Source organism: Dipodomys merriami, unplaced genomic scaffold (assembly GCF_024711535.1).
Source record: "Dipodomys merriami isolate MVZ:Mamm:240054 unplaced genomic scaffold, mDipMer1.0.p SCAF_4, whole genome shotgun sequence".
In the NCBI taxonomy this organism is placed as follows: Eukaryota; Metazoa; Chordata; class Mammalia; order Rodentia; family Heteromyidae; genus Dipodomys; species Dipodomys merriami.
In genome coordinates, this window is record NW_027205603.1 from 15,593,476 (window position 1) to 15,737,654 (window position 144,179).

The window sequence follows — 144,179 nt, forward strand, 5'->3', positions numbered from 1 at the left end:
ATCTAATTCCACAGGTACAGGTATAAAACACATCAGTACACACTTGCCCAGTCTCCTATTCACCCCATTCCATTTCTGTCAATGTTTTTAGCTGGTTTGGAGAGGAAAGGAAAACAATAAGTCCTTACTGGAATGTTTCAAGCGATGCACAACCCTATCTGCCTTTCCGCACTCTAAGAACACCAGCAGCCACAGGATTAGCAGCTTTGAAGACCTCCCTATCTCCGAATGCTTATAATGCTACCTCTTGGTCCTTTTGTTTTTGAGCACTACCCATTGACTTTCATCTTGTAGGATGGGGTAGTGAGTGATTCAATGCTGCACCTATTATGAACTTATCTCCAGACATGCTACCCGGAACATCAATTCCCTCTTAATATGTGTAGACCACTCAAGTTGATGGAAAATTTTTACTTTTCAGTCTTCCTGTTGAGCTTGCTATTTATAGGATCATAGATGTTTACTTTTTGGCAAAAGCTTTTAAAGCCCATCAGTATGTTCTTTGTGAAGATACCCGGTTACTGTTTTGTGGATACATTGTATACCCTCCTCTCTGAGGATGTTAACTGTTACCTTTTAATTGCTTAGGCATTTCTTCTTCTTGCTTTGTATCTGTTTTCTTTGGATGTCTTTCTGTTTGTTCTGGTGTCTGAATTCACCCCTGAGTGCTGTCTTCAAGGGCTGGCTGATTTGGGGTTGTCTAACTCATCAGATCAGGGCACACCAGGGCTGCCTGCTGGCTTCTCATGACCACATGACAGTGCCATCCTGGGAAAGGGTTTATCGGGAATCCCTCATTGTTGGACCTTTGAGACTTTTCTCCTGGTCCAAGAAGGTCTTCAAAGCTGCTAATCCGGTGGCTGTTGGTGTTCTTAGAGTGGGAAAGGCAGATAGGGTTGTACATCACTTGAAACATTCCAGTAAGGACTTCTTGCACCCTAGCCCAGAGAACCAACTGTCTCCAGTCTTCATCTGTGATAGGAGAGAATCACTTGCTTTCTTGTGAGATGGGGTGCGAAGGGGCTTCTCATGGGGTTTCCAATGAGCATTCTACTGTTAGGCCCTTCTTTTATGGGCCTTGCTACCATTCCTCTCTGGTTCCACAGTGCTGGCTTCCCAGAAGGCCTCAGCTTTCATCTGCATGATGAGTCAGTTACCACTCATCCATTCATGTCCTTGTTTCTTTCAAGAACATTCTTTTCTTTCTTTCTTTTTTTTGGGGGGGTTCCAATTGTGGGGCCTGAACTCTGGGCCTGGGCGCTGTCTCTCAGGTCTTCAGCTCAAGGCTAGCACTCTACCACTTGAGCCACAGTGCCACTTCTGGCTTTTTTTTTCCTGCTTATGTGGTGCTGAGGAATCGAACCCAGGGCTTCAAGCATGCAAGGCAAGCGCTGTACCACTGAGCCACCTTCCCAGCCCCCAAGAGCATTCTTGAGCCTATCTCCTCCTCCATTTGCTTTGTACTCAAACATCATGCCACCACACTCTTCTTCCCTTTTCTTCCCTCCCACCCCAACAACCCCCCACGGCTCTCATCTTTATTCACTTCTATTAGTATTTTAGAGAGATTTCAAATAAGAATAAAGAAAACATTATGTCTTTAATTCACTTAGCACATGTAAGTTCTTTTCTAGTCTATGTTTTCAAACAATGGTGTGTCTAAACATACCAACATGATAAAAAAAATGGTGTATTCTAAAATAATGAATGAATCCCTGTGAAATGGTATGTTCTAGACATACCAACATATTAAACAATGGTGTGTTCTAAAATAATGAATGAATCCCTGTGGAAGCCTTGCTTTTCTGAGAATTTTTTTTCTCTTTTTAAGAATGTTTTACTCTGACTGACAGGCCTTGAACACCTGGATTCCAGGAATCCTCCTGCTTGAGCTTCCCAAGAGCCTTTCTCTTCTAGGATACAAAATATAGCTGTTGGGAAGAAGCTAGAATTGTGTTTTCATTAAATATTTCTTTGGTCAGTTAATTAAAATCAGTTGATGATTCTGAGACACCGAAGTAAAATTTCATCTACATATTACACTTAATAATTAATACAGCTTCTCTGCCAAGAGACCTGCTCCTCTAGGTGTAGCCTGCTCCTCTAGCTGTATTTTCTTCATATCTCCAGGTCTTAGCATCTAGTGGGTGCCAATTAGCAAGTGTTTGCTCAACAATTTAGTGAATAAACAGAAGCCTTATTATTTGACTATTCAGCAATGGGTAAGTACAGAAGTGACTCAACAAAGGAGATTATTTTTGTTTAATTTGCTCTTTCTGGTACAAATATCTCTAATTTACTGTTTTTCTCATATCTTCTGATGTGTTTTTAATCTCTGATTTTTTTGTTTTTGTTTTTGTTTTGGTTAGTTGTGGGGCCTGAACTCTGGGCCTGGGCTCTGTCCCTCAGCTCATCAGCTCAAGGCTAACACTCTACCACTTGAGCCACAGCACCACTTCTGGCTTTTTCTGCTTATGTGGTGCTGAGGAATCAAACCCAGGGCCTCATGCATGCAAGGCAAACACTCTACCACTAAGCCATGTTCCCAGCCCTCTCTGACTAAATCTTAAGCTCTTGAAAAAATGTGAATATGTATTGTCTTAGACATGTAGAATCATGAAAAGATTACATAACACATTTGAGGTCATCAAAGAGATCAGGTGGCTAGTGTAGTGTAGCCAAGCAAGGATAGAGAGTGGCAGGGCACAGAGTCAGAGAGAACACAGATCCCAGACCCGCCCCCCTCCCAAGGCAAGAAAAGCTCATAGCTAGGCCTAAGTCTGTTGACGTGGTCTGTCTCATTCACTCTACTTGACCCTGTCACCGCCACCAGACATGGAGGGAAGGTCCACACATCCTGGTCTGGTCCTTTCCTTTGCTTCTAGTCTAACTGACAATATACCTATCTCAGAGCCTCAGCATGGTAGACAGAGGATAGACAGTATAGAAGCATGATTTTTCTTTCTCAGTGATACTTGAATATGTGTTATTATTTCATAACATTCATTTTCAGGACTTCCAATGAGCCTTCTGTCCCATGGTGGGGACTTAGGATTTCCCTGTCTTTTTAAGAGCTGTACTTTGCTGAACTTCCTGCTCTGGCCAAGCCCCACTCCCACTGCAAAGCCATTGCCTAATGAAGTCTTCCTGTCCCCCGCAGCCTCAGCCTCTGCCACAGTCAACACAGCCTGGCTGCTGTCATCTTCTCATCAAAAACTGTGGCACCAACAGTGCAATCCTCATAGGTACCTGGAAGCTGAGAATCACTCTGGGCTTGGGCTTTGGATGCTGTGTTTTGTGACCAACCCATGACCTTTAACCTTGACTTGGCTTTTGACTTCTGAGCCTCTAGTTAACATTGGGGATGTCTAGTTTTGCTTTAGCCCAAAGTGAATATTTGCTGCAATAATATTTGCATCCTGGCTTCAGGTTCTTTCATCTGTTCTTTGCCCTGAACTTAAGTTTTACCCTATGACCAAAATAAATAAATAAATGTTAACTGCCCTTCTTTATTTAATAACTAACCATATTACTGTCATTTCAGAGCTAGGTTTGTATATATAGTCATCCAGTTTCATGGAGAATCGTTGCAGGAATCATTACAAATGCCCAAATCCATGGAAGCTTAGATGTCTAATATTAAATGACATAGCATTTATATAGAAGCTAGGTAATCTTCCTGACTATTTGAAATCATCATTAGTTCACTTATAATACCCAACACAGATATAAATCTGCATGAATAGTTATTGTACTGGTAGAATTTAGAAAGATGAACACAGAGAAGTACATCTGGCTGGAGCAGAGGTTTGTAGCAGAAGGCTGCCCTGCAACAGCCCCAATAGGGGTGCTAAACAGGAATACTAAAAGAATAGAAAGATAAAATCCCACTAATATAGAAAGCTTATGTCCATTGAAATTTCCTCCTGAGAATGAAGAATAAATACTTTATCTGACAAACAAACTGAGAGAATAGGGTGCCAGTAGACCTGCTTTGTGAGAAAAAAATGTTAAAAAGAAGTTCTTTACAGAAAAAGAAAAATAATATCGATCAGACACTTGTATCTACATACAGGAAGAATAAGAAAAAAAGAAGGGGGAAGGAGGGATGTAAGGACGAAGGGAGCAAGAAAGTTTAGAAAGAAGGATCGAGGAGAGGGAGGTAGTAGTATTGGTTATTGAATTAATGGCCCCATTTAAGCTACTCTGCCAGCTCTTTTGCACTAGTCATTTTTTGAGACAGGATCACATTATGCCCAGGAAGGCCTGGGCTGGGACCCTCCTCTTTACTCTTCCCGTATCACTAGAGTGACTGTTGCATATCACTGTGCCTGGCCATTGGTCAAGATGAAGTGTGTCGGGGGAGGGGGGAGGCTGGGAAGGGATGTGAAGGGTAAACAAAAGGAGGAGGCTGCAATGCTTGGTAAGAAATGTACGCATTATCCTGCCCATGTAATTGTAACCCCTCTGTACAGTATGTTCACACACACAAAAAAAAGATGAAGTGTGTGTGTGTGTGTGTGTGTGTGTGTGTGTGTGTGTGTGTGTAATTTGGGTCTAGGCTGGCATCAAGTTGTGCTCCTACCTCTCAAGAAGCTAGCAGGTCCCACACCAAGTATGGGTCAAGTTTTGCAGACTGCTGGTGAGACATTTCACCTCCTTTCTGATTTGTTTCCACTGATTAAGAATGAAGGCTCTTGTCTTTCACATTCAAAGGAATTAGGGATGGAGGTGAGTAAACTGTTCTGGCAAGTTGAGATGTTTTCTAATCGTCCTGTGATTTTCTCAGTAACTAGTCATGAAAAGACTATCGTGTGAAGCTCAGGAGCAGATTGATCAGGTTACCAGAACTAGCCAGAGCATTTACTAAATCCCTGGGCCTCCAGCAGTCCTTCTCAGGTTAGATGATTACATCTGGCTGGAACTCCTCCTGACGTGGTACTCAATTTGGGCAGACATGCTGCTGGCTGCCTGGCCTGTCACTACAAACTACCTGCTGCTGACAGACTCTATCATAGAGACCCTAAGGATAGACAACACTTTGCCACCTCTGAGATGTTTCTTAGGGCAGTTTGAGTTTTCTTTCAATATTTTTCTTCATAAAGATTCTGCACTTTATGCTTTTTTTCTTTCTCTTTAAACTCTCTCTCTCGTGAATTTATTTTTCATTCTTTCTCTTATTCAGTTTATTTCCACTTGTTAGCCTTTGTTCTCTGATTCCCCAAAGATAGTGTGATAAAAAGCATATCAACATGAACTCCAATTTATGGAAACAAGAGCTTCTTATTAGACCCTGTATGTAGTTCATTCTTTCTTCTCTATTGTTTTTCATTGTCTTCACTTCTCTTATTTTTTGTACCTCGCATTGTGCATATTAGATAATGCAATATGTGGAAGGGAAAGGGAATCACAGAAACAGCAGGACAAAGGATGAACCATAGCAACATTGATACTTGCTCACTTGACACTTTGTTGGATATGAACATTACAAATTGGGGGGGGATAGGAAGGGGTAAGTGGGAGATATAGAGGAATGGGGTAACAATGATTAAAAACCTATACTTATTGCCTTATGTAACTGTAACCCCCCTGCTCATCACCTTTTCAATAAAAAATATTATAGCTAGGTACCAGTGGCTCACACCTATAATCCTGGCTCCTCAGAAGACTGAGATCTGACGATGGTTGGTTCAAAGCCAAGCTGGGCAGGGAAGTCTTTAAGACCCTCCTATTCATTTGCAACCAAAAAGCTGTAGCTCAAGTGATAAAATGCGGGCTGGGAAGGTGGCTCAGTGGTAGAGCGCTTGCCTTGCATGCCTGAGGCCCTGGGTTCGATTCCCCAGCACCACATAAGCAAAAAGAAAAAAGCCAGAAGTGGTGCTATGGCTCAAGTGGTAGAGCACTAGCCTTGAGCTAAAGAGCTGAGGGACAGTGCCCAGGCCCAGGCCCAGAGTTGGCCCCACGACCAGACCCAAAAAAAAAAAAAAAGAATTCAGGTGATAAAATGCTAGCTTTGAGCAAAAAAAAAGTACAGGACAGTGTCCAGACCCTGAGTTTAAGCCTTAAGATGGGCACAAAAAATTTAATCCAGAGTTTCCATTGTTCTTCAGTTTACAATTGTTTAGAGTTTTGTGCTTAATTCATCTTCATCTACCTTCAGAATTGATATATTTACCTGAGAAACTGAGGAAAGGCTGACTTCCAAAGAAATAGACTTCTTGTTCTGCTTTTTCTAAATGCAGATGCTACCACAACTTAAAATTTCAAAAACAGTATTGTCATTAACACCTCAGAAATGTAACTTTTAAGTCATGTGTCCAGGTACAGAGATCCAGGGAAATAAAAACTAGCAACTCAGTCTGGAGAGTGGAACCTAGAAGCTGAACAACTACTTTGAATAAACCTGTCAGAGATGGTGAGGATAAAAGGCAGATACTCAAGTCACAGATGGCAGTATGGACTTTTAAAAAAATTCTATGATCCTTTGCATGGGCAGCATTAACCAGTGAGCAGCAACCAGGTTGTCTTTTGGTTGAATGTCTGTTGATGGTTTTGCAGTGGGTTGAAGAGATTGAATCATGTGGTTCCACAAAGGAACAAATACAGAATCTTCAATGATCATTTTCTAACACCCCACCCCCACCCCGCCTGCATATCATTCCTTTCACTCCACTGAAACAACATTGAACAAATTCACCAGGGCATCCTGCTGCCAACATTCCAGTGGCTCCTTGGAAATCCTAATATGACTTGGTATTTGTTTTGTATACATGCTGTTGTCAACTCAGTTGACAACATTCTCAGAAAAATCTCTGGCTGCCTTTTGTTTGTCTTACTTATCTTCCTCCTCCTCTGAGTAACTAATGCTGCACTTGAACTCATGGTTCTCTTGCCTCAACATTGCTGAGATTACAGATGTATACCACCACACCTACCTCTCTGCTCTTCTGAGACACCAGCCGATGCTAGTTCCTGGGAAATCTGGCAGTGCCTTTAGCCTATTACTGCCAATCTGCATTCTCTGCCTGTAACTCCCTAAATGTAAATAGTTCTGGTATCCTATCCTCAGCCATCTATGTTCACATTATTCTCTCTGGTGACCCATAGCTTGAGGTACCATCTGCACATGGTTAAGACACTTATCTCCAGTCTAGATCTCTTATCTAAGTTTCAGAACAGGAAAGGCAACTTCCTCAACAGCTTAGCCACAGGCACCAAAACCTTAGAATTTCATAAAAAGTTCTTTCCTCCATCCCTTTTTAACCCTGCCACAACTCTTGTTTCTGGTATTTTTTTAATACTAGCACTGTCATCTATCATTTTTCTGTAGTGTTAATATTTTACATTTACAAAGAACTCCAACAAAATAAAAAATACAACTCCAGCAGGCAAGGGAGCAAAATAGATGCATAATCCAGATAACTACCTAAAAACATTCATCAACCATAGTGATTGCAAAATTGCCAATTAAAACAGTGAGATACTTTTCCCTCCTTTTCAATTTGCAGAGATTAAACAGCATGATCACACTGCATATTTGGTGGGTGGGTTCATGGAAACAGCTACTTTCAAGACTGGTTAGGTCTTAATTAGTGTAACTTTCCCAAAGCATACTGAGTAGAGAAGCATCAACAATTTCATTTGCTGCATAACACATAACCTAGTCATTTGACTCCTAGAAATGTTCCTTATGTAAGTAATTATGAGTATACACAAAGCTATATTTACAAGGACACTCATCATAGCATTATTTATAGTGCCTAAATGTTCCAGAGAAGCATCAGAGTCTTGAGATAAGAAGTTGCTTTATTGAACTACAGTTTGTGCAGACTGTGGCCTACTCTATTGACTATCTTAGTGATTTCATAACATGAAATGGTAGTTGTCATATAGAAAAGGCTAAGATGGTCCTTCCCTTTTACTTTACAAATATACATGCATCCTTAGAAGGGCTTATACCAACAACTAAACCGTTCTTGGATATGCGGTCATGGAAAGCTTTTCCTACTTTAGGCTTATCTATATTTTCCACATTAATGGCAAGAAACATGTACACACTACTTTCTATAAGCAGAAAAATGTAATACAAAATTTCAAGACAATAAGGGAAATGTCTTAGCCATGAAAGTAACAATATAATGATGGAGGCCAGCAATCAGGAGGTTTGGAACAGGGAAGAAGAGGACTGGGTAAAAGTAGCAGATGATGAAGAGGACTGAGGACTGAATACTCCAGACCCACTGGAAGGACCAGGATTTACTGTTAATTGCCAAAGCCGTTTATGACGAGAGAGGAGGTTTGGGGTTTTAGGATTAATTATATTTTAATTGGGGACCTATTCCCTTTACAAGAGGGAATGTAAAGCAACAAAACACAGACCACATCCTAGGCCACGGATCTGGCCAAAAATGTGACAACCAGGGTCTTGAGAGTCTCACTCTCCTTTCCATACATGCCTACATTGTAGCCACATTTTATCACCTTTCTTGCTTTTCTCTCAAATGAAGAACACTTGTAAAATTTTCTAGTCACCCTTCTCTGCTTCTCAGTGCCAACCTCCAGCCACGTCCGAGGCCTCAGAGGGTCTCCTTGTTGGTTAACAGGAGCTTTCTGTGTACTTTATGTGGTTCTATTATCTGTGGAGCTGTGGTTCTAGCAGGAGAGGGGTGTAGCTCAGTTGCCTATGTCTCCATTGCCCAACCAAGGGAGCAGTCCAGCTGGAACCTGCTGAGTTCAGGTTGAATGAAATTATAAGTTAAAGACTTTCTGAATTAGACTCTGCTCCCTGAGTCTCTTGGATGTAGGTGTAGCCCTGGGCACATAGACAGGGGCCCGATAAGTAGTCTTCTAACATAACCATTTAGTTTGTAGTTTGTGGTGCAAGTCAAACGGCAAGCTGCCATTACATTTAGCTGTAAGGGTCAGTGCATGTATAATTTGATTTAATCTGTCAGGGTTCATGGGTTCATTAACAGTTCTGGAGCAGAAAGGCAGTCTGAGTCAGCTCCTGGAGCAGCTGTGCAAAGAAGGTGCCAGTTTGGTGGGTAGACCAGAAACTTGGCCTGATGCCTCCTCTCCCACAGAGTGGTGTGTATGCCCTTGTGCCTTCTTGTGCTGCTTGACAGGCACTGTTGTATACAAAGTGAGAGATTTATATCCCAGGGACCAGAGCTGGGAGAGGGAGAATTCCCAGCTGCCTAGGAATAGCGAGTGTCAGGTAGGATTAAGGGAGGAAAATGGAGGCCTAACCTTCCCAATAGCTTCACACATTTTCCATCTTGTGAGGGGTTTTCAAAGGATTATGCTCTTAAAAAAAATTCACAGTAAAGCTGGGCTCTGGTGGTTCACGCCTGTAATCCTAGCTACTCAGGAGGCTGAGATCTGAGGATCGAGGTTCAAAGCCAGCCCGGGCAGGAGAGACCGTGAGACTCCTATCTCCAATAAACCACCAGAAAACCGGAAGTGGCGCTGTAGCTCAAGTGGTAGAGCACTCGCCTTGAGCTGAAGAGCTGAGGGACAGCGCCCAGGCCCAGAGTTCAAGCCCCATGACTGACAAAAAAAAAAAAAAAAAAAAAAAAAATTCACAGTGTAGATTCAAGTTATTCCAGTTAGCAGGGTAGTATTTACTTTATTTTCTTCTCCAACTTAGAAAGAGTATTAAGTGCTGCAGATTTTGAAGTCAGGCTGCCTGAAAAAGCTCTTTTAAAAGCATAGAGTTAGAGAACATAAACTACCTGTCCCCAGCAACAGGTAAAGGCATATGTTGCTTAGGAAGTAAAAATATGTTATTAAAAAGGCAATGACTTGAGTCAAAAGCTCTTAGTTTATCTTAGTAATAAAAGTATGGTAACATACCTAGGCTGTTATTGACCTTGTTGGGTTAGCAGGTAAACCATAGAAAAAGAAGTATCTCAGGGCACAAAGCAATGTTAGAAGCTCTTCTTGATGCCTGGAATGGCTGAGGACAAGGAAGAATAACCTAATACTTTAGTAGGTACTGGCCAGCCTTCCTCGGTGAGCTTGACAGGCACCTGTAGTGATTCATAACTGGTCAAAGTCCTGGCACAGTTGTTGCTGAAACCAGGACTAGTTCAAACCCAGGTAGGTTAACCCAAACTTGGAGTGCTGTATCCATGGGAACAATATCGGTCAGGCTCACGACATCATCACAGAAAAGAGTTTAAGAACCTGGGTGCTGGTGGCTCATGCCTGGAATCCTAGCTGCTCCAGAGGCTGAGGTCTGAGAATTGGCGTTTGAAGCCAGCCCAGGCAGCAAAGTCCATGAGACTATCTCCAGTAAACCACTCAGAAAAAGCCACAAGTGGCACTGTGGCTCGAGTGGTAGGGTGCTAGTTTTGAGGAAAAAGGGGGACAGTACCTGGGCAAGTCCTTTGTGGATGGAATAGTTATAGGATTCAAGACCATCTTATAGGTCCTTATCTTAATGCTTACTTCATTGTTTCAACTGCCTGGCATGCTAGTCTGTTGCTGTGACAACCTTCCTTTAATTACATTTTATGTTCTAGGGATTGGTAAGTTTGAGATGTCCAGAGCCCAAGTGTCCTAGGTGATAAGTGTATGAGAATCTTCCAGGTGCTCTTTCCTTCTTTCTTACTTTCTTTCTTTCTTTCTTTCTTTCCTTCCTTCCTTCCTTCCTTCCTTCCTTCCTTCCTTCCTTCCTTCCTTCCTTCCTTCCTTCCTTTCTTTCTTTCTTTCTTTCTTTCTTTCTTTCCTTTTTGTTGTTGTTGGTGGTGGTGGTCATGGGTCTTTAACTCTGGGCCTGGGCGCTGTCCCTGATCTCTTCAGCTCAAGGCAAGCGCTCTACCACTGGAGCTACAGTGCCACTTTTGGTTTTCTGATGGCTAATTGGAGCTAAGAGTCTCATGGACTTTTCTGCCTGGGCTGGCTTTGACCCACGATCCTCAGATTTCAGCCTCCTGGGTAGCTAGGATTACAGGTGTGAGCCACCAATGCCAGGCTTCAGGTGCTTTCTTATAGGAGATACTTGATTAGGATGAAAGAGTTCATATTTAGGAGAAGACCTCCTACTTAGAAGAATACCTTTCACAAGGTCTTCTTTCTGTTCAAGGCTAAGTTTTCACCAGATGTTTTCCTTGAGAAATTTACCCAAGAAGTGCTCATCTAGAACTCAAGGCAAGGGCTGGGAAGGTGGCTCAGTGGTAGAGTGCTTGCCTTGCATTCATGAGGCCCTGGGTTCGATTCCTCAGCACCACATAAGCAAAAGAAAAAAGCCAGGAGTGGTGCTGTGGCTCAAGTGGTAGAGCACTGGCCTTGAGCTGAAGAGCTGAGGGACAGTGCCCAGGCCCAGAGTTCAGGCCCCACGACTGGACCCAAAAAAAAAAAAAAAAAAAGAACTCAAGGCAAATCATTAATGTAAAGTTCAAAGCCTGGCTAGCTGCTCTAGCCTATTGGAGAGGGGGATACTTCAAGCTACTTCTTAATACACTGATGATTTTTAGCTGCTGGCTTTTGGTTACTGTGTCTTAATGTTGCCTCTAGGTGCAAAGACACAGGCAGAGTAAGAGGAGAGGAATAAGGATAATATGAAAGGCTGGGGTTCATGGACCTAAATTCAGAAGTTACAGTATTACCTCCATCATGGTTGATACCCTACCTGGTGTGAAGAAATTGGGAAATAGATTCTGTTGTTTTGTTAGTGTCAAAATCACACTGTAAGCAGTAGGTGGGATGGGAGAGACTGTTGAGCAGATGTGACTCAGGCCACAGGCAGTGTGTTGCACCAACACATTGTATTGTGCGACCACAGCTCCTTTCACCTGAAGAGGCTTGTACCCATGCTTGCCAGGACCACTTGGTCACTTTGTAGCCTGGGATCCCGGGCTGTTCACATGCCAGGTGTTCTTCTTTCCCTCAGCCACCCAAACCACGTCCTGAGACTCCCACTCCAGCCTGGACCCTGACGTCTTCACAGCTCTCTTTTCAGGCCATCTAATTCAGACTGCCTTCAACCTCTCTGCTGCACTGCCATGCTATATTTTCCATAACAGAAATCACTACCTAGATGTCACTTTTATGTATCCTCTAGCTGTGGGTTATTATAGCCCAGATTGCACAAAGTAGGAACCTTCAGTCACTGGAAGTTGGCAAGCTTTATATAGGGCCTGGCATTCTGGCTTAGAGGCTCTATGCTGCCTCTGCCTTTGTAGCTCAAAGAGCCCACAGAAGGCATAAACAAGTGACAGTGTGTTCTGCAAGGCACGGGCTTCTGAGGCCACAAAGACATAGCCTCAGGGCTTGAGACTTTCTGGACTGCTGGTGCAGTGTTCAGCTAAGATACAGCCATCCTAGGGCTGACTTGCTCCTGGTACATAAGGCTGACAGGTTTAGCCTCAGCCTGATAAGCCAGTGGCTCTGCCCTCACTCAGCTCACTTCCAAGCCAAATACAGCTCCATCTCAAGCCTGTATTCCAGATTAGCCATGTCTTCACTGCTGAAGCAAGCTGCCTTCTTTTCCTGAATCTTGCTTAGGAATTACATGTTCTCTAAGTTCTTTCATGTCTTCTGGAAGAATTTTTTAGTGTGTATGTCCATCCTAGGGCTTGAACTCAGGGCCTGGACACTGTCCCTGAGCTTTGTGCTCAAGGCTAGTACTCTACCACTTAAGCTGGAGCTCCGCTTCCAGCTTTTTTGGTAGTTAACTGGAGATAAGAGTCTCATGGAGGGGCTGGTAAGGTGGCTCAGTGGTAGAGAGCTTGCCTTGCATGCTCAAGGCCCTGGGTTCGATTCCTCAGCACCACATAAGCAAAAAGAAAAAAGCCGGAAGTGGCGCTGTGGCTCAAGTGGTAGAGCGCTAGCTTTGAGCTGAAGAGCTGAGGGACAGTGCCCAGGCCCAGAGTTCAGGCCCCACGACCGGAACCCCCCCCCAAAAAAAAAGAGTCTCATGGACTTTCCTTCCAGGACTGGCTTCAAACCATGGTGCTCAGATCTTAGCCTCCTGAGTAGCTAGGATTACAGGTGTGAGCCACCAGCACTGAACTCAACTTTCAAAAGATTTTTATTATGCTTTATCTTCTATGTTTTCAGGGGGATTAATTAAAATGCCCAGTATACAACAGTGAAACAGAAATCCTAGTCTCTCTATGTAGTACATATTCTGTAAAATCCCCTCAAGTCAATGCTGCAGATTATACACTAGAATCTACTCTGTTACTCTTTTTTGCATTATTTATTTATTTTTATTAAGTAGCTGTTTCAGTTCCAGAAGTCAATTTATGAATACATTGCATCAATGTCATCCCTTCCATCATTCTGCCCCATCTTTCTTCTATTATATTATTCTTAATTTTTAAAAGTTATATTTTAGGGGCTGGAGATTTGGCTCAGTGGGAGAGTACTTGTCCAGTATGCCCAAGGCCCTGTGTTCAATATCTAGCCCTTCCCCAAAACCCTACATTTAACATTCCTTAGAAACTGGGCATCAGTGCCTTATGCCTGTAATCCTAGCTACTCAGGAGGCTGAGATCTGAGGGTCACAATTCAAAGCCAGCCCAGGCAGGAAAGTCTATGAGACTCATCTCTAACCACCAAGAGCTGGAAGTGAAGTTGTGGCTCAATTGGTAGAGAGCTAGCCTTGAGCAGAAATGTGAGGGGACAATACCCAGGCCCTGAGTTCAACCCCAATACTCATACACCCACATACACAAAAATCCCCAGAACTTTTACACTCTGATTGTTTCTTCTGGCAGTCAGATTCAATACTATATTGAATATCTCTGATTTTAGTCTAATACTTTTAGTTTAACACTTGGTTTAACGCTGTTTTTAAAAGTTTTTGCCTGTTTTCTGATTAACATCATTACATTGCTGGTAAAATTATCCTAGATCTTCCTGTAGTTGCTCTGTTTCATGCTGTTTTTGTCCCTTTCTTTAGAGCTGCTTGGAGGTCCATTCAAATTTAGATAAGAGAAATGGGGTTTTGCTCAGCTTTGTTAGCTGATGTGAGATTTCTATGTATGCTGTGTGGCTCTGTTGTATCTGTTTGCTTCATTTTTTTCTTCATTCTACTCTGTCTTGAGACTGACTTGCCTTTTGGCTCACAGATCAACCCCAGGCAAAACTGAAACTATAAATAGCTGCAAAAGCCCAAAGATAACATTAGGGCTTTGTGTATTAAAGGAGAAAATGTTTCTGAATCATGCATGAGTCAAAGTTTTAATATTCAATTCTTCATTCTTTCTGGGCAAAGGATTGCCCAGAAGAAACATCACGACTATGGGTACACATGCAAAGAAAGAAGAGACTCTACATTTACATCACACTTAATTTACATAGCTTGCTGTTGTTGCCAAGTTCCCTTTCTGTCCAAGAAAGAGAGGTGTATATGTAAGTATGGCAAGGTAGAAGATGGTCTACAGAGGGAGCTAAGTTCAGAGCCTTTAAATAGCAGTGTTATTTGTCTCTAGCTGCAAAATCTTGTAAGCAAACACCACATATTTCCTTCAAGCAGTTTCCACCGACAGCAAAAAATATAAACGCATCTGCTCAGCGTGAATATCTGAAATGCTATGGTTTACTATTATGCTATAATTAAGTGAAATGTCCCTGCAGGAGGAGAAACCTAGGGTAGCTGTCACAAAAATCCAGAGTAGCAGTATTTGCAGCAGCTGGTTAGTCACTACCCTCCAGGAATAAATGGCTCAAGGCAGAAGATTGTGTGCCACAGCTTATATAGAATGGCTTTCATGGTGTTGAATTCAGTCAGTTAATAACCCAATGGGACCTCAACTACGAGTTGAGGCTTTCTCAGGGAGCTCTCTGCTGTGGATTTCTGTCTCTGAAGGCTGAGATATTTCAGAGACATCTGCTCAGGCACACTGCTCAGGATCCTCAGATTACAAAGCAGTCTTTATCCCAAAGCTAATCCCTCTATGGTATTCAGAATAATGTCAGGAATGGCATTTCCATATAGGGCTAATCCTATGTCTTTTAAAAAATACCTTTGTGTGCACAATTCCTGTCAAGGATATAGAGCAACATAGTGATAATGTCTTTCTAGATGAATAAACAAGAGTTCTTCTTTAATGAGTGAAACCTGGGTCAGTTGCTCAATGCTGAAAACCTTCTAAGGCAGTATGGTACTCCCCATTTTAGAACTGAAGTTCACAATCCAGGCAAGAAGCCAAGACAAGTATCTGAGATGAGTCAGTGAGACTAGCAGGATAGGACCCTGCCCCCCATACCTCATGCTTCCCTCCGTATAATATTCTATAGATGTCACCAGCCCCAAGTCTGGGTCCTGTGGACAGAAGTCACACAACCAAGGGAAGAGGAAGAGGGGCCAGTGAAAGAGAATTCTTATGCAATTGTACTTGGGCAAATGCTCTAGTTCTCTTTGGACACTTGTCTTTGAAATGTCTGGGTTGTTTTGCATAGTTCCTGAGGCTTGGCCGAGTGCACTCAGGTGAGTGGAAATACTCTGGGCATCATAATGCTAAGAGGGAATGCAGTAAAAGGAAGAGGAACTTTAAAGTATCTGGTGGATATTTTTCTCTGAGACTACAGCTTTCCTTCATACACCATATTTATTTACCACAGTAGTAAGACTGAAGAGGTTCATGGCACTTGTCTCTGACTAATAAGCCTGGAATTGCCTGTGGGTTACCATGGAAGAAAAGAGAGGATGGCCTTCTCTGGGAGTAGAGCAGCAGGAACACCTTGGAGGAGTGCTTTTCTTTTCTTTTCTTTCTTTTTTTTTCTGGTCCTGGGGCTTGAACTCGGGCCTGGGCACTGTCCCTGAGCTTCTTTTGCTCAAGGCTAGCACTCTACCAGTTGAACCACAGTGGCACTTCCAGCATTTTCTGTTTATGTGGTACTAAGAAATCAAACTCATGGCTTCATACACATTCCCAACCCGGTAGTGCTGCTTTCTAAGTCTCCTGAGAGATTTTGTAAACAGAGACCTTGCAATCTCTAAATCAAGTCATTCTAGTGTTTTTCAGACTAGAGGCAATTGTTCCCATTTCAGCCGTCTCTTTGGCTCACAGAACACGACAGATTTTTGTTGCACTGTGGCTGTTCTCTATGAGGATGTGTTCTCCTCTTTTCAGCTGCTGTGTTTATAAGACTTTAGTAGGTACACCATGTAATAATGGCACAGCCTGCTGTACTACCATGAATTTTTTTTACTATAATAATAGTGTGAGATCTTCATAGTTTACATGTAGAAGAAAAAAAACTCTACATAGTCACATAGGATGGGTAAAAGAGGAAATTATCAACGATACCTGTTCAGACACAAGATCATCAATGTGAGGGCCGCTGCAGGGTGTCTTGGAGTAAGGGAGGAGTTGAGCTCAGTTTCAAATGCAGCATGGACAATTGGGGATTTATAACCAAGAATCAGGGTAGGGGTTGAGGGATGGAACATTACTAAGACCAGTAGTAGAAGTATTCTGGATGAATACTTAGCCCTGGACTAAACAGGGCCCTTGCTGAAAATAGGCCAGCATGATGAGATGTCACTTGGGGAATGGCAGAGGATGAGGACCCTGACAAAATCTGAAGGATGACCAGATATTCAGGATGTGGATATCCAATTCAGCAGGATTCTTTGCCAAACTCGATTCTACAAAGAAATGCACAGATGGGACCCAATAGAAGATCCAGAAGCCTAATTAACATTTGGCCAAGTCGAGAATCTTCATAAGATGTTTGTGTATATAAATTCAGAATCATACTACAATGCTTAACAAATATTAATCCTGCACCAGATTTCTATGGAATGCTACAACCATCAATCAGCAGAGATCCTTGGAACAGCAAAGCCCCTTGGTGACTAGAGTTCAGAGTCACTGTCCAGCAACAATGTTGGTGTAGAAACTTTCTCTAGCATACTGGACCCGGTCCACTTCAGCATGACCAATTTTTACTAATGCTGTAACCCAAAAGGCTGTGCACATCCCCTTGATTATTCCAAGAACAAATGAATATCAGAATTTCCAGTATTAGATATTTGTTAAAGAGGATCTCAATGCACCTTTAAAAAAAGATTATATCTTAAAATCCAAATCAAGATATTTTAACGTAGTAAATACCATTTTTATCAACTTTAATGATTCAGTCTTAAGAGTTCGTCTAATTATTACAGTTTCAAAGATGAGCTCCTAATGAATATTAATGAAATAATCTAGGTGTGACTAGGGGCTTTCCACTGCATTCTTTCTAGTTTTCTCTTTATAAGCCCCTTGAGTAGATATGTCAGTTTGGATGATTGCAAAACCATTGATGCAGTGAAGACACCAACTTTTGGTTTTTAACTTGGATGACTTAAGGCTATCTTAAACAAGGTATTTCCAAAATGCAAATTTCAGCATCCCCCCCCCCACAAGCACACACTTCCAGTTCTCTCCACCTGAGTAAATAAACCCCCTGTCCACATGCTTGCTTGACTTCTGCTTTCTTTTCCATCAGCCATATCTGCTTCCCGCTTTGTGATATACTCTGCCTCCAACTACCAGTTTTGCCCTGTCCACCAGGATACCAGGAACTAACAGCAGCCCCACTGTCTTTGCTCCTACTGGACCTCAAAGTTTCTCAGCAATAGCTCCCTGGATAAATGCAATAGAAAGCACGTTTCAGACAGAGAAACAGCACAGACAAAGCCCTCCAAGAGGAAAAGGACTGAGAGGGGGCCAGGTCACAGATGAGCCTGTAATATTATGCTGTGCATGAAAGCTGTAGGCAAACAGAACCAGCCTTCCCTGGGTAGGGTGACACAAGCCAGTCAGAGCATAAAATTTCTGTTTCCACAAACTAAAAGTCTACATGTAAGGAATAAGAAACATAGAAAATGAAAAATATTCCTGGCTTTGTTGTTGTTGTTTGGTTTGGTCTGTTTATTTATTTATTTATTTACAGTATTGTAGTTTGATCTTGGGGCTTTATGTTTGCTGTTCAAATGCTGTATCATTTGAGCAAAACCTCTAGCTCTGGACCATGATTCTCCCATTTGTGCATGTTGTACGTAGCTGGGATAAAACACACACACACACACACACACACACACACACACTTCATGCTCAGCCTTTTCTGTTGGAATAGGGTCTTAGGAACTTCCTCCCCTGCCCACCCCCCTTTTTTTTTGCCAGTGCTGTTCTGGAACTGACATCCTCCTGATTTCAGCTTTTGTTGTTGCTTTTGTGACAGATGTATACTACCACAACCAGCTGTTAGTCAAGATCCTTGTGAACTTTTTGTACAAGATGAACTAGAACCTGTATCTTCCCAATCTCTGCCTTTCAAGCAGCTAAGATTATAGGCACTAGTCTCTGGGTGGTGTGTGTGTGTGTGTGTGTGTGTGTGAGAGAGAGAGAGAGAGAGAGAGAGAGAGAGAGAGAGAGAGAGAGAGAGAGAGAGAGAGAGAGAGAGAGAGAAGGGGCATGGTATTATTATATAGTACAGCTAGTTTCGTAATTTAGATCCTTCTGCCTTAGCTTGCCAAGTACTAAGACTATAGGTGTGTACCATTATACATAGTTCTGAGATGTTCAGTGTTATAAAAACAAAAACAATGCAGCTGATCACTCTGATGGCTATTGAGTAGGACCCTTTTGGAGTATGGATGAGAAGAGACTGTGATCCATATATGCTATATAGGCCTTTTTTTTAGAGAGAGAGAAAGTGTTCATTACTTCTATCAGGTCTTGGAAGAAGGTCTTATCAGTATGTGAGGTCCACAAATAAACTCATAAATTCCTTAGTTCCATTAAGGCATATACAATTTTTACTTCATAAAATGTGTGACACTTCATCTGTGAGCAGTGAAACACATTTGTGTTAGTGTGTTCTTCAGCTTCACAATCAGGAAAGCCACAACTGGCAGAATCAAAAGCATTCCAGGAAGAACCTTGTGCTCCCTGTGCAGCAGATACCATGGAGTGGTGGCATGGAGACCAGGTGTCCCTCCCCCACTGGGTTTTAGCACCATTGGGTAGTTTAGACCTTACAGCTTCTGCCATTCCAGGGTTGGCTTGCTACATGGACCTAACTCTTGCACTTTATAGGAAGGCTAGAAAGGAAAGGAAAGACTCAATAATTGAGGATTATTCCAGACATTTGGTAATAAAATATGAAGAAAGATGTTTTAAAAGCCAAGAAATACAGGGAAATTATTGTGGTTTTTTTTTGATTGAAGAAAAGAGTGATAGGAAATAAGAACAACCCTTTACTACACCTTATTATCAAGAATACCAAAAATACTTGACTTACGTAAGACTTGAATACCAACCTGGAACAAAGTAGGGAAGGAAGATGCTTGCAAACGATATGCAGTAAGAACCCTAAAAGTTATCTAGGTTGTGTACTTGGCTGTCATATTTCACAGTGATCTTGAAAGTAAAAACATTCTTGAATTTTCCTAAATATGGAAAGGATGTTGGTTAATTATAATATATCTTGCCAGACTATGCAACTTCCAGGAAAAAAAAACTTAAAATAAGAAATAATCTTACTTGAAGGCCTTCTTCATCAAATGTTCCATTTTTATTTCTCTCTCAAAGAGCTTTAGAAAAGTTAGTGAAAATACCACATATCAAGCCAATGTGAGGATAAGATCTCCCCTGTGCCAAACATGAACCAAAAAACCCCAAGGTTTTGGGTAAAGAAATGAAAGTCAAAGATGAAACATTATGAGCTGGGAATGTGGCTTAGTGGTAGAATGCTTGCCTAGCATGCATGAATTCCTGGGTTCAATTCCTCACATAAACATAAAAAGCCAGACGTGGTGCTGTGGCTCAAGTGGTAGAGTGCTAGCCTTGAGTAAAAGAAGCTCAGGAACAGCGCTCAGGCCTTGAGTTCAAGCCCCAGGACTGGCAAAAAAAAAAGAAATATTATAACTGTGTGTCCTATGTTTTTCCCTACCACAGTAAAGAAATTAAAACATTTACATAATACTTACTTGAGCTACATCTTGCATATTGCTATCAAGAGTATTAGGCTGGGACTGGGCTCAAGTGATAGAGCACTGTCCTAGCAAGTACAAGGCTCTGAGTTCAAATTTCAGTACTGCCAAACAAGGAAAAAAGTTTATCTGTCATCACGTTCACCCACAGCAATCTAGCCCAAGTCTCTCCTGAATCATCTGCTCACTTTCGACCTTACCAATTTTCTTTATGTGCTTGTTCTTTGGTGCAGGGAGGGAAATGGAGATATCTTGTCTCCTAATCCTCCTGCTGTTAAAATCTTATGCTTTTCTCACTTCATAATCATTTCTTTTTCAAGATTTGGATCACAATTCCTCTGACTATCTCTTTGTAACTAAATAACTCTACACAATTAGTCATCCTTTTATTCATATCAGTAAATTTGTTCAATATTGAATAATTATGAAATATTTGGACACTTAACAACATGAGAGATATTTTAAATATGAGTGGTACAAAACAGGCAGAGCTGGGTGCCAGTGGCCCACACCTGTAATCCTAACTACTCAGTAGGCTGAGAGCTGAGAATCACCATTCAAAGCCAGCCTGGCAGAAAAGTCCCTGTGAGACTCTTTCTTATCTCCAATTAACCACTCAAAAACCAAAAGTGACACTGTAGCTCTAGTGGTAGAGCACTAGTCTTGATCACAAAGAGGCTGAGGGACTGCGCCCAGGCCCTGAGTTCAAGCCCCACAACTCACACACACACACACACACACACACACACACACACACACACACACACACACACACACACACACACACACACACACACACAGGCAAGAAATTTCCTAGAACATTTAGAGATTAAAGTCTAGTAAAGAAATTAAGAGGGCTGGGAAGGTAGCTCAGTGGTAGAGTGCTTGCTTTGCATGCATGAGGCTCTGGGTTTGATTCCTCAGCACCATATAAGCAGAAAATAAAAAAAACCAGAAGTGGTGCTATGGCTCAAGCGGTAGCGCGCTAGCCTTGAGCTGAAGAGCTGAGAGACACCACCCAGGCCCAGAATTCAGGCCCCACGACCAGATACCCCCCTCCCCAAAAAGGAAAAAGAATTAAGACAAGGCTGGGAATGTGGCTTAGTGGTAGAGTGCTTGCCTAGCATGCATGAAGCCCTGAGTTCAATTCCTTAGTACAACATACACAGAAAAAGCCCGAAGTGGCGCTGTGGTTCGAGTGGTAGAGTGCTAGCCTTGAGTACAAGAAGCTCAGGGACAGCACCTGGGCCCTGAGTTCAAGCCCCAGGACTGGCAGAAAAGAAAAAGAAAGAAAGAGAGAGAGAGAAAGAGAGAGAGAGAGAGGGAGGGAGAGAGAGAGAGAGAAAGAAAAGAAAGAAAGAAAGAAAGAAAGAAAGAAAGAAAGAAAGAAAGAAAGAAAGAGAAAGGAAGAAAGAAAGAAAGAAAGAAAGAAAGAAAGAAAGAAAGAAAGAAAGAAAGAAAGAAAGAAAGAAAAAATAGAAAGAAATTAAGACATTTTAGATAACTAAAATCTGGACACAGACTAAAGGCATTATTATACAGCAACTTGGGGAGGTGAGATGACTTTCAATCTATCAAAACTCTCTTAGGCTTGGTTTCTATACGTTTTGGAACCACAGAGCTGGAAGCCAGCCCCTCAGAGGAGGATACTGACCCAGGTGATCCCTTGGAAGAGTTCCATAGGCCAAAGCATAGGGTTTAGAGTTGAATTAAGCAGAAATTCACTTCCCTGGAAGTGGACAAGAAGAATGTGGGTCACAGCAACAAAAGCTAACAATAGAGGACTCAAAACTGTAGGTGGTAACAGTGCAGTTCCAGGAACAACAGGAAAGGATGAGGACCAGGGATGAAGGCGAGGCTGGCAAGAAATGCTAAGGATTCCACCAACCAGGCCAGATTTCTGGGCAAGACTGATTGTAGTAAGGAGCTGCAACTGAAGCCTGACCCTAAAACTTAGCCAACACCTAAGGGAGGAGACTGCTACAGCCCAACAGGAAACAGATGCCCAACAGTCCATCAAACTGCCCTGAAAGTACAGGCCACACCTAGGGGCACAGCAGATTATTTGATGCATTTGTTTTTATTTATGTTGCTTTTCTAATTGAAAAAGAATGCCTTGGGGCTGGGAAGGTGGCTCAGTGGTAGAGCGCTTGCCTTGCATGCATGAGGCCCTGGGTTCGATTCCTCAGCACCACATAAGCAAAAAGAAAAAAGCCAGAAGTGGTGCTGTGGCTCAAGTGGTAGAGTGCTAGCCTTGAGCTGAAGAGCTGAGGGACAGTGTCCAGGCCCACGACCAGACCCCCCCCCCCAAAAAAAGAATGTCTTGTGTACAGTGAAATAAGTACAAACGATTCAAAATAATGTATAATAAAACAGTTAAATTTTAATGGCAAGATCTTCAGGCCAGGATATTTCTTTTTTTTTGGGGGGGGGGGTCCGGTCATGTGCCTGAACTCTGAGCCTGGGCGCTGTCCCTCAGCTCTTCAGCTCAAGGCTAGCGCTCTACCACTTGAGCCACAGCACCACTTCCGGCTTTTTTCTTTTTGCTTATGTGGTGCTGAGGAATCACCCAGGGCCTCATGCATGCAAGGCAAGCGCTCTACCACTGAGCCACCCTCCCAGCCCCAGGCCAGGATATTTCTTACTGCAGTATTCTACCAAATATTTAAAAGATTATTTCCAACTCTACACAATATCTTATAGGAAAAATTATAGGACAGAGTACTTTTATTAGATCAAAAATCTTGAGCTGGGGTCTAGGAATTTGTATGTCTAACAGCCCTACACATTTTGTTTTGTCTCTTAGCTTTTTCACTCAAGACTGATGCTCTTCCACTTGAGTCACAGCTCCACTTTCAGCTTTTTGGTGGTTAATTGGAGATCAGGATCTTATAGAACTTCCCTATCCAGGCTGGCTTTGAATCTCAGTTCTCAGATCTCAGCCTCCTGAGATTCTAGAATTAGAGTCCTGAGCAACTGGGGTCCAGCCAGAGAGCTTTCTTTGTTTAAAGAAGATACTATTTTTGGGGAGGTGGGAAGGAAAGAGATGGTAGGGGAAAAACAAAGGAGGGGGGTAACAATGTTTGATAGGAAATGAACTCGTTACCTTGCTCATGTAACTGTAACCCCTCTGTACAGTATCTTTACAATAAAAATATATATTAAAAGATAAAAAAAACTAAGATACTACTTATCAGTCAGATAAGAAAATGAGACTTGGTAAGCTCTGCCCTGCAGAACAGTAGAACTTTATATTCCCAAGGGCTTTAAGTCACATCTTCCCTCATTCCTAGGACTGTACCACACACTCTTGCTAACTGGGGCAGTTTGAAGCTCTCTGGTAGAATATGTAGGTCACTTACTGCCCATCCTGTTACCCCAAGAATCACCACATTTTGCTATTTGTATTGTGAATGCAACTGTGCCATAATTTTCCATGCCTGAAAGAAGCAGAACAAACTTTTTATCTATTTGTTGACATGAATTGGCAAGATACCCTGGTTTTAATGATGAAATGTTGGTTCTTGCTTCCTTTTCTGTCTGAATTACATTTGCTTCTGGAGCCCAGCAGATCAAAGTGTTTTCAGAAATCAATGTTACATAAGTTCACATTTTCAGTCATCTTAAATCTCTCATTGATAAATGTTTTCCTTAAAAAAAATTCAGGTTTTTATTTAAAATGTAAATTAAATATTCAGATATGGCAGTACAAGTCTGTAATACCAGTCACTCCAAAGTTGGGAGGTGGAAGTAGTGGAATCTTGAACTCCATGTGCCAGCAGGGGCAAAGTTAGCAAGGCCCTATTGCAAAAACAAAAATGCAAAGTGCTGAGGGCTTCACTCATATGGTAGAGCACTTGACTGGCATTCTCCAAACAATGCTTTCATCTCAGTACCACCAAAACAACAACAACAACAACAATAATAATAATAATGTCTCTGCTGTTTAGCTATTAGTGCAGTTTCTAATTCAGTCCTTTGTTTTAACAAATGGGAGAAACAAAGCCAAAAGAGATTACATAATTTGGCAAAAGTTAAAGACAGAAATGGAGTCCCCCAAAGCCTATACTTTGCTGTTATAGTGACTCCCTTTCTGCAAACACTCTGGAGTAGAGGAGTTACTTTAAAGGGAACTTTATTTCACTTTGTTTTTTGTTGTTGTCATTTGTTTGTTGTTGTTGCTTATTTGTTTGCCTGTCCTGAGGTTTGAACTTAGGGTCTGAGTGCTGTCCCTGAACTTGTTTGGGCTCAAGGCTAGTGCTCTACCACTTGAGCCACAGCACCACTTCTGGCTTTTTCTGAGTAGTTTATTGGAGATAAGAGTCTCATGGGACTTCCTGTCCAGGCTGGCTTCAAACTGTAATTCAGATCTCAGATCTCCTGAATAGCTAGGCTTAAAGGCGGGAGCCACTGGGGCCTGGCTTATTTCCCTTACTTTATATGATTCAAAATGCTAGCTTTCCTGGGGAAAAGATCAATGTATATCTCAAAGAGATATATGAAAAGAAAAGTAGGAAGGAGGCTGGGTGAATACAACCCCCAAAATAACATAAACAAACAGAGGTCCACCAGAATTAGGAATTGGGAGCAATTTAGCTGGGTAGGCTGGACCCTGGGCATGCCCCATCTTCAGTCAAGAAGTCAGCTCAGGCCATGCAACAGAGAGCTCTGCTAGGGTTGGAGCGTTCACTTCTGAGAAGGTCTCTATGGCTGTGTGCAGGAGGCCAATTTCTTGCTACATAGTGCTCTCCACCACAGGGCTGCTGGCCCGGCTTATGACATGTCAGCTGACTTCAACAAAGTGAGTGACCTAGAGAGGGTAACATGATTCTAAAACAGCTATTAAATATTAAGATTATTAGAATTTCCTATATATTGTGATCCTCCAATACAGATTGCACACTGAGCCAAGCTGAAGATTACTAATGTTCCTAATATGAGAGCAGATTATAAGTATCTTCCTGTTTAAAGTGAGATACAATAGCATCATTTTCTACACATTGCAGAAGCTCCTTTTACTGAGAGAGAACAATTTCTGTGTCTCTCTTCATCTGAGACTGTGTCAAATAGGAAGTTTGCAAAGGAAGATCTTTGCTAAAATGAATTATTCTATGGGAATGGGGAATTGGAGAAATAGATTTGGTCAGAGAGAGAGAAAGGGGAGAGGGGAGAGAAGGAAATAGGAATCTTGTTGAGAGAAATGAAGGACTCATCTCCAGCACTCTGGGAAGCTCTCCCTCTCACACCCTACTCCTATCCCACCTCTATTCTTTTTTTTTTTCCCAATAGAAATGCAGCTTTATGAAGGAAATGAGAATGAAGCAAGTTGAAACTGGATTGGAAAAGGGTCTGAAATTTTCCTTTAATATTCTCCAAAACTTGAGGTTCCTATTTGCATGGATCTCATCCTTCAGAACCCACCTCTATTCTATGTTTTCCTTGGGATAATTATTCCTTACTCTTTCTAGTCCTAAACAGTCATATCTGGATTGAAACTTGAAGATGGCTAGAAATGGCAAACAAACATATGAAAATGTGCTCAAATGTACCACATAATAGTTCTGTGTACAGGAAACATAAGTCAAAGCAAAACAGAATACCATGGAGAATTTGAAACAGTGGAAGGATATGATTTGAATATTTTCTTTGTTCACCTCAAAAATAGGTGTTCTGAAATCACAAGAAAAAGCATTGCGCTCTGTGTGTATGTGTGTGTGTGTGTGTGTGTGTGTGTGTGTGTGTGTGTGTGTGTGTGTGTGTGTGTGTGTGTAAGTATTGGAATTCAAGGTCTTGTGTTCTTACTCAACTTTCTTGCTCACTTCCATCTTTTTAATTGAGTAATTGGAGAGAAGAGTCTCATAAGACTTTTTTACCTGAGATGACTTCAAAACAGGATCCTCAGAACTCTGCATCCTGAGTAACTAGGATTATAGACGTGAGCCAACTTTACATGATTGTTTTGCTTTTTTTTTTTTTTGGGTCCGGTCATGGGGCCTGAACTCTGGGCCTGGGTGCTGTCCCTCAGCTCTTCAGCTCAAGGCTAACGCTCTTCCACTTGAGCCACAGTGCCACTTCTGGCTTTTTTCTTTATGTGGTGCTGAGGAATCTAAGCCAGGGCCTCAGGCATGCAAGGCAAGTGCTCTACCACTGAGCCACTTTCCCAGCCCCGATTGTTTTGCTTTTTAAACACATTGTATTTCAAGATTACCACAACATGAATTGATACTGTAACTAGATTATCATACCACCAAGTAGTAAAGCAATCACTTAAAAAGATTAGCAGTGGTGGGGAAATTCAAAGCTCTTCAACCAGTCTTTGACCACATTAAGAGGAGTTTCCATAAGTCTAACACATTATCTTGCCCATGTAATTGTAACCCCTCTGTACAGTATTTTCACAATAAAAAGAGAAAAAGAAAAAAGAAGAAGAAGGAGCAAAGGCAGCCAAGTCTCTAGCATCTGTACAAATGACAAGGCAGTGAAGATGATATCATCAACATTCACTTTCTTCCAAGCGCATTGTTCCCAACCATTTTTACAGACCTGATTTCTCCAAGCTGCTAATCCATTCTCCTTTCCATCTAACAATCTAACCTGCTTATGGCCTTGATTGGAGTTGAGGAGCCTGCATCTCCTCCTTCCTGGCTTTCTTTAGCCTTCTTACCTGAGCCAGAATTTTTGCTAACTTTAGGTCATAATAATCTGAATTTCACCCAACAGCCAGTTCTTTCCCTGAAGCATTTGGGTCAATTGCTCCTTGTCACCTACACTAAACAACTTCCAAGTGAGGCTCACATTTCCCAAATCTTCAAAATGGTCTTCAGGATGTAGTTGAACTTCTTCCATCTAGTGCTGAACATACATCCTTCCCATGTCTAGCTTCCACCTCCCACTTTACCTGTGGCAAAGCACATTTTGTGAGATTTTATTATTTAGTGTTTTATGATACAGCACCTCATCCATAAATGTCTCTTCTGCCCTCAAACATTACAACATCTCTGAAAATGCAGCCTACATTACATGCAGGTTTTCTTTTATATACTAAAAAATTAAGCATGCTGTTGCATATCCCATAATAAATAGCACAGTGCTTAAGATCAGAATGAAACCTTGTGGATATGCATTGGATAGTCCTGGGGTAATGAGTGTGTTGGGGAGAGGGGCAGTGTATGCATATCAAGATAAGTCACATTTGCCCGAATTTAAGCACACTGAATAAGATAAAGTGATGGGCACAAGATCTCAAGACTGAAGGAATTCTGACTTCCAGTTGATGTCAAATAACTCATCTTCATTTAGCAAAGGTTATATAACAGGAGCAGAGCTCACAAGACACATTTATATCTTCCAGTGGAATTGAAGCTATTCTTCTCTGAACTAAGATATCACATTCTGGCTGAACTATCACAGAGCAATATATTAAGTCTGATTACTTCTTTATATAGAAAGCTATTTGTCTTCCACTTTGCTATGTTAAGCAAGGTATATAGCAAAAAAAATTTCCACTGAGTGAAATGTGAAATTTCTCTACTGGGATGGAACTTCCATCCTGCTGGCAGAGAGCACAGAACACAAAATAGTATAGTCCAAAATGTACAGAATCTGGAGTTACACTGGCTTTTTCTTTTTTTGGTCCAAGAACAGGACTTGAACTTAGTATCTAATGCTTTCACTCATTGGTTAGCACTCTGTCAACTGAGCCACGTCTCCAACTCCCACTTTGGCTTTTTGTTTATCTGCAAGGAAATCTTGGGTAAATTATTTAGTCATAGGACTCCACTTTCCCCATTTCTTTCTTTAATTATCTTTAAGTAGTTGTACAAAGAGGTTTCAGTTCAACATGTCAGTTTGTGAGTACAATGCCTATTGATCAATGTCACCCCTTTTTATCATTCTCCCCTTTCTCTCTCCCAACCTCAGCAATCCCAACTTTCCTAGTTCCATTTTCATGTATAAACGTTGACTATCATGATTGCGTTCTCCCATCCTTCCTCTCTGCATCTACCTTCCTCCCCTTGACCCTACCTCTTCCTTCATAACCTCAAGTTCCAGCTTTCTGGTATTCATTTTGTTAGACTATCACTTAGTTGTTCGCTTTCCTTATATTTATAAGACATGATACTTTACATTCCAGCATCATTTTGAGGATATGAAATACTGTGTATTAAAACCATCTAATTTATCATCTTCAAAGTAGCAAAACAATGGTATTCATATTTATAAATAATATTATATGAAAACAATGTGGATTGATGATAAAACCTTGTAATACTGAGAGAAAGTATCAGTGATGTTTTTGCCAACATTAGTATCATTACTTAAGCAAAATAAACATACAAAAAAGCAATCATTGTAGTTTTGGGCTCTATCCTGTTCTCTGTACTGTCTGTATGCTCAGGTCTTTCTCATGTTCAAAAATCTCTTCTTTGATCCTATGTTCACTTCTTTATACTAAAGTATATTTTCCTCCCAGAACCTTATTGGAAAAACTTCATGAAAGAAAAAACCATCTCTGACCAAGATCTCAAACTCAGGGCTGTGAATCAAGCAATTTGGGCATTTTTGTTTGTTTAGTACTTTTGACACAAGATGTCACTATGTAAACCACATTGGCTTCTAACTTGATATTCTCTGTCCTCCATCTCTCAAGTCTTGGGAGTATAGATGTGTGCCACCATTCCTGCCTTGTTCTTTTTTTCTTTTTCTTTCTTTTTTTTTTTGGGGGGGGGGGTCCAGTCATGGGGCCTGAACTCTGGGCCTGGGTGCTGTCCCTCAGCTCTTCAGCTCAAGGCTAGTGCTCTACCACTTGAGCCACAACGCCACTTCTGGATTTTTTCTTTTTGCTTATGTGGTGCTGAGGAATTGATCCAGGGCCTCATGCATGCAAGGCAAGCGCTCTACCACTGAGCCACCTTCCCACCCCAACCTCTCCTTTTTTCTAAACACACACACACACATACATGCTTTTGAGAAAATGGTTTAAAAAATAGAAATAATAGAAATGTAAAGGATTTCTTACTTATTAGGATTTATGACATGATAAAAAAAAAGTATATAGGAAATAGTAATTATAATAGCAACTTGATCTATTTGGAATAGCAAATTTTGTAGACTGTCCAGGTAAGTGAGTGAGGTACTCTCAACTTGACAGGAACTAACAGTTGTCTTTGAGTGGCAGTACCACGACCAGGTATTAAACAGGTATACAGCAAGAACATCTCTCATTCACTATAGTAATTGATTTCCATTTTTCAGAGGTCCGTAATGATCATTTCTGCTTTAGGCCCAGAGATTGTCAATGCATTTTATTTTATAGTATAGTTTAAAAAAAATGATAGTTATTTCAAAGGTGACATAGAGAGGGGGTTACAGTTACATAAGTCAGGTAAAAAATACATTTCTTGTTGGATATTGTCACCACTTCCCTTGCTTTCTCCTGTTTGTTCTGTTAAGTGAATGGGAGTGCATTCACAAGCCTCAAATGTTTCACAAACCAAATCAAGGAAACAATTTTCCAAGTCTTACTTACTTTTGACAGGGTCTTGCTATGTAACATAGCTCAGGCCTTGCCTGGTTTTGTGAAACCCTGGCATCTGTCCCAAGTGCCATCAAGAAGTCTGGTGATAATTCACGTCACACAAACAAGAGCTGAGATGTCCAGATGTCCTTCCAGTAACATGCAGAAACAGCAGTGGGCAATCCACAGTGCCAGCACAGCCCTCACACTTCCTAGTGACAGACCTTCTGAAATTCACCAAAGCTTTTTGAGTTTGGGGTCATTTTCTGAGTCGAAGTAAGGAATTGGGGTATATTTTGGAAAATCACTTCCACTTGCACATGTCAAGTCTTTCAACTAGCTAATATGACCTTGTTCTGATCTCTTTTAGGCTTCTAAATCCTTCACCTGGCCCCAAACATTGATTTTCTTTTTCTTTTTAATTGTCAAGGTGATGTACAGGGGGATTACAGTTACATTAGTAATAGGTACATTTCTTGTCAAACTTGTTACCCCTTCCCTCATTTTACTCCTGCTTTCCCTTCCTCCTCAATTCCCTCCAAATTGTATAGATCATTTCCAACATATTGTCTTGTGAATATTGCTGTTGCATTGATTTTCTTTTTATATTATATTTTTGTTAAGTATTTGTACAAGAGGGTTATCATTCAGCATGTCAGTTTATGAGTACAACACATCCTGATCAATATCATAACTTTTGATTTTCTCCAAGTTTTTTTTTTTTGGGGGGGGTCCGGTCGTGGGGCCTGAACTCTGGGCCTGGGCGTTGTCCCTCAGCTCTTCAGCTCAAGGCTAGTGCTCTACCACTTGAGCCACAGCACCACTTCCGGCTTTTTTCTTTTTGCTTATGTGGTGCTGAGGAATCGAACCCAGGGCCTCAGGCATGCAAGGCAAGCACTCTACCACTGAGCCACCTTTCCAGCCCCTCTCCAAGTTTTCTAATGCACCCCTTTTAGTTTCTCAGCTCACACTTACCTTTTACTATTGCTATTATTATAATTGCTACTTTTAATTAATAAATAAAATATATGCATATATACACATGTATGTGTATTTTGTAGTGTGTATATAAAGAGAGAGTGAGTGTGTGTATATAGAGTGAGAGAGAAAGAGAGAGAGAGAACCAAAAAATATCTTACTTTGTCCATCTTCTAACTGTGGGTTATAGGCATGTGTCACCATGCTCAACCTGTTTTAAGTCTATTCCAAGTGACTAAAACATATTCAGAGGAAAACATGATTGTAATATAACTGATGTATTGACCATTTTAATGTACAAGTTACATGGTATATAAGGTTATAAAGTTGACAAAACAAAGAAACAAAGACAGTCATCACCATGGAATTCAGAAAAGGACAGGAAATATACAGATAGCTGACTGTATTTCCCATACAGGATAGTGGGTGAGAAGGGACCCAGAACCACTTCTTACTTCCCTCATTCTAGAGGCTCAGAGGAGGCTCTGGCTCAAGCTCTGGTTTGGTGGAGCAGGGGGTAGGTAGACTATTGAATGAACTGCATGGGGAACTGGGGAAAGAAAACAGGATAATCAGTCAATGGTTAAAAGAGGTCATAGTACAGACGGTGGAGACCAGGAATGGGCTTTGAACATTGTCCTTTCCCATTAGAGGAATTCCTTTCATTCCTTTTTTTTTTTTTTTAAATTTGTGGGTTGTAGGGCTTGAACTTAGGGCCTTGGCACTGTCCCTGAGCCTCTTTGTGCTCAAGGCTAGCACTTTACCATTTGAGCCACAGTGTCACTTCTGGTTTTTGAGTGTTTAGTTAGAGATAAGGGTGTCAAGGGGACTCTTCTGCCCAGTCTGGCTTCAAACCATGATCTTCAGCTCTCAGCCTCCTGAGTAGCTAGGATTACAGGCATGAGCCACTGGTGTGCAGTGCCTTTCATTTCTTAAAGAAGTTGAGTGTGGTCAAACCACTACTAAATAACCCCGTGCTGCTGATCACATGTATGATGTATATGTATACACCGTTATATGTTATAGACCGTGATAGACAATTTGCTCCAGGAAAGTTAGAATGAGTTTGTGACTTTTAGTGAGCATCACTATCCCACAATACTGTGAAATTTGAGAAATTATGTAATCACTTAATCACACACACAAAAAAAAGTTGAGTGTCCATGAATATTGGGTTCAAAACTGTCTACTTTGCCAGGTCTCTCTTTCTGCCCAAATCATCTAATTCCAAGCTGGCACTGGATTACTTGTCCACTGTGAAAATTTGAAATTTACTTCTCTGAAATCAATAAAAATTAATTAGCATCGGAATATTGCACATAATCTGTTTCTCAGTAAACTTTCACCCAGCATTTTTAGCATTTGTGAGTCTTACCAGCATAAATTCTATGATAGTTGCAACACAGTCTTTTTTAAAATTCTTTCTTTACTTATTAGCCAAGTCTTCTATACAGAACAGCATTCCCTTTTTCTCCGTCATTTCTTTCTTTTTTTTTTTTTTACTTACCCATTTACTTATGTTTCCTAGTATCGGCTTGAGTTCATGCGCTTTTTTATGTTTTTTTTTTTTTTTTTGGGGGGGGATGGGGTCCGGTCGTGGGGCCTGAACTCTGGGCCTGGGCACTGTCCCTCAGCTCTTCAGCTCAAGGCTAGCACTACCACTTGAGCCACAGCGCCACTTCCAGCTTTTTTCTTTTTGCTTATGTGGTGCTGAGGAATTGAACCCAGGGCCTCATGCATGCAAGGCAAGCACTCTACCACTGAGCCACCTTCCCAGCCCAAAGATTTTATTTCTCGGTCTTCTTGCTCTCACATGGCTAAGAAATGATACTTTAGTTACTATGAATTTTTTTTTTGGGGGGGGGTCTGGTCGTGGGGCCTGAACTCTGGGCCTGGGCGCTGTCCCTCAGCTCTTCAGCTCAAGGCTAGTGCTCTACCACTTGAGCCACAGCACCACTTCCAGCTTTTTTCTTTTTGCTTATGTGGTGCTGAGGAAAGGAACCCAGGGCCTCAAGCATGCAAGGCAAGCGCTCTACCGCTGAGCCACCTTCCCAGCCCTACTATGAATTTTTTGTTTTTTGGTTGGTTGTGGGGCCTGAACTCTAGGCCTGGGCACTGTCCCTCAGCTCTTCAGCTGTAGACTAGGGCTCTACCTCTTGAGCCTCAGCCCTACTTCCGGCTTTTTCTGCTTATGTGGTGCTGAGGAATGGAACCCAGGGCCCCATGCATGCAAGGCAATCACTCTACCACTGAGCCACCTTCATAGCCCCTCATGCGCTTTTTAAATTCAAAGTATTCTAATGTAGCTATTCATTGTGATACTTGCACTTTAAAATGAAACCAGTTCCTTATTGTGCTTCTGTTCTGGTCCCTTTTGTGGCAGGAGATACTCCACAGCAAAGCCTAGTTCTAAGAGCATTTTCTTCATAATAAAATCTGGACTCAATAAACAGGATGGGCTGGTCTGTTACTTCCCAAAGTTGTTCCTTCTGGGTGGAAGGCTTGTCAGTAATCCCTCCATTTTGTCTTTGAGTTAGTTAACATTTTCTGCTTCCTTCCCAAGTAGGCTTAGAATCTCCCCTTCTAAATTTTATTATTATTGTTGTTGTTGTTGTTGTTGTCAGTTGTGTTGGGAAAATGGAGAACAGAAAAGGAATAGGTCGGCTTACCATCAATAGGCACGGACCATTTCTTGAGGAAGAGCGAGGAACAGAGACTTTCCTGCAGGTTTGGAGGTTGTGCAAGGGACTGGATTTCAGGGTGGGTTTATATAGATCTTAACAAGGAAGCAGAAAATAGAAAATGGGCTATGGTCTCCTGGGGATGAAGGGCGATGTCCTTGGCCAGGCCCACAGTGGAATGCTGTGGTGTGGGGGCTGTTGTCTCCTGGAGGCCAGGGTCGGAATGACCTGCCTGTGGACAAGCATGTGAACACACACCTGATGCTTTGCTTGACCCTGGGGAATATGGTAGAACTCAATCCTTCAGGTTGTGGGGCTTGAACTCAGGGCCTAGATGCCGTACTGAGCTTTTTCACTCAAGGCAAGTGCTCTACCACTTCGAGCCACCAGTGTCCCTTTTGACTTTCAAGTGGTTAATTGGAGATAAGAGTCTCACAGACTTTTCTGCCTGGGCTGGCTTTGAGCCACAATCATCACTTCTCATCCTCCTGAGTAGCTAGGATTACAGGTGTGAGCCACTGGCACATGGCTATTTTTATTATTATTTTTTGTGACAGTACTGGGGCTTAAACTCGGCCTAGACGCTGTCCCTTACGTTTTCATTCAAGGCTGGTGCTCTGTCATTTGAGTTACAGCTATACTTCAGCTTTTTGGTGGTTAATGGGAGATAAGAAGCTCTCGACTTTTCCTGCCCAGGTTGGCTTTGAACTTCTAACCACAGATCTCAGCCCCTGAGTAGACAGTATTACAGGTATGAACCACCAGTGCCTAGCTTTACTCTTTATTCCTGTTTACTTGTTGCTGGCTCTTCATTTTCAGTCACTCTGAAATCCCTAAGGCAAAGTAACTACTTAGTGACTATTTGCTTAATTAATGGGCAAATGAGTAGTTCTAAGTCATTAGAAATAAACTCTTGAACAATGAGGAAAAAAAAGGTTTGTGACAGGAGAATTTAAAAAAAGGATAATGTTCTCAGATGTCAGTTAAAACGTAGGTCTTTGCTAAGAGAGTAATATCCTTATTCATTGGTTTATTCAATTCATTCATTCAGTAGGTACTACTTGCTACCATGTGTTATAAAAGTTGCTGAGCTGCCTCTGCCACTAGAGAATTTAGCCTTTGGTTGAGACAACAGTAATGTCAGCTGAACATCTTGCTAAGACCACCCCTGAGTGAAAGTGGATTATGGGAAGGAAAAGACTTGTATGGTTGAGATTAGACCTGTAACTTGAAAAAAAGTAAGCAAGATTTGACCAGAGGTCAGCAAAGGACATTTGCGGCAAGGGGAACCACCCTTTTTGGTCCTGAGGTGCTCAGAATCCCAAGTCCTATGAGGACTCTGCCTCTTTTTCTTTAATTTTTTTATTTTTAAAGTTGGTCATGGGGCTTGAACTCAGGGCCTGGGCATCGTCTCTGAGCTTTTCTACCCAAGGCTAGTACTCTACCACTTTGAGCCACAACGCCACTTCTGGTTTTCGGTGGTTAATTGGAGCTAAGAGTCTCATTGACTTTCCTGCCCAGACTAGCTTTGAACCTCAATCTTCAGATCTCAGATTCCGAAGTACCTAGGATTATAGGCATGAGCCACCAGCACTTGGCCTCTTTTTTTTTTTGGAAAGAGTTCTGGGGTTGGAATCTATGACCTGTACATGGTAGTGAAACAATTCACCACTGAGCCATGTCTCATGCTGTGTGTGTGTGTGTGTGTGTAAGAGAGAGAGAGAGAGAGAGAGAGAGAGAAAGGAGAGAAAGAAATATCACATACAAACTGATTTGGCTTTCAGTAAAATTGCTTATTCTAGACTGTAAAGCCTATGCTTAATTTATGTAAGAGTAGACCAAAAAACTCATCTAATTATCTTAAACAATGTTTCGCATATGAATATGGTTAGGAGTTAGTGTGTCCTCTAAACCTACAGGGTAGGAAAGGAAAAGGAACTGGGCTGAGGTCAGGCTAGGACTGGTTCATGAAGGGGTTTCTTTCCATGAAACCTAACTTGGACTTTAATCCTGTAGGGAAATTAACAGGAGCCACTGAAGATGTGTTTTTTGTTTTTTTTTGTAGGAATGCCTGTTGGCATTATGCACCCATGGACAGGAACGGAGACTGATGGCCATGCTTGAAGGCTAGAGTGAAGTTAACAGTAGACAAAATCACTAGGAAGAGGGAAAGAGTCTGAATACTACTATTTTTTCTGAAATATACTTTTAGAGCCTATCTGTCTTACATGATTATTTTTAGAAACGGTGACGAATAAAATTATTTAACTCGCAAAATTTCAGCTATTATGTTACAAGGTATCACAAAGGAGTCGGCACAAACACTGACGGCAGAACATGATCCACTCAATATACTGGAGTCTGAGATGCTGCCTTCCAAATGTAGAAGTTTCAGTGTTGGAATACCTAGTAGGAACCGATAAATAGCACAATTGTGTCATACACATGAATGTTGAAACATAGCAAACGTTAACTGGGAAAAAAAAATCAAAACTTGGAATAACTCATATATAGTACATTATCTCAGCCAGGGCAGGAATGCATAAAATCATGCATCAAGCTTTACGGAAAAGCGACATACTTTTTTCCCCCTTTTCTCCCCCCTCCCCCATTAGAGATCAATTAGGGAGGGCAACATATTCTTGAGTCGGAAGACGACTCAAAACGGCCTTCACCTGCCCCCGGCGGCCTCGGGCCCGGCGGGACTCACCCTGACGGCACGCCGGCCCCCGCCCCGGCCCGCAGGACTCAGCGCCTACCCGGCGGGGCGCGCGCACCCCGGGTAGGTCCGGGTGGTGGTCGCAGGAGGCGCCGAGGGTCGTCCTCCTGGACGGCGCGGGATGGACAAGGGGTTGCAGACCCGGGAGCGCGGGACGGGCGGGGGTGGGGGGAGGTTGCCGTCCGGGAGAGGCGGGTGGGGCAGGGACCGCGTGCAGGGCTAGGGTCGAGTTCCGGGAACGGCCGGGCCGGGCCCTGGGTCTCGGGCGCAGGCCCGCGCGGGCCCAGCCGTCAATGGGGCTGCTCACTGTGAAGAGAGACATAGACGGGCTGAGAAAAGCGCAGGGCGGACTTGGGGCACCAAGAACTCACCCCGCGACAGCGGCGACGGGGCGGGGCGTAGGGCGGGGGCGGGGCGTGCATGGGCCGAGCGCGGAGTGCGTAAGACGGGGCGGGGCAGGGAGGTGTGCGCGCAGCGGGGCGGGACTGGCGACGTGCGCGCACGCGCCAATCACAGATGGCTGAAGATGGTGCTCGCGGAGAGGCCAAGGGAAGTGGGAGAGCGCTGCGGCCGCCGCGAGCATCCAATCACAGCGCCGTGCTGCCGTGACGTGAGACTCTCCGGAGCTCCTAGTGCCAGTCGACCGGCCCGGCTGGTGAGTGCGCTGGGGCAGGGCGCGGGGGCGCGCGAGGGCGCGGGGGCGCGCGCTAGGCGGGACTTCCGTAGGTCCCCGGAAGTGAGGGTTGTGTGTTCTCATGCGAACGGGAAGGAGCGTTGGGGATCCGGAGTCTCGAGGTGGAGACAATTTCGGGCCCGAAAGGGGAAGAATCCGCCGCCGCTGCCGCTAGCCCGCCGCCGCTCTCCTTTCCTGCCCCCGGCCCGGCCCGGCCGTGCCGCCTCTTCCTGCCGTCTCCCTCCTCGGCCGTCCCCGCGTGTTGCGCGGTCGCCGGGTACCGGGGCTGCGGCGAGGAGCCCGCGGGCGGCCGGGCGGGCGGGCGGGGCGGGCGGCGCTGACAGGTGAGCCGGCCTTCCCGGCCCCCGGCGGGGCGGCTGCCCTTCTCGGCCCGAGCCCGCACCCGCGCCCGCGCCCGCGCCCGCCTGTCACCGGGCCGCCATCTTCCCGGAGGGACGCGGCCCGCGGCGGTCAGGGCCCGGCCGGGGAGGACCAGGGCAGGGCCCGGCCGGGCGGGGGTCGGGGCGGACCGCGGTTGGGAAGGACCGCACGGGGTCGGGTCCCGAGGGGGCCCCCGAGCGGCTGGTTGGGGTCCAGCCGGTTCGGGGCCGGGCCTGGCCGAGTCGGGCTGGGCGGGGAAGACCCCTGCGAGCCGGGGTCGGACGGGACCCGCAGGGCTGGGGCCGGGCCGGGCTCCGGCGAGATCGGACGCGCCCAGCGGGGCCCCTGAGGCCTTGTTCCCCCAGGCTTTTCCGATGCGCCGGGGTAGCAGGGAGAGGATGGGCTGGGGGCGCAGGCCGAGAGCGCCCCGGGCTGGTCCGCCGCCCGGACCCGCAGTGCGGCTCCCGGCCTCGCCCCCCTGGGTCCCGCCCGAGCCCAGCGGTCGCGCTCTCGCTCCGGGCGGGCCGGTCCTTAGGGAACCGCATTCCTGTAGAACCAGGAAGTTGGGATCCTGTTGCTCGAGTGTTTGGAGTGCTACCTTTTTCCACTTGGCCCCGACCCGGGCGGATTTTGAAGGAGTTCTTTAATAAAGTCAGTGTTGGGACGGTCCTCGGTGTTTGTCGTGGGATCGGCACACACCTTTCGCCTGGGAACCGGTCGGGAAACCTCTTCCCACCTGGTTTTCAGAAGTGTGCGATCGGAGTGTGCATTTCGGTTTTTCAGAATTTAGGGCCTTGGGTATTGCAACTTTCTTAGTGGAGGTTAGAGATGGCCTTCTCCCTTACTTTTTACGTAAAACGGGCCCGAATTTTAACGTGAACGTTGAGACTCGGCAGATTTTCCATAATTTCCCTGACTTTCATTCGAGGCCATCTCGCTGAGGGCAAACCACCTTGTCTCATTCATACACTCGGGAGTTTAAAAGTTTTCTGTAATTGACTGATGAGGAGGATTTCCCCTGCCTGCAGTGCAGTCACTTTGTAACTGTAAACAGTAAATGTGAAGGTTTTTGTAGACACGATAGCAATTTGAGTGTTACAAGTAAATGTTGAAGTCACCGTTACATTTGAGTTTTTTTCTTTTATGAGTCTTACGATTCTCTTATTTTCAGTTAACTGTTGAAAATGCGCTTAAAATTTGTGGTAAGTTGTAGTTTGCGTAGACCATAGGGCAGAGAAGAATGATGCTCACTTCTTTTGGCGGTCAGATTGTCTATACAGTGTGCAATTTTCATACTTCCCCAACCTGGCTGGCTCCCCTAATTTACAGTCGGTACTTTACAGAAGTTGGAATGGTTGTGGCTTTTTCTCCAGTTTAATGTACCGACAGGCAGTTTTGTAATCAAGCTATACAAGAAATAGCTTAAGGTTTGCTTGAGTTGTTAAAGTGAAACTTTGTAAAAGCACGGTATTTCCAAATTTATTATTAAAGCATAAATTTTATTTGTATACTTTGCATTGGTTAGAAATAAATTTTATCCTGTATTTTCAGATACTAATGTGACTTGACTAATTTACGTGAATGAGCATGGAATGGCTTCTTAGTCATTAAAAATTATCGTCTTGGTATTTGAGTTTCAATTCAGGCAATAACTTCATAGGACTGATATAATATGTAGAATTTACTGAGTTACTGTTTTTAATATTCTGCTGTCAACTTTTTTTTTCTTTTTTCTGTTAACTTTTTGTTGATCACCTGTATCTGGGAGAGAAGACAAGTTTCGAGGTCAGAATGAAAATTTGGAGAAAAGAGTTGCATAGGAGCCAGAGAAAATAGGTATTAATATAGAAATTCCTTAGCATTCATCATACCATGTTCTATAGAAGAGTAGCTGAAAATTAGTCACAGTAAATTCAGGGAGAAATTTGATTTTATTTAGTCACTTGGGCATTGATTTTTTTAAAAAAAGATTCAGCAGACTTATTGAATTTAAAGTGCTTCCTTAAATAAGAACAAATTTTGACTTAATATATGAATCTGAAAGCATACTTTATGCAGTCACCTATAAAACAAATTCCCAGGAAATATTGAAACATAATTTTAAAATGCTAAATGGAATTTTGGACATTGATTTAATGGCAATTACAATAAATGATGCCTTCAGGTAGTTGCAGTTATTCAGTTTTCACATTTTTGTAGTGAAAGACTTGATTAGTGTGACAAGAAATGACTAATAAATTACTGTTGAAGCTGTCATGTTGGCATTCATACTTTCCATCAGAGTATGAACTGGATTGTGACCTAGGCCTTCCAATTTTATTTTATTTTATTTTTTTTAGGTCCGGTCGTGGGGCTTTTTTCTTTTTGCTTATGTGGTGCTGAGGAATGGAACCCAGGGCCTCAGGCATGCAAGGCAAGCGCTCTACCACTGAGCCACCTTCCCAGCCTGGCCTTCCAATTTTAAAAAGGTGTTATTCTTGGAAATGGTCTATTGCAGGCGGGGAAAATGCTGTGTTACTGTATGCATGTTACTGTAGATTCTATGTATTCTTTTTTTTTTCTTTTTTGTCGGTCGTGGGGTTTGAACTCTGGGCTTGGGCACTGTCCCTGTGCTCTTCAGCTCAAGGAGAGCACTCTACCACTTGAGCCACAGAACCACTTCCGGTTTATTGGAGATAAGAGTCTCACGGATTTTCTTGCCCCTGGCTGGCTTTGAACCAAGATCCTCAGATCTCAGCCTCTTGAGTAGCTAGGATTACAGGCGTGAGCCACCGGTGCCCAGCTATTCCATTTATTCTTTTAGTTAACAGCAAAAGTTTTAACTACACATGTGTTATGAAAACAAAAGTTCTTTCAGATTGCTTTCAGATTTAAGGAAGACTCTAGGTTTATAAATTCAAGAAAATCTCAGTGAATTTTTGTAATTTCTCCTATTGAATAACCTTCAAAACACCCTTTTTCTAGTGTGGTAGAAAACAGAAAACAAGTTTTGTGTGTAGAAAATATAGGGTTAAAATGGACACCAATGCAGGGTTTGCTTCTACTTTTTTGGGGGAAACCTTTTTTTCATACAAAGTATTCTCCATTTTCTCTAGGAATTAATTTTAGAGTACACATAAATGAGGCCATACCATCAGAAAGGGTAAAATTCACAGTACTTGAGTGTAGTTTAACTTAAATGTTCTACTCTTAGTTGTTGCAATTGTTATTATCTTTGGAATTACTGTAGTTCTGAAGTTGCCCTGATTAGAAAATGAATTTGCTGGACTTTGGGGCCTGATTCAAGTAGTACAGTGAGCCCAGAGTTCAGTCCTAGTAATATATACACACGCACACAAAAGAAGAAAATGAATTCTCATTAGGGCATAGAATTGTAGGATTGGAAGCTGTTAGGTTCTCTCATAAAGAGAAGAAAGATAAATTCCAGTTGAAAAGTTCTTACTCTCTAAATTGCTTTATTTCTGTTCTTCCTTTACCACTTTCCTCCCATACCTTTTGCATCTTGGTGCTTGTATAAACTCTTGGCCATTTTTCTGTGGAAGCTATCATAACCTCTGTTGTAATCAAGAAGGTTCTACAGTGATGCTGCTGATTTTACATATTTTTAAATCTTGTTCTTTCTTTCAACCCTATCACTCCAGCTAGTGTGACCTGGGTTGTAAGAAAGTATATTTTGCTGTTTAACACAAATTTGAAAGTATGCTACTTAACTTTTTAAGAGTAATGTAATACTTGACAAATGACTTGGTTTTCACTGAAAATGTACATTTTGAAGTTTCATCTATGTAAGCTTCATTGTAAAACTGATGAATTATTTGCTTGCTCAAAATACTCTTTAATTTGCACAAATTGTTTTAGTTGTGCTACAGAGATTGCTTTAAAAGGATATTCTTGCCAGGTGCTGGTGGCTCACGCCAGTAATACTAGCTAGTACGAAGATGTGAGGATTGTGGTTCAAAGCCAGCCCTGGAAGGAACGTCCATGACACTCATCTTTAGTTAACCACCAGAAAACTGGAAGTGGCACTGTAGCTCAAAGTGGTAGAGCACTCGTGTTGAGCAGGAGCACTTGGACAGAGCCCACGCTCTGAGTTCAAGCCCCACAACCAAATGAAAAAAAATTATATTCTTTCTGAGTTCTTGGCCTTCTCTTCAAAAATCATAAGGACTAAGTTCCCAGACTTGCCTTGGGTGACCCTGCCATGTCTTCATCTGACATAGCTCCCTGTGCTAGTGTCTGGCTGGATCACTGCTCTCCTCTAGTCCTTGCTTGCCTGCCTGCCTGCCTCCTTCCTTCTCAAACCATGGTGTTGCGCCCCCACCTTCCTGGAAGTTCCTTACCCTAAAATGGAGTGCTCCCTCCTTTAAAAACCTTCAACTTTTGCTTAGCACTTTCATTTATCTATAAGGAAGTATTTCGGTAGTGTTTTTGTTTTTGTTTTTTTGCCAGTCCTGGGGCTTGAACTCGACCTGGGCTTCTTTTGCTCAAGGCTACCACTGTACAACTGGAGCCACAGCACCATGTCTGGCTTTTTCTGTGTATATGGTACTGAGGAATCGAACCTAGGGCATCATGCATGCTAGTCAAGCACTCAACACCTAAGCCACATTCCTAGCCCTATTTAATTTAATTTAATTTTATTTGTGAACATACTGTACAGAGGAGTTACAATTACATGGGCAGGATAATGCGTACATTTCTTACCAAGCATTACAGCCTCCTCCTTTGTTTACTCTTCACATCCCTTCCCAGCCTCCCCCCTCCCCCCCAAACTATTTAGGTAGTTTTTTCAGGAACCATTGCCTTAATTTCTGAGTTTAGGCTAAGAGTGCTATGGACAAAGGCATTTGCCTTATTTAGCATGCCAGTAGTTAATGGGAGCCCCTTGTGGGAGAGACTTCTTTTATGGTTATAACCTCTTTACTGCTATTGTGTAGACATTTAGTAAAATTTATTCAAGTAGAGCAATGCATACAAGCTTGCCTAAACATACTTCCCACCAATTTTAGAGAAATTGTTTGCTGATCATGTGTTTGTATGTGTCTATATACAAATGTGAAAAGCACTTGGAAAGTTTCTTTTAGTGTGTAAAAGTTAATATATACAAAGTTTTAACTGACTTCATAGCTTCATCTATAAAGTGACTTAGGTACAGGATTTAACTGTAGGACCTCTAGATTTTACTGTTTTCCTTATCATTAAAAAAATGCCCCTTTTAGACCCTGTAACTGTAGCTACTTGGGAAGCTGAGACTGGGAGGATTGTAAGTGTGGGCTAGCTGGATAGAAAAGTTCTTGATATCCATGGAGTTGTGGCCTGTTACTCTGGCTAGAACTGGTAATTTAATGTACTGCATGGCGTCCAGGAAAGTAGCTAGTGGGCACTAGTGGCCCATGCCTGTACATTTAGCTACTCAGGAGGTTGAGGTCTGAAGATTGTAGTTTGAAGTCATTCATTATCTGCACTTAACTAACAGAAAGCTGGAAGGAGCTGTAGCTATTGTGGTAGAGAGCCAGCCTTGAGAGAGAAAGAGAAAAAAAGCTTATGGAGAGCATCCAGTCTGTTCAAACCCCAGTAACAGCAACCCTCTCCCACTCCCCTAGCAAAACACAAAAAAGAAAAGCAGAAAAAGAGCTAGAGGTGTGGTTCAGTGGTGAGAGTCCCTGTTCAGTAAAGCTGGAGGCACTGAATTGAAACCTTAGTGCTACCCACCAAAAGATGTATTCATGTGTGCTGCTTTTGATAGCCATAAAAATCCCCAACATCCAAGTGTGGAGGCTGGTGCTTGTAAATACTAGCTGCCTAGGAGGCTGAGATCTGGAGGACTACTTTTCCAGGACAGCCTGGGCAAAATATTTGCAAGTCCCCATCTCAGTCAATACAAAACTTGGTGCATTGATGTACACCTGTTATCCCAGCTTCTTGGGAAAACAGGATCGCAGTCCAGGCTGGCCCCTGCAAAAAAATAATACCATATTACAATAATAATAATAACAGAAAGGGCTGGAGGCATGACTTAAAGTCATATAGACTGACATTTGGCCGCTGATAGCTCTTAATTCTATGTTTCTTCAGGTAGTCACTTTACAGCTGTTACATTTATTATTATATATTCTGCCCCAGGCTCCATTTATCTCCCTCCCTGCTTTGTTTTTCTTCATAGTACTTAGGACATTTATTTAATATACTATATGAAGTACTTACTGTGATCTGTCTTCTTGTATTTAACTCTGTAAAGTACAAGGGATTTGTCTGTTGAGATCATTGATGGGCAGGCTGAAGGACAGTACCTGGCACATGGTATACATACATTATTTATGTCTTTTTGTTCTGTTGGGAGTTGAACCCAGAATCTCAAACATGTTAGGCAAGCACTCTGTCACTGAGCTAGGTATTGCTCCAGCCCCCTTAATAATTGGTTTAGTAAACTCCAAGGTATTAATGGTGAGCAGAAAGAATTCAGTGTCCTCCTTTTTGGAGTTTGCTGTGCATTGAGGCAGGCAGAACTATGAAATATGAAAGCACAGTCTACTGAGAGATCATATATGTAGACCAGAAGGGATCAGATCAGGGAGGCTCCCCAAGGTGGTACTATGACAGCAGGGAATGAAAGTAGCCCCCTCAGCAAAAAAAGTCACACAGGCTGTGACTGAGGTGGGAAGAAGCCGGAGTTTCCCAGAAACTAAAGTAGACATGGAGAAAAGAGGGAAGTAGCTAGAAGGAAATGGGAGCAGGATGTTAGAGGGCCTAGGATGTCCCCATGTAGGTTGAGAGTTTCCTTCCTTACCCTGAAAACTGGGGCGTACTTGGAGGGTTTAAAATGGGAGAATTGCATGTGTAAGAAGTGGCGTGCAGGAGGCAGGAATGGTGGTCCACACATACGGGATATTACTTGGCAGCAAGGTAGACAGTCCTCTTCTAGCTCAAACGCCATTGTAGTTGAAAAGGGAGCAGCTCTAGTCTAATAAAGAATAGCTTTGCCTAGAACCCCTTCCGTTTGTATGGTACTGTTTATTTTAAATAGCATGCTTGTTTTAAAATACTTAAAAATACTTTAAAAATGTCTTAACTCTAGCATTTGTCAGTTGCTTAAAATATGTTTTTTCAGTTTTTATTAAAGCAAGCTAAAAGCTGTTTTTTTAAAGGACCATCTCTGAAAAATGGGAACATTTTGTTAATCACATTTTAAAAAGATTGTTCTTATTGTTAGTGCTCAAAATATCTGTGACCAACTTGATATAAATTCACAGGTTACCTCAGTGATATTTTTCTTTGGGGTGGGAGATACAGGGTTTTGCTATATGTATAGCCCAGGGTGGCCTTGTACTCAGAATCCTCCTACCTCACCTCCTGAGTGCTAAGATTACAGGTTTGTACTACCACACCCAGCTCTGTGAACATGTTAAACATTCTTTCTTTAAAAACAACAACTACAACAAACCACCACGCACTTGTGGCCCCCACCAGTAATCTTCACTATTCTGGCTGTGATCTGAGGATCAGGTCAAGGTTCAAAGTTACCCTAGGCAGGCTGGAAGTGTAGCTGTGGCTCAAGTGGTAGAGGTCTAGTCTTGAATGAAAAAACAAAGGGACAGAGGCCTCTCACTAGTTTAGTTTGTTTGGTCTTTTGGTAGTTACTTGGAGATAAGAGTCTGGAAGACTTTCTTGAATAAGCTGTCTTTGATCTTTCATCCTCAGCTCTTAGCCTCCTGAATAGTTAAGATTACAGGCATAAGCCACCAGTGCTTGGCTCTTCATACTTTTTGGGAACAATGATACTTTCCCTAAGCAACAAAGTAGACTTCAGTCTCATAAGCTAATAGTGAATTGCCTTTCCAAAGGAAACAACACCAGTTAGCAGAGTTTAATCCTGTGTTGAGGTGGGGGGGGGGAGGAGGGAAGGGGGGGAAGGCACGGATATAGTCCTTTACTGTAACCACTTGACTGTGTCTTACATGACTTTTAAAGGTAGACTTGAAGACCCTTTGGGAAAAGTTATATTTTAAATATTCAGAAAGGCAAAAGCATTCATTTTCTTTTGTGTTTTGAAGAAATAAATGGAATTGATGATACGTTAATTGTCTTGCTTTTTTTTGGGGGGGGGCCAGTTCTGGGGCTTAACTGAGCCTGGGCACTGTCCCTTAACTCCTCTTTGCTCAAGGCTAGCACTCTACCACTTGAGCCATAGCGCCACTTCTGGTGGTTAATTGGAGAGAAGATTTTCAGGGCCTTTCTTGCCTGGGTTGGCTTCGAACCACAATCCTCAGATTCAGCCTCCTGAGTGCAGGATTACAGGCATGAGCCACCAGTGCCTGGCTATTAGTTGTCTTTTAGTGAGTTTTTTGAGAGCTGCTTATATGGATGTGATATCAAAGGCTTGAACAAAACCATCTGGCATGATTTTAAAGTTCTGTATACCTTGATTAATGTCTGTACTTTCAGTGATACTTGTTATCAGCTAGAATGCTAATTCTGGTTGCCCTTTAGGAGGTCACGTGTTGTCAGTGCAAATGAGTAACTGGTGAATCAGCAGTATTTTTTTTCTTCAGCCCTTAACTATCTAGGAAGGGGAGGGGAGGGCCATGAGTGAGACCAGAGGGTGAAGTGCTTGTGGCTGTATGCGCATGTATCCTGCAGTTTCTCACAGCTATTTTGTATACGTTGATAAACTTAATCTGTTCTGCTGAAACCATCCTTTAGGGCTGGCTCAGTGCAGGTGAGTTAAACTAAGCAGTACAAGGATCAGAAGTAGAAAATAGGATTGTCAAAAAACATGCAGACGCATTCAGGCACATAAAAATTTCAGTCTCCCAATTTTCATTCTCTGTGACCTGTTTCTAGTAAATTGGTTTCCTGCAGAGTGCCTTGGGATTCAAAATGACTTAAGTTTAGTCTGTTTCAGTGAAGCCCACGGAGAGTCTTGCAAACTGTTTCTTTCAGTGTTCAAAGTGTTTGCATTATAGATTGTAATCTATTCTTGAGAGTAAGTTTTTCATGAACTCATATGAGATACAACTATAAAAAAGCCTACATAGATGTTTTCACAGAGCCATTATATACCCCCAGATTGTATTCCTAGATAATTTAAGAGGGAGATAGTTAAAGAGGGGGACAAATACATAATGAGTTATTTAACTCCAGTTCATAAATTTGGTGTGTGTGTTTTTTGTGTATATATATATATATGCGCATATATATATTTACCAAATGTTTAATAGTAGTTGACATTTACTAAGCCTTAATTCAGGGGAATTAAGTATACTGTTATCAGAATGTTATTGGTCTGTATTTTATATGATTGGAAACCTTTACTTTTTACTTTTTATTTTTTTGCCAGTCTTGGGGCTTGTTCCTTTTTGCACAATACTAGCACTCTACCACTTGAGTCACAGCACCATTTCCAGCTTTTTCTATTTATGTGGTACTGAAGAATCGAAAGGGCTTCATGCATGACAGGCAAGCACTCTACCATTAAGCCACATTCTCAGCCCCTTTAATTTCTTTTTGATCATATAATGCTAGGTGTGAATGAAATCACCACAGGACAGTCATTTTCTGAGGCTTTGAGTTTCGATCTATATTATTTTGTAAACTGAGATTTAATAACTAATTTCTGAAACTAACTTAAAAAACAGTATAATACTCCGGTTTAAGGCTTAAGATTTTAGAGCTCTAAACACTCAGAATTTGAAGTCCACAGAGGTGAACCTAATTAGGACCATAGCTAGTTATTTGGTGGCAGAGCTAGGACTGTTAACTGGTTCTTCTCAGAGTTCACTAACCCATTGCACTTACAATTGCAGTGCTCACTTGGAGCACTTTCAAGTGTCCTTGCAACACAAGGGACTGTTTATCTGCTGTAGAATTTTAAGTAAGCATCTTAATAGTTTTGTAAGAAGGTTCTTCAAGCAACTACCCTCCCTGCTTTTTAAAAGATAGGAACAATGTACACTCGTGGATTAAGATGAGGATAGTTTCTTAGTTAGAGTATTTCATCGTTGTGTTTGTACAAGCATAGAAGATGTTAGGTCAAGCACTAGACCTGGCTGGCCTCTTGATGCAGTTGAGACACCTATCATTCAATGGATGGGTGACACTGCTACCACCATGACATAGTGCCCTGTTGTAAAATGTAAACTTTTAAAAAGTGTAAAATAGGAGTGCACCCTAACAATAAAACAATATTGAATACAGACACTAGTAATGGTCAGTTATTGTCATTGTCACGTAGTGGGCACTCTACGTACACAATTGTATTTGCTATACTTTCATACACCTGGCAGTGTGTGGTAGGTTTGTTTATACCAGCATCACTCCAGACCTGAGTAATGCATTGTGCTAGATAGCAGGCTTTAACATGGTGTTGCAACAGCTTTAGTGTCCCCAGGCAATAGAAAATTTTTAGCTCCATTATAATTTACACAGCCACTATTGTATATGCTGTCATTGTTAACTTTAATGTCATTATGCAGTGTATGACTGCACTTACTATAGGAATATGTTTTGTCATTTTTGGATAATCCAGTAACCTTACGGTAGTAGCAATAGATGGTCTAACATCTTCACTTTGTTTAATAGACAGCCTGCAGCTTACAGTTCTGTCTTTGAGAAATACTGTAAGAGATTCATATAAATTTTTTTCCCTAAAGCACTCAGGCAGTTTTTTATATCCACAGTGCTAACACAAGGTTCATGTGCAGATTCAGCATCTTGCATTCACACTAATGCAAGAGGAAGTCAGAAAAAGTGACTTGTGCTGCACTCTCCCTGGCCTTTATTTGTTTACTGTCCTCTATCTAAACTGTTTCACAAGTCAGGAATTTCAGTATAACAACAGAGCTTTCCTACAAAGTAAGTGGTAAGTGTTAATTGCAGTATCTCCCACTCTCAACAACATATTTGACTTGCAATTCAAATGCTAGTTTTTTCTTTCATCTTTCAGAATATCTATTGCCTGGAGATGTTTACCTTCCATTATATAATATAGGAAGAACAAAAAAATGGTACCTTTTCTTTTTATCTTCTTACTCCAAGCTGATTGCAAATAAAACACAATTCTTCCAGAAAGGTGACATTCTATGCAACACCTTGGATGCAAATGACACAATAAATACTCAAGCCAAGTATGGTGGGACACCCGTACTTGGGGCAGAGGCATGAGGATTAAAAGTTAGTTAGAAGCCAGCCTATGCTGGCTGGTGAAGTCTGGAAAAAGAAAAAAGTACAGGTCTAGCCTGTTCAGTGAGGCTGGAGGCATCACATACCACAGCACTGAGCAAAAGTCATTTACTTTGTTAAGCAGTAATTAAAAATTCTTAGAGCTAGTAAGAATTTTGCCAAACTTTAAAACAACAACAAAAACCCATGTTGCTAATGAAACTACCAGATCCTTGTACTTACTAGACAAGCCCTGTACCACCGATTAGAATTTTAAGTGGTTGATTGTGATCCTCATAATTCTCCAGAAACTTTTATCACATTATTAATACAGCATATAATCTACAGAATTGGGCATGTAAATCTAAAGCCGATAAGTTGTAATCCAGTTTGTGAAGTAGAGATGATATTATGCCTAGGACATAGTAAGCCAAAGTGTCGTATACTTTAGAATTTTTAATTTTGAAACTTTTTTTTCAAAAGCTGTCTTTTCTGTAAATGTTAAGGAATATTTTTCAGTATAGTGTTTTCAGTGTCTTTTGGGAAACCTGAAAGTGTCTGGAATTTTAATGCTAACTATTTCAAGATTGCTGTTTGATTCTCTGCTTAAAGTTACTAGCTGTTACTTTGTGAGCAGTTTAGTATTTCAGAGTTTCACTAGGTGTATCTGTCAGACCTGGTAATAGTCAGGCCTAGGTGTTTTTGCATATGTTTGTGTACCAGGCATTGTGCTATTTACTTATGCATCCTGAAAGATCCTCACACTAGAAGTGAGGAAAACAAGATGGGGGATATGTGTGTGTCTGGAGTCACTGTCTGGCATGTGGAAAGCCTTGCTTCCAGCTCTTTTTTTTGCCAGTCTGAGGGCTTGAACTCAGGACTTGGGCACTGTCCCTGAGCTTCTTTTTGCTCAAGCTACCACTCTACCACTTGAACCACAACGTCACTTCTGGCTTTTATGTTTATGTGGTCCTGAGGAATTGAACCCAGGGCTTTATTCATGTTCGGCAAGCACTCCACCACTAAGCCACACTTCCAGCCCTCAGCCCATATTCTTAATGCCTCTTCTGACTCTGAAGGAATCCTTGTACTTATACATTGATATTTTCATTTTTAAGTATATACGTATATTTTTTTCCAGAATGGATCCATAACTTTCAGCAGACTTTCAAAGGATTTTTTGACTCCTTCTGATACAAATAGTTTAGTATATATGTTTGGCACTTAGAAACCTCAGAAATTCATTGCTTTAATATCAAATGTCAGTGCCAATGTCACTTAACTGTACTCTTAGACCTATACACTACTACACTTAAGTCTAGAAAATACCTCAAATAAAATGGAAATGAAAAATTTACTCAAGTAATTTTTTTCTTAACATAAATACTGTTTTTTCTCACACTAATCCATCATTTGGAATGAGGCTTTTAACATGGAATTACATTGATTCTTTGTGTTACTATTTCAATTGCTAGGCAATTCTTCCCACATTTATTCTACACACAATATTATTAAACACATACTTCAGTAGAGTCTCCTCTTAGATACCATTTGAGAAGTGCAGTGATGAATAGAATAAGGCGTGTTCATGCTATCCAATTACTATAAAATTTTGCATTGTTGAGATAATGATAATTTGATGTGCTACATTCCAACATAATTGGGATTTATAAGCACATAAAATTTCCAACCCAGACTTTGTGTGGAGGATGAGGAGTAATGTCTAAATATCTGTACTTACTTTTGTTTTATCCTGAGTTTATACCAGCAGGGTTTTAGCTGAAATGGTGAGATGAGTCCATGCTTTAGATAGGTCATTCTGAAACCATATGGTTCAATGAGACAGGAAGAAGAAGAAAGACTGCTTAAGAAGTTGGGGCAATAATTCTATTCAGAGATGGTTGGTTTTCCAAAGAATTTAGTTGACACTTGGAATATAGAAATAAAGCTTGAAGCCGGGTGCTGGTGGCTCACGCCTGTAATCCTAGCTACTCAGGAGGCTGAGATCTGAGGATTACAGTTCAAAGCCAGCCTGGGCAGGAAAGTCCATGAGACTCTTTATCTCCAATAAACCACTCGAAAACCAGAAGTGGCTCTGTGGCTCAAGTGGTAGAGCGCTCACCTTGAGCTGAAGAGCACAGGGACAAAAACAGAAAGCTTGAAAAGAGGCTAAAATGTATTTCCAGTTTTCTGGTTTGAAGAACTAAGTAGGTGTTACCTCTTTTCTTGAGATAGGATTTGTCGGTTCTTATGTGTTTTAAATGAAGTATGGGTCCAGAATAGTGAGTGTGTATGCATGCGTGCTTCCACTCATGCATGGGTTTCAGTCAGTGGGCATGGTCATACTTAAATAATGATAGACAGGCTTCATGGAGGGAGAGATTGAAGATAGCTAGGAAAGAAAATGAAATTCAGGCCATAGTTTGAGGGACTAATGTTAGCACTATTGTTCTTTTCGTTGGTAGTTTTTATTTTTCTCTAATCTTTCTTTAATGTAGAAACTATTGAGAAGCTTCATTTATTTTCATGAGCTTTTTAAAACTACCATATCCAAACTATATTTAAGTGCTTCATCTTTATTCAAAAACTATATAGGATTGTAATAGTTAAAGAATATATTTCCCTATCTTCCACACACATGTATGTTAGTGCACATAAACAGAAAACTGAGCACTGGTTGCTTACACCTATAATCCTAGCTGCTCAGGAGGCAAGATCTAAGGATCACAGTCAAAGCCAGCCCAGACAGAAGAGGCCTCATGAGACTATTATCTCCAGTTTAACCACTCAAAAACTGGAAGTGGCACTGTGGCTCAAAGTGGTAGAGTGCAAAAAGAGCTTGGGACATAACTTCAGCCCTGAGTTCAAGCCCCCAAACCACAAAAAGAATAGACTATTTAATTCAAGAAAAATGTGCTACTGTCCGTGTCCGTGGATAATTGCCTTTTTTTTTTTTTTGGCTAGTCTGGGGCTTGAATTCAGGGCCTGGGCTCTGTCCCTGAGCCAGTCTGTGCTCAAGACTAGCACTCTACCACTTGAGCCATAGCTTTTTCTGTTTGCATGCTACTGAGGAATCGAATCCGGGGCTTCATGCATGCTAGGCACATTCCCAGCCCTGGATAAATGTCTTTTAGTTTTTTCTCTTTTGTGCTGGTCTTGGGGGCTTGAACTCAAAGCCTGGGTGCTATCCCTGAGCTTTTTTGCTCAAGGTTAGCACTCTATCACTTGGCTACAGCTCCACTTCTGGCTTTTTTGATGCTTAATTGGAGATAAGCCTCACAAACTTTCCTGCCCAGGCTGGCTTCAAACTGTGAGCCTCAGATCTTAGCCTTCTGAGTAGCTAGGATTACAGGCATGAGCCATCAGAACTCAGTGGCTTTTAATTTTGAAGAAAAACTATTTGCATATATAGATAACAAGATTTTAGAGAACATATAAAAGGCTGGAGCTTAGGGCTGTAGTAAGGATCATCTATTTTGTTATCAGTGAATACCTATTTATTGTAGACCCTTTGAAATTCCTTTTTTTTTTTATTGTGAAAAAACCGTACAGAGGGGTTACAATTACATGAGGAAGGGCTTTGAAATTTCTTTATGACCCACTGCATTTCATTGCCTTACATTGCACATTCAAGGTGTTCTTGCTTTGTTTTGATTTACTGGTTGATTTTTTTTTCCCCCAAAAAACTTAGCTTAATATATTGGAAAACTACATGACTATAGTGTATTGCTTTAAGAAATTGATCTTTTCTGCAATAAAAAAGTGAAAAATTTTGTCAGCCTCATGTATAGAGGTTTAAGAGATCAATTTTTGTGTTGTTCCAAGAGTACTAAAATCTGTTCTAGAAACTCATTTTGTCCCCATAAGAATCAGAAATCCCTTATGTTCTAGTTCTGTTTATCTGTTTCAGTTCCTAGGAACAAGAACCCAGCCCTTAGTTGGGCAATGTGGGATTAAAGCAGTTCTGAGGCCTTCTTCACTTCTGACATTGTGTCTCTTCTTAAGGTGCTGAGTTCTGAGTTTTCTTACCTCCACCGCATCTTACTCTTTCTTAAGCACTTTCACTTGAAAAACTGCCCTTACAAGCTGGAAAGTACAGAGTGTTGCATGGGGTGAAGACATAAGGTGAGGGGAACGCAAACTTTCCCCATTTCACAGAGTGACGTGATGTAGTTTAAACAGTGGATTTCCCTTTTAGTAAAATAATCTGCTTTAGTTATATACACACTGTGAAGCTGTCTGTATGATTAGAGGGCATTTGGGTCACTGGTAGGCCAGTCCTTGTGGTACTGTTTTGATACTTCTTCGGCCAGGTGTATATTAATATTACTACCTTTTATTTGTTTTTTCATATACATATGAGAGCTAATGAAGGGGATCCTAAGGTAATAATCACTTAGTGAAAATTTAGTTCATAAATTGTACAGTAAAGGGAGTACCCTATGTTTGTAGTTCCCTAGGATAAAAAGTATCATTTACAAAGTTAGGCAGCTCTGTTCTTACCTGAGAGGTAATTAAGCACCACATATGAAATTCTAACAGTGAGTCGTTCTTTTCCTTCTCTGGGCTCTTTATGTTTGTTTTGTTTTGTAGATTTTTAAAGACAGGGTCTTGGCATATAGTCTAAGCTGGCTTTGAATTTGAACTCAAAATCCTCCTACCTCACGAATACCACACTCTAATTTTGTTTGCTATTAAGATGTGCAGATGTGGCTAAGAGATGGCACAAATATATAGAGGCACAAGCATTCAGTAAGAAATACATTTGCAACAAATGAATAGACTTGTCTAACAAAGACTTAGCAATGGGGATGGGAAGGAGAGAGCACTAAACACAGCAGGGAGGTTTAATCAGCTCCCAGCATAACATACTGGCTTCAGGGTTAGCTACAACAAACCTTCAACATATGAGCTTACACTGCTCACGTAGGAAGAAGTTCTTAAAGAGAAAGATGTCAAGAAATGGAAAAAGGGAGGGGAGGATATATCCTAGGTAGGTTGAACTTGAAGGACAGCTAGCCCACAAAATTTTATTTAACATTCTATTAAAAAGTTTTTTTTGTCTTATATATTACTTTTCCCACTGTAGGTTAAAAGAAGTAAATATACTGCATTGTACTGTACAGAGGCTGTAAGTTTGAGTTAGAGCATTTCCTGGTACTTCTTTTGTGACCAAGGAATTTATGTAAACTAGCTAAGCCTGCATTTTAGAAAGTCACTTTAACACTTGTTTCTTTCCTTTTGTGACTATGAAGAGTTTGTGGATACATTTCACAAGATGCTCTTTATTGGAGGAAGCATAGCATATAAACTCTGAGGCAAGAGGGCTGCATTTTATGATGCTGTGGTTCCCAGATACTGCAGCTTTGGTCTTTTTCCAGGGTCATGTAAATTCTAATATAGCTATGTATGAAGTGATAGGATTTTTTAACTTCATTGTACCATTGCTCTTGGTTCAAATAACATTTTATTTAGGCATCCTTAGTACGGGGTGATGATTTGAAGTTTGTAAGGTTTAATGGCTAAAGTAATTCTCTTCTAGCTAGAGAGATAGATTATATAAAAATCTCATTTTGTTTGGTATCATTTATTCTAGCTAAAATAAATCTTCAAAACAGTTCTGTTCTCTAGAAATAAAAGTGTCATAGAACAAGTTGCAAACCCTTAAAGCTGGAGGGGACTGTGAGTGTGTGTGCACACATTCTTGAGTGTGCAGTCACACTCTAGAACCTGTATGAAGTCACTGTATTTAAGTTTTAAATTATAATTTATTAGTAGAAGATTTAAATTTATGTATTTAAATATATGTGTGTATAATTAGTGTCTCAAACAAAATTATGCATAAATGTACACATACAGTTTTATTTGATATACTTTCCAATTACATTTTACTAGTAAGTAAATTTTTGTAGCTTTTATTCCTCTAGGAGGGAAGTCAATTCAAACTATGACAAATATGCTTTCCCTCTGTTAGCCTTTTCAATGAAGCACAGATGTAAATGTACAAAAGAAATGAAAAAAAATCAATCTTGAAGTTTATTGGTATCATCTTAGGAATATAATAGTGCTGAGTGTCCATTTAAATGTTTCATTAAGTACTCTGCTGAGGTTGAATTAATTTATTTTATCTGCCAGTATCTTTTGATTGTGTGTGTGTGTGTGTGTGTGTGTGTGTGTGTGTGTGTGTGTCTTTGTGTCTTTGTGTCTTTGTGTCTTTCGGTTGTGGGGCTTGAAGTCTGGGCTTGGGCGCTGTCCCTCAGCTCTTCAGCTCAAGGTGAGTGCTCTACCACTTGAGCCACAGCACCACTTCCAGTTTTCTGGTGATTTGTTGGAGATGAGAGTCTCACGGACTTCCCTGCCTGGGCTTGCTTTGAACTGTGATCCTCAGATCTCAGCCTCCTGAGTAGCTAGGATTATAGACTTGAGCCACTGGCACCTGGTGACATATTGAATCTTTAAAAAAAAACAAAAACTAGAATAGCAATTTTCCTGAAAGCAGCTGTAGATGTTTTCACTGTTCAAGCCTGCAGATTCATTTGAGCAAGGTTTGTGGAAGGAACATAAAATAATATGTCCTAAGATACTCCCAATGAATTAAGAATGAATTAAGATTTGAGAAATTGTACAACAGTGGCTGACAGCTGTGAGATAAACCATATTTTAACAACAAAGCAAATGAATGAAAAATTCTAATTCCTATTTTATTTTCTTATACCTCTCTTTTAAGAGCGTCATTGAGTTAATAAATGAAGGTTTCTGCCAATAAAAACATACCTTCCTTGCAGTCCTAAATGTCTGATTTTGTTTTAATAATGTAATATAGCTGTTTTGGCATTGGGAATTTATTTTTCAAGCAAACATTTTAGTTCTAGAGAACTTAAAGTCTGGCAGGTAAACTAAAATGCACTTTGACCTTGAAAGTAGCACATTTTAACTTGAAATTGATTCCCCAAGGGGGTCGGTCGTACAGCAGTTTGTCTCTGAAGTTCTTAACAACCTATTTTCTTTATGTAGGTAAAATTCAGTTTTCTTGTCCAGTTGAATACTCATTTATTGTTGTTTTTTAAGAACATGATCCTCCTTGTGTAGGTTGGAGTTTTGGGGCACTTGTATGTGCAGTAGCATCTTGTACTATCTGTCTCCTTTGTTACTTAGCTGCCTTTCTGGTCATTGGCATTAAGATTTAGAAGAGATCTTAGAAACTTGAAGTTCCCTTATTTATGGATGTAAACAGAGACATGGAGTACTTCGATTATTTCAGTAAAACCTTATATTCTGGATGTCATTAAGAGATAGGTTAAATTTTAACAGTATATCTCCCTGGTCCGGTACCAGTGGCTCACACCTGTAATCCTAGCTACTCATGAGGTTGAGATATGAGGATCATAGTTCAAAGACAGCCTGGGCAGGAAAGTCTATAAGACTCTCATCTCCAATAAACCACTCAGAAAACTGGAAGGGTGGGGCTGGGAAGGTGGCTCAGCGGTAGAGTGCTTGCCTTGCATGCATGAGGCCCTGGGTTCGATTCCTCAGTACCACATAAGCAACAAGAAAAAAAAAAAAGAAAACTGGAAGAGTTGCTGTGGCCTAAATGGTAGAGCGCTACTCTTGAGCTGAAGAGCGGAGGGGCAGCACCCAGGCCCAAGTTCAAGCCCCCCAACCAAAAAACAAAAAAATAATTTGCAAGCTAACTACCAATGGCTCAAGTGGTAGAGCACTAGCCTTGAGCTGAAATACTGAGGGACAGTGCCCAGGTCCAGAATTCAAGCCTCACAATTGACAGAAAAAAAAAGTATGTCCCTGGCAAGGATATATTTTTGTCACTGGGTGCTACAGATAAGGAGCCATAGGAAGGTGAAAGGCGAAAGTTTCCAATGTGATTGATGCTGCGAAGACCAGAGAATTCTGTGGGTGCTTGCACTAAGGACTGAAAGAAGTTGGAAGACTGAATTCAGAAGAATACAGACAAAATGTGCAGAGGATGACAAAAGCAGAACAGGGAATTGTTTGCATAATGGAGCATTCCTGACTTCAGTGTGATGTTTTAACTGTATTTTTTTTTTTTTTGTCTTTTCTTTTTTGGTACTGGGGATCGAACCCAGGACGTTGCACTTGCTAGGCAAGTGCTTTGCCACTGAGCTACATCCCAGCCCTTCAGTGTGACGTTTTAGATCCAGGAAAGGAGGTTTTATATTTGGCTACTATATAATAGGATTTTTGTCTCATTTTAAATATATGTTCTAAATTCAATTCACAATGAAACAGTTATCAATAGATTTTTTTTAAAAAATCCTCTTCAAGGTACATTATCTTATCTCTCAACATAGTGATGCTTTCCATTTTCCAGTGGTTAATTGGAGATAAGAGTCTTATAGACTTTCTTGCCCCGGTTGCCTTTGAACCATGATCCTCATCTCAGTCTCCTCATCAGCTAGGTTTACAGGCGTGAGACACCAGTGTCCAGCTCTGGCCTTATGGTTTTTTTTTTTTTAACTCATTTCATACTCTGCTAAATGGACATGGGGCCTAATAGGTTTTATTTGGTAGCTTGTGAAGCATTTACTCATTGCATAGTAGTAATTCAAATAATTCTTTTCCTACGTAGGTTTTTGTTTCAGAAATAAGTTATTCACATTTTCACACTACCCTTTTATACTAAGAAAAAGTGTAATTTTATGCCATTTGGGAGAAATGATATCTTTAATTTGGAAATTATAAAATTCTCCGATTATGATTTTGCTCATTAATGTTTTCAAATCAATTGAATTAAGCTAGGCACATGTATAAAAGGAGGCTGTAATAGTTTTCCACTTTTTGTTTTTTGTTTTTGTTTTTTTTGTTTTTGGTCGGTCATGGGGCCTGAACTCTGGGCCTGGGCGCTGTCCTTCAGCTCTTCAACTCAGGGCGAGCACTCTACCACTTGAGCCATAGCTCCACTTCCAGCTTTTTCGCTTTATGTGGTGCTGAGGAATTGAACCCAGGGCCTCATGAATACAAGGCAAGCACTTTACCACTGAGCCACCTTCCCAGCCCCCAGTTTACCACTTTTTGCTTATATGAATAATGCGATGAATGTTTGTGTGCTAGATTTTGTGTTAATACGTGTTTTCAGTTTTTTTGAATATGTGCCTGAGTGAAATTACTGTCATATGGTAACTCTGCTTTACATTTTGAGAAGCTGCCAAACTGCATGCAATGTGGAAGCATGAGTTTACATTTCTACCAACAAAATATAGTGGACTCAGTGTGTATCTCAGGCTGACTTTGGTCACGTGAGCCTGCCTCCTGACCACTCAGATTGTTCTGACTCTAAGCACGTGCCACCCTGACCAGCTTACAAGTGATTTTGGGCTTATGTCTCTTACAGAGAAGGCCTTTGAAACAATAATAGTAGCAAACAAACATAACTGTACCACCTTGAACATAACAAAATTAATTGTGTCATGTTTATTATCTATTTAGTCATAGACTATTTTTGTGTCCAAAATGTGATGTTTGATTTATTTCACTAAGGATCCACACATAGTTCTCACATTACATGAAGTTATTTTGGTTAGAGTTTTGTGTTTTACAGCAGTAAAAATGAGGTCATTTGTCTTGCTCCACATTTTGGATTTAACTGATAGCTTTTGCTTTGTGTTATTTAACAAGTACTTCCTTAGAATTGTCTTTAAGTTGAGAGTCAGAGCTAGAGGCCTGATTAAATATAGTTCTTTTTGGCAAGAATACCTTATAAATGGTACTTTTTCATCACCTCAAGACTAATATGCCTGGAGTTATAATTTTAATGATATGACTGAAAAGTTGCTTTACTCAATATCTGATCTACCATTTGTACAATTTCCAGCAGTAGGTATTGGGATATTTTTTAATTCTTTTATTTTTTGTCAATATTAGGATTTTAACTCAGGGCCTTAAACTTGTTAGTCTGATGCTCTGCCACTTGAACCATGCCTCCACGTCTCTTGTGCTGATTATCTTGAAGATAAAATCTTGGGGATAAAAGGCAAAACCATGTCCCCCCAACTCAGCCAATAAGTTGTGCATGTAATATATACTTATAATCCTTGATACACAGGATGAGTAAATAGGATTGCGGTCCAGGCTAGCCTGGGCACAAACATGAGACTCCATCTACAAAATAACTAAAGGGAAAATGAGCTTGGGACATGGCTCCAGTGGTAGTGCACCTGCCTTGCAGAGGCAAGGCCCTAAGTTCACATTTCAGTAGACCTTCGAAAAGTATTTCTTTTTTTTTTTCTTTTTTCTTTTTGGGTCCAGTCGTGGGGCCTGAACTCTGGGCCTGGGCGTTATCCCTCAGCTCTTCAGCTCAAGGCTAGCGCTCTACCACTTGAGCCACAGCACCACTTCCGGCTTTTTTCTTTTTGCTTATGTGGTGCTGAGGAATGGAACCCAGGGCCTCATGCATGCAAGGCAAGAGCTCTATCACTGAGCCACCTTCCCAGCCCCCAAAAATATTTTCTTTATGGAAAGGATACTAATTGATCAAATCAGGATCCCTGTCATGCTAACACTTGTTATAATTACCTTTTAAGCCTTTTATTATTGAAAATTTCAAGTCCAGAAGTGGATGAAATAGAACAGCCTCCAAACTGAATAGTTAAAGACTTCTGTTCCACCTATTATTTTGGGGAAAATTCTACATGTCATTTCCTCTCTGAACATTTCATTATATATGTTTAAAAGATAGGTTCCTCCCTCTCTCTTTCTTCTCCCTTCTCCCTTCTTCTCCTCTTTTCTCTCTTCTCTCTTTTCTCTTCCCTCTTCCCTCTTCCCTCTTCTCTCTTCCCTCTTCTCTCTGTCTGTCTCTCTCTGTGTGTGTGTCTCTCTCGTGCCAGTACTTGGGCTTGAACACAGGGCCTGGGTGCTGTTCCTTAGCTTTTTTTGTTCAAGGCAGGAATTCTACCATTTGAGCCACAGCTCAGCTTCCTGGCTGGCTTTGAACCTTGATTCTTAGATCTCAGCCTCCTGAATACCTAGGATTATAGGAATGAGCCACGAGTGCCCAGAGTAGCATGTAGTTCCTTACCTAACTTAAGTCCATCTGTTCCCAAACAGCTGTACTTCCTGTGTGCCATTTTGCCATTCTGGAGGCAGATGGTAGAAAGTTTGGTAATGATCCTTTGCTCAGGTATTTCAGAGTCATCTTCATGTGAAATATATGTCTAATCTACAAAACTATAAAATCAGTTTCCTCTAATCATTTTTCAGTAATTCCAAGGACTGAGAACCAAATTGTCTGTCCTCCCTGTCTTCCTCTTTCCCCTTCTCCTCTCCCTCTCTCCCCCTCCCTCTTTCCTCTCTCTTGCCTCTTCCCTCCCTTTCTTTTTTGTCAGTCATTGGGCTTGAACTCAGGGCCCAGAGACTGTCTCTGAGTTTTTGCCCTTCAAGGCTAGTGCTCTACCACTCTGAGCCCTTGCACCACTTCTGGATTTCTGGTGGTTAATTGGAGATAAAGAGTCTCATGGACTTTCCTGCCCTGATTGGTTTTGAACCATGATCCTCAGATCTTAGCCTCCTGAGTAGCTAGGATTATAGATGTGAGCAACCAGCACCCAGCTTAGAATCAGATATTCTTAAATTTGTGTTTTCAAGGTCAGTCACGTTCTTTGAAGGTTTTTGCTGTTTTTTGGGGTTTTTTTTTTGGGTCAGTCATGGGGCTTGAACTGTGCATCTGGGCGCTATCTCTGAGCTCTTCAGCTCAAGGCTAACGCTCTACCACTTGAGCCACAGCTTCACTTCTGGTTTTCTGGTGGTTTATTGGAGATAAAGAGTCTCATGGCCTTTCCTGCCTGGGCTGGTTTTGACCTGCAATCCTCAAATTTCAGCCTCCTGAGTAGCTAGGATTACAGGCATGAGCCACTGGCATCCAGCAGATTTTTGCTGTTTTAATAGCATTTTTACTATTGCCTAATGTATTTCTTTAAGTGGAATCATATGTTTACTTAGTTTAATAAGACATTGGTACTAAGTACACATAAAGAAAAGATGCACATAAATATAAAACTTAAAATTTAGCATATTTGCCATTATTCCCACATTTTAAAAGACAATCTAAAGCTTAATTTCTTCATTTCTGGTAGTTTACATTTTCAGATGTATTTTACAGCATTTAAATGTTTTGTGCTTTTGTGATTGAGACCGTTTTGACAATTGGAGGAGATTGCCTTTGATCACCATATTATTTCATTAGCAAGTTTTCATGATATTGTGTGTAATGTTGAAAATAGGGAAGAGCAGCCTTATAGAAATGGAAAAAACATCTTTGGTTACCAACATAAAAAAGTTATGTTTTGAAACTCCTTTTTTGGCCTTTTGATAATTGTGTTCAGAGGAATCTGAAAATATATCTGGGTTAAAGTTGAACTCTTTATCTTGTTTGTGAAGTAGTGTAATGTGCAGTAAGAAGAAGAAATGCCTTAAAAGGAAGATCTAAGAATCCTCATGATAGAGAATTAGAAAAGTTATCCCTTTGTAAGTGATTTGGGGAAATTAAAAGAGGTGTTTTATGTGAAGTTCTGTGTCTAGACATTGTAAAGTGATTGTTTTTGAATTACTGTTTATTTGTCCTGACAACTTTTGTCCTTGAACAAAATAAAACTAATGGAGCCAGTCAAAAACTATATATACAAATTTGGAAAACATCAAAAACTGTATGTATGTTTTGATTTCTGAATGTATTTTGAATATATATGTTTTGATTTGCTTTTCTGAAGTTTTGTAGTATGTAAGGTATACTATGTATTTGATAAAGTGAAATAGTTACTGTAGTCAATTCAATATATCCATCATCTTGATTTGTTACCTGCTTTTTGTGTGTACAACAAAACCTAAAATCTTTCTTAGCAAATTTCCAGAATGTAATGCAACAAGTAGTGCTCATGTTACATGTTAGATCACTAGGCTTATTTCTCAAATATATGTGTGTTCTTTTGTGGTTTTGTGTGTGTGTGCGCGCGTGTGTGTGTGCGCGTGTGTGTGTGCGCGCGCGCGTGCGCCCGCTGCTTCTGGAGCTTGAACTCAGGGCCTGGGTGGTGTCCCTGAGCTTTTTGCTCAAGGCTGGCACTCTACCATTTGAGCTACAACTCCACTTGTAGCTTTTTTGATGCTTAATGTGGGAGATAAGAGTCACAAGGACTTTCCTGCCCAGGTTGGTTTCAAACTGTGATCCTCAGATTTCAGCCTCCTGAATAGCTAGGATTCTAGGCATGAGCCATCCAGGCCTGGCTTATGTCTGAAATTTTGTGCCTCTTTTGACCTGTATTTTCCCATCTTCTCTCCCCTCATGTATTTGTGTTTGTATATGTGTATATTAAAGTTTTAAGGCTTAAAGCCAGTATTAAGGCTTCAACTTTGAGCCTGGATGTTCTCTCTCAGTTTTTTTTGGCTCAAGGCTAGTGCTCAACTTCTTGAGCTACAGTTCCACATCCAACTTTCTCATGATTAATTGGACGTAAGAGTCTCAGGGTCCTAGACGTATGGCTCATCCCTGTAATCCTAGCTAGTCAGAAGGCTGAGATCTGAGGATGGTGGTTTGAAGCCATCCCAGGCAGAAAAGTCTGAGACTCTTATCTCCAATTAACCACCAGCAGTATATACAGGCTTCCCTTTTTTCTCCACAAGTGCGATGTGGTATCTTATTGTGGTTTTGATTTGTCTTTGCCTAATAATTAGTGATGTTAAGCCAGGTGCAGTGGTTCACCCTGTAACCCCAGCAACTTCTAAGGCAAAGATTGGGAGGACTGTAGTTGCAAGGAAGTGTAAGCAAAAAGTGAGAAAGAGTACATCTCAGCAAACAAAAATTTGAACGTGGTGACATACACCTGTCATTCTAGATATCTAGAAAGTATAAACTGGAGGGTCACAATCTGGGCCAGTTTGAGCATAAAGGCAAAACCCCACTTAAAAATAACCAAAAGAAGGTGGACACTAGTGGCTCACACCTAGCTACTCAGGAGGCTGAGATCCGAGGATCATGGTTTAGAGCCAACCTGGGCCAGAAAGTTCATGAGACTCTTATCTCCAAATAACCATCAGAAAACCAGAAGTGGAGCTATGGCTCACCTTTAGCTGAAGAGCTCAGAGACAGCGCCTAGGCCCAGAGTTCAAGCCCGGTGACCAACCAAAAAACAAACAAATAAACAAAAAAAACAAAACATAAATAACCAAAGGAAAAAGGACTTGGGGTGTGACCCAAGTAATACAGCACCTCCTAGAGAGTGTAAGACTGAGTTCAAACCCAGTAGAGTGATAATAATGATGATGTAATGATAATAATGTGACATTAGTTATTAGGTATCTGTGGATACCTACTTGCATATAACTTCTTTGGGGAAAATATTCAGATAATTTGACTATTTTCAAAGTAGGTTTTTGGTTTTTTTTATTGTATGGTAGAAATTTTTCATAAATTTTTGATGTTAACCCCTTAATTATCTGAGTAGATTTTTCTTTGATGACTACTTTTTTTTTTTTTTTTTGGCAGTTCTGGGGCTTGAACTCAGGGCCTAGGCACTGTCCCTGAGCTTCTTTTGTTCAAGGCTAGCACTCTACCACTTGAGCCTCAGCTCCACTTCTGGCTTTTTCTGTTTATGTGGTACTGAGGAATCGAACCCAGGGCTTCATGCATGCTAGGCAAGCACTCTACCACTTAGCCACCTTCCCAGCCCCGATGAAGACTGTTTTTTCATATGGTTTGAACTCAGGGTCCCTGTGCTTGCTAGGCAAGCACTCTACCACTTGATCCATGCCCCTCATCCTTGACAGTAGGTTTTTTTTGTGTGTTAGTTAGTACAGTTGCACTAAGGTTTCCAGTATCATCATTGCCATCAAATTGGTGTGGAGAAGAAACTTAACTAAAGGGCCAAATATTATTCCTAGAATCAGTGATATACTGTATCCCTCATGACCTATTTTACTCTTTGTTGTGTTGCAGCATCCTGAAGTTAGCATTCATCTTTGTCCAGTGGAGCTCATGACTTCTGATCAGGACACTAAAGTTGTGGCTGAACCGCAGGCGCAGCGAGTCCAAGAGGGCAAGGACAGCTCTCATCTGGTAGGTGTTGTCAGAGGGGACGGGCAAGGCACCAGTTTCTTCTCTGATAAAGTATAGAAGGATTTAAGTTCAAAGCAATAAAATGTTTTTGGTCCTGCGTATAAATAATACAGTTTTTCTCAGAGGAAGAAGGTTGTCTCACCTATCTGAAGTGAGGTTTGTGGCTTAGAGCCTCCATAACACAAGATAGGTGAATAAGAGAAAATGAACACATTTATTTAGTAAGGTGTGTTAATGTAACACAGGAGCCTTCAGAAATGAAGGCTCTGATACATAAGTGTTTGCAGTTTTGGAAAAGCATGTAGAAAAATAGAGGGCAGTATCTAATGGTAATGAACTGAGAGAAGCATCTGTATGTGACAGTACTTTCCTTTGAGGATTGAGCGGGCCCCGGTGGAATAAGGGCATTAGGAGCCATATTTAAGAGAAAGACAACTAGGAGTTATGGTCCATTTTTGGAGACTGTGAGGAAGAAAATTCTTACTGTTCCTATGATTGGATAAATCTGTTTTTCTCAAATACCAACGTGTAGTATTTGGGCTGCTGTGTTTTGAACCTTGTTAGACTGAAAAAATATTTGAGCAGCTTACTACAAGCTTTCGGGAAAACAAGGTATCCATAACTCTGTAGATTCTTTAAAAGCTTTGTGTTTTATCTATTTTTGGCAGCACTGGGGTTTGACTCAGACATTGCATTGGCTAAGCAGGTGTCCTACCACTGAGCCACACCTTTAGCCTCTTTGAGCTGGTTATTTTTTAGATTAGTGTCACTTTCTGCCCCAGCATTGTCCTAGACTAGATCTACTTCATTTAGGCTTCCTTTTGTAGCTGAGATGACTAGTGCACACACAGACACACAGACACAGACACACACACAGACACACACACAGACACACACAGACACACACAGACACACACACAGAGACACACAGACATACAGAGACACACAGAGACACACAGAGACACACACACACACAGAGACACACAGACACACAGAGACACACACACACACACACACAGACACACACACACACACACACAGAGACACACACACACACACACACACACACACACACACACACACACACACACACACACACACACACACACACACACACACACACACACACACACACACACACACACACACACACACACCCATATGCCCAAATCTGTTAAGATGGATGTGAAGTTTTCACACATACCCATGCCCAGTTTCTTTCTGTTAAGATGGATGTGAAGTTTTCTGTTGTGGTTAGCCTGGAACTGAGATCTGCCTTCTACAGTTAGGATAACAGGCACATACCACCACACCAGCTATCAGCTATGAGTTGAGAAAGGGGTCTCTTAAAGATTTTTGTCCAGGCTGCTCTTAAACTGTGATCCTCTGGATCACAGTTCCAGGGAGCTTGGTACCTGACCAAAGCTTTCTATTTTAGTTTATTTTTTTGGTCCAATCGTGGGGCCTGAACTCTGGGCCTGGGCGCTGTCCCTCAGCTCTTCAGCTCAAGGCTAGCACTCTACCACTTGAGCCACAGCGCCACTTCTGGCTTTTTCTTTCTGCTTATGTGGTGCTGAGGAATCGAACCCAGAGCCTCAAGCATGCAAGGCAAGCGCTCTACCACTGAGCCACCTTCCCAGCCCAAGCTTTCTATTTTAAATCAAGAGAATGTGGTAACAATTTATAAACACTTCACAAAGATTACAGCCATTAAAGTATAAAGAGTTAATTAAGCTTTTTATTCATATTATCCACATTTAATTTTGACTGCCTTCATTTTATAATTTATCCTGTCAAGTAATAATATTCACAATTTCTAAATGGCTTTGAGAAAATGAAAATACCTGTTATTTAAAATTTATCTATTGTAAAATTTCTATATTCTTGTGAGTATATTCATGCTTTTTTTAGTGTAAAAGTATATTTTTCAGTAAATGTTGTTTTGCTTAATGACTGGTTGAGATTATGTTTTCTTAATATTGTAGTTACAGTGTTTGAATGTTTTTAATTTTACAGATGAATGGTCCGATATCTCAAACCACTTCTCAAACAAGTTCCATCCCAGCTTTGAGTCAGGTAATTTCATAGCTTAGGTTCATAGGTAGCTCCTTACTTACAATAATGCTTGTTGTGAAAAAGTTAAAAAAGTAGATGTTTCTCAAAAGTGGAGAGGATCCATTCACCACTGTGTCCAGGGTACAGAGCGTGTCAAAACTGTATTCTTTTTAAACACTCTTGAGTGTTTGAAAACACACAGCTCACAAATTTTATATATATACACACACATTATATATAATTTTTAATCCTGCATTTCATCATTTGTATGTATGCAGTAGAGCTGAAGTATTCCAAATTTATTCAGTTTGATTACCTTTTAAGTATCTTACAGCTTTTTCATAACTTGTAGTAAGCACCATCTAAGAATTTCATGTAGAAATTCAAAGAGAGGAATAATTCACTTACTCTTTTAGCAGGAGAGAGGACTCCTGGGGTTGAGCTCAGGGCCTTGTATTTGCTGAGATAACGCTTTACCCCTTGAACCAAGGAGCTAGCTCTTTTCATCTACTCTTAATAAAGTGTATTTTTAAGTGAAAGAATATCCAAACTTATATTTCATCATTTTGTTATTTATATTAAATTTAAAGTTGAGAATTTTGCTGCTGAGTTGTACATTTATCACCTGTAAAGTTGATGTAGACATTTATTTTGAAGGAGGCTGTAAGATGGGGTCTTATCATATATGGTCTTGAACTTGAAATCATTTTACCATAGTCCCCCAAATAGCTTGGATTTTAGATATGTACAAGTGGCCTTGTTTCAGAACATTTTCATTCTGTTTTCCTGCTCATTTACAGTTGAACTCTTCCTTCTCTAGCTTTGGGTAATCAGAACTATACTTTCTGTCTGTTTTCCCTTGTGTCCTTTGTTTACTTTGTATCTAGCACACGCTTTATGTTTAACAGGCAGGTAAGTAATATTTCTCAGTCAAGTTTGAGGTTTTATTCATTCAGCAAATCAGAGTGTAAGTGCTAAAAACAGCTAAAGCACTTTCTATAGAGATGGTTCAAAAATGAACATGAATTCGTAAGTATTGTTACTAGTCCTAATAATCTGCAAAGTTGTATTACCAAATTTTATGTAAACCGTCAATACAAAAATAAGTATAGATAAGGAGGTAGGAGGCATTGTGATATAGTTGTGTCCACAGAAGAATGAATCTTTTTTTTTTTTTTTTTTTCTTTTGTGCCAGTCCTAGGTTTTGAACTCAAGACTTGTGCCCTGTCCTTGAGCTGTTTTTGCTCAAGGCTAACAGTCTACCACTTCAGCCACAGTGCCGCTTCTGGCCTTTTCTGAGTAATTTATTGGAGATAAGAGTCTCATAGACTTTCTTGCCCGGGCTGGCTCTGATCCTCGGATCTCAGTATCCTGAATAGTGTGGATTACAGGTGTGAGCCACCAGAACCTGACAGTAATCTTCTGTTTTGTCCCTAGCAAAGGAGGGTCTTTTTGAATGCTCTAGACTTGACATAATAAAGGGCTTTGGTTTGAAGTATATTGGATTAATAAAGTTAACATGCTAAATTTACATTACATTTCTATGCATTTGCGCACAGGAAAAATGAAACTCTGGAGCTTCCCAATATTTCAGAAACTGGGGAGAAAATAGAAAGGAGAGTGATTATAGAGATGGGCAGAATGCAAGAGACAAATGGAGGAAGAAAGTGGCCAACAGAAGTGAAGTAAACTAGGAACGATTGATTTGACCTTTAGTTATGACCTTAGTGAAAGCAGCTCCAAGGGATGCTGTAATAAGCAAGAGCTAGATTTCAGTGGTCAACAATAGGAGAGTACCAGCTATGGCCTAGACAATGACATTCTGGCTAATACCTTGATTCAGTGCTAAGAGGAAGGATAGTACAACCAAGAAAGGGATTTGCTGGGTGCCAGTAGCTCACATCTAGAATCCTGACTATTTGGGAGGCTGAGATCTGGTTTAAATGCCAGTCTGGGCAGGAAAGTATGAAACTCATCTTCAGTTAACCACCAAAAAGCTGGAAGTGGAGCTATGGCTCAAATGGTAGAGTGCTAGCCTTGAGCAAAAAAGAAAAAAAGAAAAAGAAAAAAAATCTGAGGCTTCTAGAGGCTCAGAGTTCCTAAGCTCTGAATTCAAGCCCCAGAACTACTCCGCCTATCCCCCTGCCCTGGGGGAGGAGGCAACAAGGGAAAAGGAAAGGGATTAAGAAGGTTTTGAAGGTGTTGGAGGTAGAGAGACAGCTACTTTTGACAGTGGGTCACTTCTGCTGCTTTGTAGAAAAAAGATATTACCTAGTGATTTGACATTTGGAAGTGGTGTTACTAAGTTAACAGTTCTTTAACTATTAGGACTACAGGTTCCATCTGTAGCAAAGATAAATGTCAAAAGATTTTTATGCTCCAGCTAAAGCCCATTTGAGGACTCCAGATTCTAAAACCTGCTGCACATTTTGGAGCCAAGTTGCTTGATTTCCTTAGAGTAACTGTTTTGGCTTCAGAGCCATTTTCCATTCTAATGATTATTGCATTTTATCACAAATGAACAAAGAAGAGAAGAGTGAGGAGTATGGGTGTGATCTGTAAGCTACAAATAGTCCTAGGTGTAGAGAGTTTGTGTTAAATTACCTTCTGGGAAGGAAGATAGTGAGTTATGCCATTTCTTTTCTAATCAAAATGTATAACTTCTAATCTTAAATTGAAAACCTGACTCTTATGTATATTAACTTCTCTGTAGACAACTCATTTAAACCTGAACTATGTCAGAAAATGTTTTACCACTTATTACACTAAAAAAATATCTTTGGCTGGAGCTATAGCTCAGTGGCAGAGCATTGGCTTGCATGAACAGGTCCTAGGTTTGTTTGATCCTCAGTTTCACTGAAACAAAATGGACAACAAACAAAAATATGTCCTTTTGCCTTTTGATTACAATTTTTGAATGAATGCTTAATAATTTTGATTAATTGAATAATAGCAGTATAGTGATAAGAAAACTTGAATTTCTAGGAAAATTCCCTTTTTATATATGTACAAATGACATTTGCTGTCTGCTTTTTTGTACAATATTGATCTTGCAGGTTATCCATTCAGCAGTATATGATGCTTTTGGAAGTGCTCCTATTATGAGTACTAGTGGGTGTAGATTTTTTTCTCTTGTTCTTTCCTTTTGTCTTTGTTGTAATTTTCAGGCATCTGCAGAGCAGAGAGAATAATACAATGAACTCCAGTGTACCCAACATGAACTTGAGCAATTCCCCACCCTCATATTAGATGTTCTTGTTCCATTGTTTCTTTCTCCAACATACACAGTTGTTTATATTTCTTTTTTTTTTTTTTGTCGGTCGTGGGGCTTGAACTCTGGGCCTGGGCGCTGTCCCTCAGCTCTTCAGCTCAAGGCGAGCGCTCTACCACTTGAACTACAGCGCCACATCCGGTTTTCTGGTGGTTTATTGGAGATAGGAGTCTCACGGTCTTTCCTGCCCGGGCTGGCTTTGAACCGGGATCCTCAGATCTCAGCCTCCTGAGTAGCTAGGATTACAGGCGTGAGCCACCAGCGCCCGGCTAGTTGTTTATATTTCTGTAGCAAACTCTAGATAATCTGTCATTTCATCACAGGTGCTTCAAAATGTATTTCTAACTAGCACCAATTCATTTTCATTCTTAACAAAATTAAGAATAATTCCTTAATACAGATATTATTTTTTGAAGCTAGAAAATCATTTACAAATATCTAGTTACATATTAGTTACTAATACTATAAATCTTTTTATTACACTTAGGAAAATATGATAATATTTTCTGTATTTTGCTGCTATTTTGAACCTTTGGATTCCATGTACTACTTGGATTTCAGCACAAGGAGTATGATAGTTGTCAGGCAGGATTCTGTTGTCATTAGAATTTGGATTTGAGTGGCAGGAACATGTGACTGCTATGCAAGGAGTTATTTTTGATATCTGGGTGTTGGCCTCTCCTCAGAAACCATAGCAAGTTAGTGTGAGATGTATTTGTAGTCTCAGAAAAGGACAAGCATTGTAATGTGAGTTTCTGAACTTTTGAACATGGGTTGTTGCTTCAGCAAAGAATTAAGTAGTGACAATGACAATGAGAAAATGGGCCTGTTACAAAAATCTGTGGAGAAGAAGGAATCGGAAAACAAGATAAGTAAAACTTTATCTTCATTATTTGATACCCTTGACGGTGAGGAGCTTCACAATGTTGAAAATCGAACTAGCAGAGCAGCTGTTGGTGTTAATATGTGGACTAGAATTTTTTCAAGGCCTGGGCACAAACAAGATTATGGACGAAAGCAGTCATTGAATTCTGTTTCCTCTTCAACATCTAAGTTGTTCACTAGATATGAAAGTTTAGGTGAAAGTTACAGGAATTCAGATATTGCTGTTATTGAGCAGAATTCTGATCATGTCTGTGGCATGAATAGTGACAGACAGTGTTGTTCTGAAGAAGACCAGTGTCTCTCACATTTGCCGGTGTGTTCTGACCAGGCCCAACAGGAGAAAACTTCAAGTGACCATCTATGCTGTTACATGGCCACTTGTAAAAACTCTCTAGTAGAGAAAGAAAGTGTGGTATATGCTCAAATCAGTAGTTTTAATGATGATAACTTTTTAGATGCATCCAATAGGGAGTTGCAAGATGAAAGCCCTATTTATGTTGATGACAAACAATGTAAGAATTCACAAGAGAGCAAATTTTATAGCATTTGTGTTATAGATCCTGGGTGCCTGACTGTGGAGGAAGAACTGTATGCTCCCATTTATGGAGCAGCTGCAGGAGAAGAATGTCATTCAGCTGTTACCTCTGAAGTTTGCGGTGTGGACTGGCCTGTAGTTAGCAGGAAGGAATGTTCAGGCTCACATGCCATCCCAGCAGCAGGAGTATCAAAGCTGCAGCAGAATGAACTGTCACCTCCAGACATGTTGGATCTAAATGTAACAGAAGTATTTAGTGAAAAACTTGAGCCTAATTCTGAGCTTTTAATTGACAGTGATCCATTTTGTGAAACAAACATTGATAACTTGCAAGCTGAGTCCTTAAGGGCAAAAGCTTATACCAAATTCCCTAAAGATTACACAGAAAGTAGAACATTGCATAATATTGGCCTACTCCCTGAGTTAAATATTAACACAGCCAGTGACTCACTAAAATGTGTGTGTGCTGTTACCAAAGAAAGGGTAAGCCATGCTTCTGGGATAGGAAGTCAGATAGATGATTCACCTACCAATTTACCTAATGACACTTCATGTGTTGAGGAGAATGATGACATTGAATCTGTTCCAGTTGGTATCAATCAAAGTTTAAACTCTAAAAATGGAGAAAATACCCCTATAAAACCAATGCAAAACAATGGTTATTTCCACCACAATGTTACCAGCTCAGATAGTATCCTCTCCTTTGGTCTAGATAGGGTTGATTTAAATCCCAGAAAGTATAACTCTTCAGAGAGCTTCAGAGATAATTGTCATGCTCATTTCAGAGAGGTCACCCTGAGCAGACTTGATCCTGCACCCCTTTCAGGGCCAGCTCTGACAAAGGAACAGCACTCAGGGGATGGCAGCCTGGAAACCAAAAGTGCCCAGCTGGCAAACAGAAGCAGACTATCCTTCCTGCAGCCTGAAAATTGTTCCTCTTGCCAAGATGAAGACAGAATGAGCATTTTAAAGGCTGAGGATCATAGCAAGAGGGCTGCTGAGTTGAAAGCTTGGTGTCATGAAGATCAGTGTATAGATAGCAGGACAGACAAGGCTCAGACACAGGCTTGTGATTTAACTTGTGTGGAATGTGAATCAGACACTACTAAAGGGATAGTCAAAAGGGTAGACACTGTGAAACTTAAATTTTCACAAGCACTGTCCCCAGATGACAAGTTTCATGATCATTCCAGATCTCTTCCGGGTATCTTTACATCTTCTCCTATTTTTGTCTCTGTTGGTCAAGAAGAAAGAGAAATAGACCTGAGTGAAGAAACAGAAAATGAACCATGTGCGAAGAGTCCAGTCATTGTGTTACATGACCAACCTAGTGGTCCTCACACGCTAGAAAATGCTGGAAAAGAATCACAAATAGCTAATTATGGAGAGACAAGTAAAGAGGACATAGGAAACATCAAGTCAGATTCTGAAAAAAACTTTCACTGGGAAACAACTTGTATTAATTCAAGTATAACAGAAAATCCTGATTTTGAAGCTAACCAAAAAGAAAAGCACTATCAAGAACATAAAATACATAAACACAAAGATAAAGATCTTGATGTTATTCTACCTTTAAGCCAAAGTTCAATTTCATTTAATAGTGGTGAAAACACAAAACTGAAGCAAGAAGTTTCTGATAACTTTGATAATAATGCATCAGAATTCAGTAAGCTGAAACTAACATGTAAAGGCAAGATCAGTCCTAACAACTGTGTAGGTCCATTTGGGACAAATGGACAGACAAACCATTTCAAAGAAAAAAATGCCAGATCCACTGTTCAAGAGTCTATTTTAAATGGTGAAATGCATTTTGTGGGAAATTCAGAAGTGACTGTTGAAAATCTAGAGGTATGCAACGTTTCTAATGGGTTTCCTTGTTTAGTGGATGTTGCTCCAATACAAGTGGACAGTTACACTGCCACTCTTGGTGATGCATGCCAGTTAATTCCTGCCATTCCAGTAGAGAGCAAAGAAACTATAATATCAAATAATGACCATGTTGCATTGCTCACAGAAGATATCCTAAATATGTCTGAAAAAACCCCAGAAGTGGATTGTCAGAGTTTTCCAGAGGAATTCTCCCAGTTTTTGAATGAATATTCCTATTACCAGATAGGAGGGCTAGCAAGTCAGATATTTCCTGAAAGACTGACTAGTGGATGTAGCTATCCAGTGGGCTATCTATGGACTCATGCAATCACAAAGGATGTATTAGAAGATGAGCAGATGCTTAGTAAACCACAAAACTTAGAAAATACTTCATTTTCATTGGAACAGAACCTTTTTCAGCTACCAGTGTCAGAGGATGGTGTTGTTTGGGGTTGGCAAAGCAGAGGTGCACCGTTAGTAAGTATGTTTATCAGTGTGTGTTGCTGCACTGGGATATGGTAGTTTTACCTTTTGATTGCTATTTACTGAAAAACTAATAAAGTTTTATTAACAGTTGGCACTTTGAATGTTTATTGCAAGGCTATGAGGTGACTGTAGCATCAACTTAACCATTTCCAAGTTGGAGAGTATAAACTCTGTGTTTTATTTAATCCAGTGTGTGTGTGTAAACTCTTTTTAGTACTAAACCTTCGTTAATAACCCCGGCACAGTGGTAATCAGACCACTCCCTGTGGGTGGTACCCCTTCTCTCTTCCTGCAGTTGGAGCCTTTTCCAGGGGAACATTGTCAGAAAGACAGTGTGATATGTTTCACCAAGTTTTTGACAGTGCATTTGCAAATGCAATTCAGTGACACTATAGGCCTCATTTGCAGAATATAAACTGTTAATTTTTGTATATACTGCTTTGGTCAGCTGTAAAGTCTTTGTCTGTCTTCAGTCAGAATAACTTTTGAGCACCTTCTCAGGTTCCTAAGATGGAGCTGGCCCTCTCAAGGAAGAAGCTTTGCTACTGATGGTAGTTCTAGGATAGCACTTTCTAGAAATACCGTAATACATGAAAACATTATTTGACAACAGGAGACTGACCTTGCTTATTAAACAGATGTGTTGAAGCAGAAGTAACTTAAGGAAGTTCCCTCATCCTTCAGTATACACAGAGGATAGTTCTAAGAGTTCTGCAGAGCTAAAATCTACATCAATTGTCCTGCCTATAAAATATCATAGTATCTGTGTTTAATGTCTATTCTCCCTCATAATTGAACTTATCTCTGATTTACTTCTAGTAGCTAGTACAAGGTAACTAAAATGCTAGGGAAATAGTTATTGTATTATATTGTTTAGGGAAAAATTAAGAAAAAAGTGTGAGCTGGACACCAATGGGCTCACACCTGTAATCCTAGCTACTCAGGAGGCAGAGACCTGAGGATCACGGTTCAAAACCAGCCAAGGCAGGATTGTCCATGAGACTCTTATCTCCAATTAAACCACACAGAAAACCGGAAGTGGCACAAGTGATAGAGTGCTAAACTTTAGCTGAAGAGCTCAGGGACAGTGCCTAGGCCCAGAGTTCAAACCCCACAATGCCCGCCCCCCCCAAAGGTTGTAAATGTTAATACAGGTACAATTTCTCTAGTATTTTGAGGGGGGTAGGATGTCCAAAGTTGTTAAATCTATGAATATAGAACTCCTAGAGACAGAGGACTGACTGTCCTTGAAATATAATGTCTCATTTATTCAACTAGTGGTTTATAAGTGATTTTTGTGGTATTAGGCAAGAAAAGCCATTGGTAATACAGAGGTAGATGTGGCTCAAATATAAAGATGTATAATGTGAATATCGTGTAATTTAAGGAGTAACTAATTAACCTGGTGGGGGTTTTTTTTCTAGTTTTTTTTCTTTCCATACCCACATTTAAAGAAAGAATTTCCTTCATGTTCATCAGTTTTTCTCCTTAAATAGTTGTGGAGTAAGAAAATCGACCAAATTAATATTAAGCCTTTAAAAATAACGTACATAGTGTCTTTTATGTAAGTGAATAGGTATACAGTTAGTATTTACTAATTGTTCACTGCTTGACACATCCATCTAGAATGCAAATACTTCCTGTTGCTATCTTTTCCAAAGTGGCTTTAAGTTGGACATAATCTTTCTGCTTTAAATTAGCATTTCAATTATGAGATATGCCCAGACAATATTGTGATCTGAGGCATTGCTGTGTTCAGTGTACTCATTACCTGACCTATGTAACTATGTAACTATAACCCCTCTGTACATCACATTTACAATCCTTTATCGTAGATTAAAATATGTAAAAAAGTATGTGCTGTTTTATTGAACAAAAATGATGTTGCCTTGCTTTTCAAAACTTGGTTTAAAAGTACTGTTACAGACTTCTTAAACCTTATGTAGCAGCTGTTTCTCCATTTTTTTACCCTATTATGTCATCTATTTTATTGTTCCCCCATTACTCCCTTTCTTTCATTAATTTCTCTAATTCTTACTTTTCAGCTGGACTTTTTTGTCTCACAGCTATAAAACAGATTTATGAATATTTTTTAATGTTAAAGTGTTCTAAGGGATAAAAGTTTCTGTGGCGCATCAGAACTTTGGGATGTCCCATTCTTTTTTGGGGGGAGAGGGATGTCCCATTCTTGAAAGTAACGTTGGCTGTTGATGTAAAGTCACTTTAGAATGTGGCTATTAAGGTCAGTTTGTTTCTGGTTTTCATTTATTTATTTATTTATTTATTTATTTATTTATTTATTTATTTATTTATTTATTTATTTATTTATTTATTTATTGTTGGTTGTGGGCCTGGGCACTATTCCTCAGCAATTCAGCTGAAGGCTAGCGCTCTACCACTTGAGCCCCAGCAGTACTTCAGGCTTTTTCGGCTTATGTGGTGCTGAGGAATCGAACCCAGGGCCTCATGCATATAAGGCAGGCATTCTACCACTAAGCCACCTTCCCAGCCCTGCTTCTGGTTTTTTTTGTTGTTGTTGTTGTTTTTGGTCCGGTCGTGGGGCCTGAACTCAGGGCCTGGGTGCTGTCCCTCAGCTCTTCAGCTCAAGGCTAGCGCTCTACCACTTGAGCTACAGCACCACTTCCGACTTTTTTCTTTTTGCTTATGTGGTGCTGAGGAATCGAACCCAGGGCCTCAGGCATGCAAGGCAAGCGCTCTACCACTGAGCCACCTTCCCAGCCCCAACCTGCTTCTGGTTTTAGTAAGACTTGTTTACCCATACATCTTCAAAGGAAGAATAAGACTTCTGAAGTGAAGCAAATAAAACTATATTTAAATTTTTTTGGGGGGGGGCATTACTGGGGTTTTTGAACCCAGCTTTGTGCTTGCTAGTTAGATACTTGGCCATTTGAGCCACACCTCCAACCCTGAAACTAGAATTCTGGATTATCATTCAGAGGTACCATATGATTACAATGGTAATGACTATATTTCAAAGAAAATAGTAGGAGATTTAAATCTTTAACAAAAATCCATTTCTCATACGAATTTTGAGAAATTGGTGAATTTTTGACTGATGACAGTGAATCATCAGTCTTTTGTTTTTACGATATAAGAACTCATTCCCTCTTTATGGACAAGTTAATGTTTTTGCCTTGGTGTTCTTGGGAAATAGAGGCAGTGTATGATAGTTACCTGTTAAACTTTTTCTGACTGAATACCTAGAAGTGTGTAGACTACAGTAAGCTCTCAAATGTTCATTGTCATGTTATTAGGTTTTAGAAGTGTCCATGTTCTACATGGAGCTTTTCACATGTCTTCTGTTAAGAGTATTGCTTCTGCATAAGTTCCTGACACTTAAGGTCCCATTCATTTGTGACAGAATTCTTGCAAAGGTTGTCAGATAATGGGAAATAAAATTTCCTATACATCATTAAGTATTTATTTAGCATATTTCCCAGGTACCTCTCTACTAAGTTCTGAACTCAGGTAGGTATTAATGACATAATGGTGAGCAAAATGGATGTGGATGCCATCCAAGAGTATATGGATAACAGACACACAAACTATGGGTACCATGGGAGACCAACCCTGCTGTGCTGTAACCACTCTGAAAATGCTGCTGTTGACACTTCATAGCCAGAGTGTTGTGCAACCTGTCTTAATAACTTACAAAACATAATAGTGTTTATATAGGTGATCAACTGTAAAGGTGGTTTAAATGGAAAAGATTAGTGTTAGGGGATTTTTATTTTTATTTTGTCAGTCATGGGGCTTGAAGTCTGGGCCTGGATTCTGTCCCTAAGCTCTTCAGCTCAAGGCTAGCACTCTACCACTTGAACCACAGTGCCTTTTCTGGTGATTTATTGGAATCTCACAGAGGTTACTACCTGGGCTGGCTTTGAACCACAGTTCTCAGATCTCAACCTCCTGAGTAGCTAGAATTATAGGTGTGAGCCACTGGTGCCCGGCTCCAGTATTGGGGATTTAAAAAACATGATAGGCACATGAAACAAGGAATCTGTTAAATGATGGAATGGAACAAAGTAAGAAAACTTGATTGTGTGATGAGTACTGGAAAGAGCACTGGGCCTAAACAGAAAAGGCAGTTTATGTAACAAGTGTAACAAAAGGTGCAAATGTTGACAGGTGATACATAAATATGAAAATGGAATGTCTTCTTTCAATGAGAACATGTCTGCTGAATGCTTAGCACTGAGCTTGCAGCGGGATAGTGAGCATTCAGGATGTCCTTGTTAGGTGGATGTATGAGAGGAAAGAGAGACTGACCCTGTACAGAAAGAGAAACTAAAGATAGCCTACAAGTTTAGATGGAAATTGAAGAATTAATGGTTCTTTAAGGAGCCAAAGAACTCCACAGTTGCTTTCAGAGCAACTCTTGTCATTTTACCCAGAAGCCTCTCAGTTTCAGAGCTAGGTTATGATTTTCACTGCCAGCTTTGTTACTTGAGCTATCATGGATTAATTCTATTTTTCTTAAGATTTTTTTTTTAGGGGGGACGGGGAGTGCCTGGTCCTAGGGCTTCAACTCAAGACCTGAGTGCTATCTTTGAGCTTTTTTTTGTTCAAGACTAGAACCACTTGAGCCACAGCTCCACTTCGAGCTTTTTTATGGTTAATTGGAGATAAAAGTCTGTTGGACTTTACTGCTGGGCTGGCTGTGGTTCTCACATGTCAGCCTCTTGAGTAGCTAGGATTATAGGAGCCCAGCTCAGTATATTTTTTATTTAATATCTTGAAGTAGTTGCATCTTGATAATTCTATTTAATTCTGTTTTATTTTTCTTAATGGTTAAACTTGATGATTCTTTGCAATAGCTCATTAATTGTGCTTCCTGACCCACATGTTGTGGAGTGTGGAAACTTAAGTACTGTGTGCAGTTTCTTACCTCGGGTACTAGTCTGGGGAACATCTGGAACCAAGCCGTGCATCCCTTCTAATTCCTGCCAACATGGTATGGAAGTTGGTGTGTTTGAAAAGGCAAATTGTCTAGGTTTATTGAGGGATTGTGGTGGCAAAACTGGGGTTAATTTGGGGAGTAATTGTCACTAGGACATTTAATTTTTCTTGAGAAAAAACTTACTTTGTAAGTAAAAAAGAAATTACATCATAAAAATTAGGTGAGAGGATTCGATGTTGTGGGGGTGGTTGAGGGGATTTTGTGCAGAGTCCAGGCCTAGATTTGGTGCCATTTCCTTTCTCTGGGCTTGTTCGCCCACAGCTGGAACTTTTCCACTTGAGCCACACTTCTAGTCTGGCTGTTTTGCTAGTTAATTGCAGATGGAGTCTCTCAAACTTTAGCTTCCAATTGCATTCCTCCAGATCTCAGCCTAGTGAACAGTAGGATTTCAGGCACCAGTACTTGACTTGTTAAAGGTTTTTTGTTTGTTTGATTAGTTGGTTATTTAGTTAGGTGTGTTAGTACTTAGGCTTCAACTCAAGGCTTCACCTTCTTGCTTAGCTTTTTCCACTCAAGGCTGGCATCCTACCACTGAGCCATACTCTCATGATCACCTTTTTTTTTTTTCTTTCTGTTAATTGGAGATAAGACTATTGGCAGATTTGTCTGCTGGGGTTGCTTTGAGCTTTAATCCTAAGTCTTAGCCTCCTGAATAGTAGGATTATAGGTATGAGCCACCACTGCCCCATTTATTGAAAGTTTTTAGGGTATGTTAGGAAAGACCACAATTCCTAGAGAAAATGAAGGAGTGAGCCACACAGATATCTGTAATGAGTATGTGAACAAGCAGGATAGGAGCAACAGATGCCAGCAGATTTAGAAACAGAAGAGGTTTGGTGACCAGAAGGGAGTAAGTCCAAAGAGGTTGGGGTTACAAAAGAATGTTCCAGCTTTTACCTGACTGAATTGAGCAGCCATTGAAGGGAGGACTCCAGCATTTGAGCACAGGATTTCTGTAGTCTTAACTTGCTGAACATCCTTTCATTGTGTTACAGTTAGTAAGACATTTAACTCCCCCTGAAGGCAGGGACAAGTCTGTCATTTGTAGCATGTAAAGAGCCTTGTACTAAATGAGGAGGAGTTTCAGAATGTAAGAGCAAATTAGATGGGAGTTCTCACTGCATCACCCTATGTTACTATTTTTAACCTTTTTTCATCCCAAAGGACTGTGTAATAGACTGGCTAAGCTTCTTTAGCCTAAATACTTTTAACATAGGTATGTTTTATTTAACTCTGTTAATAAAGTTGCTCATGATTGAAATTTAGATAAAAATATAAATACAAAATTTTTTCCCCCAGGTAACAACAACTAAGGTTTCAGAGCTAAATCCTAATGCAAAAGTATGGGGGACTCATCTGTTACACTTGGAAGCAAGTAATGCAGCTGTGGGTGTGAGTGCCACATGGGAGGAAGTCCCCAGCCATCATGCCGCGTGTGGCCCACAAGGTGAGCTCCTAGCCAGGCCATGACCAGGAGCAGCCCTCTTCTCAAGTCTGCCTTTGTTACTGTTTTAATCTTTCCCAAGTTACTGTTTCAAGTGTGTGTCCTGGTCCAGTTAAACCAATTGAATAATTTCAAATGTGAGGCTTATTTTGTTATGTTTTAAGTGAAAGCTGTTCTTCTGATGTTGTCTCTTGGCATAAAATTGGAATAACAGGGTTGGATGCCAATGGAGATGGTGACAAAAGCCATGAGAATGCAGCATTGCCAGACTTACCAGAGTCCACTCAGACAGACATGAACGCTTTGGCTTTGGAGCAGTCAGAATATGAACCCCTGCCTGAAAATAGTGAAACAGGTAAAGCTATGTTAGCAACTCACTTATGTTTTTCCGTTTGAACTCAGGACCTTGTGCTTTGTCATGTGTATGCCCCACCACTTGAGCCATGTCTCCAATTACCTGCTTTTTTCCCCCCCGGTTGTCCGGATTCACATGTAGCGGGGATGAAAGCCATCCCCATCTTTTCATTGGTTGAGATGGGAGTCTTGCACATTCTTTGGTATAGGCTGGCCTCAAACCAGAATCTTCCCAGTCTCAGCCTCATGGCTAGCTAGAATCATAGGCATGAACCACTACATGTCTTTTTCATAAAGAGCTAGATAAATCTTTCCCCTAAGAGTGTGAGTATGTGGGTATGTGGATGTGTTTCCTTCTAGTTTTCTTTTTTTTTTTTTTTGGGTCCAGTCATGGGCTTGAACTCTGGGCCTGGGTGCTGTCCCTCAGCTCTTCAGCTCAAGGCTGGCACTCTACCACTTGATCCACAATGCCACTTCCGGCTTTTTTTTTTCCTGCTTGGTGGTGCTGAGGAATCCAACCCAGCGTCTCAGGCATGCAAGGCAAGCGCTATACCACTGAGCCACCTTCCCAGCCCCTCCTTCTAGTTTTCTTTAAACTTAGTCTTATCTAACTACAGAGATGAGGCCCTAGGCATCTGGGAGATGTAAGGGTTGAGTAGTTTCAGAGATAACATTTAGTTAGAAGTAGAACATTGTTCATGAGGTGAAAAAGTGTCATTTAAGTCAAAGTTGGAGAATTAACATAGGAATCCAGAGTATAAAAGGATGGATTGAATGATGGTGTGAAGGGCATTGAAGCCATATTGAAGAGTCTTAGAATCCAGGAGGATTTGAACTTTACTACTATTGTTAATGGAGTTAGTGACATGAAGATAGTTGGAGAATGTATTATTTTGCAGGGATATGGAAGAATGGCTTTGAAAAATGAAAGACTTAGAACAGATAACATAGGAGGTCTGTAGAAATGTTTATAGATAATAAGAAATTGATTGCTCATCTCTAATTTGTTTTCATCCATGCCTTATTTATCTCCTTCCCTCAGCTCCTAACAACCACTGTTTCTTTTCCTGTTTCTCCTTTTCACAATACCGTAGAATTGAAATCATACAGTATGTTGTCTTTACAAACTGGCTTCTTTTGTTCAGTAATATACATTAAAGGTCCTTCTATGTCTTCCCATGACTCATTTCTTTTCTTTTTTTTTTTTTTTTTTTGGGGTGGGGGGGTCTGGTCGTGGGCACTGAACTCTGGGCCTGGGCACTGTCCCTCAGCTCTTCAGCTCAAGGCTAGCACTCTACCACTTGAGCCACAGCACCACTTCCAGCTTTTTTCTTTTTGCTTATGTGGTGCTGAGGAATTGAACCCAGGGCCTCAGGCATGCAAGGCAAACACTCTACCACTGAGCCACCTTCCCAGCCCCATGACTCATTTCTTCCTAGTGGTGAATCATTCCATTGTTTGGCAAACCACAGTTTACCCCTTCACCTGCTGTAGGACATCTTGGTTGCCTCCATGTTTTGGCTGTTTAAATGACTGTGATAAACATCAGTGTACAAGTTTTTATGTAGACATGACAGTTTGATTCCTTAAACTCCAGAGTGCAGTAGTTGTGTCTTACACTAGAAAGTTTGTTTAGTGTTATACAAACGCAGTTTGGAAGACCAAACTGATTTCCAAAGTGTTTGTGCCAGTGTTTCTGTTAGGCTCACACATTGTTAGGTCTTAAGAGATTTGACTCTTTATCATTAAAGCAAATTTCCTTTCTTTGAAGCCCATTCTTTCTGAAGCAAAGGTGGCTGCTCTACTTTCTTTTTGGGAAGGTGGAGGGAGGGGTAGTCCTGGGGCTTGAACTCAGGGCCTATGTGCTGTCCATGAGCTGCTTTTTTCTAAAGAATAGTGCTCACTTAAGCCACAGCTGGTTAATTGGAGATAAGAGTCACATAGACTTTCCTGCCTGAGCTGACTTCAAACCATGATCCTCAGATCTTACCTTTCTGAGTAGCTAGAATTACAGGCATCAGCTACCAGCCCCTGGCTGATAGTATCTTTTGATGTATAAAAATCTAATTTTTATAAAATCAATTTTATCAGTTTTGTTGCCTTAGACTTTAATGTTGTATTATATACAACACTTTTTTTTTTTAAAGGTACTAGTGTTTAAACTCTGGGGCTAACACTTGATAGCCCAATCGTGTATCATACTTGAGTCATGCCTCCGGTGTTTTGTTTTGGGTTTTTTTGTTGTTGTTGTTGTTTTGCTTTAGTTATTTTTTGCATAGGATCTCAAAATTTTTTCAGGGCTGGTATAGACATCGATCTTCCTACCTATGCTTCTGTCTGCTTGCAGAGAGTCAAAGATAGGAAAAAGGGTAGTGGGTAGTCTTTTCAACAAATAGATCAGTAATAGTAATCTATATGCAGCCCTGATTTGGCTTCCTATTTAGATTAAAATTCTAGCATCCAACTCTATTATAATATCCTACTCTGAGGCTTCTTTCTTACTCTATTTTCTCACTCTTCTTGGTTATGCCAGCCTCCTTAGTATTTCCTGACTACCCTCTAAAGGCCTAAAGGCCTTTGTTGCAGCACATGTAGAACTTAATTCCCACATTTCCCATACCTTCTCTCTCTCAGGTCAGATCAGATGAGGTAGCACCACCTATTCAGAAGAGCATGATGTTGCTCTGTCCCTTTGCTATTTCCTGTCTCACATTATATTGTATAGTGACTTTCCTAACAGTCTGCTGGCTTCTTGAACTGGAATGTTGACCCATGAAAAGAGGCTTTGCCTTATTTAGGCTTAATATAATATTTTCTGGAATACTTAGTAAATATCTATTAAATATTGAGGTTGGAATGTGAATTTAAAAGGAATGTCTCTAGATGAAGGAATGACAGGTCATGTTTTATCTCGCGTCTCTTGGTGTTATTTACAGTATTTTTCTCTTTGGTGATTTGAGCAATTTTGTTTTTCTTTTTCATTAGGAAGAGTGAAATGAACTATGCTGTTCTATTCTTTTTTTTTGTCCATCGTGGGGCTGAACTCTGGGCCTGGGTGCTGTCCCTCAGCTCTTCAGCTCAAGGCTAGTGCTCTACCACTTGAGCCAAGCACCCACTTCTGGCTTTTTCTGTGAATGTGGTGCTGAGGAATCAAACCCAGGGCCTCATGCATGCAAGGCAAGCACTCTACCACTGAGCCACCTTCCTAGCCCCTGCTATTCTATTCTTAATGTCCTACTGTGTCTTTGCTTTTCCATGGTCATTAACTTTGACTTTTAAAATACAGTGTCTATTGTGTTACCCTGGCACATGTATGATTATTCCAGGCTAATTTATATAAGAGCATATGAAAACATTCTTTGTTCTTAGCGCTTCAATGCCTTTCATCTCAAGGTTGTTAAAATTCCTGTTTGTTCAGTGTCTAGTATGCTGGCAAAGGCAGGGGCTCTTCTCTTTGTATAAACTATTTCACTCCATTAGAGGCCTAAATCACCAGACATTGTATAGCTCTTTATCCCAGGATTGTTTTGGGTCACCTGAAGCTCTGACTTACTTGTATACTGTAACCAAACAGTTTTCTACTTGTCCCTTTGACTAGTTGGAAATGTAAATTTAAGGCTATAGTGTACAAACTATTTACAATCTACAGCATTTATTTTTCACCTACATTTATCTTTTCCTTCTTTTAATTCTTTATATTATTTGGTATCCTTTTTCCATTACCTGCAAGTATTTTTTGTAAATTGTTTATTGTTGTTATAAAGGTGATGTACAGAGGGTTACAGTTACTTAAGTCAGGTAGAGTACATTCTTTTTGGACATTGTCCCTTCCCTGGATCTCTCCCAATACAAATCCATTTTAAAGTGATGCGAGACATCAGCTATTTATACCAGCCATTTTGTGCTAAAGAGTCACTGCTAAACTTCATTAGTGAAATTTTAATCTGATTATTTTCTAAACTGTTTTTGTTTTGATTTTTTTGGTTTGAATTCAGGACCTCACATGTGCCTATCTTATTTGTTCAGCTGGTGCTCTACCATTTTAGTCATGCCTCTTGCTCAGCTTTTTGCTGGTTATTTTGGAGATGAAGTATTTTCTGCCTGGGCTGACTTTGAACCGCGATCCTCTGGAACTGAACATTCTGAGTCACTAGGATTACAAGCTTGACCAGCTGGGCCTGGCTTTCAGCTATTTTTGTTTTAGAGAAAAGAAAAGGAATCTATTTTATTTTGTTTGGTTTTCAGTTTTTTTTGTTGTTGTTCTGTGGAGCTTTTTTGGCAATTTTTCTAGTTGGTAAAATAATTTCTTCTATGTATACTTATGTAAAGGGAAGTGTGTGTGTGTGTGTGTGTGCGTGTGTGTGTGTGAGTGTGTGTGTGTGTGTGTGTGTGTGTGTGTGTGTGTGTGTACTGTCATATTAAATTACTTACTTGGTAAAATTTAAGAAATTTTTTCCTGAATTGATCTTTACCTATATGTAGGAGGAAATGAGTCTCAACCAGAAAGTCAGGAAGAAGACCCTCGAGAAGTTCTTAAGAAAACGTTGGAGTTCTGCTTATCTAGGTAAGGTTGGTAGTAATTTTTCTAGTACCTAGTATCTGTGATATTAGTGAATTGATTATTATCTAAAAACAAGATTGATCAATCTATTCATTTTGTAATACTGGCATTTGAAGTTGGGACTTCATGCTTTCCAAGCAGGTTTACTGCTGAGCAATGTCTCTAGAACATGCAAATGTGATTTTTTTCATCAGAATATATGTCTATTAGTTATCTCTGTGTATGTGCATTTATTAATCAGGGAGCTAGTATGTCATGTAAGTAGCCTTTTGTATGTTGAAGAACAAATCACAGTCCTCTGGTCAGTGGTTCCCCTATAGATGGGTCTAGAAATTCATCTTGCTGTTGATTATCTGAGTTGTATGGATTCCTGTACACACATACAGACATAGACACACACAAATACGCACGCACACATGCGCACACTTGCCCACTCCCTGCAGTAAGGGCTTAATATCTTCAGTCTCACTTGCAGCTTGAAGTTAAAAGGCTTGGCCTACATTCTTTCTGTAGGAGTCAATTGTTTCTTATAGCACTAATATGTATACTGTCTTTTTTACCCCGAGTCATTATTTTTTTATTTAGAAATATGGTAGAACCTTTCATGTCAAGTGACAAAAATGGCTGTACAAGTTTGGGTTAAATATAGTTTTCTTTGAGCTTAAAGGTAGCTTCTTGGCCCTGTGTAAAGTTCTATCAGTACTGATTTTTCAAGTGTTGTCTCTGGAGCCCTGAAGACCTCACAGATTGTCTGGTAAAGGCTCCTTGCAGATAATGAAGATGCTTTGAAATTGGGGTGGAGGACCTGTTTTTGGACCTTCCTTCTGCTTCCATTTTGTCACAAATTGGCAACACTTGAGTATATTACATAGTGGCATAATGTGAAAGTATACTCAGTGGCACAGTTGAAAATCACAGCCCCTTGTTGTTCACAAGTCCTTGTCTAGCTCTAAGGTAGTCTTGACCACCAGCATCTAAGCAAAGCAGTAGTTAACTGAGAGGAAAGACACAGCAGCATTTCCCTCTTATGCATCAGTCACTCGGAATTCTGCAGTTCTCATTGGCCTTTGGTGGAACATTGTAAGAAGAGGTCCTGGGAAAGCTATTATTGAGCTTCAGTATTGATTTTTTTTTAAGGCTTTTTGCATTATCTTACACATTGTCTTTTTCCTGAGAATTCACCAGGGGCAGTTATGTGTGGCCAAAATATCAGGAAGCAGCTCATCTTAGTGATTATTTGTGGCATACCTTTTGATCTTGTGGGTAAAGTTACTGATCTGTTTCCTTCTTTTTAATTCTGGCTGCTAGAAAACCAGACATAAAATTGCAGCTTCTCTAGCCAAGTGTTCCAGACTATTGCTTGTACTCTGGGTATTGACCTTATCTTATCCCAGCCTTATCTTGTTGACTTAATCTGGATTTCCTTACTTTAGAATAATGTGTGTGTGTGTGTGTGTGTCTGTCTGTCTGTCTCTCTCTCTCTCTAAATATATATATATATATATATATATATATATATATATATATATATATATATGTAATTTTTTGTGTCGTTCTTCCTGGGGCTTAACTCTGGGCTTGGGCGCTATCCCTGAGCTCTTCAGCTCAAGGTAAGCACTCTTACCACTTGAGCTACAGGGCCACTTCCTGTTTTCTGGTGGTTAATTGGAGATAAGAGTCTATGGACTGGAAGTGGCGCTGTAGCTCAAGTGGTAGAGCACTAGTCCTGAGCTGAAGAGCTGAGGGACAGCACCCAAGCCCAGAGTTCAAGCTCCACAACCGCCAAAAAAAAAAAAAAAAGAGTCTATGGACTTTCTTGCCTGGGTTGGTTTTGAACCACGATCCTCAGATCTCAGCCTCCGGAGTACTTAGGATTATGGATTATGGGCGTGAGCCACTAGTGCCCAGCTGCACAAGCGTTTTAAAAGAAAGATGTGCTCTAATTTTATTAGAAAGAATTAACTTACTCATTAGTTTGCATCAAGTTCAGTGTAGATGTACTTCTGCTCTCTCTCTTTCCAAGTGTCTTTGTAAAACGTGTATGTATGTAAGGACAGAGAGAGCAAAGATGAGGTTATGACTCAAGATTTAGATCTAACTTCAAAGCTGTAGAGCATCACAATTGTATCTCCTATGAAACTCCTTAAAAAACTAGCAGTTATGTTTGTTTTCTTTCAACAGGGAGAATCTCGCTAGTGACATGTATCTCATATCACAGATGGATAGTGATCAATATGTGCCAATTACTACGGTAGCTAACCTTGACCATATCAAGAAACTCAGTACTGATGTGGATTTGATTGTTGAAGTGCTAAGATGTAAGTAAATAACAATTTTAAATGAATAAAACTGGTCTTCATACCATTGCTGTTCGTGTGAGGCTTTATGCTTGTAGTCATCTGATAATATTTGCTGTCAGTTCAAACCATTCCTGGCTTTTCCTTCCTGTCTCATATGTCCACATAATGAGAGCATTAAATGAAACTTGAGACATATTATGGATCACTTGAAGGAAAAAGAAGTTCTAGGGAATATTTTAATGTGAGTTATTATGTTCATGAAGATAAATACTACTCTTTGTCATTAGAATAAAATACATTTTAATTAGCATTTTTGCTACTGGAGAGAATTTCAAACTTACTGCTTAAGTGTTGGGAAATCTTACATTTTTCCTTAGAAAGGATATTGTGAATGAACTTTTTTCTTTGAAATTTGGCAACAACTAACGAATGTTTAAACGTTGCGTCAGAAACCCAGAGATTTCAGGAATGTAAATCCTTGAAGTGTTACCTGTTGTGTCACAGTTTTCATTTACCTATCATTTCACAATAGTTTATTTGTATTCTAGTTTGCTTTGCAGACTTAGCTTCTACAATCTGTTTTGTTTTGTTTCTTAAAGAAAGGAAAACAGCATTTCTTAGGTATAATTGATGATAAAGTGCTCATCTTGTGTGTCTGTACTGGGCTTGAACTCACCTCTTGCTTGGCTCCTTCACTCAAGGGTATTACTCTAGTACAAAACCCAAGCCTCTACTCCTTTTTTGTTCTTTAATTGGAGGTAAGAGTCTTAAGAATTTGTCTGCTCAGACCGGTTTTGAACTCAGTTCTCACATCTCAGCCCACCCAAATACCTAGACTTATATTTTAGTAATAGTGGAAGTGGAGCTGTGGCTCAAGTGGTAGTGCTAGTTTTGAGCAAAAAAAAAGCTCAGAGAAAGCACACACATGTCCTGAGTTCAAGCTCCAGGACTGGCACATACACAAAAATTTCTCTTACATATAAGTTGTCACATTTATTGGTGTAAAGTTTTTATAATACTCTCTACTACGCTTTTGAATATTGTGAGACCTATAGCAGTGCTATCTCTTCAATTCCTGATATTGGTGTTTTGTGTCTTCACATTGATCAATACCTCTGAGCCTTGATTGCCATCATAGAATGCTGAATTCCAAAACACAGATTTAGCAGATGGGTTCATGTTAAACGAGTGAAATCTGACTTGTTCCTGAGTTAGTAATACAAGATATTATGATTAGGGGGAATAGGATAAAGGGTACATGGAAACTTTTTGTGATTCTTTTTTTTTTTTTTTTTTTTTTTGGTCATGGGGCTTGAACTCTGGGCCTGGGCGCTGTCCCTCAGCTCTTCAGCTCAAGGCTGTCAGTCTACTACTTGAGCCACAGCGCCACTTTCAGTTTTCTGGTGGTAAATTGGAAATAAGTCTCACAGACTTTCCTGCTTGGGCTGGCTTTGAACCAACTTCCTCAGATCTCAGCCTCCTGGTTGCTAGGATTACAGGTGTGAGCCACTGACAACCCAACTTTTTATGAATCTTAAAATACTAAAATATAGGAAGGTTATAGTAAGACAGAATTATTTGATTGTTGGGACTTGTACAAAGGAGAAATTAGACAAATGTTTTAATCTACCTCATATTTGAGCTGTCTGGGACCTTTGTTTCCCAGGGTTGCATATGTAATAACTCTTGGAGTATATTTTAACTGTTTTTTAGTTTTGAAAATGTAACATGCAAGATTGTTTTAAGCTTTTTGTTTTTCTTTCTAGAGTTTCAAAACTTTTGATAGTTTGCTATTATATATATAGGCTTTTGTGCACTTAGCAATACTTAATGCTAGAAGTATTGGGAAATATTTGTTTTACTGTTTAATTTTCTTTTCTTCACAGCTTTACCTTTAGTCCAAGTGGATGAAAAAGGGGAAAAAGTAAGGCCAAATCAAAACCGCTGTATAGTGATACTTCGTGAAATATCTGAATCTACCCCTGTAGAAGTAAGTCATTTTTCTTCTCATAAGTACTTGGTCATTTTCCTGAGAGTTTTTTTTTTTTTTTTTTTTTTTTTTTTATTTTATTAGGTCTGCGTTGTATAGAAGGTATAAGATTATGATAATACTTTCCCCAGGGTTTGCCCACTGACAATTACACTGTGATTCATTTGTAAGGGGAAATGACTCATACCTTTGGTCTGAGGACAGCTCTCCACCAAAAGCTAGTGAGGGTTTGTATGTTTCAATACCTAGCAGTTAAGTATTCATTAAGAAAAAAGAACAAGCCCCAAAATTAAGATAAAGGAGATTTTTTTTGTCATGGTAAATATTTATAAAAGTGCATTGTATATCCCCATGCTGCTGATCACATGTATGGTGTATATGTGGTACACCATTATATGTTATAGACCGTGATAGACAATTTGCTCCAGGAAAGTTAGAATGAGCTTGTGACTTTAAATAAGCACCATTATTCCACAATACTGTGAAATTTGGGAAATTATGTAATCACTTAATCACAATTTAAAAAAAAACCCTCAGGGAAGGTAGGGAGGGAAGGGATAGTAGGGGGAAAACAATGGAGGGGGTATAAATGCTCAATAGGAAGTGTACTCATTACCTTACTCATGTAACTGTAACCCTCTGTATAGTATCTTTACAATAGAAAATTAAAAATAAAAAAAAGGGCATTGTAAATAGAACAGCAGCTTCTTACTTTGGAGTTTTTCAAAGAATCAAGTCAAGTTGGTTAGTCTTTTATTTCCTGTCTGGTGTGATTTCACATGAAGTCATTCAGAGGAAAGTCATTCCTATTTGCAAATAGAAATTAGCATTTATGTTTTGTCCCAATAGAATAGTGTGAAAGTTTGTTAAGGAAAATATTTGTAAAATGTAGCAACTGTCAGGATTCCAACAAGAATGTACCCAGGGAAAGAAATCATGATCTTGTTCTAGAGTTTACTGTTGATTCAATACAAGATATATTTCCTAATTCTACATTGCTATGTAGAAAAATTAAATACTATACCTTTTCCTTTATATTTTTATTAAGATTCAGAATAATTTATTAATTTAGATGTTTTTATTCAAGATACTTTGGACATATATCCTAATTTTCATGACTTAAAAATGTACAAAGTGTACACCCAAGGAGAATTTTCTGCATTTAGTTACAAATTTCTTTGTATAAAAACTACATAGATTGGGTATGTAGTAAAACTTGAACAACATAAGTCTTAAGAGAAAAGGTTCAGAGAAAATCTCATGAAATTGAAATATAAAGGAAAGGAAATAGTCCAAAGCAATCTGAATAAGAAAATTAAGGGAAATATGTTTCCAGGGACTCTATGTTGCAGGCCCCATCTACTTGGGCTTAAAAGAACTGGATAGGAGGGGATGTGGACAGAAGGAAACCTAATGCATTGTTGGTGTGAGTGTAAACTTGTTCAACCACTTTGGAAAGCAGTATGGAGGTTCCTCAAAAGACTCCACATAGAGCTCCCCTATGACCCTGCAATCCCACTTTTGGGTATTTACACAAATGATCACAAACAAGACCACACTAAAGCTACCAGCATGACTATGTTTATTGCAGCATTATTTACCATAGCTAAGATGTGGAACCAACCCAGATGCTCCTCAGTAGATGAATGGATCAATGTGGTATATATACACAATGGAATTTTATGCCTCCATCAGAAAGAATGACATTGCCCCATTTGTTAGGAAATAGAAAGGCTTGGAAAAAATGATATTAAGTGAAGTAAGCCAGGCCCAAAGAAACATAGGTCCCATGGTTTCCCTTATTTGCAATAACTAGTATATGTCTGAGTCAAGCAGAAAAAGTCAGATAAGTGATGTTAGGGAAATGAACCCTAAGATATGTATTCAACTGTTTTTTTTTCTTTTTTTTTTATCTGTTTTTTTTTCTTTTGTGCGATTGTTTCTAACACATTTATAAGATTATTTCTTTGTTGCTTTGTATGTCCCTCCCCCATGGTATAACCCCTGCTTTCACTGTATTTGTGGTTGGTATAATTTGTGGAGGGGAAGGGAAAAAAAATCGTTTAAATAGGGATACAGGTGGATCCATTGCGACAATGAGATGTACAATCGTTATGTGGGAAAATGAGCTTTACAACTTTGGGGGGGGGGATTGGGTGGAGGGGTGGGGGGAGGATGGGAAGGGGAAACAAAGGAGGAGGCTACAATGCTTGATAAGAAATGTACTCATTATCTTGCCCATGTAATTGTAAGCCCTCTGTACAGTATTTTCACAATTAAAAAAAAAAAGAACTAGATAGAAGTTTCTAGACACTTCTGTAGTTCTTGAATGTAACCACATGTTTGTCAATGATCAGAAAGAATATCTTAAATATTGACCTAAGTTTTGTAAAATAGTTTAGAGTCTCTGGAAGCAGGAACAGAAAGTTAAACTATTCTTCTAGATTATCAGTCTCAGAGCAATGAAGGATCATTTGAGTTTAAAGTACTAATACTAACTAGTCAAGTTTCTGAATTTGATGTATTGTTTTCCCTTTTGGCAGAACTAGAATTGAACTCAGGATCTTGTGCTTGCTAGGCAGACACTACACCACTTGTGTCATGCCCCCCACCCTCCCATTTTGCCATGGTTATTTTTCAAATGTGGTCTCAGGTTTATTCCTGGACCAGCCTGAACCATGGTGCTCCTTTGTTTTTTTTCAGTTGAAATAAAAGATCTTCTCAACTTTTTGCCCAGGCTGGTCTCAAGCTACTCCCAATATCTACCCCCTGGTAGCAAGGATTATAGGCAGGCACCACCATCTCATTTTACTTTACTCAGTACTGAGTAGTTTTGTATCATTGCAAATTTTCATGTTTGGCTTTGAGGGGTAGTTTGGATACTTGATGGGAACACAGTTTTTCAGGAGCCTGAGACATAAGTTCAAGGCCACCATGAGCAAAAGAACAAGATCCCTTTTCCAAAAAAAGTTTCTTGGAACCAATTTGATCATTAAGGATTATTTGTTGGATGGAGTCAGGGCAGCCTTTCCTCTAAGGTTCATTTTCCCCATTGTTAAGGCAATACCTTTCTAATCATTCTATGTCATATCCTTTGAATATAGGAAATTTTTTATTCTGGCAGAGAAACCATTCTCTGCTCCTCCCTCCCCCTTCCTTCCCCTCTCCTCCCTCTCCTCTTCTCTCTTCCCCTCACCCCCCCCCCTCTGGGGTTGTTCATTTTAATCATTTTGCATGATTGTTTCTGTGTCAGGCCAAAGACCTGAGAGCTAGAGGCTCTATGAATTCTGGAGCCTTTACATACTTAGTCTGAAAACTACTGGTTAGTCACCGTAGCATGTTAGACTCTGTTTTAAAGGTGGGTTTTAAATTGTTGAAGTGGCCTAGAGGAAATTAATTTCTTATTTCTATTTTCCATAGGAAGTAGAAGCACTATTTAAAGGAGATAATTTACCAAAATTTATAAACTGTGAATTTGCCTACAATGATAATTGGTTTATTACATTTGAAACAGAAGCTGATGCACAACAGGTAAGTTGTTTCCTTCATCGCCTATGAAGTTCATGGTTCACAAATGTTTGATATTAGTACATAGTGAAAATTAGGCTGAGTATCCAATGATCATGTTCACTTTGAATATAAAGAAGAGAGAAAATTGAGTTGTAGAAACTTAAATAGATATGTTTTTTTTGTTTGTTTTTTTTTGTTTTTTTGTTTTGTTTTGTTTTTTTTGGGTCCGGTCGTGGGGCCTGAACTCTGGGCCTGGGCGCTGTCCCTCAGCTCTTCAGCTCAAGGCTAGCACTCTACCACTTGAGCCACAGCGCCACTTCCGGCTTTTTTCTTTTTGCTTATGTGGTGCTGAGGAATCGAACCCAGGGCCTCAGGCATGCAAGGCAAGCGCTCTACCACTGAGCTACCTTCCCAGCCCCAATAGATATGTTTTTATAGAAAGCTTCTGTAGCAATATAGAAAAGTAAGACATTACTTTGTAAGGACATTTTAAGAGAATAAGCCTATATCTGGGCAGAGAAAGACTTTACTGTTTGAAAGTGGGGAAATAATCTTTTAGAGGGCGTCATTTGTCCTGCAAGGTGTCTTTAAGATATGGAAGAAAAACTTCTTGAGGATATCAAAGAAGGGAAGGGTAATTGTCTCATTGCTCTTGAAGGAAGCATCTTGTTTGGGGGAAACAAATGGACAAGTATGACGTATTAAATGGTGCAAAAGGGAGGTTCAGAAGAGAAAACACAAAAACCTGGGAAACAGGTTCTAATTGAATAGAAGGGGACAGGCTGAACAAGAGGTGAGAAGCACTGCTTGTGGAGCAGTGTGCGCATTGCTGACCTGCCTAGTGAATATGGTTGGACACATACTCAGTTTAACAGGGGCTTGATAGAAATAAGTAATGACTTGAACATTTAAGTCCACATCTTTTTCTATTCCTATTTAGTGTTACCTGAACTGCATAATTCCAATTTCATATTGGGATTAGTACTAATACTCAGTATTCATTGTTACATCCTACATCAGCATTCTTAGCCTGTGTATGTGGGAGGGTTTTCTGATTTATTAGTACTTATAAAATTACATACAAATCTTACGAGATTTTGTGTAAACATTCCATAGCACGGAAGAAGTTATTTTAGGGGATTTGTGGCCCAAAGAGAACCACAATTCTTCATTTGAATTATGGAGTTAACTATCAGTTTATCTTATTTACAAGATTAACAGAATGATATTTTGGATGATTTTTCCCTTAGGCTTACAGGTATCTTCGAGAAGAAGTCAAAACTTTTCAAGGAAAACCAATTAAAGTAAGCAGTTGATTATACCTTCTTTAATATCTAATCAATGTTCCTAAGTATTTTACTAGTAATACAAATGTTTTCAAACAGGCACGGATAAAAGCAAAGGCAATAGCTATAAACACATTTTTGCCAAAGAATGGATTTAGACCTCTGGACATGAACCTTTATACACAGCAGCGTTATACAACATCATTTTATTTACCTCCAGTATACAGTCCCCAGCAGCAGTTTCCTCTGTACAGCCTGATTACCCCCCAGACGTGGTCAGCAACACATAGCTACCTTGATCCACCCTTGGTAAGCTGCTTTTTGTTTTGCTTTACAGATGTTTATATTGCAGACACTGTACTAGACATTTAGAAAATTTTAGATTGTAGTCTAGTAGAGAAACCATACATTTGTTCAGTTTGCTCTAGCAAAAGAAATCTTCATCTTATGCTATGGAGTTTCCATGTAGTTGGATAATAAAGACAGCTGTAGGCATAAAAAAAATGTAGTAATTGCCCTTGAAATTGAGAAGATGGATTCATATACTGGAGGTTTGCATGGTAATTTTTTTGTTGGAATAAGAGAGGTAGATAAGCAGAATTGACAAGTGAGTATGGTCAGAAAGCAGAAATTGAGGGGTACAGATATAACTCAGAGGTGGAGTCCTGCCTAGTGCACAAAGCCCTGTTATTTGACCCAGAGGAAGAGGAAAAAGCAGAAATTGCAGTAGTAACTTTGAGAAGAGTCTGTAGATTTCATATTCAGGATATAGCTGTGGGCTAGAATAGGGAAGATGGAGGGTACTCAGGGTAATATGGCTGGGAGCCAGGCACCAGTCACATAGGTGTCATCACTCACTGGCAAAAAACTGGACATGGGAACTTGAGAACAATGTTGATTAATTTTGAATTGCTGGTGTCTGTTATATTCTAAAAACTAAAGATAAATGTCCATCAAAAAATTCAGGCTAGAAAAGAAATAACGCCACAGAGTTGATGATTGGGAAAAGTAGACCAAAAATAAATAAATAAATAAATAAATAAATAAATAAATAAATACTATTAAACTGGTAGTTAGGTAGTTTATCAGGCATTATTGTTTTGCCACTTACGTCAAACTTTCAGGTTACATATGAGTTTATGAAAAGAGTTCAAAAAGAAGAAAACTTCATATAAAAAATAGGAATACCCTGGGTGCCAGTGGCTCACACCTGTCATCCTAGCTACTCAGGAGCCTGAGATCAGAGGATCGAGGTTCAGAGCCAACCCAGGCAGGAAAGCCCATGAGACTCTTATTCTCCAATAAACCTTGGAAGTGGTGCTATGGTTCTAGTGGTAGAATGCTCTCCTTGAGCTAAAGAGCTGAGGGACCTTGTTCAGGCCCAGCTTTCAGCCCCATGACCAACCAAAAAAAGAAAAACAGAAATTCTTACAGGTCAGATTTTTTTCTTAGTACTGAGATTTGAACTCAGTGGCATGTACTCATTCACCTTGCTTGTTCTCTTGGTGCTTTACCACATAATACATGCCTTCAGCCCAGATTTTTGCTGGTTAATTGGAGATAGAATCTCACAAGACTTTTTTTGCTTAAAACTTCCATCCTCTAGGACTCAGCCTCTCAGTAGCTAGTATTACAGGTATGAGTTGCTGAGACCCAGGTCAGATCAATTTTTGTCTCTGATCTGTAACCTGAAAGGTTTGACTTCAGTGGCATTTTTTAAATAGTTGAAAAGTGTTTAAAATTGTTTCATTTCATTTCATTATATCTAGGGGCTGGGAAGGTGGCTCAGTGGTAGAGCGCTTGTCTTGCATGCATGAGGCCCTGGGTTCGATTCCTCAGCACCACATAAGCAAAAAGAAAAAAGCCAGAAGTGGTGCTGTGGCTCAAGTGGTAGAGCGCTAGCCTTGAGCTGAAGAGCTGAGGGACAGCGCCCAGGCCCAGAGTTCAGGCCCCACGACCGGACCCAAAAAACAACAACAAAAAAAAATATTATATCTAATTTTCTTCTGATTCTTGTCAGTGTATTTATATGCTATACGACAGATTAAATTATGACATGGGAAATGATTATTAGTGATCTGAAATTGTGCTCAGAACATGGCTTGTATGGAGGTAGAGGTTAAAAAATAGTTCTCCTAAAGACAGGTAATAAAGTAAGCAACGTCAACAATAAATCAAATGTTCTAGCTAGGTACTGGTTGTTCACACCTGTAGCCAATCAAGAGGCTGAGATCTGAAGGATTGAGATTGAAAGCCAACCTGAGCTAAAAAAGTCTATGAGACTCAGTCTGCAAAATAATGAGCAAAAAGCTGAGCTAGAGGCAAGGCTCAATTGCTATTTGCCAGCATACCAAGCAAGCATGAGGCCTTGGCTAACTAGTACCACTTTAAAAAAAAAAAAAAGTTCCTAAGAGAATTTTGATGAATTTTATTTAAATTTACTTATTTTGGCAGGGGGGTGGAGGGTTAGTTATTTGGAGATGAGAATTTCAGTTTTGGCTGGCTTGGCTGGCTTTGAACTTGCTAAAGGTTCACCCCTATAATCCTAGCTACTTGGGAGGCTGAGATCTGAGGATCTTGGTTCAAAGACAGCCCCAGCAAGAAAGCCTGTGAGACTTTTTAACAATACTAAACTACTCAGAAAAAGCTGGAAGTGACACTGAGGGAAGTAGTAGAGTAAAGGAAGCTCAGGAATAGCACAGACCCTGGGTTCAAGCCCCAGGACTAGCGCACAGGTACATAAACACACACAAATTGTTTGTGATTTACCAGAATGAAGGTAGTGTTATGCTAGTGATCTTTAGGCTATGCATTTGGACCTTTTTAACAATGCCTGTGTTCAGGATCCAATGTGATCTTGAGCAAAGTTCTGTCCTTGTAATATCTTCATTGGGCTATTGTAAGGATTAGCTGAGATGATAGAGAAAAGGTTCTTAGCACAACTTGATGGTTGTGGATGCTCAGCAAGCATATACCTTTAGCAATAGTTTTTGGATGTTTTTCTTAGCTGCAGTTTTTTCTTCTTTTTTCTTTTTTCTTTTTTTTTTGCCACTCCTGGGGCTTGAACTCCGGGCCTGGGCACTATCCCTGACCTTCTTTTGCTCAAGGCTAGCACCCTACCACTTGAGCCACAGTAACACTTCTGGCTTTTTCTTGTACGTGGTACTGAGAAATCAAGCCCAGGGCTTCATGCATGTTAGGCAAGCACTCTACCACTAAGCCACATTCCCAGCCACCTGCAGTTCTTTTTATATATTTTGATAGACCACAATATCTGACAAGAGGAAGAAATGAACGAGGTTACCCCAAAATGCAATAGTATTGACCAACTTGTCATGTTTCATGGTATTTACAACTGTTTGTTTGTTAATCAATCTAGGTAACTCCGTTTCCAAGTACTGGATTTATAAATGGGTTTACATCACCAACCTTCAAACCTACAACATCCCCTCTGACGTCACTCAGACAGTATCCGCCTAGAAGCAGGCAAGTGCTAAGAGTGATCACATGCGCCGTAACTTCATGTTGCTATTTTTCTGGTTATTTATAATAAGAGCTGTAATTTTACTACTAGTAATGCTCATCAGGGGTAAAACTGTTTGAAATATACAACTTTAGTCTTTACAGATTAAACACCAGTATTCTTGCCTACCTAAACAAATAGATTCTCTTCAGATTCAACTTGTACCTTATATACCTGCCTTTTAACTTGAACCTTGACTTATAAATAGTAAACCTTACAAACAGGACTTTGGCTCTTGTATTATCCTAAATGGTATATGTCAGTTATTCTAAATATAACATTTTTATATTCAACACAAAGCAGATTTTTAGCCTAAATATTTTATATTATCATACTCTAAACAGTATTTGGTTATATGTTATTTACAGGAATCCTAGTAAATCTCATCTACGCCACACGATTCCCAGTGCAGAGAGAGGACCAGGACTACTAGAGAGTCCTTCCATATTTAACTTTACTGCAGATCGACTAATTAATGGTGTCCGGAGTCCACAGACGAGGCAAGCAGGGCAAGCTAGAACACGGATACAAAACCCTTCTACTTATGCCAAGAGAGATGTTGGGACTGGGCGTGTGGAACCAAGTAGTCTTGAATCCTCTCCTGGTTTAGGAAGAGGAAGGTAAGTAGTTCATCTGTTCTGTTGAACAGATACTACGTACCTATTGTAACTAAATATTTTTAGCTATCTGTAGGTGTATTTTAGGATTGTTTTCTAATACACCTCAAAAAGTCAAAAGCTATAAACATAAGAGGTTTTATGTAATTACTGTGAGTGGTTGCTATTTAGAAATAGTTGCATTTTTTCTTGGAGTATCCACTTCTAAACATCTGTTTGTGTAGATACTTGATTCCTTCTCTTGAATCACAGTTGTTCCCGGTGGTGTCTTGAAGGATGAGTCTTTTCCAGGAGGCGCTCAGTTCACTTGCCTATTAGGCACCTGTCAGAGGAGTCACTGTCTATGGCAGATAGGAAATCTACTTCTTATATATTAAGACTTGAAGCCAGGCACCAGTGGCTCACACCTGTAATCCTGTCTACTCAGGAGGCTGAGGATCATGGTTTGAAGCTAGCCCAGGCAGGAAAGTCCATGAGACTCATATCCAATTAGCCACCAAAATAGCCAGAAGTGGAGCTGTGGCTCACTTATCACATGTTGAAGCTAACTCTCCAACATGTGTCTGGCCAGTCAGGGATAGCATACTACTTCCACAGTCCTTCATTCTGAACTTGATCATAAAGCCAGGGTTGATATGCAATTTCCTTTTCACTGGGTGCCAAAGGCTCTGTAGCAAGGAGTTAGACCTTCCTCTTTAGGGGTGTAAGACTTGCGGACAAACCACCTGCATGCAGAGTGGTGAGGATGAGGGACAGACTGGTATAACAATGATTCTGCACCATGGCGCTGTGACTTCTCTGCCTATAGAGCCATACTGTGTCCTGTGTAGTGGTTATAAACTAGGACCCATCTCTGTTCTATAGCCATGTCTTTGCAAAGGTGGTCACTTTGTCAGGGTAAGCAAAGAGTCTTACAAGATCTACTGATGGCAGAGCTGATAGGACCCCATAGCAATCAGATGTCATCAGGACACTGTGTTTCCCATGAAGTGTTGGGCCTGCTGACATCAGCTGTCTAGTGGTAATGAGTACGCTATCCACGGCAAAGGGCTGTCCATAAGTATAGTCTGTGTGTAAAGTCCTCTCCTGTGGACAGCAGCCTCAACACAAATATCCTACACACCTCTCCCACATATCACCACACCTTGAGTCCTGTTCCTTCCAGGCTTTCATCCAGATAGATCTGTGGCCTCTTCTGAGGCCATAGGTGTGGATGGAAAGCACAGAAGACTGATCATCAAGGGGCCAAGTAACCTGTTCTACCAGGTGGTGGAACATGGCCAACATCACAGCTACTCACCCATGATGGATAGCTCAAGTCTGTGATTACTGGATAATCCCATGGTCTAGTGTTTAGTTTCTAGTAAGCCTCAGCCAAAAGTCAGAGGAGTTGTTTCTGGGATGGTCTCCCACAGGACAGATTAGATTTTCCACTGGAGACAGCCTGGCTTTCCTATGGAATCCTAAGGGTCTATGTCACACTTCTCAATTGCCAAATTGAATTCACATGTAACTTTAAAACCATATAAACCCAGGCAGTGCTGTGTAACACCATCCTGTGGCCTGTAGAGTGCTTGTATTAAAAATCACGAACACTTACAAAGAAGGCAAGTGTAGGTATACACAGCTGTTGGGATTGGGAAGTTTTATGTGTTTATGTGATAAAAGGTAAGCCACAGTAGCATAAAGCTGTGAAAAAGGAAGGGGAAACAAATTGAGATCTCCTACATTTTAGTGATGAGAAAATAAATATCCATCTGATACTCTTTACTATCATTTTACATAACTTATCTATATAGTTTGGTGTCTGGTTTTACATCTACATCTTTACATCTAAATGGCTAGTCAATCAATCCTATCTTTGTAATTCCAAGTACCTACTAAGTAAGTTTTTTGTTGTGGTTCATTTTTTTGGTAGTTTGGGGGTTTGAACTCATGGCCTTGGCACTTGCTAGGGTGACTTGATACCACTGAGCCATGATTCCAGCCTTCCTTTTTAGAATAAGGTATTGCTTCTCACCTGGGTATGTGCCTGAGCCAATCTACCCAGGCCTGCACTACCATATCTAACTCCCCCTGTAAAGCCCAAGTCTTGTGAAATTTTCTGCCCAGGCTAGTCTGGTATGTAACCCCTCCCAATCTCAGTCTCCTGTGTAACTCGGGGTGACATGGTATGCTATCAGGTGAGAAGGGTCTCTAAATTTTCTTCCATTTTAAAATGATGTTCATCCCTTTCTTTTACCTATATGGGCATCAGTTTAAATTCTTTTCTCTCAACTTCTTATGTTTAGCTTATCCTTGTTGGACTTCTAGAATTGAAATTCATCTTTGAAGGCTGGGTGCCAGGAGCCCACACCTGTAATCCTAGCTACTCAGGGGGCTGAGATCTGAGGATCATGGTTAGAAGCCAGACTAGTTAAGATAGTCTAGTCTGTGAACCTCTTATTTCCAGTTGTGGTAGAGCACTAGCCTTGAAGGAGGAGTCGGGGGAAAGACTCAGGGACAGTGCCCAGGCCCTGAGTTCAAACCCCAGGGCTGACACCATCCAAAAAAAAAATCATCTTTGAAAGATTACAAAGTAAGGACCAAATTGATGCATGCTTTGAATATATAAGCACAGACTTGTGGTTAGTTAAATTTTCTGAGTTAGAAAAATATAATGGTCTTTTTCTTTCTACTTCTAGGAAAAATTCCTTTGGGTATCGGAAAAAAAGAGAAGAGAAGTTTACAGTGAGTACATAGGCCTATGTCATTTTCACAAAGATGTTTAAATCTAATAGTATACAAATGTGAGTTAATTACATGGATTGAGACGGAGCATTTCAAAACCTTTTTGGTGGCCTAAAAAGATTGTGGAGGATTTTAGAAATACCCATAGCTAGCTAGCTTTTGCACAGATATTTATGGCATGAAACAGATGCAACCGAGAGCTTACACTTGCAGGTACTACTTGTGTGTGAGTCCAGAAAAATTCTTCAGTGTGTCTAGGTTTATGGTAGAATTTAAAACCCAACAGCATCCCATGGAGATACATTCTGTTACTCCTTCCTAATGGATACCAGAACCCTTGGATGATACTGGGCCCTGAATTTCAACACTTGTGCCTTGTGGTTGCTGTGCTAGGGTGTCACCATTTGGGCCAGGCCTAGGCCTCTGTTCTTTACCAGTTACAGGCCTGGCTTCCTGCCTGGGGCACATCCCTGAACCACAGTCTTATCTACTTCAGCTTCCCATTATTACTGGGATCATACAGGCAAACCTTCACATCCAATTTCCCTCCTTAAAGAACAGAGCCTTGAGGACTTTCCTACCTGGTCTGGCCTTGAACTGAAGTTCTCCCAAACCTGCCCTCAGGTAGCAAGGATTACAAGTGAGAGCAACCATTGCCCGGCTCCTTTCCATCTTCACCAAGCTCTGAGCACACACTGTTGGTAACTTCTATATAGAGCACAAATTTGGTTTTCCTTTGCAATTTCATGAAAAAAATATTTATTCTGAGCAACTCAGCCTGTAAGTGGAGAGCTTTTTCATCTAGAGGAAACTTTGGTTTTTCTTTCCCTTACCTTAATTGCCAGCATAACTACACCTGTGCCTGGGGACCATTATTAAGTAAATAAAGGTTACTTGAAGCCAGGCGCTAGTGGCTTACACCTGTAATCCTAGCTACTAAGGGGGTCAGCCCAGGCAGGAAAGTCCGTGAAACTCTTATCTCCAATAAACCATCAGAAAACCGGAAGTGGCACTGTAGGTCAGTCAAGTGGTAGAGCGCTAGCCTTGAGCTGAAGAGTTGAAGGACAGGACTCAGGCCCAGAGTTCAAGCCCCACGACCGACCCCCCCCGCCAAAAAAAAAAAAAAAGTTACTTTGAATATAGCACTGTGATACCACAGTTGACTCTAACTAAGATGGCTTTCGGTGAATAATAGGTGGGTAGCATTTATAGTGTGGATTCACTGTGCAAAGGGATGGTTCTCATGTCCCGGTAGGACAGCTGAGAGTGCAGCATTTCATTACACCACTCAGAATCCCACATAGCTGAAAATTTATGGACTGTGCTTTTTAGAATTCCCTGTAATATTTTAGGCCATAAGTAATGAAACTATAGGAAGTAAAATGGCCCAAACGGGGATAATCAGAAAGAATTAAGCTTCTTCCTTGCAGAAATTTGTTCAAAAAATTTTTTTGATCACTCAAAATATTTTATCAGAAGTAGCACTGTGGCTCAAAGTGGTAGAGTGCTAGCTTGAGCACAAAAGCTCAGGGACAGCACCCAGGTCCTAGTTCAAGCCCTACAACTGTCAAAAATAAAAAAAAAAAAGAAGCTATGCCCCAAAATATGTTACCATCCATCCAGTATGTAAACCAAGTAGTCATGTATTCTGCTATATTTACAAAGAAGACAGACAAAAAATAAGTAATTCATTTGTGTATTAAGTATATGAGTTGTCATTTTGCTTATATTGATTAAACAGAGTATCTCCTGAGGAAAATGCTAGTTTGTTCTGGCTTTAATAGAGGCTGGGACTTTGCAGCATCAGGGTTGTGAGAATAGTTGCAGAGTTGATAGTGTGCACTGACGTTTAAAGACTTAGCAGGTCTAGAATTACATGCGTGACAACCAGAGAAGACCTTAAGGAAATTCTTGGCTCAGCAGTCCCAAGCAATCCCATAGATATGCTTTCCTATCACTAGAAGTGTGTTCTAGATTGTTTTAGAACTCAGAAATTCTCTATTTAATAATGTCAGCTAAATTTGGCATACCATTAATTAGTTCCATTTGTAATTAGTGGTCCTGGTCCCTATATGTAAATAGTGTCCCATTTAGTCCGATGGATATTTGCATATCCATCGTGATAGATACTGCTCTGCTGGGCCTGTCCTGAAGCAACTGCTGTTAGTTTGGGTTCATTTTGCTTTGTCTTCCTGATTAACATGTTCATATTTGTAGAACACTTAGAAGTTCTGGAATGACCTGAAAATTTTAAAGACAAGCAAAAAAGCATATAAAAGACATTCAACTCTTTAAAAATATTTAACCCTGCCTTCAAAGTCAAACCCTGTCTGCAGGCTTTGTCATCTTACAATTCTAATATATTGCCTACCATGGCTCCTAAAAAACTAACATAGAAGGCTTAATCTGAAAATCTCTTTTCACCTCAGAAACATGTAGATGTTTACAACCTCTAAGACTTGCTTTGAAGTCACAATGTCTGTATATCACTGGATTATTTTAAGTATCTCATTATTCTAGATTACAAGAAGAGCACAATAGCAGTGGTTAGTAAGTGTAAATTTGGTCCTGAGGGCACACAGCTGGGTGAAATTAAACTAAAAGTAGGTATCTGTGTCACTCTTGAGGCTTAAACAGAAAGGCTTTCCAAAATAGTCTGTTTTTTTTTTTTTTTTTTTTTTTTGTTAGTTTGGATCCATTTTCATTTCTTAACTTGCTCTCGCTCAAACTCTGACGTATTTTTTTTTCTTTTTTGTTGGTTGTGGGGCTTGATCTCTGGGCCTGGGCACTGTCCCTCAGCTCTTCAGCTCAAGGTGAATACTATACCACTTGAGCCATGGCACCACTTCCAGTTTTCTGGTGGTTAATTGGAGATAAGAGTCTCACAGACATTCCTGTCCGGGCTGGCTTTGAATCATGATCCTCGATCTCAGCCTCCTGAGTAGCCAGGATTACAGGCATGAGCCACCAGCGCCCAGCTTTTTTTTTTTTTTTTTAATGTGGATTTTTCTTTATTGCCATTATTTTTTAATTTTATTTTATTTGTGAACATACTGTACAGAGGGGTTACAATTACATGGGCAGGACAGCGCCCAGCTTTGACGCATTTATTCTAGACTCCTCACATAGGGTATCCTGTTGTAATAAATTTCTGGGAAATGTTAAACCCTGTAAAGTTAGGTATGGAGTTCCTATATCCTAGGAATTTACACACATTGTTTAGTGACTTTTTTCAGGCAAGTGTTGGGAGTCAAGACTCCTTGCTTAGCGCTTGTGCTGTCTTTCTCTTTCCACCTTTTATGACTTTTGGGGTGTCATTCTGTTTTAGAGCAGCCAGACTCAGTCTCCAACTCCACCAAAGCCACCATCACCAACCTTCGAACTCGGGTTGTCTAACTTTCCCCCATTACCTGGAGCTGCTGGCAATTTGAAGACAGAGGACTTGTTTGAAAACAGGCTATCTAGTTTGATAATAGGATCGTCAAAAGAACGAGTAAGATAAATACAATTCTCATATTGCTAGTATTTTCTAAGTATTGGTTTTGTGTTTTTACATTCAGATTTATACCAATTACTTGTTGCCTTTTCAAAATCACAATTTAAATATATCATTCTGTAAGCTAAACGAGAATGGACTTGTATGAAGTAGTTACTGTACTTAGAGAGTCACTGGTTAGTCAGAAGATCTGGGTTTGTTCAGATATAAGACCTTGGGCAGATTATGTTCTAGGCTGTAGTTTCCCTACCTAATAATTTGGGATTAGTAACACACCTGCTTCCAAGGGATGTTGTGAATTCAGGAAAACTGCTGTCCGTTGCTACCACTTGCCACAAGGTATTCAAACTGATGCAGGTATGGAGATGTCTTTTGATTTGTTTTGGTTATAAGTCATAGTGAACTGCGTTTGGAACTCCATACCTAGCAAATATTGAGTATTACATGCCAGGCTCTATGGAATCATGATGAGTAAGTTGTGTTTGATAGACACTTTTTCAGAAAACAAGCTTGCTTGCAGATGTAGTGGCAATGTAGAAGAGAGCCCAGGTCACAAGACCAGTTTTACATTTGTTAAAGCAAGAAGGCAGAGGACCAATGAGACCTTTGCTGGAGTAGATTGTCTTCTGTGTCTTTATTCTGAGACTTGGCAGTTTATCATTTGTTTCCACTTGTCTGTACCTCTGGGGTAAGGTAGTCACAGTTCCTTTGAGCACTCCTGTGCCTTCACAGGCTCTGCAGATATGTGTGATAATGTTTAGACTTACATTAAGTAGACTATAACCTCCTTTAGCAAAGATCTGATGAGAGACTCTTTACCTTATCATAAATTTGACTTTGACGATTTTCAGAGCCTCAGTACAGATGCAAGTACAAATACCATTCCTGCTATGGTCCCCAGAGAGCCCTCTCTGCCAGCTTCCTGTGCTGTGTCAGCAGTGTACGAACAATCCCCATCCCCCGCCCATTTGCCTGAGTGAGTATTGCTCCTCCACCGCTGCTCTGCTATGTGCTCACTGGACTGGCCTCGCCCCTAATGTTGCGTGAGACCCACTGTGTGCTCACTGGACTGGCCTCTAATGTTGCATGAGCCCCACTGTGTGCTCACTGGACTGGCCTGTCAGGTTGCCTGAGACCCACTGTGTGCTCACTGGACTGGCCTGTCAGGTTGCTTGAGACCCACTGTGTGCTCACTGGACTGGCCTGTCAGGTTGCCTGAGACCCACTGTGTGCTCACTGGACTGGCCTCTAATGTTGTGTGAGACCCACTGTGTGCTCACTGGACTGGCCTGTCAGGTTGCTTGAGACCCACTGTGTGCTCACTGGACTGGCCTGTCAGGTTGCCGGAGACCCACTGTGTGCTCACTGGACTGGCCTCTAATGTTGTGTGAGACCCACTGTGTGCTCACTGGACTGGCCTGTCAGGTTGCCTGAGACCCACTGTGTGCTCACTGGACTGGCCTCTAAGGTTTTGTGACACTCACTGTGTGCTCTCTGGATTGGCTTGTAATGTGTGAGACTCATCTGCCAGGTGCATTTTCACAGGGACACCAAGGTGATAGAAAAGCAAAGGGAAACGCACAGTGTGGACAGACTTCCTCCCACCCTTACTACAACTGCGTGTAAATCAGTGCAGGTGAATGGAGCTGCCACGGTATGTATACCTGTCTTCCTTCTCAACAGTTATGGGGGTGGGTCTGTGTGGCAAAAAGACATAGCACTGGGCTGGGCGCCAGTGGCCTACACCTGTAATCATACCTACTCAAGAGGCTGAGATCTGAGATTCCAAGCCAGCCTGGGCAGGAAAGGCCTTATCTCCAATTGACCCCCAGAAAAACCAGCAGTGGTGAGGTGGCTCAAAGTACTAGAGCATTAGCCTTGAGTATAAGAGCTCAGGGACAGAGCCTAGGCCTCAACATCTTTCTTTCTTTCTTTCTTTCTTTTTTTGGGGGAGGAGGGGGCGTCCAGTCATGGGGCCTGAACTCTGGGCCTGGGCGCTGTCCCTCAGCTCTTCAGCTCAAGGCTAGCGCTCTACCACTTGAGCCACAGCGCCACTTCCAGCTTTTTTCTTTTTGCTTATGTGGTGCTGAGGAATCGAACCCAGGGCCTCAGGCATGCAAGGCAAGCGCTCTACCACTGAGCCACCTTCCCAGCCCCTCCCTTTTTTTAAATGAAATCTAAATTTGATGAGTTGTGTGTGTATGCATGTGTGTGTGTAAGCACATGTGTGTATTGTTTTCTGTACAAAGGATTTTCCTACTCTGTAATCTTTGCAGTACAGCCTTGGAGTGTCCTTATTTCAGTGTAAGTTGGTTGAGTTTCTGAAGCAGTAGGTTCCACTTCCTGTTCTTCCATAGAACTTGTGGTCAGTTCAGCATCTCTTGCATGTATCATGTGTTTCACAAGGAATTAAATAGGCCAGGCACCAGTGATCACAGCTATAATCCTTCTGTAATAGCTGCTCGGGAGGCTGAGATCTGTAGGTTGAAGGTTCAGAGCCAACTGTGGCAGAAAAGTCCAAGACTCCATCTCCAATTAATCAGCAAAATGCTGGGCTAGAAGTACTGCTCAAGTGGTAGAACACCAGCTGTGAGCAAGAAAGCCAGTCAAGCAGGAGGCACTGAGTGCAAGCTCTAGCACTAGCAAAAATAAACTGCAAGGAAAAACAAGATGAGTGACCCATCCAGTGATGGTTTCTTCCAATGGTTTCCATCTTGGATAAATCGGCCTCTCACTCATTTGCCAGGGTGAGCAGTTGCTGCTGTTGTAGATACTTGGAAGCTGAGCCTTCTGCCCACTCGATTTAAGTCTAGAAAGAAATCTTCAATAGGTTAAAGTTGTTAACCACTTATTTTTCAAATGACCCTATGTACCTAAAATCCCTATTGCACATTGTTTTGGTTTTAACATAAAGATAGACAGGGCCCCTGGGTGACAGTTGAGAAGTCTCCCGGTGCCAGAGGAAGCAGGGTAGCAAACACAGTGCCAAGTCTAAGCATCAGCTTCTCCACCAGGGCCCTTTTTAGGCTTGCACATGGGCCAACAACACCTAAAGGCTGCAGGCAGATTAGATCAGCTTTTATCACTGTCACTTTTCTGATGTTAGCTGTTGATCATCAGGGTTTTGGCAATAGTGGGGTTTGAACTCAAAGTCTCAAGCTTGCAAGGCTGGTTGGTGCTCTACTACTTGTGCGTAGCCACAGTCTATTTTACTTACTTATTTTTCAATTAAGGCCTTGCGTTTTTTGCACTTTGAACTACCTCCCTGTGGCCTCTGATAGCTAGAATGGACAGATGCACCCTACCATACTCAGTTTGGGATGGGTTCTTGTTAACTTTTTGCCTAGGCTGGCCTTGAACTTTGATCTGTTTGATCTCACCTCCTCAGTAGCTGGGCTGTTAGGTGTGTGACACCACACTGTGCTTACGTTAGCCATTGATAAGAGGCGTTTCTGCAGTATCCTCAGGAAAGTTACAGAACTGGGATGCTTAACCATTGGATTCTGCCAGCTTGTTAGAAAGAAAGCACCTTAGCCATGTTAAATTATAACCCCTTTGAACAACCTCTTCAAAGATAATAAAAATATAACTTTAAAAAGTAGCTGTAAAGTGGAATTCTACTTAAGTAACTTGATTTCCTGTGCCAGCCGTCCTTTCAGGGGTTGTCCACCATTGTCTGAGTGTAACCACACATTTGTCTGTTGGCAGGAACTACGAAAGCCCAGTTACGCAGAGATTTGTCAGAGAACAAGTAAAGAACCTCCTTCCTCCCCATCACAACCCCAAAAAGAACAAAAGCCAAACACTGTCAGTTGTGGGAAAGAGGAGAAGAAGCTCGCTGAGCCTGTGGAGAGATACAAAGAGCCCCCCGCCCTCAAGCCCACTCCTGGAGCCCCCAAAGATCAGAGGAGGCAGCCAGGGCGTCGGCCCTCTCCCCCAGCCTCGGCCTCGGCTTCAGCTTCAGCATCAGCAGTTGGGAAGCGTCTCCACAGAGAACAGAACACTCCCCCCAAGTCTCCTCAGTGAAGAGCCGATGCCCGGAGGGGCCGGAAGAGCTGCACTCACCACGTGAAACTCCCCAGCAGCACAAAGAGTCGCTAGTTAGGAGCCAGCAGTGTCTGTGAGGCCTGTGGGATGCTGCAAGTTAGTTTTTTTCTGTGAGTCGGAATTTTCCCCTCTTGAAAAAAAATCTATTTTTCAGGATTTAATTAATATAAACCTTATTTTAGGTTGGTGCTTAACTGGAGGTGATGCATAAGTGATTTTTTTTTCAGGATAGAAAATGCATTTATCCTAACAAATTGATACTTTTTATTAAGCCTCCACGTGGCTCTGAATGCAAGTTATATATAGTGAGTTTTTCTAAATTAAGGGAACTATGCTACTTTTTTTTTTTTTTTTTTGGTTTTGTTTTGTTTTAAATAATTGGTCTGCAAGTGCATATCTTGTCGGTGTCCCAGCAGATGGATGAGGGCTGATGCGCTGGCCCGGGCCTCACAGAGAAAGGGGCTGGCAGTGTCCGGGCGCCAATACACTGGCACGGGAGCTGTGTTCTCATTTAAACTCTGTATCAGGTGATTCTAGCTTTAAACAAATACATAAATAGAGAATAGGAATCTATATTCCTTTTTTGAACTAGTGGGCAGAATGAACCTGCAAAGAGTACTAGAAAGACATGAAACCTTTGAGTGTTACTATCCTACAAGCAAGTAACCAGCTTCTCACTCCAGTTTCAAGTGGCTGCAATGTAAAATAAATTCAAAGCACATTGTGAATAGAACCTGAATGAAATGCAAACTTTGCTGCCCAGTGACACTGTACCATGAAGTTGAACCTGGTGTTGTTTTGATCCCCGTGGGCGGCTGTGTGCCTGCTCTCCACAATCTCTCATGTCCCCACGCACGCTTGTTAGAGGGTCCACACCGTAGTCGGCTCCATGTGGACACCCTCCTGTTCCTCTACCCGCGCAAGGATTGGCAAGTGTAGCCATGAGAGATTGGTGTGTGTGGTTTCTTTCCCTCTTGGGCTGGTGGAGACAAAATTCCCTGCTTTTTTTACCTCCAGTATGAGGGTCTCATTGAGTCACTTCTAGAAGTGCCGCACTTCTGAAGAACAAGGGTGCACTAAAGTTAGCAAGTTTATCATAAAGTTAAATATAAATTATTTTGTTTTAAAAATGCCTAAAATTTTTCTTTAAGTATTCTAAGCAGCAAACATTAAAATATTTCCTGCTAAATGTAACCATACAGTTTATTCCACAAAATATTATTTAACAAGACTGAAGTTGTCTTTTTTTTTTTTTAGAAGAAAAATTATTTCCATCCAATATTTAAAGACTTGAATTTTATTTAAACTTGAAAATGACTTTGCCTTAACTTTTGTATAAGACAGTGTAGAGCTCATGGAGACCGGCCGCTGGGTTGGCAGGAGAGGATCAGAGTTACTCAGTTACGTGCAGATCTCTCGTCGATAAATCTTCTGAGTAAACATATGGTAGTACAAGAACTAGCAGGTTTTGTAATATACCTTACAGATCTTCAACAGTTGATCTTTTTTCAGATTGTTGAAAAATCCTGTAAATGCAAATAGTCGATACTGTATTAAATATGTGCACTTGGGAGTGTGCTTTGCTTGTACAGTTGTAAATAATCAGAACATATTAAAAAGGTACCCTACAGAGAAAAATCTGATAAAAAATTATTGATATATTATAAATGTTGAGCTGGATGTAGATAAACTAAATGTTGTGGTTTGAATATTATTTTAATGTGTTGAGGTTTTTTTTTTTTCTCATACTGGTGTGTGGAACTGATTCTGCCTCTTTGCTGCAAAAAGAAAATGGAAAGTCTTACTCAGAGCATCCAGATGTTTCCATACTTGTAAGAAGTATGTAAATAAGTGCTAATCATATCTAATGGGAAATGGTTTAGAACTATAATTTGGAAAGCAGAAACTGGCAGTTCCTTCAAATGAAAGTAAAAAATAATCTTCTAATTAAATCATATATTGCTAAGTGTGATTTATCCTGCCAGGGAAACCATGCCTGTTGTATCAATTGTCATTATTTAAATACATAGAAACATGCAGTGCTAATACGCTTCAAATGCCTGTTAAAGAAACATGGGAATTAATTTTTTTAGAGTTGTCAGATCACTGACAAAAAAAAAGTCAGAAATAATTGATCTCTTGAGCCCAGACTAACAGATTGTGTAGACACTGGCAGGTCCTTGGGGTCCCGTCTTGGCTGGAGGAGGGGCCAGGGCAGGGTCAGCCGTCCTCTCGTCTTCACCCCCAGCTTCCAGTGCTCATGGAGTTACACCTTGGCTTTTAGAGAGATGCTTTCCCAGGCATGAGCATGGCAGTGCCACAAGTCCGTGTGGGTAGAGCCAGCTGTTCCTCAACAGCTGCACTCAGGGGCTGTGGGCATGAGGCAGGGGGCATTGTGGCCAGGCCGCCACTGCTGCTCGGACGAGTTGGACACTTTAATTACTGCTTATCAGTGGCACAGCCTGGCTCTGGGAGCTGAAATCGTGCTTGGATATCTTTTTAATTAATAGATATGCCAAATAGCTATATGATGTCAAAAAATGATAATATGATAATACTCTTTGAGATTTTCCACTCAGAAAAAAATGGGAATTTTTGACCATAGGAAGTTGTGAGGGTGCATGTGGACTCTTGCTCTGTCACATACAGCTAATGACATGTGGCTTTCATACTTTTTAAATTTTCTTTTAGTGTCTCAGGTTATAGAATCAGAGATACCGCAGTCACAAATGACATTTTAGCTTGTAAAATTGTGTGATGATACCTTATCCGTTGGAAATATAGGAATAAGAATCTGGCCCTGATTCACCAGACATGAATTTTGAGTAATTGCTCTCTTTAAGAGTTGGTGTTCTGATTGATGCCTCTGGTTGGTCCCTCCTGTCACTGCATCACTGGTGGCCACTTGTAGGTGGCTCACACGTCTCATATTGCTGTACTCGTCAGGATTGCTGCCGTTGATATGTAGGAACTGGTTTGGTGGTATATCACAGCAAATGACAAATGGTGCAGACCTGTCTTTGTACCCCTTCCGTGAGCTGTAGTTGTGGGTTTGTGTGCTTTGTAGCCTGGTACGTGGGAAGCAGCAGACAATCGGATTCCAGGGGCACTGACGGCTGCCGAGTCACAGTGGGCGTGTGGTGTGGAAGCTTTCTTGAGGGATTTTGTTTTTGTTCTCCTTTTCATTAAGACTGGAATCAAGCGTACATGTAAACTATTGGTAATTTAAGTTTCCTTTTGTGTCATTCAGTGTAAAACTGTCTAATTTGGAAAAAAAATGTAGGTTATGAAAAATAAAGATTTAGGCACTGTTCAATTTTTCTTTTGATTTTTTTTAAATTAAAAGTTTCCTCATGAATGCATCTTTTTAAAAATGATTTTATTCATTTGTTTGTTTATTTTGGTCTCTCCATCCGTGTGCATGAGGACAGCCCGTGGGTGCCAGCCTCAGTCTAAGTGGCTCCCCCACCCTGTGCAAGCACGCACACGCATGCAACCGTGTATTTATATGTATGTGTGTGTGTTCTGTGTGTCTGTATGTGAGTGTGTTGAGTTGACCATACTAAGTAAGGCAGAAAGAGCACTCACATCGAGTCTTGTGGCAAGTCAATCATGAAGCCCAAGGATTACCACAAACACAGTTGTCCCTGGGTGGGGACTGTATTTCTCTTGTCACTTCCACAGTTAGCTGCTGCTGTGTCACATTATCCTGCTTTTTTAGATCATGGACATTACCCTGCAATCCCATCCCAGCAAAAGGGCCAAGGACGGGTGAGACTTCTTAGAAAGTTTTTTTGGTTTGGGGTTGTTTTTTTTTTTTTTTTGTCGGTTGTGGTGCTTGAACTCTGGGCCTGGGCTTTGTCCCTGAGCTCTTCAGTTCAAGGCGAGTGCTCTACCATTTGAGCCACAGCACCACTTCCAGTTTTCTGGTGGTTAATTGGAGTCTCACGGACTTTCCTGTCCAGGTTGGCTTTGAACCACAATCCTCAGATCTCAGCCTACTGAGTAGCTAGGATTACAGGCATGAGCCACCAGTGCCCAGCTTAGAATGGGCAAACTATCTGATTAAGACATTGACTCACTGATTTGCCTTTTTATATCTTATTTTCCCATTTTTCTACTAGGCTTTCTTTTTCTTACTGAGTTATCTCTTGTGGCTGTTAATCTTCTGTTACCTATCTTACAAATATATTTCAACCTACCTCTTGTCTTAACTAAAGTTACTTTTTTAATATAGGTGGCAAAATATTATAATTATGTATAATTATATTTATATATCATAATATGATAATTAGTAGGTCATAAAACTTACTAGTCAGTCTTCCTTTGTGGTTTGATGGTCTTTGACTCTTAAAGGAGACCATGCGTGTGGTTCACTCAGTTTTAGCTGCCTGAGATGTAGATCTCTGTCCTAGTCACATCCGGGCAGAAAGCCCATTAGACCTCTTCTCGATCCATGAATGCTAGGCGTGGTGGAGCACCTGTCATCCCAGCTATGCAGGAAGCAGAAGTGGAAGATTATGGTCCAGGCAAAAAAGAGAGACCTTATTCAAAAAATAACATGCAAAAAGATCTGGTTATGTTGCTCAGTTGTTGGCATACCTGCCTATCAAGTACAAGCAAGGCCTTGGATCCAATCTCAATACCACCAAAGAAATGTATGATCCAGGGCTGGGAATATGACTTAGGGGTAGAGTGCTTGCCTAGCTTCCTAGTGTCACATCCCTTCCCCCATCTTGATCTGTAGTACTACTTGTTTCTGTTTCCAGGCTCACTCTCCGGTACTATTTTCTGCCTTTGTTGTGACATCAGCACAGTGCACCCGTCCTGTGTCGCTGAGTTTCACAGAGCTCGCCGTGGTCACAGTGCCTTGTGCATTGCTATCCAGGAACTCAGGGATTGCGTCCATCTTGAAGACCATCTCTGTACACTTAACACAGGGGATGAGTGGTAAGAACTTGAAGGCTTGGGGGCACGCGCCTGCCTCTGGAATTGCAGAGGGTGTGGTTTTGGGTCAGATAGTGCCATTGAAGAAATCTGAAAACTTAAGTGGCTTGAGATGATCCTCAGGCTGCCAAAGCTAAGCTGGGCTTGTCCTGTGCCGGCAGGGTGGGCGTGGGGGGCCGAGCAGCTAGAAAGCCAGCCTTTCCACACCCGAGGCCAGCAACGAGCCTTGCCACCACATTTGACTCTTTTTCCCCCATGAAGCAGAGTGTAGCCCAGGCGTTAGGGTAGCCACGGCTTTTCCTGTGGAAATCGTGTCTTAAACCATTGGATCCAGCCGTTGGTGGAAGTACCACAGCAGACTGCCGTGTGGGCACCCGGCCTGTGGGAGCCATTTCTGCCCCAAGTGACTTGGTCTGCAGTGTATGTGAGCCTGGTCGTTTGCTGTGTCTGCTTCACTGTGAGCCCAAGGCAGTTAACGGAAGGGAGGGCACAGCCCAGAGGTGACCTGGCCAGAGACTGCCCTCCTGTCCTCACATCAGGAGTGGACAGGAGGCACGCCACAGCGCCAGTGCAGACAGGTGTGCACCAGGGTTGAAGGCAGTCAGCTGGGCCCGCAGATGCCACGAGGCCACCTGTGTACTGAGCAAAGGCCACATGCAATTGGCCGCCGGCCCCATGGACTTGCGAGAGCCCCTTGGAGATGGCCCCGCACCCCATTGCAGGCTTCCCGCCAAGAGCAAGGCCCCTCTGATAGCCGTGTAGCCCGGGCCTGTTTATTGAGCAGATGGGTCCCTCTGGGTGGGGTGCACGTGTAGTCATTTGTGTTCATGTAGGGAGGGCTGTGGGTGCTGTGTGAATATGGGAATGAGGCGAGGATTTAGGGCAGGGCAGGAAGGGTTAGCCGCCAGGCTGCGCCTACTTCCTAAGAAATACCTTTAAGAGCCCCGCACCACCTCCTCCTCCTCCTCTTCCTCTTCTTCCTCCCTCCCTCCCACCCTCCACACAATGTGAGGTGTTGGGGTTTGGCTGTTTACCAGGCCTCACTCTCCAGGTGTGCAGAGGTGAGCAGCTGTCTTCCAGATCCACCTGGACCAACCCAGACAGCAGCAGCTCAGCTAGTGACTACAGTACTTCCCTGGGTGGCAGCAGGGGGTGAAGTCCCTGGGTCAGTGGAGCTAGGAAGATTCTGCCTAGCACTTTCTGGACCCCTGGAAAGCACAGTGCTTTTTTGGGGGGTGGGGGGCGGCAGGGATCTGTACTGCTAGCCCTGGCCTGGGGGCAGTGTTGGCAGTATTCTAACCAAGTTGGGCTGGGTTGACAAACTGTCACCAGAGAGAATGTTCGTAGCTCCTCAAAGCCCCAGACCTGAAGCCACTAAACATCTTTCTTTTCTTCTGCTTGCTCTACCTTGCTCTTTGTTTCCTAGTTTCTTTAAGAAAAGTACTGAAGACTATTGAACCATGATCTTTTTTTTTTTCTTTTTCTGACATGAGCATTTTAGTGCTATAAATTTCCTCTCAGCACCTCAAACTACATCCTAGTTCTATGTTCTGTTTTTTGGTATATGTTTTCCTTTTGAGATGTCTTCTTTGGCTCATGGATTATTTAGAAGTATATTACTCAATTTCCAGCTGTTTGGAGATGGTTCTGTTATCCTCTTGTTAGTGATTTCTAATGTTCCATTGTGTCCAGAAAAAGTCTGTGTGCTGAAGGTTTTATGGTTTTGATGGGGCACGGTCACCTTGGTGAATGTTGGGCCACTTGGCTAGAACATCACTCAGTAATCTCTCTCTTGCTGCTTAGTGGTTAGGTGTCTCTCACTTGAGTAAGTGTCCAAGTTCCCATCTGTAATGAAAGGCAGGTCTACCCTCATTTTGTTTGGTCTCTTTCCATTTAAGTAGGTTTTGCTTGACATATTTTGAAGTTCTGTTTGATTCACGCATGTTAGAGATTTCTCTGTTATCAGATTGCTCCAGTAATCTCCCTCTTGGACCCTGATACAAAGACTTTTCTAAATTATCAACTTGCCTCTCAGCAGCTCACAGCTATATTCTGGTTCTATGTGTTGTTTTAAAGTTTCCTTGAAGCTATCTTTCACTCTCCATTTCCCTGTTTCTTGCTGCTCTGCTTCTTTTGCTTGCCTTCCTGAGCATTATAACTTGTTGATTTTTAATCTCAACCAGAACTTACTATGGAAGAAGAAGGGGCTGGTGCTCTGTGCCCATCAAATGACCTTCTCCAGGTTTGTTGCTGTCCGGGGCACGTCATAGCTCACAAAACTTTTTTTTTTTTTTTTTTTTTAGGTCCGGTCATGGGGCCTGAACTCTGGGCCTGGGTGCTGTCCCTCAGCTCTTCAGCTCAAGGCTAGTGCTCTACCACTTGAGCCACAGTGCCACTTCCGGCTTTTTTCTTTTTGTTTATGTGGTGCTGAGGAATCGAACCCAGGGCCTCAGGCATGCAAGGCAAGCGCTCTACCACTGAGCCACCTTCCCAGCCCTCACAAACCATCTTAAGCATGTTATTTGAACTCTAAACCCAGTTCCTTATTTTTTTAGTAGGATTACAACAGGACCTCCAGTCTGGGGCTGTTCAGAAAACAGTGAACGTTTGGGATTGTACCCACTCCATGGCCCAAGTTCTCTGAGAAAATTTCTCTCCATGGGCAGTTTGCTCTTGGGCCTCCAGTGGTTGGGTAATCAAGTGGAGATCTAAGAATACAAGTTTCTGGAAGAATCTTTCTCCTGTAGGAATCACCTGATGGTCTTCCCTTTTCTTCTGTGTGATCTGGGTTGGGTGGGAGTGAGACCAAGAGGCAGCAGTCCCAAAGCCAAAGCTCCTGCAGTCACAAGGATGGAGTCAGCCGTGTCATAAAACCTCGGAGTTGAACCCAGTCCTGCTGCCAGAACTTGCCTTTGGGATCTTCAAGTGTGTGTCCCAACAGGCTCCTTTTGGTTTAAGCTGGCTCGTAGTGGGCTTGTTGTTTATAACAATATGTTTCATAAAAGATATGGAGGAGTCGATGAAGTCCTGTAAAGTACTTAGTGCAGTACCTGCCCTGATGCTCTAACACATCTCAACTATCATTGAGACCCAGGTGCAAAGGGCAGGATGTGTGTTTGTCTTGGGAATGTGGCATATCAAGTCCTGAACGCCCCTGTTCTCACCCACACGCTGCTGAGGGGCAGATGGGCGTGGGACCCACTGGAGGGAGTTGGCATCAGAGCCAGGGCAGGCTGTCCCTACACAGGCTCCTGGGCTGAGACCAGCTCGGGAGCCCTGCTCAGGCTTTCCCGCCTCTGCTGGTGAACAAGACGAGGGTGACTGGTGGTACCTGAGGGCCAGGGATGGAGGAACACCAGTGCCATGGCAGCATCTCAGTGCTGCAGGTCCACACACAAGGCTTCACCACCTCTTCTACTGTCAGCCTCCGCTTGCTGTCCTGTTCACCAGGTAGCAGGAGATGCAGGTCCCCCGGTGCAGTTGGGGTTGTTAAGAGAGAAGGGGTAACTAGCAGGTAGGCTTTGGACATTTGAGTGCCCCATACCCCAGTCCTGTACCAAGCTGTGTGTGTAACTGCTCACTTGATCCTTATCTCAGACTTAATGCACACAAAATAAGGTCCTAGGTTTTTGTTCTTGTTGCTTGCTGTTGGAGTGGCATACTCTCTCTCTCTCTCTCTCTCTCTCTCTCTCTCTATATATATATATATATATATATATATATGTATATATATGTATATGTATATATATATATATACATACATACATATATATATATATATATATATATATATATATATATATATATATATAGGCCAGTTCTGGAGCTTGAACTCGGCCTGGGCACTGTCCCTGAGCTTTTGTACTCGACTAGTGTTCTACCACTTGAGCTACAGCTCCATTTCTGACTTTTTGCTGGTTAATAGGCTTTGAACAGTGATCCTCAGATCTCAGCTTCCTAGTGTGAGCCACCTCACCCAGCTCCAGTACCAGGATTTGAACCTAAGCTTGCTAGGGTTTGTACCACTTCAGCAACCATCCCCGTCCCCCATTATCTCTTGTTATTTTCTGAATAGGGTTACTGGGTTTTGCCCAGACAGCCCTAGACCATAGTCCTCCTATTCATGCTTGAGAAAGGAACAGGGGAAATCTCACATGTTTTTCCTGCACTGGCTTCAAACCACAGTCCACTGGTCAACATACCTAGGGTTAGAGTTGGGACCATCAACACCTGGCTTTTGCTTTCTCTTGCTTCCCCTCAAAAAAAAAAATTACCGTCTCAACTGGAACCCTCTTTCCCAGGTCCATCCCGGGTCCCCATTTCTTCTTGCCCATCAGGGAGGCCTGGCAGCTTTGTGAAGTCCTTGAACTGGCCCCCTCCTCCATGCATGACACAGCTATCTCCTGCAGATGCTGTCATGGCCCTCCTCCCTCCCAGAGCCAGAGCTTTTCCCTCCTGCCGTGAGCCATGCTGGCTTACCACCCTCTGAGTTCCCTCAGGCCCCAAGGGGTCCCTCCCCCACATTCCCCACTACCACTCCCCTCCTCTCCATCCACACCACCCTGTCCCATTGCACACATGGCCATCTTGCTCCATCTCAGCCTCAGCCGGGACCCCTTCCCGCATCCTGATGATCCTGACCCTGCACCGAGCAGGACTCACACTCCCCGCCGTGTTCCCAGCTCGTTGTATTTGTTGCACTTGGCACAACTTGAGTTTTCCAAACTTATTTACTTACCTTGGACCAGAATTCCACAGACTGGCCAGCCATGCACACCCTCTTGCTCTGGGGGCATCTCTGGTATGGGGGGGAGGGGGGCCTCACGTTTGTGTGTAACCTGCTGCATAGGCCTCGGGGCCATAGCAGTGGGCAAATGTGAGCTATACTAACTTGCCTTAGATGGCCCTGGACACCCCCTGATCAGAACCACCAAGCGTCACTCACCAGCATCCTGGCTAGTGTTTGAGAAGTTTCTCTGCCTCTGCACTACTCCATGTAACCTTTTTCAGCTACTTCTTCTCCAATCCAAATTCGGCCTGTTCTGCTTGCAGCTGACTGCTTTTCTGCTCACGCCGCTCGTTGCCATAGACTCTGTGCTTCTCTTGTGTGTTGACTGCAGGTCCCACCAGAATGCACACATCTGCACAACATGACTTTCTGTTTCTGTTTAGAGCCATTTCCCAAGTGCTAGGAGCTGTACAAAAAGTATTTCAAACTATGTTCTGTGAATAAATGCTGAACAAAACAATTTACGTTGTATGGAGATCATTCTTGCTGCCTTCCGGGAAATAAAATGGAAGGGGGAATGGCCTAGGAATAGAGGAGGTGTCCCCAGAGTCACTCAAAAAAGAGACGAGGTCACCAAGGTACAGGGAGAGGAGGAAAGAGACAATACAAATAAATACCCCGAGGGGCTGGGAAGGTGGCTCAGTGGTAGAGCACTTGCCTTGCATGCCTGAGGCCCTGGGTTCCATTCCTCAGCACCACATAAGCAAAAAGAAAAAAGCCGGAAGTGGCGCTGTGGCTCAAGTGGTAGAGCACTAGCCTTGAGCTGAAGAGCTGAGGTACAGCGCCCAGACCCAGAGTTCAGGCCCCATGACCGGACCCAAAAACAAAAAAAACAAAAAAACAAAAGAAAACAAATGCCCCGAGAGAGCACTCTTCACCTGACTTATGTAACTAACTCCTCTGCACATTACCTTTATAATAACAACAAAAAAGGTTTTTTTAAAAAACCAAAAACAAAACACCAAATCCCCCATTTCCAGCTTCAGTGCCACCTGAATGCTGACGCTGAGATGAGGAGGTAGAGGTAGACATGTGGAAGGGAGCAAAATTCTCCCTGTACCCCGAGACACCCAGAGCTCGGGGAGCCTTGGGGAGCCACCCCGGAAAATGGCAACCACAGCATAAATTCCCAAAGAAGCCTCGAGCTGTCAAATTGGAAAAAAAATTGCATATTCTAAATATCTATTTATATGTATTAAATATATACATTTAACAGAATGCAGGTAAATATATGTATATAAAAAGAATTCAAAGCGAATCATTGTAAGGTGAATTCCAGGTACCCCATTCCCTTTTCTGTGTAAAATGGTGCTATTGAGCCCCAAGGGAAGATGGCAGGCTCAAAACATTTGAAGGTCATGAATAGATCCCACATTCTGCCATTTTCTTTTTCTTTTTTTCTTTTTGCCAGTCCTGGGGCTTGAATGCAGGCCTGGCCCGGGCGCTGTCCCTGAGCTTCTTCAGCTCAAGGCTAGTGCTCCACCACTTGAGCCACAGCGCCATCTCTGGCTTTTTCTGCTTATGTGGTGCTGAGGAATCGAACCCAGGGCCTCAGGCCTGCAAGGCAAGCGCTCTACCACTGAGCCACCTTCCCAGCCCCTGCCATTTTCAATCACAGGAATAGCCTGCACCACCAGCCGCTTCTTGGCAACACGGGTGCTCCCATCCACAGGGCAGCCACTGAAGAGGCTACGTGGGGAGGTAGCTCTTCTCCAGAGCACAGGGTCCTGGCCCCAACGTCTGCCGTGTCAGCCTCCTTCCCAGGGGCTGTGTGGATCCCAACATGGCTGACAGCATGGCACACACAGACACACACACACACACACACACACACACACACACACACACACACACACGTGCGCGCATACCAAAACAAATGCTGTGCTCTGTAGCAGGCCTGGCTGATCTCATGTGGACCTGGGCCTCATCTCTGCTTAGAAGGCTGGAGGCAGCTATGGAGCCCAGCAGAGAGAGCCTAAGAGACACAGCTCTTGACTTCCTTTCTTGGCTCCCTTTCTTGGCCCAACAGCCCACAGGCCCAGTTTCTAATCAACCCAGCCACAGCTTTCAGCCAGTGGAGTCTCACTCAGCACTGCCCCATGGGAACACATTGTAAGCCCTGCCTGCGATGGTGAGGATCCTAGTTCACAGCCAGAGGCCAGGGGAAGGAAAAGACGTAGATTAATTTTGAGCTATCTTAGTTAAATCAGTACATTGGAGATAAGGTCATGCCAACATGTTTGAGTGGAAAATAGTACCATTTTCACACACACACACAGGGAACCGAGCTCTTCGGTGTAGTTTGCCCTTTTGCCCTTCACTGGCCTTGGTGGCCAGTGGCTGCCATGTTGGACAGCACAGGACTAAGTGATGGTGGGGCTTGATTTTATTTCAGGAGTTCCTTCGAACACCAAGAAAAAGAGCTGAATACCAGTGGCTCACATCTGTAATCCCAGCAACTCAGGAGGCTGAGATCTGAGGATTGTAGTTGGCAGTCAGCTGGGGCAGGAAAGTCCATGAGACTCTTCAACCAACCACCAAAAAGCCACAAGTGGTGCTGTGGCTCCAATGGTAGAGCTCCAGATGTCAGCCAAAAAAAGTTAAGGGATAGTGCCTAGGACAGGGTCCCAGTACTGACAACAACAATAACAATAATAATAATAGAGAGCTGTGTGCCCCTCCTGGCCTGTGGCTCCCTATAGACTTAGCATTGTGGTGGCCAGATGTTGGGGTTTTTTTTTTTTTTACACATATGACTTATTCTCTATAATACTTGGTTAAAGTGTTCGATGATTTGCACTCAGAAGTTATACAGTCAAGAGACAACCAAATAGAAAGACTTGGTCTGAAGTGTTTGCACAGAAGTCCATACAGTCTCTTGCGTCGAGGAAATAAGGACAGAAGGAAACAGAAAGAGCATGTAGCTCACTAGGCTCCAGAAATCTCAGTAGAAAATAACATTGAGTTAGTGAAACTGTAGAGGTTAACACATGGAAAACAGATCCTGTGCAAAATACTAAAATTAATGCTCAGGATTTGTTTTGTATAGATTATTTTTTCTTGTAAACAGTAAAATACAACTACAAACCTTTCACATGTGAAGGGTCGCTCACCTAAATTGTTTTGATATTATAAAGCGAAAACCAATCCAACACTGACAAACTGATCAAAGACATCCTCTTTGAATTCATGTAAAACAAGGATGATTCATAATTACAGAGAATGTCCCGGCTGTGGGTATGAGAAGACGAGACAACTCACAGGGATGAAAGGAACTCTGGACCAAGCCAGTAAAGTTGGGCTGGTTCCTTGACAGCTGTGATTGTCTACTGTTCAGCTCGAGTGGCCCAAGGACAGAGGAGACATTAGGCAGGAAGCCTTCTCTTTTCTCTACCGACCTCTCATCCAGCATGGACTGGAAATCCCTCATCAATGTTTTGGTAAATGTGAGGAAGGCAGTTCAGTTCCAGTGCACAGCTGTAACTTCCTATGCAAGTCGGCCACGTGCATAAGCCACGTGATTTTCCTGAGGGCCACCTGTGGCAGCCAGTTCTTGACTGTAGCTTCTCCTCCCTGGCTTCACCTGGTGTGGGAATGAAGTTCTTCAGCGTTGCAATTTCCTCTGCCTACGAGCTTGACAGTGGTGGGAACTTCATCGCCTTCCTTTGCAGAATGGAAACCTGAGACGCTGTCCTTGACCATTTATTTTTGAACAGCCCATGTCTTCCTCGGCTTGCCAGGATCTTGGAGGCTTGAACGTTACTTTCGTGGGTTCTTGGCACGGAAGAGACCAGCGGTCCCCCCTTCAATGACCTCCTTAATTTCTAGTTCACACCCTTGTACTGGTTAGAGCTGCCTTGGCCACAAGAGGGCGCCCGACCCCCATCCTGAGCAGCTCTTGACTGGTTCTTTGTTCACAGCCATGGAGGAAGCGGGGTGGCTCTTTTTTGTTCTTGTTCTTCATTAAAACGCAAAAGGCATTCGAACTGGTTTTCAGTGCCACTCTGCTGTGTCTTCTGTGGGATGTTTCCTCTCTGTCAGCAACCTTTTCGTTCAGGCTTTCCGGAGGCTCTTCCGATTCCAGCCATGGCCTCTTCCTAGCTGATTCCCCGGGAGGAGTTTTCTCCTCCCCAGATTACTGGAGGACACTGCGGATGCCAAGCAACCCTGTCAGTAGCATTTGCCTCTCACAGGTTGATCCACTTAAACCGTGGTCCCAGGATTCCTGGGGGTCATGAGGCCAGGGTGGGGTCCACCACAGGTCTGGAAGAAGATTGCTCATCTCTTCCACAGTTTAGATGTGATCCTTTGTTGTGCACGGTCTGAACATATTTCTCTGTTTCTTCTTTTCTTTTTTTGTGTAGCTTATTTTTGATGTTGTTTTTATTTTTGGTGTGTTTGCTTTGGGGTGTTTTTTTTCTTTTCGTTTTCCAGTACTGGGGCTTTTCCACTCAAGGCTGGCACTTTACCACTTGAGCAATACCTTCACTTCTGGCTGTTTGGTGGTTAATTGGAGGTGAGTCTCAAGGACTTTTCTGCACAGGTTAGCGTTGAACTGTGATCCTCAGATCTCAGTCTCCTAAGTAGACAGGCATGAGCCACTGGCACCCAGCTTGTACCAGTTTTCTTAGAGTAAAGAATTCTTAATTCTAATAACTCTTTGCCAAACCCAAGGTCACTGAGATTTCCTCCCATTCTTTAGAAAATTGCCTAGATATTTGATAGTTTTAGCTAGTATATCTATTTTGGGTTTTTTCTCTCTCTTCTTATAGCTCTGTAATATGGGAATAAACAGGTACAACACCATTGTCAAAAACATGCTGTTCTCACTGGGTTATTTCAGTGCCTTTGCAGAAACTCTGTTGGCACTTCCATGTGGTGGGCTTGCTGATCTGTAGGTCTCTCTTCTTGTCAACACCACACCATCTTGTTGACTGTGGTTTTATCAAAGGCCTTGAAATCAGGCTATCTCCCTACTTTGTTCTTCATTTTCAAGGTTATTTTGGCTATTCTTAGTCCATTTTCTCAATATAAAATTAGAGCCAGCTGGTTATTTCTATGAAAAAACCTGTTGGAATTTTCTTGAAATCAATCCTTCCTTTCCTCCCTCCCTGCCTCCCTTGTTTCCTTCCTTCCTTCCTTCCATCCTTCCATCCTTCCCTGAGACAAGATCTTACTCTGAGCCCAAGTACACCCAAACTCATAATCCTCTTGCCTCAGCCTCCCGAGTGCTGGGATTATAAACGCACGCCATCATGCCTTCTTACTCTGCTGCAATTTTGATGAATGTAGCACTGAGTTTGTTTGAGGATTGATGTCTTCACAAGATCAAATCCTCTGAGCCTCGAGCCGGGTGCCAGTGTCTCACGCCTGTAATGTTAGTTGTTCAGAAGGCTGAGAGCTGAAGATCACAGTGTGAAGCCAGCCCCTCGAGACTATTATCTACAATAAACTACTCCGAAAATGCCAGAAGTGGTACTGTGGTTCAAGTGGTAGAGCGCTTGCCTTGAACACCAATTGGCTCAAAGACAGCACCCAGAACCTGAGTTTAAGCCCCAGGACCAGCACACACACACACACGAGAGGGAGACAGAGACAGGCTGACCCACCTTCCATCACACGTGCACCGTTGTGCATTTTGCACTGGAAGCACCTGGTGGCGTCAGCATGAGTTCTGATTAACTGACTGAAACCCCCAAGATGATCACTAGATTGTATGTTGGCTCACACATCAGTCTCCCATGTGATCAGGGCGATCCAACCTCACCTGTTCTGCTGCCTGCACCTGCAGACACACACTGGGCTGGCCAGGGAGGGGCGGGGCCTCTGCACACCCGGCCCTGGGACCAGAGCCCAGCCCAGCACTTCTGCAGCCGGTCCTCATTCCAGGTCTGCCTGCGCTCAGTAGCTCCACCTCAGAGCTGTGGGGTACTGGAAGCTTGATTCAGGGAGTCAGACTCGATTTGTCCTGACAGGACTGGATCCATGTGTTCTGGAAATCTCCATGGACAGACGCTAAGCGTCCTTCACCTAGAGTGCTTCCTCATCCTCCCTCTGCCTCTAGCCGGTGCTGTTTCCTCCAGGCCGTGTGCGCTAGCTCAGTGCTCCTCAGACCTTGGTGCAAGACCAGCCTCCTCCAGGCGCAGGCCCGGACCTCAGAAAGTGCTCCGTGATGCCAGGCACCGGGCTGGTCAGTAGCACAGCCTGCAGGGTGGATGGACAGAAGTCTCTCCATGGCCCATCAAGGAACAATCCTTCAACCCAAGCGAAATCATGTCTCAAAAGACTCTTAGGAGGCTGAGAGCAGACACCATGTGTCTCCGCAGGGAGGTGGTGCAGACAACGCAGCCCCCAGCCCACACGGGAGGGACCCCAACAGTGGGCCTCACCTATGAGGATGATCCGTGAGAGCAACGGGCCTGGATCTGCTCCCAGCTCTGGTGGGATCCAACAGTGGGGCTACAGGTAAGAACATGATGTGTGGAGTTCCTCGCTTGTTCCTGTAGTCCTGTGTGTGAATTTTAAGGAAAGGCAGATACATGTGCGCGTGTGTGTGTGTGTGCGCGCGCGCACACACACACACACACACACACACACACACAGTCTCAGGTGACCAGGGATTCTCAAAGCCCACGGGGCACTGCAGGGCTTCTGAACTGGCTGCCTAAGGGTCTTCCACCATTAACAATTAGATCCCCAGGCCGAGATACAATGCCACCTCCTGCTACAGCTGAGCCACACCGGTGCAGCCCACCAGAAGCAGCCCCTGGCAGAAAAGTCCTATGGACTGAGGGACACCCAGCAGCCCGGAAACTTGGCTGGCCCCAGGGGTCCTGCCCTGTTGTGTGAGTGGTGAATGCTCCCATCTGCTGTCCTAAGTGGGGGCAACCTGCCCTTGGTCCCCCTTCCCCAGGACTCTGTGGGCTGCAGCCGCTCCAGCATCGAGCCTGGAGCTGCATGCCTGCATGCTGCCCTGCGCTTGGGGAGCACTCTGGCTCCCCAGTGCGGCATTTTGGGGGCTTCTGTGGGTGTAGCCCATTTCCTGGAGAGAAGCCACCTGCATGCAATCTTTCTGGAGCGCCAACAGATTCTTTCCCCCTATTTACTGGGCCATGAATTCAGCTTGCGTTTTGCCAAACGAGTCTCCAGGTGCTCATTAGAACTAATCAGCTGAGTAAATAACATAGGAGAGAAGAAAGATCGGCAATAACATTCCTTAAAAAAAGGGCAGAAACTAAGGCGTCTTTGTGCATCGTCATGATGACGTTGTGCTCCGCTCTTTGCGTGGCTCTGGGGAGGAAATCCCCTGTCCAGGAAGCAAACGATCGCACGCCTGACATGATTCAGGCTTGACTTGCTTCCGTGACAAGAAGCACAGTGTGATCGAGCTGGGAGGAGGATGCAGTTCCTCCTTGGCTTCCGCATGATGCACATCTGCACACAGCTGGCAGACCCCGCGCCCAGCCCCAGTGGCACTGAGCCAGTCAGCTCCTCTTCACCCCACCCCTCAACACACCTTGGCCTGAGACATCCAATGACCCGGTGACCTTGAGAGGTCTTGGGAAGGAAGGCATCTCCAGGTCACTCATTGGCTTCATCTGTCCTGGCTCCATCTCCCCTCCACCCCCCCCCCCACACACACACACATGGGCTGTTCAAGGGGTACAGTATCTTGGTGCCACTTTGGGTTTGAGCCACAGCGCCACTTCTGGTTTTCTGGTGATTTCTTGGAGAGAAGAGTCTGTTCCTGCCCATGCTGGCTTTGAACCTTGATCCTCAGATCTCAGCCTTCTGAGTAGCTAGGATGACAGGCCTGATGACAGGCCTGAGCCACTGGCGCCCGGCTCCCAACCACTTTTGTTGTGGCCTTGAGTTGAGTCTCACTCTGTCAACTCCTAAACCCAAGAGATCCTCCAGTCTGCCCCCGTCCCCCAGTAGCTAGAGCTACAGATAGGCGCCCCCAAACCAAGCAAGGAGCAACTGCATTTCCCCCAAGTCTGTCCTGGGACAGACCATCCAAGAAAGCAAAGCAAACCACAGGAAAGTCCTCCCTCTGCAACGTGAGCCCGTGAACACGTGACCATGTGTGCCTCGTCCTGTTTCCCGTGTGAGCCTCCGAGCATTCGGAAGAACTCGCACCGTCCCTTGCCACATCCCGGGGGTGCTGAGCCCCGCACCTGGCACCATTTGGGCTGGATTACACTCTGCCATCTAGCTGTGCCAGGAAGAGCGTGTGGTTGGTGGTGTCCAGGGAGAGGGATAATGGGGTCACCTCCCAGATGGACCACAGACAGGAGATGGCCCTGAGATGTTCTAGCATAGCGACTGACTGCGTGACCTCTGGGGGCGATCCTCCCTCACCAGCCTCCACGTGGACAGACCCTGTTCACACAAACCCTCCCACTCTGGGCCCTGCCCCTCCATACCTTCTCAGGTGCCGTCCACCCTGGCGCCCGAGCAGTGACGGCCGTCCTCGGAGGAGAGCTGCGGACCAGACCCGCAGTCTCACTGTGTGGGCTCCGTCACCGTATCCCCCACCCCCAGCCTCCTGGAAGCGGGGCTGGCGGTGAAGTCTATCTCCCTGCAGGAAACTCTGATTCACTGGCACAGGGCCTCGCCGAGCTGTGGCTTCTAAAACAGGCACCAGCACTGACTCAGTGGAGAGCAGCGGTGCTCGCAGCCCTCCTCACTGAGTAGGAAGGAGCTATGACTCACCTCCCTGCTCCAGGCTCCGGAAGGTTCTATGACACACTCTGAGGTCCCTCTGGAGAGGACAAATTCCGGAGCGCGTGGAACAGTGGCTGTCACCATTGCAGGTAGATCTGCCCCTCTTCCCCCCAACAGCCAAGTTAGGGAAGCACGGCCAGTAGGTCCTGAGCAGGCCGGCCAGGTAGGAGCAGCCCCCCACCCCATCCACCCAGAGCTGTGAACTCACCTGCCTGACACACTCAGGCCTTTCTGGAACAATCTGCCCAGCAAGCCTCACCTTAGATTGAACAGTCAGACTGAAGTCCAGACCCCAGCACAAAGACCCCCTGTGGCTTCCTAGCCTTCTTCTCCATTGCCTCCTCCAGAGCAGGCTCCATTGACACTTGAGTCTTTCCCCAGAGGGTCTTGACCAAGATGAAACCCTTCACGGGGTGTCAGCACTCAGTTTGCTTCCTGCGAAAGGCAGCCCAGTGGCTACCTGCCCCTGTGCTCCAGACCTCAGCCCACCTCGCCGCCCAGTCCACGGCTGATCTTCAGCTCACACACATTTGTGTCTGGAGGCTCTAGGAAGTAGGGCTGAGCTGGGGCCTCCTCTACCCCTCGGAGCTGATGTTGGTGTTTGAGGGCAAATAGTTTATCTGAGGGACAGGAAGGACAGCTGCACGGAGCGGGCAGCCAGCGCTCATGCCTGCAGGGACTTGGCGGAGACCATGGGACACACTCTTCAACTCTGCTCCTGAAGAGGGGGTGGCGGGATGTATGCAGCGACACCTTGCTATGGCCAGAAAAGCTCCTCAGTGAGAGGGGCCGGAGGGAGAAGCCAGACAGACCTGGGGCGATGTCGGGGTGTCACTAGACAGTCTGCCTTCCACTGGCCTTCAGGGCCGGCCCTGTGTCCTCTCCCCGCATTGGAAACAAGAAGAGGGGGTGGCAGAGTGGTAACCCGCACCGCACATGGACCTGGTGTCTCACTTGGAAAATGCCAGCAGCTGATGACCGCAAGGATGATCAGAAAAGCCAAGAAGGAAGATCTTGGCACGGTTTCCCACTGAAATGCCCCATGTAGCCCAGATTTGAACGCGTGTGGATCCAGGGTGACCCGGCTCAGCCGAGCACGCAGCCCGGACTGGCTGAAGACGGACCTTCCCACACCAGAAAGGGTGTCTGGGCTTCTATCCCCACCGCAGCCAGGGATGAGTGCACGAGGCAGGCTCCGAGTGCCTCTCTGGCTGCCGGCCAGGCTTGAAGGAGCATTTAGATGGCTGAGATTGGCTGGACTCAACCTAACTTATAAATAATCCAAGGGATGTGAGCTGCTTCCCCTGAGATCCGAGAAGATCAGGCCTCATCCGAGGAGGAGCAGGACGGGCCTTCGCCAAGTTTGTTTTCTTGCTTTGGTTTCTCAGAGAAGAGCGGAGCCTTCCTGGTTTCAGAAATACAAGCTAAAAACACCTCAAGCCCCATGCATGGAATTCACCTCTGCTGCCTGGGAATTAACATAGAGACAGAGCCGGGCACCAGTGGCTCACGCCTGTCATCCTAGCAACTCAGGAGGCTGAGATCTGAGGATCAAGGATCAAGGTTGGAAGTTAGCCCAGGCAGGAAAGTCCGTGAAACTCTTATTTCCAATTAACCACCAATAAATAAATAAATAAATAAAAAAGCCTGGAGTGGAGTTGTGGCTCAGATGGTAGAGCACTAGCCTTAAGCACAAAATCTCAGGGACAACAACCAAGGCTCTGATTTCAAGCCCCAGATCTGGAAGGAAAGTAAATGAATAAGTAAATAGAAATAAAGTAGAGGCAGGAAGGCTGAATCGAGGCCACAGGCTGTCAAATTGGACCCCACACTCAAACCCCTTGGAGAACCTGTCACATTCAGGCTCCTAGGCCAGTTCTTAAAATCCATGTAAGAAAGCAGCTCATGGCACTGGAACTGGGGTCCACACACCCCAGAGGATCTGAGGAGCAAAACAAGATGAGCTTACTTAGAAAAGCAAACCCAGGGAGGACATTTAGCAGTACACCTCCATACCCTCTGCCTCCACCTCTGGGGTTGACCTCGCTTGACTTGGGGGGAGGGGGAATGGGATGTGGTCAGGCGGCACTTCATGCTGAGCTGCTGGTTCAGCCCTGGCTCATGTCTCCAGTGTCTCCTTGAGGGAGATCTTGAAGGCTGATGTGGGCCACAGAGACCACTCAGCATCCCTACGATGGTGCCAAGTAACCAGAAGTCTCCATTCTGACAGAAGGCTTGTGTGAGGGTATGAGGGATACCAGGCCAAGGTACTTTTGAAATCTGGTCAAGGTCAGAGGCTGGGACCGGAGCCTGGACCAACACCCCAGCCCAGTTCAAAGCCTTCCCACCCACTTCCTCCTGGTTTGGCTTCTCTTGTTTCCTCCCTGGCTGAAAGGCATGAATGTGTGTGTGGGGTGTGTGTGTATGGGAGGGGGGGGGCGCGGTGTGTGTGCATGTGTGTGGCTTGAACTCAGGGCCTAGGCTCTGTCCCTGAACTTCTTTTACTCAAGAATAGTACTCTACTACTTGAGTCATAGTTCCATTCTGGGCTTTTTTTTGTTGATTGCAGATGAGGGTTTCATGGACTTTCCTGCCTGGGCTGACTTTGAACTGTGATCTTCAGATCTCAGCCTCCCGAATAGCTAGGATTACAGATGTGAGCCACCAGCTCCTGGCCTGAGAGGATGATTTGTCTACCACTTTGGGAGATCTTCTCTGAGCCATTAAGGCTCTTTTTCTTTCTTCTTTTCTTCTTTTCTTTTCTTTTGTTGGTGCCAGTCCTGGAGCTTGAACTCAGGGCCTGAGATTCTTTTTCTCAATGGCATACACAGGATAAACAGATGATGAAAACATTAAGGTGATCATGACAGATTAAGATTTAGGAATTTGCCAAAGTCATAAATTTTAGGACAACGGGGAAAAAAATAGATATTTACGAATGATAGCATCCTGACAAGTAGTCATAGGAAGTTGAACTTGGAGAAAACTGGAGATCTAAGATTTTTTTTTTTTTTTTTGGGTCCGGTTATGGGGCCTGAACTCTGGGCCTGGGCGCTGTCCCTCAGCTCTTCAGCTCAAGGCTAGCACTCTACCACCTGAGCCACAGTGCCACTTTCGGCTTTTTTCTTTTCTCTTATGTGGTGCTGAGGAATCGAATCCAGGGCCTTGAGCATGCAAGGCAAGTGCTCTACCACTGAGCCACCTTCCCAGCCCTCTAAGACTTTTTTTTTGTTGTTTGTTTTTGGTCAGTCATGGGGCTTGAACTCTGGGCCTGGACGCTGTCCCTCAGCTCTTCAGCTCAAGGCTAGCGCTCTACCACTTGAGCTACAGCGCCACTTCCGGTTTTCTGGTGGTTTATTGGAGATAGGAGTCTCATGGTCTCTCCTGCCCGGGCTGGCTTTGAACCGCGATCCTCAGATCTCAGCCTCCTGAGTAGCTAGGATTACAGGCGTAAGCCACCAGCACCCGGCTTCTAAGACTTTTTTTATACAGATCTAAATCCCAGGATTAAGTTCTATCAGGTGTTGGACAGCAGCACCTGCTGGTAAAATCCAGTACTGCACCCTGGCTGTGTTGGTCATTTCCCTACCACTAAGGCAGGCCAGAATCTAGTGGGAAGTGGCCATGAATAGATGGTAGCCAAAGATGAACAGAGGATGATGGAGTCACAGTAAAGTGTCCCTTACTGTTCTTCCCCAACAGGTCTCAAAGAAATAATGTCTTTCCTGGCCACATTTTCAGATGAATATTTGGACAGAGTTGGGTTGTTTTTGTTGTTTGTTTTGGTGGTGTGAGGGTTCCCATGATTTCCCACCCGCCTCCATTTCCAGTTTCTTGCACTCACTATGTAAGCTGGAACTCATTATGTAACCCTGGATGGCCTTACCCTCACAACTCTCCAAAAGTGCTCTTAAGCACACCCAGCTCTTACCACAGTGTATGAAATGCAAGTCAGTTGGAAAAATGGGATTTTCACAAGGGTTTTGAAATCCCGCCGTTCGTTCGAGAAGAAATGCTTTGGAACAGGATGGGATGGATCACAGACACTTGAATCATGTGGAAAATGAGACTCTATAATTACATGATCATTAAAACAAGAGGCAAAATGGAGCCTGCCGTTCTTTCTACTTGACCTGGTTCCGTGGACCGTCTCCGTGCTGGGAGAAAGCCGGTGGTTAAAAGCGGGTGGGTGAAATGCTCCACTCAGGCACATCTGTCTCCTGCCGGGCTGGTCCACTTCTCCATCCTCCCAAGCAGTGGCACAAGTTTTAGTTTCAGCCCTCAGGCAAACCTTGCCAAAAGGGCATCTGGGCTAATAAACTCCAGCCCATTGCCCCTTTAGAGCTGGAACTGAGCAAGCACCCTAGGGTTTGCCCCAGGGCATGTAAGTAGAGTGGAGGGGATAAAAATAATCATCTTAAAAGATGTTGCAAGATTCCCCAGCAGTCTTGCTCTTCAGCAGGCATCCGGCGTGTCTATATCCTCGTCTCTAAGCATACTAATCGTGTCTAATGACAGGAGGATGCTGAATTCCAAGTTAGGGTCTTGCTGCTCCAAATTGGGTCCATAATCCATAGCCTGGGCCTCACATGGGCAATATTGCAAATACAGACCTCAGCCCTCCTCAAGCTACTGCGCAATGCATCTAATCAATTTGGAAAGGTCTCCAGTGACTCATAAGGTCCGGTTCTGGAAGCCTTGGTCCAGGGCAGGGCTGATCCTCTTCCTCCCTGGCTCAACCCTCCTTCAGGATTATGATTAAGCACTTGAGACTCTGCCTGCTTTAGGTTAAGTAGCCCCGTTTTCTTTCCAGATGGCCTGGCCTTCGTCAGCCAGCAGTCACTTCCAGCATGCTTACTGTTCTATTTCTAAGGTACAGCGCCTTCACTTCTCCTTAAATCCACCCTTAAGACCCAGGTATTTTAGACCCAGACAGAGCCTGCAAATCCCTGTTCCACTTTTAAAAACAACTTGTGGGTAAAAATAAGGAACTTAATCTATAAAGGAAAAAGTAATCTGGTGGAATTTGGAGACAGTTGCTGGTGACTGTCCTGAGGGACCCCCTCGCACCTCACAAGTGTGCACACACACGTTCACACTTCCTCCCACATCATAAGTATGCACGTACATGTGCACCCTCCCTCCCACATCACAAGTGTGCATGTACATATTTGCTCATGCCTTCCCACATCACAAGTGTGCATGTACAGGCTCACGCTCCCTCCCACATCACAAGTGTGAGTGTACATGTTTGCACACTCCCACATCACAAGCCTGCACATACATGTTTGCACACTCACACATTACAAGTGTACACGTAATGTGCGCCCTCCCTCTGGCCAGCTAAAGGCCCACAGGTCCTCCTGTCTGGTGCATCCAAGAGAAGACCTCTGTCCATCTTGTGCAGTCTGTCCAGCCTCTTCTCACCATGTTGACCGTGATGTCCCGGGCCCCAGCCCCCCATCTCTCTCTGGCTCCAGCTTCAGCCCTATGTCCTTACAGCAGTCAGTGAGGTCGCCCTCGTTAGAGCATCGACAGCCACATCATACCCCTGCTCAAGTGCGCCAGTAGCATCTCTGGCGTTCTTAGTGTGTTCTGGAAGGTTCTGTGAGGCCTGGCCTGTGAACCTCCCTCAGTGAAGGGAAGATACATACCCATCTTGTTGCTATGCATGCCTTATGCTGCTGCCTGTGAGCCCGCAGCCGTCTCTGCCCCGTCCCCACCCAGCCGTGTGCTGGCCATGCAAGGCAGTGCACTGTCTCTTCGGTGTTGCCTGTGTTAACGGTGGGTATTATATGGGCAATGGCCAGCTAAATAGTGTATTTCAGTTACTACCGAAGTGACTGGAGTCTGGATTCCAGATGACAGTCCTCGGATGGGAAGAATCCTGGCTTGGTTGAGTTTGATTTGGGTTTTGTTGGTTCCTAACCTCTAGAAATCCCATTATGTGGGTTAGTTATAGGGCCTGGGGTTAGCGAAGGGCAGGAACGTGCCTTGATCTGTACAACAAAAGCGTGTCCATTCAATCTCTCTATTTTGTCAGGATCCATTCGGAGATGGTGTTCATCAGGGAGGGTGACCCTACCGAAGGTGGCCCTCCACAGGGTTAGACGGTGTTCTAACCCTGGCTTGGTAGCATTGCAAGTAATCTGAGCCCCGCGAGAGGAGGGGCCTGCTGGACTTTACTTGGGCTGCACAAGGTGCTTTGCCCCAGCCAGTGCCCTCCCCCCAGCCAGTGCCCTCCCCCCCAGCCAGTACCCTCCCCTAACCAGTGCCCTCCCCCCAACTAGTGCCCTCCCCTAACCAGTGCCCTCCCCTAACCAGTGCCCTCCCCCCAGCTAGTGCCCTCCCCCAGCCAGTGCCCTCCCCTAACCAGTGCCCTCCCCCAGCCAGTGCCCTCCCCCTGCCAGTGCCCTCCCCCCCAGCCAGTGCCCTCCCCAGCCAGTGCCCTCCCCCAGCCAGTGCCCTCCCCAAACCAGTGCGCTCCCCCAGCCAGTGCCCTCCCCTAACCAGTGCCCTCCCCCCAGCCAGTGCCCTCCCCTAACCAGTGCCCTCCCCCCAGCCAGTGTCCTCCCCCCAGCCAGTGCCCTCCCTCAACCAGTGCCCTCCCCCCAGCCAGTGCCCTCCCCCAACTAGTGCCCTCCCCCCAGCCAGTGCCCTCCCCTAACCAGTGCCCTCCCCCCAGCTAGTGCCCTCCCCTAACCAGTGCCCTCCCCCCAGCCAGTGCCCTCCCCAAACTAGTGCCCTCCCCTAACCAGTGCCCTCCCCTAACCAGTGCCTTCCCCCCAGCCAGTGCCCTCCCCCCAGCCAGTGCCCTCCCCCCAGCCAGTGCCCTCCCCTAACCAGTGCCTTCCCCCAGCCAGTGCCCTCCCCCCAGCCAGTGCCCTCCCCCCAGCCAGTGCCCTCCCCCCAGCCAGTGCCCTCCCCCAGCCAGTGCCCTCCCCCCCAGCTAGTGCCTTCCCCACAAGACAGTGCCCTCCCCCCAGCCAGTGCCCTCCCCCCAGCCAGTGCCCTCCAATAGAAACAGGAAATACTTAGGCGATTCTAAAATTCCTAATGGACCCATTACAGGATCAGTTGAGTGAAACACCTTATTTAAAGGCCTGTGTCCATAATACTGTAGTTCCAACACATAATCGGTATAAAATGATTGTTGAGGTGTGCCACAGTGGTTGTTTCACTCATGTTTTTGTACCATTTTTGTAAAGCTGGCACGGGTTTTGTGTGATGATTTCTTGTCGCTGGCACCCGGGTTCAGCCCACTCTGCTTTGTTTTATCCACACTCCCCTCTCCCCAACCCATTTCAGCCTGGACCTCTGCAGTGCACTGTCCCACCATCCAACCTTCACCCAGCTGTGCCCTTCCACACCTACGGTTGCTCTGGGGCTCTGTTTCCTAGCAGTACTCACCCATACCCCATCTTCACTCCTGGGGCGGGGGCAAGCCTCCTAGGGCAAGTGCCCCAGCAGATAGTGGGACCAAGGGAGGCCCTGGGCGGTAGGAAGTAAGCAGGCTCTGTCATTCCCTTTCCCACCTCCAGCATGAACCTGGGCCAGCAGGCCCTAGGAGCTGCTGGGAGAACTTAGGTCCCAGGTACAGAGAGCACAGTGTCTGGAGCCAGCCTCCATCTTCCACCTTCCTTGTTTCACCCCTGTAGGAGCCAGAAAACCAGTGGAAGGGCGGTGGTTTTCGGCATCCGTGTGCACGAGGTAAAGGGACCTGAGATCACTCAGTATGGAAGGTGGCTGGGGGGAAAACTCATATATCAATAGTTCTCTAAATGTCTCAAAAGTATCTTCCCATATTTATTTATTTACTTACTGATGTCGGTCCTGGAGTTTGCGATTGAGAACTTGTGGAAGGCATCTGCTCAAGGAGGCTGAGATCTGAGGATCCTGGTTCAAAGCCAACCCCAGCAGGAAAGTCCATGGGCCGCTTATCTCCAAGTAAAACCAGAAGTATATCCTGGACAAGTTGAAGATTATACAACAGGGTTCTAGGTCTTTGGAAGGTCCTGTAGAAACTTCATATATTTAGTTCAGGCCTAAGTGTCCACAGCTCAGAGGTAACCAGATGCTCCTAGGTGATGTTATGCATTCATTTTCCTGAGTTCCTTTAGCCCCACAATTTCCATGGCCATTTCATTTCAAGCCTTCACTCAGCAAACTTTGGCCTTTGTGCTGAGATATACTTCATGTCCCAGATCCTGCACCCACGCCAGTCAACAGAGATGCAAGCTGAACGTGAGGGCACTCATCCACCTCCCCTGCTGCTGACGCTGTTTGGAGCTTCTGGGAGTGGCTCATTCTCTCTGTGGATACCACTGTGGCCACCGCAGAAAGATTTAGGGGCCGGAACATGAGTGGATGAGAGGCCCATTGCTTCTGTATCCTCTGTGCTATCAGCTGTATTTTATCTGAATGCGTTTTCAGTTCCTCTGGGTGATGTTACAGTATTTATTTTAATGATCACATGCAGCATTTAAAACAAAACAAAACAAAACACAAAAATGTACTTTAAAAAAATGAGACAGTTACCATTTTTTATGTTCTTCATTCCTTTTTTTTTTTTGGTTGGTTGTGGGGCCTGAACTCTGGGCCTGGGTGCTGTCCCTCAGCTCTTCAGCTCAAGGCTAGTGCTCTACCACTTGAGCCATTGCACCACTTCCAGCTTTTTCTGCTTATGTGGTACTGAGGAATTGAACCCAAGGCCTTATGCATACAAGGCAAGCACTCTACCACTGAGCCACCTTCCCAGCCCTGTGCTGTTCATTCATTTCTGAGGAATCAGCATTCTAATTCTAAAGACCTGCCTTCAGCCCTTCTTGTAATGGGAGTTTGTGGGTGACAATATTTCCATGTTGCCTTCATTCCTGAGGGAGACTTTTTAAACTGTAAAATACAGAGAATTCTGGGTTGTCCCCACCCCCCCCTTTCAGCCCTTCAGTGATCTTTTTTCCTTTTTTTTCCTCTCTTTTGCTGTTGTTGGTAGCAGTGCTAATACTGAGGATTGAACTCAGGGTCTGGGTGCTGTTCCTTTTCACTCAAGGCTGTTGGCTCTATTACTTGAGCCGTACCTCCATTACTGGAGATAAGAATATTGGCTACCCTAGCTGCTTTGTATGGTGATCTTCAAATCTGAGCCTACAGAGCAGCTAGAATGACAGTATACTGTGGTCCTTAGTGGGGCTGTCTTTGTATTTGCCAGACAGTATTTATGAGTATCTCAACTCTCTCAGTCTGATTTCATAAGATTTGGGGGATTTCTTAGCTACTATTATTTTTTCTTTTTTTTTTTATTGTGAAAATACTGTACATCAAATGTATTCTTTTTTTTTTTTTTTTTTTTGGGTCCGGTTGTGGGGCCTGAACTCTGGGCCTGGGCGCTGTCCCTCAGCTCTTCAGCTCAAGGCTAGCGCTCTACCACTTGAGCCACAGTGCCACTTCCGGCTTTTTTCTTTTTTGCTTATGTGGTGCTGAGGAATCAAACCCAGGGCCTCAGGCATGCAAGGCAAGCACTCCACCACTGAGTCACCTTCCCAGCCCCCTTAGCTATTATTTTAAAAAATCTTTTGTCTCCTTCTTTTTCTTCTCCTTGGCTCCAATTATAGGTATTATGTTGTTGGAAATCACCTATCAGACCCCCAAAGTGCTGAAGCTTTCTTTTCTTCAGTCCCTAGGCTGTTTTTTTTTTTTTTTTTTTTTGGTCGGTTGTGGGGCTTGAACTCTGGGCCTGGACGCTGTCCCTCAGCTCTTCAGCTCAAGGCGAGCGCTCTACCACTTGAGCTACAGTGCCACTTCTGGTTTTCTGGTGGTTTATTGGAGATAGGAGTCTCACAGTCTCTCCTGCCCGGGCTGGATTTGAACCGCGATCCTCAGATCTCAGCCTCCTGAGTATCTAGGATTACAGGTGTGAGCCACCGGCGCCCGGCTCCTAGGCTGTTATTTTAATCAATCATCAAGTTTATTTACCCTTTTCTTCTGCCATTTCATTTGACCATTAAAATTTTTATTTATTGGAGATATTCTTTTTTTTCATTTATAGAAAAGGTTTGGGGTATGTATTCAGAAGACATTTTCTTTTCTTTTCTTTTCTTTTTTTTTTTTTTTTTTTGGTCACTCATGGGGCTTGAACTCAGGGCTTGGGCGCTGTCCCTGAGTTCTTTCATTCAAGGACAGTGCTCTACCACTCTGAGCCATAGGACCACTTCCAGCTTTTGAGTAGTTCATTGGGACTTTTCAGCCTGGGCTGGCTTCAAACCACAATCCTCAGATCTCAGCCTCCTGAGTAACTAGGATTACAGGTGTAAGCCACCAGTGCCTGCCTTTCAGAAGACATTTTCCATGAATATGTTCCATTTTACTATACCAATAATAGTTATAATAAATACATTATGATTATAATTATGATTACCTGGGATTTGAACTCAGGGACTTGGACCTTCTAGGCAAATGCTCTATCACTTCAATAGCACCACCAGCTCTTTTTGCTTTCATTGTTTTTCATTGTCTCAGGCTGTTTCCCAGGCCAGCCTTAGACCACACTCCTCATCCTCCCCCTCTGCCTCTCATGTATCTGATACTGTAGGCATGCCCCATCATGCCAAGTCTTCTAACAAATACTTTAAAATAGTTCCAACATCTAGTTTATCTCAATTTTTGTTCTTTTTTTCCTCTGGAGGATAAATTCTGTGTTTCTGGGTTCTGTCTTTCTGTCTGTCTCTGTTTGGATAATGTGAGGTAATTGGGCTTCCTGGAAATTACAAGTGTTAACCTGAATAGTCAAGGTATTGTAAAAAAAATTTTTTTCAGTGGTCTGTGTTGTTTCTGTAGCCTATGATATTGATTGATATGCTGTTTCAGTCTCAATTCAGATGTGTGTGTGTGTGTATGTGTGTGTGAACCACCTAGCAAGATCTTGTTTTTTTTTTTTTAATATTCCTTGAGTCTGTCCTACCTATTTGTAGTTCAAAGACTAGCCAGACAAAATTCAGAGATTCCCTAGTCTGGGATATTCATTCATGCTCTCATCTCTGTCTCTGTCTCTGTTTCTGTCTCTGTCTCTCTCTGTCTCTATCTCTCTATCTCTCTCTCTCTCACACCCTATACACACACACACACATATACACACCATTACTGTGCCCTCAGTAATCTGCCTCTTATATTACATCTGAATTTTATAGTGTTTCCTATATGACCATAGTCCAACTGTATCTGTGTGAGTGTGTGTGTGTATGTGTGTGTGTGTGTGTGTGTGTGTGCGTGCACGTGCGCGAGAGTGCGTGTGTGAGCACACAGGTCCTGGGGCTTAAACTTAGGATCTGGGTGCTGTCCCTGAGCTCTCTTCCTGAAAGCCACCACTCTACCATTAGAGCCACACCTCTATTTCTGGCTTTTGGGGGGGTTGCTTAATTGGAAAAGAGTCTCACAGACTTTCCTGCCTGACCTGGCTTTGAACCACAGACCTCCGATCTCAGCCTCTTGAGTAGCTAGGATTACAAGCCACCAGTGCCTGGCTTCCAGTATCTTATTCATCTTATTCATCATTAGTAAAACCAGAGGAACTTTTGTTACCTGATTAAAAAAAATACTTTGAGGACAGGCAAATGACAGGCCCTGATTTGAAACCTCAGTCCCATCCCCCCCAAAAAAAGTGTTTTAAGCCTCTGTCAAATATGTTATTCATATTTACATTAAATTTTCAAAGACATTTGATATTTTTAGATCCTGTCAGGAATAGTAGTATACTTACTCTTTCTCTCTCCTCTTTTTCCTTTCTCTCTCCTTCTCTCTTCTCTAGCTTTCTTTTCAATTTCTTCTTAGTATGTACATGCTATTAAATTTTAAAAATTCATCCCACCATTTATCCCACTACTTTTGCTAAAGCAATTTGCTTTAATTATTTTCACAGAGTTTCTTTTTCATTTCTACAGGGGAAATTGTCTATAAATAATGAGACTAATTTGCTTTTTAGTGCGGGAAATTGAACCCGGGACCTTAGGCATGCTAAGCAAGCACTCTACCACTGAGCCACACACCCCAGACTGATGGCCGACTTTATTACTTTTTGTTTCCTTCCATACTGGCATACTCAATCTCTTTCCTTTTATGCTCTTTGCTAAATACTGAACCGAGCCACTGTGGCCTCGTAGCTCTTACTTAGTCCTGGAAAGAAGAGCAAATAGGGATTAATGTGTTTTATTTTTTAATCCCATAAGAACAGTACATTTAAAATCTGCTAGCATCCAGTGTTGATAAGCCTGCGGTGACGTGAATGTGCAGGGCGGATCGATGGCAGGCTCAAACCTCTCGGCAGCTAGACGTAGGGTCTGAGCACCCCTTCCCACACCACGTCACTGTGACTCACCATTCATAGGCAAGTCTGGGCTCTCGGGTTGCACCCATAATCCCAACCTCATTTACCATGTTGTTTTTCTGAGTAAACTCACTCTTGCCTACTCCTAGTGGCACTCTAAGACACCCCTACTTATTGGAGAGTGACTGAGATCTCTGCTATTGGCACTTTGAAAAGATGATTTCTTCACCAGGTGCTGGTGACTTATACCTGTAATCCTAGTTCCCTGGGAGGCTGAAGATGGAAGGATCATGATTCAAGGCCAGTCTGGACAAAATGTTTGTGAGGACCCTTCTCATCCCATAGGCACAGAAGCATGCCTGGCCATCCCGGGCTACATTGGAGGGTGACGTGGAAGAATCAAGGCTGTGGGCCACAGTCCAGGCAGGACAGTCCATGAGACACTGTTGCAGTAGCACATGCCTATAATAATCCCAGCCATAATAAGAAGCCTACAAAAGTGGAAACTACACAGGCAAACTTGGCAGGATGCAGGATCCTATCCTTAACAACAGAGAAAGAGGGCTGGAATGTGGCTCAGCCTAACAAGGCCATGAGTTCAAACCCCAGTACCATCACAAGAAAATTATTTCCCATGACATTACCTTTACCCAAAGTTCTACTTGTGTGGAAACGCCCCTTCTGCTAACGTCCACCTGTCTTTCCAGGTGAGTTCTGAAATGGCCGTCAGGAAATGCCTTGAACACAGCCGTTGTTCTGGTGTGGACAAGGGCTGTCGGACGGGGCTAAATCTTGGGGTGAGTCCCTGAACCTGCGTGGACGGTGACGGGTTTGACAGTTATTGACAGAGGGGTGCCCAGGCCCCGCCCTGCGGGCTCTGCCCTGTGAGTTTAGGAATCCAATGGCAATTATTTACTTATTACTCCGTCTCCCCGCCCCAGGACACATGTCTGTTCTTTCTTTGAGAAAGCAATGACAGTGTTTTCTCCCAGGTGGGTTGGAAGTCTGGTGTTTTGTAATTGACTTAGTAGAGTGGATGCCCCCTGTCCAGTGGCTCTTTCCTGGAGGACAGGTGGTTCACCTTCTGTCTGTGCAGGCCTGTGGCTCGGACCCTCACTGGAGCCCAGCTGGACCCTGACCACAGGTGACGTGGTGGGGAGCCGTCTAGTCTGAAGTTGGGACATGAAGTGGGGGCAGGGGAAGCGACAGGCAACTCCCAAAGGGATTTCAGCCTCCCTGAGGGTCGCAGCTTGTATTCCTAGTGCTGATCACAGGGCTGGGTGCCTGTAAGATAGGATTTGCTTCATTTATTTCCAAATGGACGGTTCTGCACTGCTTTTTCTTTAAGTTTTTAAATTCCCTTTAACTGGTTACACAAGGGATTTCGGCTCGAGTGGTGGTTTATGGATGCGTGGTAACCAGCCCTTTCGTCTTCCTCCCCCTCCCCCAGCTATCCCCACCCCTCCCAGGGTGCTATAGGATCAAGTGGTTTTCATGCTTGGGGCACACAGCCTTTACTTTGGTTTTTGTTTTTTGTTTTTTCCAGGAACTAGAGTTCTCCTCTTTAGCCTGAGTAAAGTGGCTGATGAGAGGGCTGGAAAAGCCACCTGCTAAACAAAATTGATATTTGTTTTCATTCTTTTTTTTTTTTTTTTTGATCTGTTGCAGGGCTTGAACTCTGGGGCCTTGAGATGTCCCTGATTTCTCTTTTGTGCTCAAGGCTAGCGCTCTACCACTTGAGCCACAATGCCACTTCCAATTTTTGAGTGGATAATTGGAGATAAGAGTCTCACAGAGACTTTTCTGCCCAGGCTGGCTTTGAACCACGATCCTCAGATCTCAGCCTCCTGAGTAGCTAGAATTACAGGCATGAGTCACCAGTGCCCCGCAATAAGGTGTCTTCTAAAGAGCATTAATAGCCTCATGCTTCCTGAGCAAATGCTTACCACTTGAGTCATGCCACCCAGCCCATTTTGCTTTAGTTTGTTTTAGTCCTCCCCCCACAAGTACTGGAATTTAAACTCAGAACCTCCTACTAAGTAGACAGGCATCCTACAACTTGAGCCACACCTCCAGGCCAAGTTTTTGTTGGGTTTTAGATAAAGTCTCACACTTCTGCCACAGCTAGCCTCCGATTCCAATCCTCCTGTCTCTAAGTAGCTAGAACCACAGGCATGTGTCATGGTGCTCAACCCTGTGTAAATCTTTTCCTAGCCCCAAATCTATCCTTCTATGTGCTGTGTCTTTACCATGTGAGCAATAGAGAAAATCCTCCCTAATATTCCTTTCCAGTTTTTAATGTATATGAGTGTATATATATATATATATAGTATTTGTGTATATGATTACATAGTTAAGCTCACTTAAACATGGAATTTTATATATCTTGAATATTTCTTATGTAAATAAAATTCCTCACAAATATCACAAGCATGACCTTACATTATTACATTGTATGAATATACCACAACTAATGTAGCAGTTACTCTACTGTTAAGGATACACCTACTCCCCAATTTTGTTTCCCAAAATAGCTACCTAATAGATATGTAATTAACCCTCTTTGTGGGAAACTCCTAAAATACAGCCCTGAACCTATGTAGAATTTTATACATCAGAACAGTGTTCTGGAACTGAATGTTAATGCACAACTGGTTTATAAAATACCATAGTTTAAAATACTGTATTTTATAACTAGGGAATAACTGGGTTACAAAATAATACTCTATAGTACTGGAATTTAATGTCCAAACAACAGTGAAAAATATTTGGTAGTCTGTATTTTAATATTTCCTTTTGAAAAATAAAGAGAATAATAGTTTCTTTCAATGTTTTAAGTTAAAAGTAAACTCCTTCCCATTTGTTTTCTTTCTCTCTCCTCCTTTTCCTCCTCCTCATTATTACTGGGGATTCAATTCAGCCCCTGTGGCTTACAAAACAGACATTCCACCATTTAAGCCCTGCTCCTCATCCTTTTTGCTTTGTTGATTTTCATGGTAGTGTCTTGATTTATACCTGGGTCAGCCATGGTCTCCTACTTGTATTTCCCTGTGTTTCTGGGGATAAGTGTACACCACTGCACACAGCCATGTGCTTCCCCTGTAGGTGGGATAGCAGGCGTGCCCCACTGAGCCCAGACATGGAGTGAGCTGGGGTCTCTCAATCTTTTATGTCCTGGCTAGACTCACTCAGACCACAGAGTCCTCTGATCTCCACCTCGCCCATAACTAGGATTACAGGCTTGTGCCCTGGTGCCTGGCCCAACTTTTTCCTCTGTCTAAAATTCGAATTTGAACATAGCCTGTTTTGTGGTCACAGTCTGTTTGAAATACTGAGATTACAGAAGCTGTGGGTTTAGTATATAAGAGCCATGCAACAAAGCAAAGAGCCATTTATCTGTTGTTGCATGAGGAGGCCGAAGCAAGAGTTGAACAGGACTTGTTTGAAGGTCTCAAATAGCCAAAGCAGTCCTGAGAAAACAAATAAAACCAAACAAACCACGCTGGAGTTATCATAATACCAGACTTCAAATTATACTCTAAAGCCATACTGACAAAAACAACATGGTACTGTCACAAAAACAGGCCTGAGGATCAGTACAACTGACTAGGGTCCTAGAAATAAATCCATGCACTACAGCCAACAGATTCTTGATAAAAGATCTCCAACTTTATGTTGAAGAAAGATAGTCTCTACATACTTTTTTCTTTTTCTTTTTTCTTTGTCAGTTGTGGGGCCTGAACTCTGGGCCTGGGCGCTGTCCCTCAGCTCTTCAGCTCAAGGCTAGCGCTCTACCATAGTACCACTTCCAGCTTTTTCTGCTTGTGTAGTACTGAGGAATTGAACCCAGGGCCTCATGTATGCAAGGCAAGCACTCTACCACTGAGCCACCTTCCCAGCCCTCTAGCTACTTTTTTCAAGTATTTTGGAACCCTCCTTGTAAAGAACATCACATTAGATACAGTGTGAAGAGCTTTAGAATCAGAGCCCAAGCCTTTCTCCTTTGATCTCTCTGTAAAAATGGAATAGCATCTTCTGCCTTGTGGAGTGTGTTAGGCCTAAGTATTGATACATATCTATCTTCTTGTGCCCTACCTGTCCGGGCACCTGCAGGTGGTGTGAAAGTGTGGGCATCCAGCAGATGTTGACAAAGAAGACAGTGCCCTTTGGTCCATTAGTCTGGGCATGTGACTCACAGCCCACCTTGTCTTGTGTGGACGGACATCCATGCAGGAAAGATCTCCCTCTGTGTGAGCCTGTGCCCACACTGCCCCCGTGACGAAGCTCTCTTAGACCTCAGCATTGGAAGTGGCGAGACTTCCCAAGAAATATTTTCCAGTATTTACTTTTGTGACCAGACTCCAGCTCAGTTACTAGCAGTTAAACAGCATCGAATGAAACCTCTATCTCTTTCCTGTTTTCCTCTCCCTACAGCATGGATTTCAGGACATTGGGTGCTAGAAGACAATCATCTTCTTCTTGCCCTCCTTGGCCCTATCTCTCCAAATCTACTGTATATTCCCTGAGCTGCAAGGCAGTGTGTTCGGATCTATCCTTGGAGTTGAACTCTCTTCCCATGCTAACTCTCGCTGGCCCTTCCGATGTGTGCACAGTTGGCTCTGAGTCAATTCCATGGCTTCTCATGAGGCCCACACCACTTCCTGTGAGTGCGCCCCCCAGGGCCCCTGGTTAAACGTATTTAAAGAGTAGAGGCTGGCTGGGCATGGGTGGATCACGCCTGTCATCCTAGCTACTCAGGAGGCTGAGATCTGAGGGTCACAGTTCAAAGCCAGCCTGGGCAGGAAAGTCTGTGAGACTCTTATATCCAATAAACCACTCAGAAAACTGGAAGTGGCGCTGTAGCTCAAGTGGGAGAGCGCTCACCTTGAGCTCCAGAGCTCAGGGCCAGCACCAGGCCCAGAGTTCAAACCCCATGACCAACAATTAAAAAAAAAAAAAAAAAAGACTGGAGCCTGTATATAGCAGCTTCCAAGTTTGATAATGTATCATCTCACATCTTTCATAATTAAAAGTAGCACAATATAGTTGTCTTCTTTTTTGTAAAACTTTTTATCCTTATGCCCATTTATCAGACCCCCATACACTTTCAGATTTTAGTTCTAGAAACTAAATGATAGCACCACAACCTATAGACCTGCTTCCCATTGGCCGATACCCAACCCTACACACCCTTTCTCATATGAAAATTTGTGGGACATCGAGTTGCTGACCTTAAGCCTCCTTCCAAATATAACATTTCCTTCTGGCCACTGGATTGTGAAATTGTAACTCAGCTATGCACATCTGGGACCGAAAAAAAGTCACCTTGTATAACTTTGGAGGCATGACAACATTGTTATTATGTGTGAAGCATGGTATAATTTAGACAGAGGGGAGGGCTGCTGACAATAACACTACATAAGGATCAGAGAGATTTTTGCCTTAGCCAGTCAAATAAAACATAGATTGGTCTTGTAAAGAATCTTTTTAAAAAACAAAAAACATTAAAAAAAAAAACTGAGGGGGCTGGGAAGGTGGCTCAGTGGTAGAGTGCTTGCCTTGCATGCTTGAGGCCCTGGGTTCGATTCCCCAGCACCACATAAGCAAAAAGAAAAAAAAGCCGGAAGTGGTGCTGTGGCTCAAGTGGTAGAGCGCTAGCCTTGAGCTGAAGATCTAAGGGACAGCGCCCAGGCCCAGAGTTCAGGCCCCACGACCGGACCCCAAAAAAAAACAAAAACTGAGAAGGCTTTGAATTGGCCTGGCACAAGAGTTTACCCAACTGTGAAACTAGGTATCTATTTGTGATACATTTATATATGTGTGTGCGTGAATACATACACATTCATATATGTCTATGTATATACATTCATATGTATATATACACACATGTATATGTATAAGGAGAGAGAGAGAAAGAGAGAGAGAAGCTGCTTTAATGATGCCCCAGTATTGATGCCATCCAATTAAGCCAAAGCAATTTTATCTTAATTTTAACTAGGTGCTTCACAAATATTTAAGCTGATGACAAACTTGAGATATAAAACCTTGCGAGTACTTCCTGGGTAGTCATGGAAGGGATGACTGTCAGTGAAATTACGAGGTTAATTTTATCCAAAGTGAGGTGCATTCAAAAATAGAAATGATCATGTGACTTTACCCTGATATAGAGCTCTCAGACTCTGAGCTGAGCCGTAGAGGCACATGCTCTTCAGGGAGCATCCAGCCTGGACGCCAAGCTGTATTTCATCTGAAATCAGTCATGAAAGGAAGCCTAAGCACGATGGTACAGGAGTCACATAGGCGGGCCTAGAGCTGACACGGTGCCCATGTGTATCTGTG

General features: G+C 42.5%; 1 protein-coding gene across 3 annotated transcripts; it reads left to right on the forward strand.

Moving 5' to 3' along the window:
* The first annotated feature begins 36,570 nt into the window (after positions 1-36,570).
* On the forward strand, positions 36,571-110,423 carry Larp4b (La ribonucleoprotein 4B). 3 transcript variants are annotated; one of them, XM_069990583.1, is made up of 18 exons: positions 36,571-36,851; positions 63,002-63,121; positions 65,138-65,197; positions 78,503-78,650; positions 78,862-79,002; positions 83,484-83,565; positions 85,744-85,880; positions 87,749-87,852; positions 91,273-91,383; positions 92,613-92,666; positions 92,748-92,957; positions 96,028-96,134; positions 96,540-96,791; positions 99,473-99,518; positions 102,847-103,011; positions 103,866-103,990; positions 104,560-104,668; positions 106,723-110,423. In XM_069990583.1, the coding sequence occupies exons 2-18, from the start codon at positions 63,041-63,043 to the stop codon at positions 107,038-107,040; spliced, it is 2,250 nt and encodes a 749-aa protein (XP_069846684.1). In that variant the 5' UTR covers positions 36,571-36,851; positions 63,002-63,040; the 3' UTR covers positions 107,041-110,423. The 3 variants fall into 3 exon arrangements, with proteins under 3 accessions (XP_069846684.1, XP_069846682.1, XP_069846683.1); XM_069990582.1 differs by lacking the exons at positions 36,571-36,851; positions 63,002-63,121; positions 65,138-65,197 and adding exons at positions 69,125-71,715; positions 72,145-72,213; XM_069990581.1 differs by lacking the exons at positions 36,571-36,851; positions 63,002-63,121; positions 65,138-65,197 and adding an exon at positions 69,119-72,213.
* Positions 110,424-144,179: the final 33,756 nt, after the last annotated feature.

Coding starts and splice junctions, on each gene's coding strand:
- Larp4b (XM_069990581.1), top strand. CDS start 69,217: ATGGGTTGTTGCTTCAGCAAAGAATTAAGTAGTGACAATGACAATGAG. Junction 96,792..99,472: donor CCTGGTTTAGGAAGAGGAAG/GTAAGTAGTTCA, acceptor TTCTACTTCTAG/GAAAAATTCCTTTGGGTATC. Junction 103,012..103,865: donor TAGGATCGTCAAAAGAACGA/GTAAGATAAATA, acceptor GACGATTTTCAG/AGCCTCAGTACAGATGCAAG.